At 33.9% G+C, this 128,388-nt stretch overlaps 2 protein-coding genes across 2 annotated transcripts; one reads left to right on the plus strand and one right to left on the minus strand.

The window, feature by feature from the left end:
- Window positions 1–26,204: 26,204 nt before the first annotated feature.
- Window positions 26,205–99,490, plus strand: scaf (inactive serine protease scarface). Its single transcript, XM_089648153.1, has 11 exons — window positions 26,205–26,425; window positions 59,740–61,992; window positions 89,453–90,227; window positions 93,173–93,318; window positions 93,831–94,409; window positions 94,837–94,994; window positions 95,240–95,410; window positions 95,698–95,822; window positions 96,086–96,249; window positions 96,980–97,058; window positions 97,437–99,490. The coding sequence occupies exons 2-11, from the start codon at window positions 59,752–59,754 to the stop codon at window positions 97,760–97,762; spliced, it is 4,764 nt and encodes a 1,587-aa protein (XP_089504279.1). The 5' UTR covers window positions 26,205–26,425; window positions 59,740–59,751; the 3' UTR covers window positions 97,763–99,490.
- Window positions 99,491–103,595: 4,105 nt separating this feature from the next.
- On the minus strand, window positions 103,596–116,404 carry LOC149410561 (arginine-hydroxylase NDUFAF5, mitochondrial). Its single transcript, XM_089648185.1, has 7 exons — window positions 115,930–116,404; window positions 114,786–114,937; window positions 112,795–112,902; window positions 110,771–110,916; window positions 109,762–109,945; window positions 107,868–108,004; window positions 103,596–105,417 (listed from the first exon to the last, which is right to left on the minus strand). Exons 1-7 carry the CDS (start codon window positions 116,345–116,347, stop codon window positions 105,351–105,353), a joined length of 1,212 nt encoding a protein of 403 aa, XP_089504311.1. The 5' UTR covers window positions 116,348–116,404; the 3' UTR covers window positions 103,596–105,350.
- Window positions 116,405–128,388: the final 11,984 nt, after the last annotated feature.

Consider the following 128,388-nt stretch of genomic DNA (forward strand, 5'->3'; position numbering starts at 1 on the left):
AATGTATGAATGTAAATAAAGCAAAAGCGTGTGTCAATACATATACTGTGTATTGAGTTCCATCTGTTTTTTTTTAAATTATCTTCATAGAATTTTAAAAACAGGATGCTACGATAACATGTTTTTGTTTTTGTATCTTCTTCGGAATTCAGGATCTCCTGAATGATAGGGAAAACCACAGAAGGTACATTGTTTCAACGTAGGGATCCCAAACATACCGGATCTTGCTTGTTTGACCCTCTCTTTCAAGAAATAAAAAAATATACATAAATATACGTATACTTGCTTCAATAAAAATCGCCTTATTATGATATTATAAAATTGTAGGATTGATAATTATTGCAATTTAGATAAAACAAAAAGTGCAGATCTTTGAAACATCACGAAATCTGACTTACTTGTCAAGATTTTCAACAAAAGAAATGCAGAAATAAAATCTTTTTTTGTCAATTATATTGTAGGTAGGCACTTTATCGTTGACTATTATTGTTGACTCAATCGGTTGTAATTTTAAAATAATATTTAAATTCACAACAAATCCGAGTTCATTGAACCAGAGTAATAATCACAGACAGACGTTTGTTTTTTGGTTGTATTCCATCATTTATAAAAATCAAACCATTATGCAAACGAATTGAATTAAAATATAATATTTTTAGTACCTACTTTGTCGCATGTGATGATGAACCGGAGTTACACAGAAACACGCGATAGAAATAATATTTTTATTTCAATTTAGTTAAGTACCTAACATTCTAAAATTCAAATACATAGCAATATAATTTCGTACATGTAAGTACCTACGAAACATTCTAAAATTCAAAAATTCATATTATTAAACAGTATAATTTCGTACAAGAGTAGGTAGTAGGTAGGTACCTACGAAACAATTCTAAAATTAAAAAATACAGATTATTAAACAATATAATTTCGTACGTAAGTATGCACCGACATAACATTCTAAAATTCAAAAATACGTCATTCTTGTGTTTTCAGTGCCTGTAATGAATTCATGCCGAAGTTGGTGGTGTAATGGTCAGCATAGTTGCTTTCAAAGCAGTTAATCGGGGGTCGATTCTCGGCCGAGGTATTTTTTTATTTAAAATTTTTAATCACTTATTTTTTTTATCTTAGACATGGATTTACAGGAGACTCTGAGGAAAACAATTTCCCTCAGGACCTATGTTATATTTGGGGATGCTGCCTGGAGGGTTTTTTTAAGGAAAGGAAGGAGAGGAAGATCTGGGAATGAAAAAAGTATTGAGGGTAGGATTCTGGGAGTCAATGTATCCAGAAGTGACGGACGTTTCAATTCATCCATTGCACTGCAAAGATCTAGGTTCAAGACAATCCTCATGAACCCGGGCACCCCTGCTAAGTCACCAAACGTAGCGTACCACCTAGGGAGACCTATGGCAGAGGTGTTTGTTATCCAATAATATCCGTGCCCGCCTCCAAAATGGAAAAAAATGCATATATTTTTTTGTTACTGTTTTTTTCTCGTTTCTGCGCTAGTTTTCACATAATATCCATGTAATTAAAGCGATGAACCAAGTCATTACATTATACTTCCAAATAAGCTACAACAAGTCATCAAATGACAATAATGTATTCCCGTATTCGCATTCAGTGATGACAAAGTTATGTGTGAGTTGACATTCATCACGAGTATGACCACATAAGGGATTGCATGACATAATTCACCACTTGACGTGTTATTATACATACAAGTAGTAACTATCTAATTGTTTGTTACTTCAGATCCGTGAAGTGGCCTTTTCTATGTTATTATAAGTGGCGTGGAATGTCTTTCGTGGATTTTCCAGTATAAAAATACAGTGTGGAATTTTTATAGCATCTGATTATTATCTTTGAACTCTTGAACCAGTTGCTGTTCTGCGTGAGAGAGTGTTTGAGTTTGATCCGGATGACGCGGATTTGGAACCCGGCACGCGCGCAATGTAGAAATGCTGAGTCTGTTCTACAAATATTTTAACGGAGCCTGCTCAGAGTAGCTTGCAGCATTGTTCTCCTGTGCCGGCGCATATGCGTGAAACTCGATAGACACGTTCACTAGATCGGGTCGTTTCTTCGACTCGTTTGTGAGTATGTGGAACAAGCTTAAGGCATCTGATAATCCGCCTGTACAGACAGGGATGCTATTGTAAGCTGTATCATCATTTCAAAATTGGATCTGACATGTTAAGAATTCAGACAAGGGATAAAGTAACTGTTTATAAAAAAAAAATTTGAAGTATTTTTTCTAAATTTTCACATACCCTAAAAGTGTATTTCTTTTGTTTCCATTTATTGACAAGTAAAGTAAGGGGTCTGTGCTTTTTAGCTATCATGCAATTATCAATCCCTGATTTATAATATTAAGTTATTTTCCACGGGTCTGCTGTATAAGTATTATAAAATATGTGCAGTATTTTCACACCATATTGCAGAGTGGTAAATGTTCTTAGTATCGTCAGATGAATCGAAACATGGTTTATTTTGGTTTTTGTGGTGTTGATTGATCACATCTGAATAGACAGGTATTTCTCATCTCGTTCCTTCCCCGTTTACCTAAGCCTCACAGCAAGACGCAAATTTGGAATGCCATAGACCCACTGGTTAACAAAATGCACAAAATTTTTATTTTTTGCAATATTTTTATTTTAAAAATATTTTGAATTTTTAAAATACACATTTTTTTTTATTTGGTTCAATACAGTATATTTAAAAAATATATATTGTTAATAGTGGTCACAATTCAATAGTTTTACTAAAACCATCTTACACTCCTTCGGTTGAAGAAATAAATCAAGTATCTGTATAATATATGAATTTAATTTCTTGCGTGTATACATTATTCTCTTTACATACTTTATAACTCCACCCAGGAGGCCCCGAGGAACACAGTTTTCCTCAGCGCCAATGTCGTTCTTAGAGATGCTGCATGAATGGTATTTTTAGGAGAGGCAGGAGTGAAAATGGGTCTTACAGATACGCATATTGTAGGAGGGAGGAAACACAAATGCCGGTAAATCGTCTCACAGCCTAGCTGTTGAGTAGTAGAAATGACCTCTTCTCTTGTGACAAAATGTCACAGTATACAATTTTTTGGAGTGTATCCTAACTAACCACTGATGGCAAAGGAATGAATGACCCTAGTTCCTGGAAGTATCGTTCATTGAAATACCGGTAGAACAAATACAGCATAATTACCTGTGCCCTAAAGATTACAATCCATTTTTTAGGATAAGGGATTTTTTTGTAATTTGTGGTTAAAATTAATTAAATAAACAAGTCTATTATGATAATGAATCATAATAGACATCGCACGCCCCTGAAGCCAAAATGGCTAAAAGGTATCCATTTTCTTCGCAAATTAACGCATTGACATGTTCTTGTAATCAGATTTGCATCTGAATAATTAGTATAATTGCATATAATTAGGTAGTTTTTTTTAATGTGACATCATAGTATCGTGCCACTGTGGTCTTAAAATATTCTTAAATCGGGTTGTCACAGTCCCATAATCGTAGCAGTGCGATGTGGGCGTGTTTCGTGCCTTTATAAGCGTTCAAAGGAAAAAGATGACAGAAAATGGTTTGAAAGGTAGATGTGTAAAAACGAATTATACAGGGAGCGCTAATAATAAATAAAAACAAATTATAAAAATTGTTTTATTTTAGTGTATTGGGAAAACAAAGGGTTTTATAATTTTATATAAATCATTGACCAGTGAAGTTTCCACATAAAATTCATGTTACATGCAGAAAAAAACATAAATAACCAGAAAAACATTAATACACAGAAAAACATAAATATACAGGAAAACATAAACACCCCCCATGAAAATAACTGAGATATGTTAGATATAGATATTGTATTAATTGATTGTAATTTTAATTATAGGCGTAGGCAACTGCCATAAAAGGTTTTAACAAAACACAACTTATTTAAAATATCTCGACATCTCAGTTAAATAGCATTTAAAGAAACACTGTGATTTTTTTTCGTACATGTAGCATCTTAAATAACAGAACGAAATGTGTTTTGTTAAATATTTTTTGAAGCATGCTTTCCGATTTTTTTATGCAGAGAGAATCTCATAAATATAATTACTTTTTCAACTTGGCATCTGATTAAAGAGTGTCTTGAAAAATGGTTTTTTAAGAGCTTAGAAACTTGCTCAAGGGAGATATGTGTTGTATTATGTCGGTAGAAATTTGGAATTTCCAAACATTTCCAATGCAAAACTATGTTTCGTCTTCATTATTAAATTCAAAAAGCATATAGGTATAATATGTCAGGCAAGTATGAGAGAGACAGAGCGGGTGGTAAATGAGCTAAAATCAAAAGGTATCAAAAAGTGACGATATTGGTTTCCATTAAAATGTACATGGAAGGCATTTCATTACTGAAACAAATATAAATATTACGTTTAAATCATGACTATTTATAATGTTGAAAAAAAGTTAGGGCCTCCTATGCGGACTTAATGTAAAAAAAAAAAACTAAAATAAGGATGCAAAAAACATATTTTTATTATGCTATAAAAACAAGTATTTAAAAATATATATATAATGAGAGTAAAATTATAATAGGAACACAAGACAAAATGTTACATTCTTATGCAATGCATACACAATCAACTATCAGACACACTCACTAACTAATAGGATGCATGATCTGGAAAACAAGTTTGGGAGTACTCTTGATATATTTACTGACTCTATTTAAAGAAAAGCGCAATCTAAAACAGCACTTTGTTGAATCCTACAAATTATAGTATCGTTGGTAATGTAGTGTTCTTGATTTGTCTTGATATAGTATTGTTTTAGTTTCCATTTTAACAGTTACAGATTTTGCTAATATTGTTTCATATTTAGTATACCAGTTTATCGTCATTTCATGCTTCAAAACCTATATACTAACATGCTATAATTATAATTTGATGGCTCACAAGGTATTTGGCGTATAACAAAATAAACAAAATTAGTAGTTCGATTGTTGTCTTATGTATAAATAATAGGTGCTAAAATTGAACATTACTAACAAGGAAAAAATAAGAAACGAACATCATCGTGCTTGGCAATTTTACAATTAGATTCCGATGAAAATTAAACAAATAAATAACACGTATTCCTAAAGAGCATGCCATAGGACCTGTGATAAAATAAAGTGGTTTAAAACCAATTTATGTGGTTATTTTATAAATAAATAAAATTTATACAATAAAAGTTGAAATTAGAGTCAAACTTATATTTAGCGTATCTTATGAAACATAAGTTTTTTATGTATATTAGATCACACAATAAAGTTGAGAGCTAACTTAAGATTTACAAATAATAAATACCGTACGAAAACGACGCTTAGAGGTCGAATATTTTCGGACTAAAAATTCTAATGGTGGGTTTTCCCAAACTTCCGATGTTGGATCTAATATTTATTTATTAATAATAAAATGTTCTAGAATCCATTGGCGTGGCAAACGTCCGGATATATTTAGTTTTATTTGGGGTATTTTAAATGGGTACATATTTATCTACGTTCTAATACAATCCTTATACACGTATTTTTTTCCAAAAACATTTCTTAGAATAAATCAATCACATATTTCCGTAATTTAAGTTGAAATTTGTTAATGTTATTTTTTCTAATCAACGACTTTTGACTCTAGTATTTTTTTCCTGAAAGGTTATTTCATTTATTTTTATCGTTGAAAATCTGCAGTCTTTCAAATCCGCTCTCTTTCAAATCTGCAGTCTTTCAAACCTGCAGTCTTTCAAATCTGCAGTCTTTCAAGTCTGTATTCTTTCAAATCTGCAGTCTTTCAAATTTGCAGTCTTTTAAATCTGCAGCCTTTCAAATCTGCATTCTTTAAAATCTGTAGCATTTCAAATCTGCAGTCTTTAAAATCTGCAGATATTCAATTTTTCTTAGAAATTCAATTGATGCCAGTAATTATTATGTAGATTAAAAACAAAGTACGGAAGTAAATAATTTGTTTAAATGACAAGATATTCAATTCAATAAATAGCTAAATAAGTCCCCGGCGTTAAACGGGCTTTTCGCAGAATTTTTCCAAATGTGTTGTAGACCGTGACCTCCTTCTTATTTTGAAGGTCAAGTGTGCAAAATTTCATAATTCTTGGAATAAAAAATCAAAATCACTTCATGCCCACCCACCCGCCCTAGACACTCTCCTTTATTCACAAAAATATCATTCATAAATTAAATATACATAATACAAGTGCTCCTGAGGCGATATTTTTCAAAATGGCGCTACTTAATTATCGTAGTGTTTTTACTTAAGCTGAAAATCTGTCGGATTTGGGTACCGCCGCCACGTGAACCATTTTGGTTAGTGCAATCCCACAAATCCCATATAGATAATTTTATCATTACATTTTTTCAACCGTTAAATTTTGGTACGAACTTATCTACAAATTTTTGGGAGCGGCTCGAAGCTATTTATATCTCCATGTCTATGAGGTGTTAAAATAAATATATCACATAGGAATTGGTGGCATTGCTGCCGTATTGAAACATATCAAATTTCTGATTCTGAATAGGGGCAGATGAAATATGACAAATTTCAAAATATTCAGGGCAGTCAATAAAATTTCGCAAATTTATAAAAATAAATTTAATGACATTACAGATGAAAAATGGTGCGGAGCACAGATATCACGGAAGTTTCATAGTTTACGCCACAGCAAAAATTAGCACCGTTAGATCACGAACATAAACTAGATTTACTTCTAAATTTAGACAGCAACACCAGAATGACGGCTTTTTTTACTCTGCACCTATGACGTTATAACACCAATGTACCATAATTGAATTACGAACCAAATAAGAAGTAAATTGACTGCGTGTAAGAAGGTAGAAATAATATAGAAAGGTTATGAAAGGATTGGAGATACATTTTTGGAGAGCATTTGTGTAGGAAACCACGTCCGATGATGACTCTCAAGTTAGACCTTCTCAAACATTTCTTGGTCCAAGCAGCATCTGGTTCCGGATCTTTATATTTATGATATAACGTCTCAACATTATTAATTATATTTTGTGTAACGACTTTTTTACTGTATTGGATCTGCAGATTGTACTAGATGTGCCTTCGACTTAATATGGAGAGTTTTGGGCACAGTGTGATATAATATGTCTCGACGCCATCTAGTGAGAAATTCATCACTAACAAAGCCTTTCCTGCAAAAATAAAGTTGGATGTTTACAGGTGAAAAAATATAATGGTAAGCAATAATTGTTGATAGAAATTCTAGTACATATTGAATTATTTGGCGGGTTGTGAATAAGCCGACGAACCTTAGTGGTTCAGACCACCTGACTGGCAATCAAAAGATGCGGGTTCAATTCCCGTCGGCGGTATTTATTTTTACTCGGGAGATATTATCAATTTGTATGGATATTTCGAGCGAGTAATGTAATAATTACTTGTAATAATTTATAAATTGATCTATTAAAATTTCGCCGAGATTTGAAACCGCGACCTCCGGCTTTGTAGTCGAGAGTATCACCTTTCGATCACAAAGGTCGTCAAATTTGTTAGATGTCTATATACTGGCTATTAAATATTTTTTTTTTTTTTTTAATTTTATACCTTTACATTTTCTGCTTTTTTTTTAATTTTTCCTTATGTACCATGATGGTGTATATTTTCCAGCGTACTTGGAAAATTGATGCATGTGCTTGATAGACGAACACCGATTGCCACAATATAATGCGTATTACCGTGTGTAGCGCACGTAATTTGGAAGTATTATTTTCACACCATGAAAGCCAATCTAGTATATTTTAAATACTGTTCTGCATTATACATTTCATTGTGGTCCAAACCAGTTTAAAAGTACCACATTGAATGTGAATGCAATCCCAATTTAATAAACATACTGTAACATACAATGCTCCATACATAACCTACACCTAGGTATCACCTAGGTTCTACATTCTACATAGATAGATTGGACAGGAAATAATTTACAATGCAATTCACCGAGCGGATGAGATAATCGCTCTTATAAAAAGCTTTTTATTGGAACGATAACTCAGGCCGATATGTAGAGACTTGCCTGACTTACGACATGAAAAATCGTATAATATACACACAGGAAATGTTATGTGTTGGATATTGAAGTGTTGGTGTTAGATAGATGGGTGTGAGGAGTGAGAGAGTTGGATGTTTGTTCATGTTTGAAGTTTTGGAAGGAAAGAACGATGTTATTATGGAATGGAATCTCCCTCAAATAATACAGGGTTTTCCAATAAGAGGTGTTATTTTGATATTCAATCGTAAAAGATCAATGGTTTTTGTTGCATGTCGGGCACGAGCGCCGTCTTGTTGAAATAAACGTTATCCAGATCAATACAATCATATTTCGGCCATAAAAAATCATCAATCATCTCTCGATAGCGCAATCCATTCACCGTAACTGTTGCTCCAGCCTCATTTTCAAAAAAGTAAGGTCCAATGACTCCGCCGGACCATAAACCGCACAAAACAGTCACACTTTGAGGATAGAGAGGCTTTTCAACAATAACTCTTGGGTTTTCCGAGCCTCAGATGTGACACTTTTGCTTGTTGAGGAAGCCACCGAGGTGGAAATGGGCCTCATCACTCAAGATGATTTGCATTTGATTCACTCAAGTGAATTTTAACAATTTCAATGCGTTGGTGAGTTGTGTATTGTTCCATTTTTATTAATGGCGTAATTTTTGCTTGTCAAATGTCCAAAAAATGACAGCTTTAACCTTGAGCTTCAAATGTAACATCTACCAAAATAGCGGGCTATTCAAAATAACACCTCTTATTGGAAAATCCTGTATATATTTGTATCTCTTCAAGCCCCGTGAGGACATTACTAGCCCTAAGCATCATATTACATTAGAGCCAGATCTGACCGGGACGTCCGTACACTGTTTATTTTATTTTATTTATTTATTTACTATGATTTGTACTGTCATAATTTCACAATGTTTTCCAGATTTACCGTGTTGAGGAACATTTTTTTATCTTTTTCAATTTACATTTTAATATAATTTAATACTTGTTATACTAGTTAGAATGTGTGTTACAATTATTTTTTGTCCCTTGGATATGATTTGTTGGATTGAAAAAAAAATTTTTTTCTCAGTTTGTTTCATAATATATAAACTTGATACCATGGACGACGGCCTCCGTGGTCGAGGGGTAAGGCTTTCGACCAACAAGCCGAATGCCGCGGGTTCAAATCCCGGTTTGCGCAAGTAATTTTTTTATGAATTTACGTTTTTTCACAATTTATTCATTTAATAAATATACTTGCGGTACGTTCCAGAGTGGAAGATACTCTCCGTATCGCCCTTGTGTTCCCCCATCTCCCTCCCTCCCTCCCTATTACCTTCAGCTTCACAATATAACGCAAATGAGGATGCCATAGTCTCACTGGCTACAGAGGGTTGGGAGCAGTTGAGAAATGACAAGTGAAGTGACAGTTTTCTTATTAATTAAGCAAAAGAAATGTGATTACTGAATATCGAATTCTTTCAAAATTATTGACGTTCCAAGTCAAATCAAAATCAAATTTTGGTAAGTTCTTTTGTACATTTCCATGTTTGAAATAATATTTTTATTATTCAGTTTCTTCATTGGTGAGATTGCAAACATAAATATATTTTGTAATGTAAATATATTCTTTATATACTCATATTATATCCTGTACCCACTTTATATATATATATATTAAAAAAAAAAAAATTATTTAGTATTTTCCATGCTAATTCCAAATACTAATAGTAACAGTTTTGTTGTTGCGACAACTTCAAAAATAAGAAATATAGAAATTGCACCATCGTTAGGAATTGAGGGTAATATATTATAACATACCAACCACGTTTAAGACAACGCAAAAGCAGCCTTAATTTTAAAATTCAATTATGTTCTCATTCTGAAAACCATGTAACAAATATAAATAAAGTATTAAATAAATAGAGCTAACTAAAACGCAAAGTAAATGCTGTATGCCTTAAATTAAAATGAACTTTTGGCAACATGAAAGTTATAAATTAATATTTTCTCTAAAAAACTGCCTTCCACGCATAAAAGGGGTTAGGTTTGGTTTAGTGTATAAAAATATTAATTTAAAAGTGGAGGACGGACAACGTTACAGTGTCCATCAACATACACACAAAACGTTGGCTAACGAAGGAGTTAGCGCAACACGGCATAGCACCCCAAAAACAAATAACAAAAATACTTTTGGCCTTGATAATTTTAAATCATACATAATAATTTTATACACTACGCTAAATGAGCATTTTTTAATGTCTTACTAAGTTAACGTGTGTTTGAGTAGTCACCGAACCTCGGTAGTGTGCAGTCGTGTTTACCAGTGCTCTGTGTTTGACGGCTTACTTTGACGGCGGCGCGGCGTACAGATAAGATTTATTTATTGTTACCTTTTCGTATGCATTATTTTTGTTTGTGTTATTGGTTTGCGACGAAGTTGCGTGTATTATTTCTATCATTTATTATTTCTAAAATAATTATTATTGTTTAATTTTTTTTTTAATTTGTTGAAATGGAGGAAGATGAAAATCGACCTCCGGACCCTGAGCCCATTTCTAATATTGTAGACGACTACGATACTGATGATACCCAGACTTCTGTAACTCTTCCTTCACGAAAACGACGTCCTCCGCTTTGCCTTGATGTACCTCCTAAAATTAAATCTCTTTCACAATCAAACGAAGCCCCAATCTCTCATGGAAGTTATAATGATACAATTCCTCCAGAAGCAAAAGCCATTGAGCTTATGTATTCTATTTCATCTTCAGCTCCATTTATTGTCAATGTCCAAAGGACTGAACAGGGGAAAATAATTCATCCCCTGGATTTTGGTAAATTTATTTTTAGCTCAAAACTCAATAACCTCGGTATTATAAATGGATCAATAAAACCGGAAGGTCGATACAAACTATCCATAGAATTTAAATCAGCCACATTAGCTAATGATTTTGTTAAAAAAATAGGTTCTCTTTCAAATAATAAATTTAAATCTTTCATACCTACATTCAATTTAACCAGAATGGGCAGAGTAAGAGGTATCCCAACCGATCTATCAGAAACAGAAATAGTAGATGCTCTTAATGACTCTCAATCAACTCCAAAAGTTTTAAAAGCACGTCGTTTGAATTTCAAGGATACTTCCACCGGCACCACTATATGGAAACCTTCACAATCCGTTGTTATTACTTTCGAAGGTCAAACATTACCATCCCGTGTATTTATTTATTATAACGCTCTTCCCGTTGAAATATACAGATTCCCGACTATCCAATGTTTCAACTGTTGCCGTTTTGGCCATTCAAAACCTATTTGTCGTTCCCCTCCTCGTTGTTTCCATTGCGGAGAGGATCATCCCTTTGAACAGTGTCAAAATACAACGAATAACCCTATTTGTCTTAATTGTAAGGGCAACCATACTGCTGTTAGTGTGGCCTGTCCAGAGTTATCTAGACAGAGAAATATCAAACAGTCAATGGCTGCAGACAATATTTCTTACTTTCAGGCCTCTAAATTATTCGCTCCTACAAAAAAATCTTTTGCAGAGATAACGTCTAACGCTTCTCTCTTTCATTTTTCTCCCACTAAATCCCCTCTATCATCTTCCCACAAAGAAACAATTTTCAAACCGATAAAATCTTATCCAAAATTTATTCCTTCTTTCGATAAAAAACTACATAATGAACTTTTACTTAACCCGAATGGGAATAATAAATCCCAGGCTCCCAATGGGACTGCCTTAAAAAACTGTTCCACTTCCGATATCTTCCCTAAAGTCACGATTGAAAATTCTTCTTTTATTCAAACTTTAATTACCCTATTAATTACGATCCTTTCAAATAACAATAAAGTACCGTCCAACGCTGCCGATTATATGAAATCTTTACTCTCTAGCCTTCCCGATGTATCCGCAACTGAGCAAAATACTTCAATGGAATAGTAGAAGTCTATTCGCCAACAAAATTGATCTTGTACAGTTACTTGATGAACATAATATTTCAGTTGCTGCCATCTCCGAAACGTGGTTAAAACCCTCATACCAATTTAATATTCCTGGATATCATTGTCTAAGACATGATAGACTGGATGGCAAAGGTGGCACTGCTCTTATTATACATAATTCTATCCCTTTTAAACAAATTATTTTCCACACTCTCTCCAATAATTTTCAGATAGTAGCTGCTGTTATATCTGATATTACATTACTATCAATATATATCCCTCCCTCTACAATTTTTGTTGAAAACGAATGGTCAACATTTATATCCCAGATTCGTCCCCCGTATATGATACTTGGGGACTTCAATGCTCATTCTCCTTCTTGGGGCAGTGAGTTAACTAACCGTTCTGGCCATAATCTATTAGATTTTATAGATACCTATAATTTATGTATACTAAATGATGGATCTCCAACTCGTTTCACTGCCCCTCAACATCGGAAAAGTGCAGTCGATTTATCTCTTTGCTCATCTTCGGTGATTCCCATATGTTCTTGGAACATTCTTAAAGATCCCTTTTCCAGTGACCATTTTCCTATAATAATTACCTTCCACCATCTATCTTCCACGCATTCCTTTTCGACAAACAATAGTTTTAAATTTAAAACGAAAGACGCGAATTGGAGAAATTTTTCTTCAGAATTAGACTCCATTGTTCAAGAATCTAAGTCTTCCCTTGTTAACACTAGTTTACAATGTGAATTATTTCCTAACATGATAATAAAAGCTGCAGAAAAAACACTTAAAAAACGTAATATTAACATTAAGATAAAACATTCCACCCCATGGTGGGATGAAGAATGCACTAGTGTCGTTAAATCCGGAAGAGAAGCAATTTCCATTTTCCGTAAATGTATGTCTTTCGAAAATTACCTTTCTGTGAAACGCGCCCAGGCAGAAGCGAAACGCGTTTTGAAAAACAAAAAGCGGTCTGGATGGCGAAAATTCTGTGAACGCTTGTCTCCTGAATCTCCCCAGTCATCCGTATGGTCCAATTTAAAAAAATTCGGTTCGTCATATACTCCGCAGCGTTCTAAACATATTCCAGAAGAAATTATTATAGGTTTTGCTGATAAGATAGCTCCTCCGTCAGTTGCCAGATGTGAGGAAATGCCTTCCTTTATTTCTTATCCATCTCACTCTAGCTGGCTGGACTCTCCTTTCTCAATAAGTGAATTAAATCGAGTAATCAATTCCCTTCCAGACTCTTCTCCTGGCCCTGATGGAATCTTATATAGTTTCATTAAAGCATTCTCAGACATGTCGGTTGAATATTTTTTATCCCTAATTAATTACATGTTCGAAACGGGATTTATTCCGGAAGTCTGGAAAGTTCGAAAAATCCTTCCGATTTTAAAACCTGGCAAAAATCCATCTGAAATCTCATCCTATCGTCCTATTGCTCTTTCGTCATGTTTAATGAAAGTAGCAGAACACTTGATAAAGAACAGATTGGAATGGTTTGTTGAAAATCACAGAATTATCTCTCCTAATCAATATGGCTTCCGGAAAAAGAAATCAACCATAGATAATTTAAGTGTGTTAACAACAGACATCCGTATATCTCAGTCCCTTAATTCTTGCACTCTGGCCACATTTCTTGATCTTTCGTCAGCTTACGACGATGTATTAATTAACATTTTGAAAGAAAAATTAATTAAAATAAAAATTCCCTTAAAACTAATTCAATTTATTATTAATTTACTAACAGACAGATCCATTATTATCCACTTTTCTTCAAAAACTATAAATCGCAAACTATGGAAGGGGTTACCTCAGGGGTCCGTAATCAGTCCATTATTATTTAATATATATATAAGTGATTTAGACAGTGTAATTCCTTCATCTATCAAGCGACTTTATTTTGCTGATGATTTCCTTATATATTTATCACACAAAAATCTATCGCGCGCTGCGAAGGAATTGAATTTGGCTTTACATAATATTAAAGTTTGGTTGTTGACAAATGGGATGAATTTAGCTACGTCTAAAACCAAAGTAGTGGCTTTTACGCGCAAAAGAAAAATACCCCCCTTTTATGTCTGCTTTGATAATGTCCCTCTTCAAATCGTTAAGCAAATTAAATTTCTTGGACTACTTTTGGATCATAAACTTTCCTGGCTCCCGCATATTCAGAAAATTTCGGCTAAGTGTGAAAAGGGTCTAAATATTATGCGAGCTGTTTCCAGAGTGTGGTGGGGATCTCATCCTACTACTCTTAAATTAATGTATGGTGCTCTAGTGCGAAGCCATTTGGATTATGGAACATTTCTTTTTGATCCTCTTCCTAAATATTTGGACAAAAAACTTGAAAGAATTCAGTCCAAAGCGCTCAGAATAATTATTGGAGCGATGAAATCTTCTCCAATTAATTCTCTCCAGGTAGAATGTGTTGATCCCCCCTTAATTTTAAGGAGACAATTCCTAGCTGATAAATATATTTTTAAATCTTTTTCTATATCGCGTCACCCTTTAGAACAAAGCCTTGATTATTTGTTCAATTACTTAAATAACGAAAAAAGATCGACAGATAAAAATCGACTTCCTCTCCTTCTAAAAAGTTTTCTTTCATTCAAATCTCTGTCTTCTTCCCTCCAAAATCTACAAAAAGATCCTATCCTTCCTATTTTCACCATCCCATTTGATTCTATCAATTATATCCCCAACGTTATAACTTCAGACTTCCGAACTGATATTTTAACCTCATCTAATCAAAATGTTGAGGAAAAATTTAAAAACATTACATCTTCTAAGTTTCCAGAATTTTCTCTCATTTACACAGATGGTTCTAAGTCTGATAACAAAGATTGTGGAGCTGCGGTACACATTCCCGAATTCGATTTAGATTTGTTTTATAAATTGCCTAAAGAAATTTCCATATTTACTGCAGAATGCTTCGCAATTGAACAAGCTTTGAGCCAAATCCAGCTTTTCAATATTCGACGAGCCTTACTGTGCACTGACTCACTAAGCGCAGTGTTGAAAATTTCCTCAAATATCCATAAACCAGAAGACTATATTATTTATAATATCAGAAACACCCTTAAATCTTTAAATGAATTAAATTTCGAGACAATATTGGTTTGGGTCCCTGGCCATTTAGGAATTGAGGGTAACGAGAAAACCGATTCTCTAGCTAAACTTGGAACAATTTCTGGCTCTAATCCTTTAGATTTTAGAATTCCTATCTCTGACGTCATCCCAATTCTTAAATCCAACATGATCCGCTCCTGGGAAGAAAATTGGACCAATACGAAAACCCGAACTGGTGCTTTTTATGCTGGAATACAAAATCATATTCCAAGTAAACCTTGGTTCCACGGCAAGAAAAAATCCAAAAAATTTATATCCTGTATCTCGAGAATGAGAATTGGTCATTGCTCCATTGCATCCCATTTGTTTAAAATCCGGGTCCTAGATAGTCCACTCTGCCAGTGCGGCATGGAAAATGAGACTCTTGATCACGTTTTCTTTAATTGTAAAAATTATTCATCCTTCAAAGGCATTTATCGTTTACTTATAAAAATCACCCACCAATCTCCCCTTAGTATTCCTTATTTACTTTCTCTCAACAATTCTCGCATTTTCTCAGTTCTATACAAGTTCATAGACTTAAATGACTTCAATATTTGAGATTTCCTATTCCCGTATAGATTTCCCATAAAATTATAACCATCTCCCTTAACTTTAACGGCACATAGCACTCTCTTTAGGGTGAATTGCCTAATACAAAAAAAAAAAAAAAAAACGTGTGTTTGGTCGGAGTATTGGCACATTGCTAGTCAATCCAAGGCAGCCTGCTATGCCTCAATACAAAGGACTATTCCATCAAAACCGTGGTTTCAGCAATTCCCTCATTTTTCCCAAAAAAGAAATTTCTTCACTTTTTCGAATGAGGATCGGACATTGTTCCATTCCTTACCATCTTTTTAAAATTCATGTCCTTGACTCCCCAGATTGTACATTCTATGGTCTAGAAGTGGGAACTTTAGATCACATATTTTTTGGTTGTCCCTCTCTAAACAAATATCCTCTCTTCTATCAAGCCTTTTCTAAAATTGCCTCCCCTCCATTCAAAATATCATCTCTTGTAAGTCTGAACATGACTCTAATTTTCATTATAATTTTGAAATTTGCCTATTTAAATAAAATTAATATTTAAATTCACCTTTCATTTCTCAATAATTTTAAATGATGGCCAAGAACACCCTTGAAGGGTGAAAGCCAGAAATAATGGAAAAAAAAGTTAGCGTGGTACGTTTTTTTACGGCATGAGAAGTCAAAGTTGGCTAATAAAAAAAAATACCTACTTGTTAAACGGGCATTAGCGTTTTATTTTCCAAAGACTTTGGCAATGTTAGTTCTATTTTGGTCAGTAGCGGGACTATTTAAGGAAGCGAAAGTTTTGTATCTAATTCGTCCGAAATTTGTTTTTTTAAATAAATTATGTCTAGTTCGCTATATAAAATCAACCAGGCAAATTCTTCACCTTCTTTGGTATACTATCTTGGAGGAGTTTAGTCATAACCAGGGCAATCTTCATACCAAAGATTGCAGCTCAAGTCCAACCTCACGGAATTACATTCGTTCAGATCTCCCAAGACATTAAGTCATCAAGCCTGGTGGGTCTAGTGTACCATGTCTGACATTAATCTCGCCCTGTCCCAATATTTTGTAGTATTTTCCCTTGGGAATCTAGTACCAGCATTATAAAAAATACTCAAGCGAATTCACAATTTATCAAACTATGTAAAATTATAATTTGGTAGTAATTTAAAAACAGCAGGTATTTTTGTAGAAAAAAATACTACCTAATTGAAATGATTTCCTAATGATATAACCAATACCTCCTTCGTGATAAAAAAGCTCGTACGTAATCCAAAAAAAACATGTAAAATGACCGGCGTGTAAAACCTTTGACACTACATTCATAAAAATTACGGAATAAAAATCAAAACGTCCTTCTAAAAGGGCGTTACTCAAAATGTAAGTGTTTAAGCATCCGGGATAGGTAATTTCATCAATTCAAATGAATACTTCTTCATAATTTTATATTTCAAATCAACACGTCCCGACAATTAAACTTAAGTAATGGTATAATTATTAATAATGCATAAAGCTGACATTGAAAAGTCTCTGTTTTACGAAGCAAGCCGTTATTAATTTTATTACTTAATTACAATGATGCTTTTGCAAGTTTTCAGGGGAGTTTCTATAAAAGGGGTTTTTCCGGTTTTAATCAAGGTGTTTAATCTGTATCCTAGTTAATTGACTGGATCTGGAGTCGAGCTAGCCCCAGCTCTGATTTAATGCAATAATTATAGCCTGAAGCAACTTCAAATGAATAATAACACCTTCTGTATTATCTATGTGGATCAAATTTTAAATATGTGAATACCGCTCAAGTCCTAACTGATGGTAGCCAGTAGGGCTGTGGCATCCCCAATTTAGATATATTATAAGGAGTTGGAAGCAAAGAAAGTTAAGGGGTTGGTAATAACCTGACTTTTCATATATGACCACTAAACAAGGCTAAAGCCATTTCAAGCTACATTTAGATTCTGAATGGTGGCCTTACCCCAAGTCGATATTCGGTGTTAGTATCGACCACTAGGGAACCAAGTATTTTTTTTATTATTATTGATTGAAATCAATTATTTTTCATACATTCATTTATTTATCAAATTATGTTTTAATTAAATATATTTTTTCACGATTAAATTTAAAAAGTTATATTTTCTTTTTTTCAATATGAAAACCACACAAGAGTCCCAACTGCTCCCAATCAAATGAATGTATTAAATTAATTAATTCATTTTTAAACATGTCATTTTTAATTAATATATTCAAATGAGTACCTTTCAAATAATGCATTTCAATTTTAAATGAAAACAATGTGAATTAATAAATTATTTTTATTTAACTTTAGTTTTATATAATTAACTTAATTATTATTATTATTATTTAATTTAACAAGACTTATATTTATTTAAATATTACTATAGTATGAGCACTGTGTGTGAAAAAGGGACGCTAGGGCAGGCGAGCATTGTTGTGAGTAGATAGATAGCTCAGCAACGCAATACATAACCTGCTCCAATTATGCCTGGGTATCTCCCGACATATATTAACCTGTTAACCGGGCAATTCCGTTTTGAACGGGCGCGAACTCCTTCACTAGGACGTATCAGTACGTCACGCCCGGAGGACGTAATTTCACATTATTATTTTTTTTCATTTATGCATTTTCAAAATGAAAACATCGAATTAAAAAAATAGAAACTTTACAAACAATTATAAAGATTACAAAAAATATATAAATAAGGTTATAATTACAGAACAATAAACAAAGGCACAGAGATAAAGGAGAAACATTGAGTTTAAAAAATTAAAATATGTAAAAATTAAAAACTCAATTTCCGTGTGATATGCTCGGAAATATACGTCCCGCTCGTTCCAGGGCGCAACATATATTTCAAGGACGTATTCATACGTTCTACCCGTACCCGATACTGTATACGTTTGACGTATTTATACGTCCCGCCCGGTTAACAGGTTAATGAATGCTTTGATTGAGATATCAGTCACGCTACAGAAAACACGGGCTTAAATAAAAAAGCTTCCATCAAAATGGGAGGTACATGGCACAGAAAGCTATAAATCACATATATATAATAATATTCCCAAATGAACAAGAATTGGAACGAATAAAAAAGAACGGAAAATAATGATACTAATTCGGGTAAGTTTTTAGATTCTCACGGCCAAAAGCATTTTTGTTGTTTGTTTTTGGGGTGTTATGCCGTGTTGCGCTAACTCCTTCTTTAGCCGACGTTTCGGACAGCGTTGCAGTGTCCATCATCAGGGCAGATCCGGTAGATCCGAAGATGTGTAAATTTTGGTTGTCGAGTTTGTGCTTATTTATTTATGGCCTGGGCCCGTCCAAGTGCGAAATGCCAACGGAAGTGGCGACATCTTGTGGCGAATTCTGAAAGCACAGTATTTATGATAGCCTGGGGCCCATCCAAGTGCGAAATGCCAACGGAAGTGGCGCCATCTTGTGGCGAATTCTAGAATTAGAAAACCGATTGACAGCGGTTAGAGTAGACGTACCCAGTATCAAGGTATAAATGCAATGGTTTTATATTGTATTATTATATGGTATTGGAGTATACTTTGACATGTTATTTGCGTTTAGCTTTGGTGTAGCCGTCAATTACCGGATACCAAGAGCTGTTGAGCTTAGCTCCGTCGTCTCTATTGATATTAAATGGATTTTTGTAGATTTCAATTGCCTCCATAATCAGGCGTGATCTATAAGTTTTGGGTCTTCCCAGGACCTCGGGAGCAAATCCAAAGTAATGGCCGGTTTCAATTAAGTGTTCGGCGATTGCCGATTTATCAGGGTGGCCAAGTTTACAAGCACGAAAATGTTCTGCAATCCTTTTGGAAATCGTCCGCTCTGTCTGGCCTATATAAACCTTGTCACAACCAGAGCAGCTGAGTTTGTACACTCCATCTGCTTCCAGAGGAAACTTAGTCTTTGCAGACCTCAGTAGGTCTTGGATTTTGGTGGTGGTTCCGAAGACAGTTTTGATGTTTTCTTTTCTCAACAGCCTGGCAATTCTGTCTGTCACATTGTGAACGAAAGGCAGGAAAGCACAGCCTTTTGAGTCTTGTTCAACTCTGTCTTCGTTTGTTGTAGATTTGGCTCTTAAAATTTGCCTAGTCTGACTTGCCGGGTAACCGTTGCGCTCCAGTGCATCGGTCAGTTTTATAAGTTCTGCTCCAAGTTTTGTTTCTTCACATATTCTGGTCGCTCGGGTCACCAACGTATGGATAAGTCCTCTCTTCTGCGCTGGGTGGTGGTGCGAATCAGCGTGTAAGTATCGATTCGTATGAGTTGGTTTCCTATATACGGTATGTCCTAGGCTACCATCGTGTTTTCGCATCACCTCCACATCTAGAAAAGGCAGGATTTTATCTTGGTTTTCCAGCTCCATTGTGAACTTAATTTTGCTGTGGAGAGAATTAAGATGGTCCAGAAATTCGTTAAGTTTCTCCGTTCCATGAGGCCAAATGGCGAAGACATCGTCGACGTAGCGCCACCATATTTTAGGGACAGCTGAAGCTGTATCAAGTGCCGCTTCCTCAAACTTCTCCACAAAGAAGTTGGCTATTACTGGAGATAACGGACTGCCCATTGCAACTCCCTCCACTTGCTCAAAAAGTTCACCCTGAAACGCAAAGTATCCCGTTTTGAGGCAGTGTTCAAAAAGTTTGCAGATGTCTTCCTCATATATCTCACTGAGCATTATCATTGAGTCTTCTAGAGGCACATTTGTGAAAAGAGACACGACGTCAAAGCTGACCAAAATATCTCCTTCCTCAGTCTTAACCTGCTTAAGCTTACTGATCAGATCTGTTGAATCCTTAATAAACGATTCGGTTTTTCCAGTTTGCATCTGCAGTAATCTCGAGAGGTGTTGGGACAGTTTGTATGTAGGTGCACCAATAGCGCTGACAATCGGTCTCATTGGGATTCCCTTTTTGTGTATTTTTGGGAGACCGTACAGGGCAGGAGTTCTAGAGGCCTTTACAAAAAGCTTAGACCAATCCTCTTTTCTGATGCTAGATGCTTTGACTAGTTCCCTTGTCTTTAAGTCAATCTTGTTAGTAGGATTGTTTTTGATCTTCTTGTAGGTGCCGGAATCGCACAAGAGGTCTTCCATCTTCTTTATGTAGTCTACCGTATTAATCACGACAGTGGCATTTCCTTTGTCGGCTGGCAGAACCAAGATTTCCTCATTGGCGCGCAATTCTTTTAGGGCCGCAAACTCTCCTTTTGTGATGTTTGGGCGGGGTATTTCAGCCCTTTTCAAAATATGGCTAGTCTCTTGTCGTATGTTCTCTGCTTGCGATTCTGACATTTTGTGGACTTTCATCATTGTATGTAGTGCTGTCTCCACACCACATATGATAGATTCCACAGGTATCTTTTTGGGGGCAACTGCATAGTTCATGCCCTTAGCAAGCACTGAAGTTGCATCTGGGCTCAGCACAAGGGTCGAAATGTTGATAACTACTTTATTTTGATCAAGTTGTTTTCGATGATGGACACTGCAACGCTGTCCGAAACGTCGGCTAAAGAAGGAGTTAGCGCAACACGGCATAACACCCCAAAAACAAACAGCAAAAATGATACTAATTCATTTAAATAGAAATATTGGATAAACGAATAATAAATGGATAAATAATAAATTACTATTACAAGATTTTTTTAAAGCTTTCATCAAGTACCTTCAGAGAAATTTGTCATCATAATTGTTTAGACTTTTATACGTTAGCAGACCCTTTGAAGAAAAAAATTATTATCATAAAATGAAAAAAGGCAAAACAAGCTAAAAACTGCCTAACCTTATATCTAACTGTCTCAGTATCGACTTGGTGAAAGAACCATCATTCAGAATTATTGGAATGTTGAGTTGCTTGGAATGGTACAAGTTGCTTGGAATGGTACAATGGTACAAATGGTAATGGAGTTTGGTTACCAGGTTGGCTGTGAAGCTGAAGGGAGTGAGGGAAAGTAACGGAATAGGGAAGTGGATGGTCAGGGGGCCAAGAGCAGCGAAATCGATAACTTTACACTATTGGATCCGTAGGCCTAACTACCGACGATTTTATAACGATTTCCCGAGCACGATCATACTGTTTATACCCAGACCAATATTGATACTGCAAATTGACATATGCTGGCAACGCTGGCGCATCTGCATATGAATTGACATTCCTAAACGTAAAAGTTAAAAGTACTAATAAATTGGCAATTTCGAATTAAAATATTAAGTTTTACATATATTAAAAGTTCGCATGTACTTTTTGAAACTAAAAAGAGAGTTCATTAGTTCGTGAAGTCAATAACACAATGTTCGTTTCTCAAAGATGGAACGCCATCAATCTATCGCGTCATATATGAGTTTATTAAGTCTATCTCTATAGGATTTCTTTCAGTTCTAAGAGCTAAGTTAGTTCACCCCATTCATTAATAATCCAGTTATTTTCATAACGATCGATATTATCCAAAAAGTTGTACATATCGACAGTTTATCCGACACCTTTGAGTCAGCGCTAAAAGTAGCGGCTTTTGTCTCCCGACTGTCGGAATCATATTCTCAACGTGCTTGAAAATATTGTTATCTGATCATATATTTCGTTAATATCGTATTAACATTTCAAATTTAACGATCACCTGCACTAGACTTCCAGAAGTTATTCTGTCGCTAGAGCCATACATAACAAATAAAGGGTAACATATGAGGTAAGGATAACAAACAAAGATATTCTATTTTATTTGGTAGTCTCTCAATCTCACCACACGGGGTGCAAATATCGTAAATTGTAAGTCTTGGTTCTACCTCTAGGATGAAGTCGTAATATCCAGATTCATAGCCGTGGATCTTACCGATATACCTCGAAGATCGTTACGCGCTTTTGTGAATTCATCAATATAGCCAATATCTAGAACTTTCGCAACTGATTACGAGAGCTCAGAAAAAACAGCTTTTGATTCAATAAATAAAAAGTTTTTACCAGGAACCCATTAGTTAGATATTGAGGTACTTGTAAGTTTTAAAAAATTGCCTTCAAGTGAAAGAAATAAGTATACAAGCAAAGGTCAAATCCTAGGAAAGACAACAAATGACTCCAGATGACTAGATTCCATCTGACCTCTGCCTTCTGATATACGGCGTGACTATAGTATTATTAATTAATTACATTTTTTTGATTTCGTGATAATAAAATTGATAGGAAGTGGAAATCTGATATAAACCTGTGAGTCATATTGATTCATTATATTTATGTAGGTGTATAAATATTTGTTTGAGGACTTCTAAGAAATAATTGTTGATTCTGTTCGTTATGTCCAGTATGTATTTTATTTGGGAAGACCAGTGAGCTAAATTAAACACTCTACCAAGTGGAACATGCTTGATGACAGCTGTGTGATGGAGGTAAATCCATGGGCTCAGAGGTCAAGAGTTCAACATCTGGCATGGGTAATTAAAACAAATACTCCATAATTATCATTACACATAACTTTGTTATCATAAATTTATATAAATCGGATTACAATTAAGTTTTGAAACATTTTTATGCCGACGTTAGCAATGTATTAATGAATATTATTTAATATTAGGACACCTTTACTTAAGGCAATGCACTACGTAGTAATGCAAAATCATGTGTTTTTGGTTTGAAAATTTGGTCACCTAGAAATGTTTCAGATGCTTTAATTAAATACTGCGAATAGAATACATTTTGGCCTTTGAAAGAATTGAGTATTTTTTAGATAAGTCTTTTTATAAACCCAGAAAAAATAATGTATAAGGACTATGAAAACTGCTTTATAGTTCAAAATCTCATGCTTACGAAACTTTTTTCGGTTATGATTTTTTGTATAATGTGGAAAATTAAGTTATTTATAAAATGATCAGAAAAAATTAAATATTTATGCCTGAACATCCACAAAATAAAATAAAAGGCACTTTTTGGCCATGTTTTTTTCTTGCATAAATCAAAACAGGCGGATGGTGTAAAGCAGGAATTTAAACCTTATCGCTATCTACGTAAGGGGTGTTATTGATGGCGGCTTAATTTTAAATATTACACGACGTCTCATCGCCTTAAGTACTACACTTAATTTCGCCTAACGTCAATACTTCACTGGGTCCATGCGGACCCGTACTTTTTATGGTAATTTAAGTATATTTGAAAATATTTTTTTTATTCTTTTGTCATCTTATGCTTACGCGTCGTGCTTTATTGTTGAGATTCTTCTATTTTTTTCCTGTACAATCAAGTTAACCAACCTGTGACAAATTAGCTCAAAATATTTCCAAGTTAATAATAATGATAACGCTACAAAATATTTAACAAAATATAATAATCTCACACTAACTTGAGAACTATAAGAACAACTTACTTTTATATTTCATACCACATTAACACTATACTGGGTTTGTACGGCCCCGACTTGTTAAATATCTCAAAAACTAAGACAAGTAGCGTTATGCTTCGATTCGGTACTGAGAAGTATGGACGGATACCGGAGGCGGCTGTGGTTTGGCAAGCACAACTGTAGCTGGAGAAGAATGTATTTTTCGGTTGGATTCCCACGGACCCGGTGTAATCCTTAAGGGTTAAAGGCAATTTATGTAAAACCCATTTAATTAAACAATCGATGTCAAAACACTGAGAACAGTATTCAAGAATTCCATGTCAATAAATTTTGCACTGCATCGACTATCGAACTCGCCATCACCGTCACCTGACATCCGTTAGTAATAATGAAATGTTTTAAATTTAAACTAGTGACCTGATTTTTTGAATTTATTAAAAATAAGTTATCTCAAAGTTTTTATTTGGGTTTTATAATGTATAAAATCAAATCAAAAATTATTTATTGTAAAATTAAAATTACAAAAGGTATAGCTTATGGGTAGACCCATATAGCGCTGTTACAGTTTTTAAAAATCACCTTAAGGGGAAAGGAGTACTAATGGGTCTATATTAATTAATTCTTTGTCCTAAACATTATTCAGTTTTCACATAACGTTTTACAAAGTAGCTTTTGTATTTTTTTTATAAAAACATCTGACAAACTAACCAATACAAAATGAGGCAGGAATGTATTAAATCTTACACTTAACGTTTTAATTAAAATAAGTCCAATTAATAAAATATCTGATTTTTTGCAAACTGATGTTATCTCCAATATTTATGTTTTTGTTTCTATTTCCAACTAATTTGTTGAAAAAATAATTAGATATTTCCCATATAATAATATTGTTGTTCCGATGAATCATTCGAATTGCAAAACTAGCTCGCATTGAAACCGATAAAGGCGAGATTTATAAGAACTTCTTGCAGTTTTTATGACGCTTGTGTTATTTCAGCTTTTGATACATCCTTCTTCTTTTCAATGAAATTGGTAATTATGCTTTCTTATTTATTGAGTAGTAGTGAAAGTATTTCGGCTGGAAAAATTAAATTTATTTCCTAGATTTGGGTTTCATCCCTCCAACAACACGTATCCAACCCTCAGTTGGTAGCCAGGTTGACACATTACTTCAAAATAATCTCCACACAGCCTCCTTAAAGATAACAGACTCAACGAAGACAAAATCAAAGATTTTAGACCCAAAGATTGCAAACCAAAATATGATAGTTACAAATATAACAGACCCGACGCCGACCGACCAAATGTGATAGACCCATAAATCACATACCTATAGGTGGACATAAAGATCAAAGACACAAATATGACGGATCCAAATATAATAGATCCTAAGACGACTGACTCCAATAAGGCGGAACTAAATATAATCTATTCAAAGATGATATAGCCAAAGATGATACAGCCAAAGATGATATATCCAATAACAATACACCATATAATTTAACAGATGCAAAGATTACAGATACTACTTGTATTAGTTTTCAGGATATTTAGCCGGGTCCGTAAGAACCCAGTGTAGTATTTGTGTAATACGAAATACAGAGGTAAGTTGTTTTTTATTTCTCATTTTTTATTATATTTTTAAAGACCCAAATAGATTCAAATACCTAAGGTGATCTGAAGATAATAAACGTAAATATGACAGATCCTAAGAGATGACAGACTCAATGAGGATAAATCAAAGGACGATAGGAATATAGCAGATACAAAGATAAAATACCCAAATGCGATAGATGGGTAACAGACAAAGTTATGAACCAGAAGATGATAGACACAAAAATGACGGATTCCAAAAATAACACACCTAAATACAAAATTCTACAATTTAGCACCCTAAACATAGTATACCCAAAAAAAACTCATTGGTTGCCACCATACGTCGAAGAAACAAATCTATACTCTTCGTAGGACCTGATATATTTTTTTAATAAATTGGAACGTACGAGAAAGCAAAAAATAAACATTCCGAATTTAAAATCGTGGAATTCAAAAATATTCGTAAAAAATCCGCAAGGAGAAGATGACACCCAAACTGTCAGCCAATCACCTCAAGGGCGCGCGCGGTCAATCCGCCATCGTCGCTATATAAAGCCGTGTCCGCAAACCTCGCTGCTCATTACGACCCGATACGCCGGCCGACGCGGATGCCAATAGCTCCGCTCGTGAATACTTAAACTATATACATTTATATATATATACAAAATAATTTTGATTTCATCAGACCGATTTAGTGTTTTGTGTATTTTATTATTGATCAATTTTTGGGATATTCGTGGACTTAACTTTCTCAGTGAAGTGTTGTGGAAAAGTGCTAAGTGGGATTTCTGCTAGGTGATTTTCAAAAAAGTGAGTTTACTTTTTATGGTTTTGGTACTTTTAAAATATTTTTTTAGCATCTGGAGAGAAAAACAATTGTTTCAGTGAATAAAATGTGATTTACGCCTTCGATTTCACAAACTTGCAAAATTTTTTTTGTTTGTTTTTAAATACTTTTCTTCATAATCGACTTGACGTTATCGCGGTGGGTTAGTGGTTAGAGCAGATAAGATACCATTTTCCCTGTGCTTTTTCTACTGTTATTATTTTTAATTTTGTTTCATTACATGGTGGCATATTGATTATTTTGAGATTAAACGCTTGACCGTTGTGGCACTAGAAAAAGTGCTTTCCACCAAGTAACCAATGTCAGTAATTATTTGGAAAATTTATCAACACCTTTATAATGATGTTTACACACGTAACGTGGTTCCAAAGTGCATCAAATTTATTAAAAAACTAACGTTCTTAAAAATAGTAATTATTTTTAGAAGTCAAAAAAATTAACTTGTAATTAATAATGTTGATATAAAATCTGATTTGAGATGATGTCACATCGTCCATTAGAAATTATGACTTTGGAATCAATTGTAGTTAAAAACAAAAACTGTCAAAAAATTGGTGATTTTCTTAATCTATGCGAAATATTATGTAATCGTAAGTAAGTGTGAAAAAATGATTAGTCTCGCAGTTTTTTTTAAGAATTCGATGTATGCCCAGTTAGTTAACATAATCGATAAACAATGTTGCAAGCATAATGCAAAGGAATCCTTCGAACAATGTTGATTCGCTTTGCGTCTTGTTAAAGAATCATTCTTTGTTAAAATAATTATCAATGGCAATATATTCATTAATCAATTTAAATACTTTGCGGATATAAATTAGATAAAAATTTAACATTCCGTAAGCTTTTCTACTTTTCATTTCTCAACTGAAAACACTGGTAAATGACGTTATCAAGACTACATATCATAACTACATTATTATTTATCCTAAATTTAGACATGCTAGAGATTTTTACTGTGACATAACTTGTCATCATTGTTAGGTAGGAACCTGTGACCAACGGCTCTAAAACAAATATTTTCCAAAATTTATGTTCCCAAAAAAAACTATATTTTTGAACACCACATCAAAAATTTAGTATTTAGAAAATTCTTTACAACTTCTGTGAAAATTAAAAAAATATTTACATTCTCAAATTTTATATTTGGTGATCGGAGTATTTCATTAAAATGTTGTTTGATAATAATTTAATAATACTGGAAAATCCACATTTTTTAACAATTCGTAATCTTCTATTCATATCCGAATGACAAAAAAGAAAACTACGACGCTTATTCTCCAAAATACTTAATAATTGTAAAGGTCGAATCGAATCTTAGTCATTTTTTACCTTTGCATATTTTTTGTTAGTTTTATTGAATATAATCATGTTTATATTTATACTTATGTCATGATTTTACCAGGTAGAACGTTTATCGAAATGATATTTTTTAAAATGAATAAACTGTGTTACATTTGAACAAGTTCACTAATCTTTCTTCCGATATTTTCATTTATTTTGTTCTTAGTTCTTTCTTTTAAATGGAATAATTATTATATATTCATGCAAATTCTTCAACTTGAATAGTTCATTGAAAACTTGAAAATCCCCGCTATAAAGATACCAAAAGCTTCCTACGTATCGTTAAACCTGCATAATATTGTGGTCTTTTGAATATTTTTCATATTTCAACAATGCAAGAGCTAAAGAGTCGCAGAGCATTTGTTTTAACAAAAGTTGTGTTGGCTGAAAAACCAATAGGAAAAAAGATCATCAGAGAAAAGTCGGGGATTATTAGAGCTTAGATTAATATATATTTCAGTACACGGACTAACTCGTAACAGTTTGCAAAACAAACTCTACAAAATACTCGTTGACTCATTGTCTTTCTCACTATCTACTGAATAATGTTCATATATTTTTACTTTAAACTCTATAAAATATCGTTCAAAAGCTTTTAAGGCATGTTTGTCTTGATCGATTGTCTTCTTGTTCATAGTAGTATCGACTTTTATCTTGCTTATCTATTTATTTTTATCTATAAAATAAATGTAGTTAACTTCTAGATTTGAAAAAATAGTGTTTTTTCTTTTCAATACCGTTTAGATCATATTTCTCACTTTATCAGTAAGAGAGACACAACGATTTATGTGAGACCATATGAAGTTTTCCCAAAAGCGAATAAATTGACTCTCCATGTAATAGCTGTTTGTTCGTAAAACCGAACAAATTAGCCTGAGGGGTTAGTAAAGGTTATGCCCTGTTTCATTTTTTCAAAATTTAAAAGATATGTATATTAACACCTTTTCTATTTTTCGGGGCTAATACATATTTTAAAGCTTCATAATATGACAACAGAAATGATTTTTGTATATATCTATACATATTTGACCTAGAAATTCCGCACGCAGAAATATTTTGCATCATTTATGACACAATAGTTCACCACCGTTGAAGATATTTTGGTGAAAAATAAACAAGTTTTCTACTTTAGAGTGAATATTTAAAAGCGTGTTTTGGATGTCTATTTGGGGTCGAGTCTAATGGTCTAAGTTTGAATTGATTTAATGAGATTATTTTTAAGTTGTTATTTTGTTGACAAAAATTCCATAAAAATGAACATCCGGGTCATGTTTTTATTAGCTATGGAATTTATTAACGTGTATTATATTCCAGTTTCCTAACAAAATTAAAAAAAAAAAACACACAACTGTTGGTCTGAATGTGTCTGTATTTACATTTCTATTGTGAGATATGATGATTTTTAAAAACATAAATTCATATCAAAAAGAGTTAAACGCCATCTAGTTTAGTTCAAATTTTCAAGTGTTTTAAAAGTGAAAAATTGCTGTTATTAAAATTGTTGTTTTAAAAACGAAATTTAGTAATTTCAACGATAAAATCATTTTTTATATAGCAAATTATTTTTTAAATTTATGTTTGTTCCCAACAGTCTGTAGCCAGTGAGACTTCGTTGAGAGTATGTTGTGAAGTTGAAGATAGTGGGAAGGGAAAGGAGATGAAGAAGAAGAAGGTGGGGAAGTATCTGAATCCTCAAATCTGGTCACCAAACACGGCTAAAGCCAATTCAAGCAACGTTTAAATTTTGAATGGTGGTCTTACACCAGGGTGTTACTTAGATTATCTTCCACTTCAAGTTAAATCAAGTTGAGAGGACTTTTACTGCTTAAACAATTATATTTAAAATAAAGATTTCTGAAATCAGAGAACATGTCACATCACGCCACTATTCATAAAATTTAAACCAATTGCTGCATCCTTATAACATCACAAAACTCAACAACATAATACTACCAACGTATTCCAATTTAAAAAAAATGATGTTAATAAAATTACTTAAAGTGGTGTTGGCTACTAAAAAGAAGATGTTGAGAAAACTAATTAGTAGATCACCAAAATGGTAGCATACTAAATACCATTTAGTTAGATTGAGAACCTTAGCAAAAACTTATACTTAATGTTGAGTTGAACAGACCAACAGACCTTGGGGGAAGATTCAAATAGAAGCCGATTAACAAAACAAAAACTTCAGCCAAAGCGACAAGATAAAAGAAAATGACTTATTGTGTTATGATATTTATCCACGGATTTTTTTAACCATTAAGTTAGTAACAACACTTTTTTGTGCATTTATGCATAACGTGTGGTTTTCATTATTTTTGTTATAACTTTGCAAATAAGTATATTTAAATATCAGCATAACAAAATAATATTTTTAAATGTAAAACTTTTTCCCATTTTACTCAGTTTTTGTGATTTGTTTTTTCCTTTTCTTATATATTTTATCGAGCAATATAAATATAATTAATTTTACATACTCGAGCGATTTTTGGCATACTATGGCAAGTTTTCCAAAACGTTTTGAGCGATCCTTTGTCATAATGTACCCAATTTATAGAACCTAAAATATGAGATAAATGGCGAAGTCTCGATTGATTCATTGACTTTAAACCGCAGTAAGATATGTGTCCATTTTCGATATTAATATTTGAGGAATTATATCACTTATATAATATGGTAAATGTTCAAAAATCTTTCGAGCGAAAACATGAATTTATTTCAATTGATAAACAAGCTTTACTCTACCGGTTTCGCCCTTCATGTAAATTATTCTCTTAACATTGTTGGTCAATGTGGCGTCAAGTCTAATTTTCCAAAATTTAGCGGATATTTCAAAGCTTCATAACTTACTATGGCAATTTTCAGCAATTATTAACCGACGTCAAATCCCAAATAGACATAAAAACCTGTGAAAATTTCATGATGCCAGAGAGTACGAATGTTTATGCTGTTTTAGACAATCAGATATTACACGGAGAAAACTTATTAAAACCTGGTCATATTATTCGTTTACCTGTTAAAAACGGGACTGAACGAATGAACTAACTGAGTTCCTAACAAAGAATCACTTAAAAACTAATGTTTCATGAAGACGGCGGAACACGTGATTATAAAAGTGGAGATATTGATATACTGACATTGTCGAATTTCGTGATGATATTTAATAGGAAATGAAACACGTGTTCTCGATATATTCTGAATTACTAATATTTTATCAGGAAATTGGCAAGCTATCACTTTTTGACAGAAAAAATTTTCTCCGTGCTAACCTCCATCTCCATAGATTTTCTGGAAAAAGGTGCACATTTAAGAATCCTGAGCACACCTTTCAAAAGATGTTGCTACTCTATTATTTGTATTTGTCTATACAAATGAGCAAATTTATTTATTATACATAATTAAGATTGTAGAAAAATATTTCGTTTATTTTTTTTTACTAATCAGTCATTTGTAGTTAGTTTGGTTGGCTGTTTATATTTGACGCCTACCTGGAACTCGAACCGAGATTAACAATTATTATATATACCTAATATTTGCGATGATTCGAGCGCAACACCTCCATACTTGTATTACGAGACACGTCTTACGCAATCATCACCATGTTCATATGAGATAATACGGTAAGGTGATCATATCCATACCTCCATACACTGAACAAATAATTCCTAGAAGTGAGAGCTCCACCGGTTTTTAAGAAAATAAATCAGATAAAACCTGCTAGCAGACCAGTGAAATTAATTATCTCTTCAAAAAAGAGCTCCGATATTGAATTTTTTGGCAAGTTTCATCAAAACGAAGGAAAAATTATACAGATTAACTCTGGCACATAGACAAGCCCATAACACACATCTATCAGTTTACTTCTTCAGTGGTTCCATAGCACAATCAGTCAAGTGGATTTCTTGCGGATTGGCGTACCACAGGTATGCTAGGTCGACCCACTGATATTGGCATTATTACGGTGAGATATGCATAAGTTGAAATATTGAAATAATCGATTGATTATTTCGAAAGCTTTGGTTTATATAGCAAAGATGAAATATTTATACTAGTATGTAGGTTGCGAATAACGTGAACATATTTTAATTCATCCTACTACCATCATGATAAGCGCAAAATATTGCTGAACCATAATGATGGTCATTTATGGACTAGCTGGACTGGGGATTGAACCCGCGACTCCACAATCGGAACACCTCAACTAACTTTATCTAATATCTTCAATTAATTGGTGTGTAGGAATTTGGGATTTCTTTTTAATTATGAATAATATTGTTGGGGTTTCGTTTCGACCGCCCGTTGAAGTAATTTAACTCCAATAATTTGTCAAGTCCGCTTAAATACTATTGAGCTTACAGTCTCCTTAGTAAGCGTTCAAAAAGAAGAAGAAGTTGGTTTTAAAGGGAGATGTGTTAATACGAATTTTAGAGGGAACGCGCTAATATTAAAAAAAAACGATAGTAATTAAACGAATTGCGAAAATATTTTATAAAAAGACGACTCGTTTAAAATAGAGAAAAAATCTCTTTACAAATGCTTAAGTTGCATCAAAAGAAACACTGTAAATTTTTTACATATATAACATGTTAAATAACAGAAAAAAATGTGTATTTAATAATTTTCGGGGCATTCTTTGCTATTTTTTTTTCTGTTGAGGGAATTTCATAAAATTACCGTTTCGGCTCTACAAATGCATAGATATTGTCTTCAAAAAATATATGCTTTTTAGCAATATAAATCGGTAGAAATTAGGAATACAGAGGCTTCAAGCTCACCGAATTTTTAAAAACTTGCAGTTATGTGAAAAAAAAGTGGAATAATTCATAAAAAATATTAGAAATTATGAAAAATAATGTAGCAGACCTTACATCCTTTTTAAATGATTAATTCAAACTTTTTACTCGCTGATACCCAATGATAAAATGAAATCAATGGTTGGTTTTCAGCGTGTTATCTACAAAAATATTGTGTCATTAGAAAGAAAAAAATAATTCTATGAATGTAAATCACTTTTGAAACCCGAGTTTCATAACTTTTAACTTAAGTTCGTAAAATCCCCCCGTTTTTATCTTCTTCGATTTCAAGGTCAATACGCAAATTTACACATAATAAGTATTTATTAATCGTTCAGCGTTCCGAAACGCTATATTTAAATCTTGTTATCTGAAAAGGCTATAAGCATCAATCAGCCAATAGAAGACATTTGATATGAATAGACGGTCGAACATCCTGTTTCGAGTTTTTCAAACATTCAAAACATAAACATGGAGCTATTCGCATGACCCACAGGCCAAATTCGTGAGTTCACCATTCCAGATACCAGGGTTTTTTTGAGGATGCACGGAAAAACAACAAAAAAATGTCGGTTAAAATTTGAAAGTTTTTATTGCTGGCAGCTACGTTTAATAAATAATTAATTAGCAGTAAGATCAACTAACACTAAACAATTTTTATTTTTTTATTATTGAATTTTTTTTATACATATATGGTTACATAAAATATTGAAAAATGTATAAAAAATATTGAAATAAATGTACATAATTAAAAAAAAATCCCACGAAGGCGAAGCCTGAGTGTGGGTATTAAAAGTATTTTTATCTTATTTCTATGGTTTAAGTGGAGATACAATATTAAATATAAATTTAAGTTATTCCAAAAGAGTTACTGTAGAGATGCAATACAAGAAACTAAATCATGTAATATGTAAAAGTTTTAAAATAACACAAAAAATAAGGTAAATACTAGTTTTTGAAGACATCTTAAAAAGTGAATTAGCAGACAAAGCATTACAAACAATAAAATATATCCGCTGTTTTGTATGTGTGTGAAATAATAAAAAAAATAATGTATACATGGATATAAATGTTACAGATAGCTTTGCTAAAACTTATAAGAAAAATTCAATACTCATATCTCCAAGAAGTGGTAACCCGTACACAATAACGGAGTTGATAAAATAATTACGGAGCTAAACCATTGTATAATTTTCATATAATTTTTTTGGTTGTCAAGAACAGCTTGTTCCACAAGTCTAAATCTTTCAACGACGATAAATATGCAAATGCCAAAAAGCCTCGTGTCATCTAAAAAGTTCTGGTATTTTAATTCTGTTAAACCCTGTTAATCTCAGGTTAGAAATAATTAAAATTTACCTAATTTGGGATCTACGTATTAGTTGTAAGTTACTTGTTCTTAATTTTAACGTCTTAAATGAAGGACGTACGTTTTGAAAAGATTATAAGATCCTTTTCATTTAAATTCTTGATTTTTTAACCTTTGTTTTAAAATTTTATTTTCGTTAGAACAGTGGCGCTAAATTTACTGTTATTTTTTTTTAAATCTAGTAGAACTGAATAATTAAAAAGATTTTCTTCCTAGCGGATTCAACATACTTTGTTGTTGACTCTCATACAAATCTTTCTTCACACCTTTGGTTTTAGCTTAGTGATGATGAATATAATGTAGCCCTCTGTGTAAGAGTCACGTAGCCAAATACTTTATTATTAGTATTTGATCTGTCTAGTTAACATCTCGCAATTTTTTCAGCAATTCAACAATATATTATATTGTATTATTCAACTGAAATCAATTCACCTTTCGCCAAATGCGAGGCGGCCTGACCTCTGCCACAATCCCGGGAGGATCGTGAGTTCACAAGTCAAACCAAATAAAAAAGAAAACAATTTGATGAAGCGAATATAACACACGGATTTTGCTCGATTACGTTACGAAGCCTGTCAAACTTTATTTCATTTCATTTTTTAAATTAATCGTAATAAATTGATGGTCATTTATGATTATTTATTATTTTTTGGAGTAACTCATAAGAACCGAGAATGTATATTTTTTCGCTTTTGTTTATATTTTCTGTAAAATATAAAACAGGGGAGGTATCGAAACGGATCCTTTTGGAACACCTTTGAAAAATTATTTAATTAACTTTTCCTTTACGCCAAACCTTCAAAATATTAACAGAGCATTGTATACAAAATACTATAACACGCTCAATGTGAATGCAGAAAGGGGTAGTGGAATGTTTCGTCTGTTTGACAAGTGTTTCAATTGTAGGTGCTCCAAAGAATCAAAAATGTTTAGCTCTCCAGCATCTGTATTCAGTACATTTTTTTTTTGATATTTACATAATAAGAATATTTTGATTCTCCTGTAACCTAAGTATTTTCAAAATCAGTGTTTACTTCTGCTCAACCTAAGAAAACTTTCCATCCAGCATCCCCAGATATGAAAGACACACAGTTAGCGCCAGACATAATAACACGACTATGGTGTTGAAACTAAGGGTAAATAACTAGCACGTTTTATTGTCTACCGAAGCAATCAAACCAATACTTTGGTGTTCCTTTAGATTTTGAAAAGTAGAATTTCAAACTATTTTGACAGTTTGAGAGTGTTAAAAGTTTGATATTCCGTGTAATTTTTAAGATGGGCGCGCGCTATTGGATTACATAACCACTGAGAACACTGTTTATCAGAATTATATTTGAATTTTATTATTTCTTTAACAGGATGACCAATTTAAGATGCTGTGGTATTTCGCGGTACCCAATCAGCAGTGCTGGATTTTCAGTCCAATTCAACTATTTCGCACTGGGTGTCATAAATATCAATGTATCTTAATAATATATGTGTAATATCACTTGTTTCTACCTACTACTAGTTTAATTAAGTATTTTCGTTTACAAATTGGACGAAATTTGTTGTAGGATATAATTCGACCCACACGAACGCTGGTTACACGTTTTGTTCATATAATGACCATTTTGACAATCTCTTATTATTATATTATGGATAGTGTTAGGTCCGTTAGGCAATGATGAAATTGAATAATGAATACAATTTATGATAAAACCACTAGCATATTTTTTATTTGCTTGCTTCATTTTTAAAAATTACCAAAAACAGTCCGTTTTTTTTCAAATAATTACACGGTCAAGTGAATAAAAAAGCAGTCCGTGTAATAGAAGTTTAGAAATGTATGAAAGCGGTTTTAAATAAGGAGCGTGTCTTAGGACGTGATCCAACCGCTTTATCAAAAAAAACTTTTAAGGTAACACATAATATGATAAGCCTAACAATTGTTACACATTTTTGGCAAATAGCAAGACATCTTTTGTGTTAATATCGATATAATTATCGACAAAAATATCTACTTCAGCCATTGATGGATTAGTCAATGACTTCAGCACACTGCATCTTATTTTAGTCGACGCATTTGGGTGAGAGGGCTAAACCAGGCGATATTATCGACAAAAATGTCTACTTCAGCACACTCTATTTTATTAAAAAATAGTCAACATATTTGGGTCAGAAGGTTAAAAAAGATAATATCATTTTTAAATGTATTCAGGTAAAACATGCTATGGCGTCTTAAACAATGGAAATTAGGAACATTTATTTCAAAATTGATAGACATAATGTAGTACTAAGATGACTGTGAATTTTTTTATTTAAACATTATATTAGATCAATCAATTGTCTTCTAATTTTAAGCGTATTAATCTTAAAATATGCAAGATGTATGTCATCTGATCTAAGATGGTCATGTAGACCACATTTGAAAGATCCCTCCTTGGATTCTTACGATGTTTTCATATGTGCAGTAGTATGGATTCCAAATATCTTCCATGCTAAAATAGATTCAGTTTCATCATTTTTTACCATTACCTAACCCAACCCTGCTAATAATATGACACTGTTGACCGAAAGTACTTTGAAATACAATCAACAATACACAATATAGATACCCGAGGTGTTGCTATCGATGTTAATGTTGTTACATAGCTATCGATCTCATCACAATCGATACTTAGTTATTGCACGCGGATTGTAACCTTTACAAGTGAAGTTTTATTTATTTATCGATCAATGAACAAAGACTGGTATGACGGAAAGCTTTGCGCCAGATTTCATCACAGGCGTTTTTTTTCTGTAACCCATAAGTGATACAAAGAATGTGTGATGCAAATTTCATGATTGGTTAAGATTTTTTAACCCTATGAGAGGCATATGAATTCAAAAATTTTAGTCGGCATCACAAAATTGCGAATTTTTTTTTATTCGATTTAACTCATTTTTCGATTTAAATCTTGTTTTCGGAACAACTATTATCTTAGTCAAGACTAAAAGGAGTTTTTCGTATTTTTAAATTAATCTTTTTGAATTTAAATTTTGCTTTCGCGTATGAATTATTGCAAATTTGGAAACGGAAATTAACCCACTTCCCGTCGTCCGATCGAGCTCAAACTTGGCAGATAGACTTTTTGTCGATGACAATGCATTCTATTAACTTTATGGCAATCACGTACACAAACGTGGACATACAGGCATTTCTCTGAAATCAGTTAATATACGAAATAAATGTCGGTCCTACCCGATCGGCATTTAGCTAAGTTGGTAGAGTTGTCAACTCTAGTTCCTGTATAGGAAGGTTCAATACTCAGTCAAACCAAAAAGACATTTTAAAATAGATGTATTATTTTTTTTAAACTTTATTATTATTCAGGAGGAAACACAAATACAGACATTAACAAGACAATATAAAATATTAGCCGAAGAATTCTTCTGTATCATAACTATTTCTTACAGAAATTTTAACCTAAATTTCAAACCCATCTTTTTAACCTAAAAACTACCTTAAAACATTAGAATTTATAAAAAAGATTTTTTTTTATTTTTACTTCTAAAATCATCTAGAATCATTCTCCGAAGTTATCGCAAGTTTACCCCCCGGACACCCTTATACACTGTTAATTTTTTTAATAACACCGCTTTTATATTGCTTACCAGTACCTAGGTTCTAGGTAGTAATGTTCCAGGTAGCAATGTTCCCTGTCAAAATGTTCCCAGTAATAATGTTCCTATCCTCACTTTTAGATTAATTAATTTATTGCTGTGTTATCTATGTGAGTTCTTTCCACCGTGTGACTATTATCTAGGAACATTTTGACCGAGGTTATTTTAGTAGGGAACATTTCAATTGGGAAATTTTTGACAGGGAACATTTTTACAGGGAACACTTTAACTAGGAAAATTTTGACAGGGAACATTTTGACAGGGAACATTTTGACTGGGAACATTTTGACAGGGAACATTTTGACAAGGAACATTTTAACTGGGAACATTTTGAAATAGAATATTTTTACACGGAACATTTACGTAATAAACAATGTCATTTCAATTGAATTTATTATATTTATTCGTTAGGTTATCCATATTTTAATACTTCGTGCCACATTGACTAATCATCCATTGTCTAGTCGCATTTGTATTTTTATTTTGAAAGCCATCATTACAACATCATTTGATAATTAGCCAAGTCTCCTACGAAAGGTTTATACATTCATTAAAAAGACATCCATTTTACAACTATGTACAAACTAGCTACTTAAAAGCAATAAAAAATTTCAAATGATGTTGTCGTATGTATTACGGCCCACGTAAAAATATCACACAACAGATTATTTAATAATGATAATTTATTGCTTCGACTTAACGTAATAAACATAATCGAAATTATAATTACCAAATTTTGTGCCGTGCGTTATTCAATATAAATTTTAATTGATACGTTGTATCGTTAATTGATAAAAAAAAATTACTTGGAAAAAAAAAACTGTTTTTAATTTGGCGACCCCGTTATTAAAGGTTAAGGTTTTTTTTTGTAAGAGTTAACAGCATAAATTATTTGTCAGTGGATTTTTTTCAAGTGGTTTTGTTTGTGTAACATCATAGCACCTTTCGACAGTCGTGAAGCTGTTTTGTTAAATGTTAGACCGTAAATAAATATCAAACGGTGAGACAAGTCTAGGTATTTTTCTTCAAATGTCCACGGGGGTCCACTATCGACCTGTGAAATCAATTGATTGAGAATTGCAGGTAGAATTTATTATGAAATCAATTCATTGATGCCTTAAACTATGTTTCATTATTATAATCGTACACTGAGAAAAATTTGTATCGCTGATTTATTAAATTCCTGTTTAAAACTAGTACTTTCCGAATATATCGGAACACTTGTTCATGCATGTGTGTTTGCCCTGTTAATATATAATGGCGAAATGCGAAAATATATTGTTTTTTATGAACACGTGTTCCGACGTCGCTTTAATACATGAAACCAATCAATTCATTCGATAAGGGCCGGCAGTCCCGTTTTTAACAATATTTTATATCAGAAAGTTTTCTCGTAAATATTCGTAGTTACTACTCGGTTTCGCTCGAGTTTCAACACTCTCGGTGATTTCCGCTGTCAGGATGCTTATCTTTTGATCCAATAGTTTCCGGTTCAAAATTCAGATTGGGCAAAATAATTTAATTGTATATTCGCAGCACTAGTTGTAGATACTCGCTGCCTGAAGTTTTGCATGAAATGGCTTAAGCCATGTTTAGTGACTGGATCTGAATCGCCCGGTACTGCTTATCAGTTCTCATCCCCATCTACTTCCATTCCCTTCAGTCTTACAACTCACAACATACTCACTCGCTCTGGGAAGTTGCGACTATTGTATATTCATTATTCTTGCACAGTATCGTTTATTTGGCAGATTATCTATTTTCATGTTACTTATTTATATTTCATGTTCAACTTTTCTTATTTTAATAAAGGGCGTTTAAATAAAATCAATGAGTAATCACCAAAGCAAACATTAAAAAACAAGAAAAAAACATCAAACCTTTATTTATTATACCTAATTCTACAATAATATTTCAATGATTTAAAACGGTGAACATTTTTCAACACTGATTTCATTATTTTATATCCTATTGTACTGCCCTTTCAGAAACATTCCCTTCAAATTGAAATAAAACGTTTTATAGATAAATTGTTTTTATTTTTTATCGTAAATAGTTATACCGATACAAAGTTAATCAAATGACGGAAGTTAGCACATCAATACTTACCTCCTCGTAATAAGCGTGATGAGATAAAAATAAAAAAAACTTATTACGCAATTTTACGTTAGTCATCGCTTAACAATTTCTATTAAATTATCAGATACTCAGATTGTTTCTTGTTATTTTGTGAATCTTTTGATTAAAAATTAAGGTCATCAAGTCACAGGTACTTTGTGATAATTAACAAACTTACCTGGAAATTTTTGACCTATCGTTGAAGGTAAGTTGTGTGGTGAATTTCATACATACATACATGTTTCTGTTAATTGCTAATATTAACGTATTGAAAAGGTTTTACTATTTTGACATTGATTTTTTTATTGATTCGTTCGCCTTGTGGCCAAGTGGATGCGTACTCAGCAACTACTGGTACCTTCTGGTTTATTCTTGGAATTGAACCCAAGAGATCAAACCTTGCAGCAAGTGGGTGTTAACTGCTCAACCAAGAGTGTGATCATTAGTATATTCATGAAAAATTAAATGTTTCTTGAAATTTTCAAGTATGGCCTATAGCTTTTTCTTTGCTTGAGGTGTTCCAACCACCGTCAATTTTAAAATTTGAACAGTCCTCGGCCCGTTTAAAATTTTGATATATTTTAATTTTCAAAGGCACAATTGAAAAAACTTGAAACTTATTAGAATGTTTACTCAACTTACCAGATCCAAATTGAACTTTTTCGAACTCAACTATGAAATATCCTTTAAATTTAAATAATTAGACAAGACAGAAATTTTATTTCTATTTCAATGTTTTAAATTTGTTTGAAACTCGAATGAGTAGTAATTACTAGTTAATTTTATCTGACAGGGGCATTGAACACGGAGAAAAATTAGTAATGCTACTTTATCAAAAATCTCCTCAAATTATTGGTAATCCGATTGAAAACTAGATTGCAGACCTTAACCGAAAGAATTAATAGTTTTCTTGATAAACTTTTAGTAAAATACGAATATATTGTCACAATGCCGGAACACGTGTTCATGAAAATATTATTATTATTATCACATTTCGTCATTACATATTTTTATCAGTACTTATATTAGGAATTTACTGAAAGTTTATCAGGATTCTTGCCTGCAATTCCGTTTCTTTAAATAAATAAAGATTTTTAAATACATTAACTACACTCATTCTTCTCAGTGTATCTTGTAGATTTATTGGATATAAGTCTATTCACGGTGACATTTTTAAATAATAAAATTACTGTTTTTACTTCTCAGACCAATCTATCACTTTCCATTGTACTTTGTCTAGACAAAGACGAAATCACATCTAACATCTGCGTTAAAATGCTTATTTTCCGTAAAAACTCTAAAAAAACTATAAATTTCAATCGGCGACATTAGCATACAAATTACCTAAGCGGTCACCGCATACAGCCAACGAGTAACAAGACACGTGAAAAGTCAGTAGCTGGATGGGTGACCTTGGTATTAATTATAATGATATTGTTCTTGGTTCTTCCGTCTAAAAACGATTGCGCAGAATGTATCTATCTTTATAAACCTGTCATCCTCACATTCAACACTGAAGAGAATTCTGATAAACCGATAGATGTGGATTGTGGGTTGTGTCCGTTTGCCAAAAGTAGGTTAAAATCTTCCTTACTTAAACCTTTTAAAATATCGAAATTATTTAAATAGCAGCATATTTTCTCTAAGTAGAATTTTTGCCTGAACAGACCATGAAATAATTACAATAGCGTATTATCCAAGGTGGATATTTTCAATTGCGAATTTAACAAATACAAGAGGTCCACAAAAGAATATTTCTCTGATGGTTTGTGAATAATGTTATGTCTCTATTGTTTATTTTTCTCCATGACTATAAATGTATTGATAAATGATTGATTTGTAATTTTTCGTTTTATATAATCTTTTTTTTGTATAAATTTTTGAATTCATATTCCTTTCTTACAAATTTAATTTACTTATTCCTTATTATGTTGTCTTAGTAGAGGTAAAGTCACAAGGAGGAAATCCATAATTGGTTTATTTTGGCTATATAATACTTATGTACAAACTGAAAAAAATGTAAGCTGTCGATTTCACGAAAATTAAACAATAAATTAATAATAATTTCATTTGACTGTCTTGATTCGAGTTAAAAGCTGTTATGTAAATTGGCGCCAACAGTTTTATTTTCTGTCGAATTGGTATAGATCACACTTCTACGTTTTTTTTCTATTCAGTGTTTACATAGCAATGAATTTGGGAGTTATTTTATTATGACAACATTTTTTATTTGTCTTTTTTTACGACAAATAAACTAGGTAATATATTATGGGTAATGCGCAACTCTTTTGTACAATTTATGTGAATCGGTTTTATGGATTTTTTTATAAGGTGACATTTATTTCGCCATCTGCCCAATAAGGGCCGAAAGTATGATTAAAAATAATTAAAGGAAGATGGTTATTTATCTGTTTAGTTGAAAACTATTTGTTATTTAATTTTTTTGCTAGCCTTTACTGAGTTGCTATTGAAATACTAAAAAAAAGGTTTGCAAAATTTCATTATGATACAATCGAAATTCTGCTTCAAAGTTAAAATACTTTTAAGCCCTTTACTTAATTTAGTATTCTCAGGAGCGAATTACTTTTTAATGGAATAATGAATTAAATAAATTAATTGCCTTTTGTAGACCGTATTCTTGAATACTTGATGTAATTCCTATCGTGGCACTGATAACTTGCATACACTGAATGTGTAAACTGATAGAAGTGTATTGAGACCGTGTCTGTGTACCCTAAATAAGCTAATATTTCCTTGCTTCTGGTGAAATTGATAAAAAAATTTCAAGTGTCAAAATTGCTTCTAGAGCTTGTAATCATTTTTTACCTGTCTTGCGTTCAGGAGTCGAGAGGCCTTGTATGTAAATTGCCATTATCACTTTTATTTTAATTTAAATCGGCGTAGATAACAGTTCTAGGAATTTTCTGTTCGATGCTCTTGGCATTTGGCGCCTAGTAATTAGCCGCGACCCGGGATGACCCGCGCGCGACCTGGCGTGGTTGGGCGACAATCGCGACCCGCCGGTGACCTGTTTGCGACCCGCCAGTGACCTGCGACCTCACGTGTCGGGAAGACAGTGCCGGGTAAATGGGCACGATCCGTCGCCAAAGGTGGCGACACAGTCGGATTTCAAAAGCGGTTTGCAGAAATCGCAAGTTTTAAATAAACATAGACATTGAACAAATGTGTAAGAAAACATTGTTTGTACATATTATTACCTATGCGTTATTTACATAACATATCAATAAAAATATAACAATTTAAATCATAAGCGCTTAATGGGGTATTTCTACAAACAAAAAGATGATCATTTTGATTCTTACCATTGTACTTAAATGTGTAATTTTGATTAATTAATTAATTATTAATTAAATTTCACATCTGGGTCATGTACTTCGAGGGGAGAAGTATCACTTGCTCCAGTTAATATTGAAAGGCAAGATAGAGGGTCGCAGAGGGCCTGGTAGGAGACAAATGTCTTGGCTGCGAAATATACGAGAGTAGACCGGCATTAGAAGTGTGGAGGAGCTATTCCGGGCAGCGCAAGACAAAGAGACATTTTCTAGAGTGATCGCCAATGTCGGGGGGACCTGATACGGCACATAAAGAAGAAGAAGAATTAATTATTGATTTAAAAATCTAACTTTCTGGAACGGTTCCAACTGGCTTCCAATCGATATTGGCTGGTAAAACGGCTGTCACCAATGTTGCCCGGCGTGAAGTTGACGCCGACAAAAACACTAATTTAAACGAACTAGTTAAAGAAATTTTTCGTCAACATAAAAAATACCTCCATTAGTAATATTTTTTTTTCTAAAATACCCTATTAACGATACAGTGGTAAGTGTGTTAGATATTCTTAGTCGAAACGTTGCTTGAAATGGAATTAGCCATGTTTAGTGACCAGATCAATTTGAGAGGGTTTTGGTACCGCCACCCCGGGAACCATTTATTGGATAACTAATGCCACGGCTATAGGTCACCCAAGTGGTTTGATACTATTGGTGATCTAGCTGGGATGCCCGGGTGTTCATGATGCGCCTGCCCACCACCTGCGTGGCTTGTCAGATCAGGAGAGGCTGCTCTGGGGAGACCCTTTGACATCTCCAACTTTTCTCTCGACTCTCGACCCATCGATTCCTACCCAACCCTTTAACCTTCCCAGAACTTCCTTTCCTTCCTTTCCTTAAAAAAGACCGTGCACACAGCATCCCCAAAGATGACATAGGCCTTGAGGGAAATTATTTCCCTGTTGGAGTTTATATTTAAAAAAATATCTGCAAAGCCGTGTGTTTTTTCAACATCTTCTCATCCCCACTTCCTCCAACCTTACGAATATACTCCGAATTAAGATGGCGTACTTCCTGGCTCTAAGCGGGGTTTCCCACATTTTGAATATAAATTAATTGTATGAATAGTCAAATACTTCGTTACCTTCTTCTTCCCCACTTTCATGAATCTCACAACGTTTTACGAAAAATTGGAATGTCATACTTCAAAATAAATAATTTAATTATTATCAAATATGCACTGCTTTTGCTTGTATTTTAAATATCTGTAAGGTCTTTCAATATTTCGCGATATTGCAAACAAAGTTGTTCGTGATGATATTTTGTTGTTTAAATAGTCATTGAACTTATCGAGATGTCTAAAAATCACCTTAAACAAACTCGCGCCAATTTTCGTTTGACTTCCGCAAACACGTACTGAGCAGAAAGCCTAAACCAAGGCCACTGCGCATCGAGCCTAATATCAAAATTACGCAAAATGTGTGAAAAATTAGTGTTATTATTTTTTAGTGCCAATACCGAGCATGCTCCCAAACGTCTTTAGCTAGTGAGACTATTGGGCCCCCAATTGGGGTATGTTGTGAGGTTGAAAGTAACGGGGAGGGAAAGAAGATGAAGAAGCAGAATACTGTAGGGAAGTACCTGGCTATTGAGATATGATCACCAAACACGGCTAAAGCCGTTTCAATCAATGTTGGTCTTGCACTAGTGCGATACTGGGAGTATCTTCAATTCTGAAACGTGCTGCGGAAACACTATTTTTTTTTTCACTTGTAGCAAACACTTTGTGGGTATACATAATTATAATAATTAAAATAAAATAACTTTGTTTGAATACCACTTTATTGTATATATTTATAACCAACCGGTTTCAGTTCAACCCGAACCTTCATCAGGGTTAATAAAAACATATTAAATTAATTACAGAGGTGTATGGGTACTTATAGTTAAGCTGGAAGAGGGAGAGAGAATATTAATTTAGGTGGAAGTGGAAGACTTAGAGGGGGTAAACATAGGTGCAGGGAATGGAAATATATTTAAAATGGGGCTGTTTGTTAAATCTAATTGTTTATTTAATAAATTGATTTTATTGACTTTAAGGGATTTTTTATCTCGAGTGCTTCTAAATTGTTGAGGCGTAGACCTATCCCGTTTCTATGTAATACATCAATACCTGAAGGCCTATCAAATGAGTGATCTTTATCTATTAAATGTGTTGCAAATTCCGAAAAACCTATGTTGTTCAAGCATCTCAAGTGCTCAACTACCCGCGTTTGAACATTTCTTGCAATTTTACCAATGTAAAATGCTTCGCAATCATTAGATTTAAGTTTATAGATGCCAGAAAGGCTTAAATTATTTTCTTTATCCTTTGAGTTAATTAAAAGTTTACCGAGGTTATTATTGGTATAAAAAGCGGCTTTAATTTCTGTTGGAAATTTTAAAACACATGAGGACGAGAAATTATTATTGTATAAAATTCTACGCCAACCGTGGTTTTTATTTACTGTTTTTATATTATTTTTTATTAATAAATTGTGAAATAACAGAAATTAATCAAAAATTTTTACTTACGCACGCCGGGATTTGAACCCTTGACCTCCAGATTGGTGATTGAGAGCCTTACCCTTCGACTGTGGAGGTCGTATGATTATACTTTCACAGGTACATATGACGGCTCAACGTTCAACGAAAAAGGCTCGATCTAGAAAAATATCTCTAAGATCGTGATGATTTTCAGTCGTAAACAACAGATCAATTCTTTATAAATAATATTATTGTTATTGAATCTCGTCGTTATTCGCATCCGCAACTAAATATTTCAGTAGTAATCAATTATCCACAATTAATTAATTAGAATCAAATTCTTTCTTGTTCGATTGAACGCGAATTAGTCATGGTGGAAAAAAACAGCATTCAGTACTTACATGAATATTTAGTAATGACATAACCTTCCCGATGATTCGTTACGAAAGAGAATCTGACAACAAAAAACGTTGAAGAATGCCGACAACTTTTTACTTACAAGAACAACTACCTATTGATTGTATGTAACTACCTATCTTTGTATGTAATATTAGTGAAAATGCATACTTACGGTATGGAGTAAAATGAGCATTGCTAATTTATTAAGAATCTTTTCAAATTGCAAGCCATTTCATGATAAACTTTTAGTAAATTCCTAATACATCGGAACACATGCACCTGCATTTTTCTTCATAATGTATAATCACTAGATGTGAAAATATTATAATAGACAAACCAATTATTTTTTTATGAACACCACATAATAGTTAATAAATTAACAAACGCAGACCCGTGAATATATTATAATATCCGATTTGTAACTATAATTCCAATTTTGAAAAAGACAATCAAAAGTTAATTTTTTTATTTTTATTTTTAATCTACTTTATCACTTTATACTGAATTGAAACTTAAATTCGTTGAACCAGATTTCACATTTCACGCATTATATTTCACGGGGATATACAACCACGCACAGAACCATTCCAGTTATACCAGTATTTGAAACAGCATGTTGGTGGCTGCTGCCAGATACCAATTCGATTCTTCCAGAATTTTATTTACCACGATAAAGTGTAGGTATTATATGATAAGTGGTCCAATGCGTCGAGCTCCCATCATTTTCCGCTTATAATTATGCTAAAAGAAGGAATTCGAGCTGAAGAATTGAAAAACTAAGGACTATTTATTTGAAGGAATGAAAATCTATTATTTAAAGAAATGAAAATTTTCAAATGAGAGCACAAAAATCATACCAGTTAGATATTTAATCATTGAAGACAAAAATCAGAAAAATATTTGGTCACATCCTGGAGTTAGTTAGTCACAACCAAGGGCCTCGGGCTTACTGGGGCTTTGCTTTACCACTGACCTAATTCGACCCCATTCGACTGACCTCATTTAACTGTATCATACTTCTATTTCGAACTACCTGTTGGTAATGTTTTATCTCCATTTTCTTAATGCATATTGTTATTGGATGCTATCTTTATGTATTTTATCTAAGATTCTTTCCGAACTAGATGCAATCAAGTGTCTTGGATAAATATATCAATTTTATTTTTTATGTGCGACATCTATTGACCTTTCTACAAGTCTAGGATGAATACTTGTAAGAGAAATTGTACGAACAACTGTTAAGTTAAATGATACCCAACTTAATTCAATATTACATACGTTATTATAAGTTGATTGTAAACTTCAACTTACTGTTAACAGAAATGAAATAAATAAGGTATTAAAGTGTATTTATAAAAAACTGATCTTTATCTTTGTGCACTGTGATAAAAGCAGAAGTGTTCGGGAGAGTTCAAAAGAGTTTAAGAGATATTAAAGGATTTTCACAATATTACAAAAACAATGACTTCCAAGTTTTAACCTTCATCTACCAAATGTGAAATATTTAGATTTTTAATTTAATTAAAACACTATCAAAATTCTAACACGACCTCAATCGCCATACTTTAATTCGTTCCAATTCACCAATGGACATTGTGGAGTTTGCCAAACGTATAATATCACCATAAAAATACCAAATAAAGGCACCATTCAAATCAATTTTCACTTAAATGATCACATTTAAATTCATTTTATGGCGAAAATAACCTAAAAACATTGATTGAATAAGTTTTAACATTTTTTCGCAACGATTTGTAAATGATTTCTTCACTATAAATATGGGTAATACTGAAATCTTTTGGATTTACCATTAGAGAAGATTCAGCAAAACAACTTAACCAAAATAACGTGTTATAATATAAGGCAGTATTTTCAAAAGAAACCAATTAGTTGAGACAATCTTTTTTGAAAGAATATGTAAACATTAGATCTAGATACATTTAAAGATAGCAATACTCTATAATTTAGCTACACTTAATATTACCTAGTTAGTAATGCAAAATTTATTGTTTTTTGTTTGAAAATTTGATCTCTTTGAAATATTTTTGGTGCTATAAATACTGCAAGTGAAAAACGTCTTGGCCGTTGAAATGATCAAGCTTTTTAAAGTCCCAGAAAAAATTTCAAGTATCAGGCATTTAAAAACTGCTTTAATGTTAAAAATTTCCTTTTTGTATATTAGCTGACGTTTACCCGGCTGTGTTCGGAGACTTTTCTGAACTTTCCATAAATATTATATGCATGTATTATATACGTATACCTTCCGGATGAAATTTTCTAAATGGAGATAAAAACCTTATCAAAATCCTATGCTTAGTTTAGAAGAACTAAGCGCACAAACAAGCAGAAGCGGATAGCGACTTTATTTTAACTATTTAGAGATTGTGGAAAATTAAGTTATTTAGATAATGATCGTAAAACATTAAAAAATACTTGTGCCTGAGCTTCGCAAAATAAAATAAATTACACTTTTGGCGTAAATCAAAACAGACGTCATCTACAGAAGGAGCGTTATTGTTAGCGGCCCGATTTCAAATATTACATGACGTGGTGCATCGCCTTAATCATTGAAAATACAAAAGCCAACTCGCAATGAAAATATGTAAATAGAATAACTTACCGAAAATAAAATTTTACAAACATTTTGTGGCGAGAACTTTGCAATAATTCCAAAGAGCAATTTTTGCTACATCCAGAGCTGCCAAGCTTGTGAGAAATATGTACAAAATAGTTGTGTTTCATTACTTGACATCTGAGATCAGTAGCTCAAATGGTACAACGTTGGTCCTAGTAAGATTCACAGAATTATCTGGATTTGAGTCCCTTTGAGAGTTGTTCATATTGTTTTCAATAATTAAATATTACAATGATTACACGTCTTACCTGCATTCCTTTCGCCTAGCAAAAACGAATTTTATTACAAGTCAAATTGAAGACAAGATCAACAGGTTAAGATTCTTGTGACGCATTAAAAAATAGTTATGACATCATCGAACACACGTAGTCCATTCATTTGAAATTTGATACCCTGATGACACCTATGAAATAAAAAAGTATTCAATTAAATTATCTGTGATATTTGACGCTACGGAAAAATGTTATACAATTGTGATTAATAAGATATTAATATTCAATCGACCTTGATAGAATTAATTTTGTAGGTATTTAATTAACTTTTGCTCATAATGTGTTTGTTACCAGGCAAATTTAATTAAAATACAAAAAATGTTACCACCTATTCAATAATCTCTTAAATCCATTGAATATATTATTATGGTATCGCATAAATCCATTGCTAAATAATAAAATTGTCCTCTTTTAGTCTTTGCAAAAGATTTTTTATGTACGTCAGTACATTTGTCTTGATTGCGGAAGAGTATATTTGTTTGGTTTGGAGAGGATATCGTGTCCTGTGTAGTTTTTTTTTACCTAGGTAGCAGATAGGTACATCAGTAGGTTGTCGTTGTTTTGGTGAAATTAATTGACAATGTTAAGCTTTACTTTAATATCGATGTATTTTGTTAATGTTTCCTTGGAATTGATAATGATCGTATAGTATATTCCTAGTTACATAAATGAGTTTTCTTCATGTTTTCGTGAATTTGATAATGATCGTATAGTATATTCCTAGTTACATAAATGTGTTTTCTTAATGTTTCCGTGAATTTGATAATGATCGCATAGCATATTCCTAGTTAAATAAATGTGTTTTCTTCATGTTTCCGTGAATTTGATAATGATCGTATATCATATTCTTAGTTACATAAATGTGTTTTCAATATTTCCGTGAATTTGATAATGATCGTATAGTATATTCCTTGCTACACAAATGTGTTTTCTTCATGTTTTTATGAATTAATAATATTGCCCCTTTAAAGCTTTTCCTGTCAAATCAATGCGTTTTTTCGTTGTTTCGATGGATTCTGTTTTGTTGCATCGGTATATTTTGTCGTTTTTCCCGAGAATTTATTAGTAAAGTATTCCTAGTTATATAAATGTATTTACTTCATATTTCGTTTTTCGGTTTTTTAATCCATCAGCGTGATTTGTCTCTAAAAATCTTATTTTCATTGAAATTTTTGGCAGTTAGAACAGCATTTCATATTTTAGTTTTTCTCTGCTACGGTGTATTTCTTTGTATTTTCAAATCAAAATTGATTAAATGTAAGTTATATTGTCATGGTTCAAATATTGGGAAAAAATATTCAAATCAAAATACAATAGAATTTTGCATTGGGTAGAAACGGAACTCCTGAATCAAAATCACACGTGTAAAAAATCATTACTCCATGGAGTCACCATCACTTACTTATACTGGAGTTGAATCCGAGACCAAAGTATCAACTTTCTCACCAAAGAATTCTCCAATTTACTCAAGTGTAGTAATAAAAAAGTATTTAATCAATTTTTCAAAGATATTTAACAAAGTTTTTTTTACGAATGGGCAGGCATACGGATATCATAAATATAATATTTTTGATCATTTTCTTATATTTTTTAAAGTAAATCACACATGTAAACAATAGAATCTCACTTATATTTCTGATAAAACTCCGTGTGAAAATTAAAACAATGGCGTCTAAAAATTATCGTATTTTCCACAAACCTTGAATTATTGCTCAAAACATTTTTTATAGAGCTTTGTTTGAGTTCTGACAGTAAATTTGATACATTGATACGTACATTATTTCGTCATATTCTATTTTAAAAATACAGATAAACAGCTTCAGTAATAAATTGAGTTGTAGTTGGTCAAGCGGTTCGAAGCTTTGGGTTCCCACCATGGTATTTAGCACGGTCGATTGATAAAGGATTTATAGGTACTCGTAAGAATTTAAATAATTTTATTATATTCGTAAACTGAGTTCTGCCTATTTCATAGAAATCACAAAAATTAAGTGAATTGAGAAAAAAAACACGCACGCTTTTATTTGCATATTGGTTATTTGCAACATTCTGATAAGTTAATATATCAAAATGAGTTATGACGATGATAAATATTGTTAATTAATATTTATTAATTAGGTATGTATTGATGTTTATACCCAATAAAATGTTATTAAAACCGATAATGTGGGAATTATCTACGAGATAGTTTATATTTTATGTTTGTTTATATTAATTTAATAAGCAATACGTAATTATTAAAGTTACGTATTAATAAAGTTTTGACGTTTTTCATCAACTGTAGTTTTACATAAGATTCATGAAAACAAGACAAAAATAATACAATAAATTATAACAAATATTTTTTTGTTTTCGAAATTATATGTTTTGTGTCACAAACTTTGGAATGTTATAAATAATGTTTTAGCATAATTTGTTGGGATCAAGAGATGAAATACTCGACACAATGAAATCACTAAATTCAAGGGTAGAGGAGCAGATGCCATTCCACCATTATTAAATTTGTATCCAACTGTATGAATCTGTCTGGGCTGAAAATCTCGTTTATCCACTTCATATTATATTTTACAAATTCCTCAAAGAAGATGTTTTTCCTGATCTTTGGAAAAAAGCATGAATCACTCCAATTTTCAAATCAGTGAACAAAAGCAAGCGATATCTCTAATTATCTAATTATCAGTATCTTCTCGTGCTGTGGGAAAATTCTTGAATATCTATAAAAGCATTTTTACACATTTTAAACAAATTTTAAGTTCTCCTTCGCTTCAATTGGTTAGTAAAAGATCCATTTCCACAAATTTGTTTGCAAAAGATCCGTTACCACAAATTGGTTTTCAAAAGATTCACTACCACAAATTGATTTGCAAAATATCCATTACTACAAATTGATTTGCAAAAGATCCATTACTACAAGTTGGTTTGCAAAAGATCCATTACCACGAATTGGTTTGCAAAAGATCCATTACCACGAATTGGTTTGCAAAAGATCCACTACCACAAATTGGTTTGCAAAAGATCCACTACCACAAAATTTAATTTAATATCTTGTTTTTTAATTTAAACTCTTAATTTACCAAATGTATTCCTTAAATTTAGTGATAACTAAAGTTTTGAAAATGAGTTCATCTTAATGAACAAAGCCTATTCATTTTTGGAATAACTTGCTGAGTAAAACCTCAAATTGTAATATTTTATTTTTGAAGACAATATTAGCAATTATTAAACGAAAATTAGAGACAGAAAAAGGTCGCATATAGAACATGAACCCAGGATCCTCGCTAGGACCTGCGCCCAACAAAGCGAGGATCGCGGGTTCAAATCCTAGATGCGAACGTATCTTTTTCTGATTTTTGATTTTCGTTTAAGAATCGCTAATATTGTCTTCAATAATTAAATAATAAACCTAGTTTATAATATTAACTTATGAAGGTGAGAATGAACAAATATTTTATGCATTCCATTAATAATTATGAATTTGTTATGTATTTTGTTTATAACAGATGCAATAATAATTCTATCTTCAGTGGATATGCCTTAATGATTGATTTGTTTCTATAGAATTACGAGTTGACTCGGTTTGACCCCTCTGAGATATCTCACGTTCCTCGTATCAATTATAAATTAGCAACACGTTAGCAGTTAACGCGGAAATCAAACGTTTAACGCGAATACTTTGATTAATAATAATTATCCATCATTGTAAAAATGTTTTATTGGGAAATGATAACTTAGCAAGATAATATTGATTTTAAACGTGAACACTTTTTTATTTGATACCGCAGAACTGACAACTAGTCCCAACTGCTCCCAGCCTTCTGGAGACATTGAGACAATGGCATCGCCAATTGGGGTATAATGGACGGCTGAAAGTAGTGGGGAGGGGAAGGATATGGGAAAGATGAAGGTAAGGAAGTACCTGGCTATTCAGATCTGGTCACCAAACACGGCCAAAGCCATTTCAAGCAAAATTTCAATTCTGAATGGTGGTCTTACACCAGGGCGATACTGAGAGTATCTTCCTCTGGAACATGCCGCAAGTATATATTTTTATTTGCATATATAAAGTAAATACACGATTATACATGATATGCATTAAACATTTCAATTACGCATTTAGTAGAGAAATCTCGGGTTTAACTGGGGAGCTAATCTATTTACTAATTAAATACACAATATTTATAAATAGTTAAGGTGGTCATCAATAGTAAGCATCGTTATTAATACAAAAATATAGTATCTAAGTATTAAAAAGACAAAAAAAAATTAACAGTACATAAATAAATTGCAACATTGTATATCTGAATATCATCGATCATTGTGTAGGTTTTCTGTAAAAATGTAATGTCAGTTGTTTTTTAAATAGTTTTTTTCACTTTTTATTATATCGTATACTATAGATTATTTTAAATGAATAAATTGTGAAATAACACAAATTAATCAAATAAAATTTACTTGCGCATACCTAGATTTGAAACCCGCGACTTACGGCTTACTAGTCGAGAGCTTTACCCCTCAACCACGGAGGACGTCAAGATTTTATGTTACCAAGAGTCCCAATTGCCCGTAGCTTGTGTGACTACCGCACGCTCAATTGGTGTTTAGAGACAACATCATCCCACATATTACAGGACAGCGTCGTTTCCATCATGAACAAGGGAGCTACATATTTACCTGCCAAAAACAAATCCAATACTTAATTAAAAATATTTTAAAATAAGCATCATCTTGTGTAAGACCGCCAGTCAGAATCGAAAATCGGCTTGAAATGCCATTAGCTGTTTTTAGTGACTAGATATGAATATTCATTATACGAGTATATGATACCTCAGGTACTCTGTTCCATTCGTGTTTTAAGCAGTATTTAAATTTTAAAAATCCAATAACAGGAATGTATATACAACAAACAAAAAACAAACGTCCTCCTTATAAACCACATCTTCGCTAATATAACCATAAATAATTGGCACATCAAGTAGGTTCCTATTACCAGTATTAAAACAATCACCATGCCAAAACGTATTTATCAAATTTATATCGTTATATCAGAAGTACCAAATTTAAGTAATAAATTCAGATAATTGCCACGTTACAGAGATTTATCTAAGGCCCATCTTTCCACACGCTATTGATCATAGATGCTGCGAAATATTACAATATGTCTACTCTTAACTAAATAGCAATCTTCACAATATTATGTGTCATGATAATTATACTCCTCGGAGATTGACTCTAACAGGTAGGCATACATATAATTAAAAGTTTTTAATGGTCATAAAATGTAATTATTAATTGCGCAATAATTAACTCAGTTTGTGTTGTTAAAACACAGGTAACGTAGAATAATTTAACATTTTTTATTCAAAACTGCAATACTTATGCACAATGAAAATGTGATTACTTTCGCGTAATTAAAAGTGATTACTTGCGGTTATTAAATGTGATTACTTATCGAAATTTAATGCGTCTACTTACATATAATTGAATGTTATTATATATATTCAATTAAATGTGATTACTTACATATAATTAAATGTGATTACTTACATGTACTTAAATGTGATTATTTAAATGTAATTAAATGTGATTACTTATATGTAATTAAATGGTATTACTTACATGTAATTAAATGTGATTATTTACATGTAATTAAATGTGATTACTTACATGTAATTAAATATGATTATTTACGTGTAATTAAATGTGATTATTTACATGTAATTAAATGTGATTATTTACGTGTAATTAAATGTGATTATTTACGTGTAGTTAAATGTGATTACTTACATGTAATTAAATGTGTTTATTTACGTGAGATTAAGTGCGATTATTTACATGTTTTAAATTAAATGAGAATACTTAAGTATAATAATTTTTTTTACTTGCGTGCAATCAAATGTGATTACTTATGTGTAATTTAGTGAGATTACTTAAGTGTAATTAAATGTGATTACTTACAAAAAGATGATCCCTTTCGTATTTATAGTTAGCTTGTAGAAATATTATTAAAATGGTGATGAATTTAAAAACCTACGACCGTAGTGATTTTTCGGGCTAAAATAAGTGGGGAGAGGAAGGATATTGAAATAAGGGTCTAGTATGTACATTTTTATCGAACCACTTTTATATAGTGTGTAGGATGAAGTATCAGGTACCAACAAAAGATGTGAATTTATTATAATTTTGATGAAAAAATCATCACAAATCAAATTAATTTTTATTTGCCCTCTAAATCTAAACCTCTAAATCTTGGCACGATGATCGTCTAATGAATTTTACAATAATAACTCCATGTGAATAGCGCACAAGCGTCAAAACTGCCCGAAACCAGAGGGACTATGGCATCCCCAATCAGGCAATTTCAAGTAACTTTTCGCTTCAGAAATTTGGTCTTTAACCGGGGCGATACTGTGAGAATCTACCAATTCATGGAACATTCCGCAACTATACTACTTTTTGTGATAATCATATGTGAAAAAAGTCTTTTAATTTACACTATACTTATTTTCGAAAGCTTTGATTTGAAACAGCCACGGGCGGACGCCAGCAAATACCTAATTTAATAAATATCCACAAAAAAACCTTCTAATACAAAAACAAGGCATCCTTTTCACACCAATACGTTCGTAGGCCTCTATAAACAATTTTCCAAGTGCGTAATTGAGGATTTTAAAGGTTAAACACTATGCATTCAAACAAGCCATTATCTCTGACTTGTCATCATTGCGTAACACCAATTCCAGCGTTTAGTACGCAAATGGTATCTTAACTATACAAATTACAGTTCAGTTACCGCCTATATCGATAAATACTTATTGTGAAATGCATTTTATCTGAAGGTACCCATCCTAAATTATGTCGATTATGTAAATAAGTATTTATTTCCAACACTGCATCAGATAATCCGATAGAAGTGTATTGTGTCAATTCAATTTTATCTTAATTCTGCTGGAATTAATCAATTTTTATTTTATTTATTTGTTGAGCAATTTCTACAGTCTGTCTGGGGCCTAGGAGTTGAAACGTTTAGTATAAATCTGCGACATGAGTTTTCTAGGGATTATCTCTTCAGTGGTTTCAATCAATATGCAAGTACACAGGGAAAACTAACTGATACGAAATTGTTTTGTAATTTTGTAATATATTTCTAATTTATTAAGAACCTCTTCAAATTATTCGTGATTCGGTTAAAAACGGGAATGCAGGCCATTAACGAATAAAATGTGAGTTTTTTTGCTAAAATTTTAGTAAAAGAGGATTGATTTATCTCAATGTAACATTAAAATATTGATACATAAAAACGTGTTCCGTTATATTATGAATTTACTAAAAGTTCAACAGGAAATGGCCTGCAATCCCGTTTTTAACCGGATTACGAATAATTTTAAGAGGTTATCAACAAATCATCAATACTCATTTTTCCACATGGGACGGTTTTAAACAATTCATAAATATAGGTAAACACTTGTGGGCAATTCCAGAGATATCAAATTCCATGGACGACCTGCTTATATTTTAATTATCCAACTATATATTGAACTATATAATATTGACTATATGGTGGTTATCTTAATAATATTTTAAAACTTTAACCTGGAAATTGTGATATGTGATATAATTGTGACAAAATTTCGTTCTATTTTCTTAGATTCATTTTGTATTAGCTTTATGGTGACAACTTTTGCGGTGACTTTTACTAAAGCACCGTTCGACATGGTATCTACTTAATTCACTGCATGACTTTAATTATAAGATATTGATAGTAGATTACTAAAAAAATTAAATAAAAAAAAATTGTTTTAGATTTTAAATATTCCGATATCTTATTTTGAAAAAGTTGTTTGCACGATAAACGATTATGGTGTCTAGAATCTTATCACATGGTTTATGAAACACTTCTAATGCGTGTACGCTTATCGTTATGAACGGTTTTCGCTGTGCTAACCATTTACTGGATAACCAACTCCATAGGTCATCTCAAGTGCGTTGCTTCGTTTGGTGACTTAGCAGGGGTGCCCGGGTTCACAGGGTGAGGTGTGTTCAGATCTTGTCAGCGGATGCGCCTGCCAACCAGCTTTGTGGCGGATCGGATCGGGAGAGGCCAGTTTGGGGAGAACCTTTGACTTCTCCAGCTGATCTTTCTCTCGACCCATCGTCTTGCACTGCATGGATGGATTCATACGACACTCCTTGACACACTGACCCCAAGATTCTTACTCACTCCTCATACCTTTTTTCCTTTCCAGAACTTCTCCTCCTTCCTTTCCTGAGAGAAATTGTTTTCTTCGGGGCCTTCTGTAGGGGATTAATATTTAAAAAAATCGGCGCATTTAGAGCTGCAATTCATGCCCAGTTACATTTCAATTTCATATACATTTAAAATCCTCTCCTTCTTACGTAAATATTTCGCTCAAAGAGTAGTTAGTGTGAATTCTAGAGTCGAGAAAGCATCCGATAATTATCACACTTAAAGTTTTTTCGCCCATGGGCAAGTCGTGAGACTAATCGAGTATGGCTAAAAAATACATGACATTACTTTGACTGAAGCCCGCTGTGTGGTAACTCTGTTTCTTTACCAAATTAAAGATACATTACCCAATAGCTAAGGGATAAGCATCGCATTTTCATTATATAATCACATTCTAGAGACGAAGATAAGTCTTTACATAAATCTACAAGGAAAAACACCAACTTTTCATTATGAAACATTCAAAAATAGCTATACAACAAAACATCTTAAAGTTTAACTTACTTTTATTGCTAATTTATTGCGTATCTCTTCAAATTATTCGTAATCCGGTTAAAAACAAGATTTCAGGCCCTTAAGGAATGAATCGATAGCTTTCCTGATAAACTTTTAGTAAGATACGAATGTCGGAACACATGTTGATAAAAATCGTAATATTAAAGCATTTCATCATTGTTTACTATGAAGGCAAATGCAGGCGCGTGAACAAGTGTCTTGATATAATTGGAACTTGATATAATTGGAATTTAATAAAAGTCGGATTATCAATAATTTGAAGAGAGTTTTAATAAATTAGCGATATTCATTTTTCTACGTGCAATGTAACCAGTGTTTATTAATTGGATCCCAACCTTTTTCTACCTCTTCTCCTTTCCCTCTCCACTTCCTTCAACCGCAAAATATGCTACAAATTGAGGATGCCATAGTTTATGGACTTTAATGCGATGTCACCAAAATTTATTACTCTTCATTGAGTGAGAACAAAAAAAATTAAAAATTCTTCCAAAAAGTTTTGTCAGACTTACTCTTGAGCATACGCACAGCGATTTTACAAAATGAACGGTTAGTAGGTGAGTGGACAAAAGCGTCAGGTCAGCATCTAGGCGTTGTGGGTACGATTCATTCACTAGCATAGTCCTCTATGATTTCACAATAAACATTTTCCACTATAATGATGGCAATAAGAGTTTCAATAAAATTACATTTCATTATATTAACAATCTGTTTTGTGCAGGAACTACATTCATTTTGGTTTTGTTGCATTAAGTTTTTCAATACGTTTATCAAATAAATATATCAAGCCGACAACGTGTTATAACATTTATCGTTGAGTTGAATAAGCAATTATTTCGTGTATTGATTCAGCAAATTGATACAGCCTTATAAATCAAAATATCTGCCCTCTTCAAAAGTTCGTGCAGAAGTGATTTGATAAGAATCTATTAGTGAATTTGGCGTTGATTGATTCTGATTTCGGCAGATATTTTTGATGCCGAAACGTATCAAATTTTCAAAATAATAATACCATTAGCACGACTTATCAATATGTAAATAAAATGCTTTCTCCACCGATAGTCTTAGCGAAATGTTCACAGACCGATATTACAGCCTTATGACTTTCAACTCTGAACTGAATGTTCATCGATCGACATTGCAGCCTTCTGACTTTCAATTTAATGTTCATAGATCTATATTGCAGCCTTCTGACTTTCAACTCTGAACTTAATGTTCATAGATCTATATTGCAGCCTTCTGACTTTCAACTCTGAGCTTAATGTTCATAGATCTATATTGCAGCCTTCTAACTTTCAACTCTGAACATAATGTTCATTGATCGATATTACAGACTTCTGACTTTCAACTCTGAACTTAATGTTCATAGATCGATATTGCAGTCTTCTGACTTTCAACTCTGAACTTAAGATCTTCTTCAAATGACGTTGCTTTGATTTCGTGATCTTCAATTACTCTTAGAGATTCAATGCTGACAGTTTTCTTTAAGTGGTCCACCCAAATCATTTGTGGATGACCTCTGTGTCTCTTCTGTAGGACCCCGTTGAATTATACTTGAACAACATCTAAATTGTCTTCCTAACTTACAGGTAAAGCAGGGTTCAATAGATGACAAAATTCGTGTATTCATTAAACTTGGTCGTACATTCTTCTCGGCAGTATAAATGAATATCTACAGAATTCTCACACAAAAAAGCCTGGTAAAACACCCCTCTAAAGGGAGGGAGAGGGTGGGAATTAAAAAAAAACACATTATTTCAAACTAGGTCGAGTGAGATATCAATTACTATGTTTTCATTCTTGTTGAATCTAATGACGTCACTCTTAAATCAATAGAATCAATATTTGGTGAGTAAGTTAGTTTTTAATTAAAGAAACTTAAAAGTAATGACATCAACAAGTGTTAACCTCCTAGAAGGGTGCCCTACCACTTTGTTTTGGGCGGAATCAGCAGGTGTTCATTTCTACTGCCAAGAATAATGTACTAGTATTTCGGGTGCTTTAATATTTTTTATCTTTTACTAATAATTTACTCTGCTTATTGATTGTGTATGCCTCAAATAGAACACTTCACACATTAGTTTTTAAAAAATGATTGTAACTGATTTAGTTGTATTGCTTGTTTCAGATTAGCCGCACGATGTTGCCACTGCGCGCTGTGGCGTTGCTATTTCTATGCGCCTCCCCCGCTCTATCCGCCCACCCCAGGAGGAGCAGATCCGCAGGCTTTCATCACCAGTCATCTTTCGGCTCTTCCTTCGCCTCCGGCTTCGGGAGCCAGGGCTTGGCTTCTGAACCCGTCGTCCAAACCCACGCCTCATACAAGGGCTGCTCATCAGCCACCGGCTGCGCGGGAGTCACGCTAGAAAATGGAAAGATCACCGAGAAGTTTGGGAACCCCGCTGCTATCGGATTACATGGAGGAGAAATCCCAGACAACATTGATCCAGCAGAACTTCATAAGAAGTTTGCACTGCAAGCCGCAGATATCAACTCTGCTTTTGCGTCCAATTTACCAGTAAACGGACCATTCTGGTGGGCAACCAAAGACTCTCCTTTCAAGGATACTTATGAAACTTACCTCAAATGGGTGAAAGAAAACTCATTCGGAACTCCTCCGTTTACTTCTCCTTGTGGTACAAGCACTTGTCCTTTCGGAAGCTCGTTCAGCAGCCAAAGCAAGGTCTCCGGTATCGGAGGAGCAGGCAGCAATACTATTGATATTTCCAACAATCCTTTCTTGAATGGACAGTTTGCAGCGTCCGGTTTCACCGGAGGGGCTGGTGGATCGTCGGGATTTTCTGCAGGAGCAGCGGGAATAGATATTTCTAAAAACCCATTCCTGAGCGGAAATGTTCATTTGGCTGGAGGTCAACAGCAAGGAGGTGCATCACACAGTGGATCCTCTTCATCATTCTCAACGTTTGGATCCTCTTCAACGGGTGGTGGGGCAGGAATCAATATTGCAGGAAATCCCTTCTTGAACGGAGCCATCTCAGGCTCAGGATGCGGAGCCGGAAAGTCTGGATGCTCTCAATCGAACTCTCTGACCTTCCAATCTGGATCAGTTGCTAAGCCAGGTAGCTTTGACATTTTGAACCTTGACAAAAATCCTTTCCTCAATGGACAAATCAGCCAACCCACCGGTGGTAGTGCATCATACCAAATTTCAGGATCTTCCACAACCGGAGGAGGATGCGGAGGAGCGGGAGGATCCTGCGGAGGAAACAAGCAAGTTGTTGGTGGATACCAGCAGCAACAAGTCGCCACTGGATTTGGAGGAAATAACTTCCAAGGACAAGAACAAGTTTCCACTGGATTCCCAACGGGTTGTGGAGGCGCTGGATGTGGCAGTCAACAAGGAGGTCAAGGGCAAATCACAACTGGATTCACCCAGCAGCAGATTTCTACCGGATATAATAAACCTGGTCAGCAACAACCAATCCCCACTGGATATGATCAAGGAAAGCAGGGTCAACAACAAGGGCAACTCACAACTGGATTCACCCAGCAGCAGATTTCTACCGGATATAATAAACCTGGTCAGCAACAACCAATCCCCACTGGATATGATCAAGGAAAGCAGGGTCAACAACAAGGGCAACTCACAACTGGATTCACCCAGCAGCAGATTTCTACCGGATATAATAAACCTGGTCAGCAACAACCAATCCCCACTGGATATGATCAAGGAAAGCAGGGTCAACAACAAGGGCAACTCACAACTGGATTCACTCAGCAACAGATTTCTACTGGATATAATAAACCTGGTCAGCAACAACCAATCCCCACTGGATATGATCAAGGAAAGCAGGGTCAAAAACAAGGACAAATTACAACTGGATTCACCCAGCAACAGATTTCTACCGGATATAATAAACCTGGTCAGCAACAACCAATCCCTACTGGATATGATCAAGGAAAGCAGGGTCAACAACAAGGACAAATCACAACCTCATTCAGCCAGAACAAACCAGGATGCTCAGGCATCGGTTGCAACCAAGGAGGACAACAACAGATTACCACCGGATACCAACAAGTCCAGACTGGTTGCAGTGGTCCGTTCTGTGGACAAGGGCAGCAGACCCAACAGCCTTTCCCTAAGCCAACTGCTTCCGGATGCAGTGGACCTTTCTGCGGACAGGACCAACAGACCCAGCAAGGCTTCCCTCAACAGCCCTCTTTGCCTAAACAGCATTCAGGATCCAACCTTCCCCATCCCCCAGGCATCGCTGGACAGGGATTCAAGGAGTCGGGCAATGTTAACTCAGAGTTGACCGTCACATGCGTTGGAGAAGGAAATATTTGCGTGAAGAATTACCTGTGTGTCAATGGATTTGTCAACGAGAACGGAGAGAACATACTGCAAGCTCGTAGCGGGGTAAGTCTATTTTATTTATTTTTACCAAAAAAGTGCGTACTTCCACTGACTGCAATTTTGAAGTGTTTTAACAGCATCAACCGTAGTAATCTTTTTTAGTGGATCATTAGAAATAATCTAATAGGTTATTAACTTATGAAACGATCACGAATACATATATGTGTATTTATGACAGACAATTCTCTATTACTTTTAAAAACATGTATATTACAAGTGCATAGATGTGTAGGAATTTCATTATTTGCTCCTTGTTTAAACTGACGCATTCAAAATTCGCACTTGGTGTTATGAACTCACGAAAAATTCGCAAAATCAATTTAGATTCATAAATTCGACATTGAGATGAGCTAATATTGACATAACATCTCCACTCTTTGGTAGTAGTAGAGTATTTACTTAGCGAATAGTTCGGCTATGGTTTTATGTTGACCTAATCAATTATATTTGTATGATCGACACTTTTATACTTTATTATTATTAGCACATATAAGCGTGCCATTGCGCATCGTCATCGGCAAAACAGTGGGAAGACTACTACAAGAGGACCAAACACGTATTGGTCCTGATAACTCTTTCATTTGTTCTTCCTTCTTCCAAAAATGTACCTTAAGAAAAAAAAAATTCTGGGTGTTAAAAATATTCCAAGACCTCGAAGCGATCCTTGAGAAACGCCAGAGAAACCTTTTAAAGAATATAAACATCGGTTGATTCTGAAGAGGTGCAAGTTAACACGCTATCCAGTATACATATATTATAATTGAAGCAATCACTGTGAACACGAGTCGTCCATTTAAAAATCTGAATATTAACAACATTCATATTTTACTCAATAGATTATATATGTTGAGTATCTATTGTCCGAGCAATTCTCTCTTCTTTTAGCACTGACCAATGCAATGATTTGCATTTTGTTTGAATTATCGTCAATTGTGTGAAAAAGCTGTATCATAAATCTTCCTAGGATGATCCGCGGTTAATTCCGTAATCCTTGGAATTTCAAATGGCCAGGAAATGATCGAAGGCTTTACTAAATGGCTGGTTAACTCCTTTGTTAATTTGATCACAGTAATAGTGCGACAGACGAATTAAATATATCCCGCATTCCGCGCATTCTGAATAACCCGACATTTAAAATGAATAACGACTTTTATATTATTCGTGTTTAGATTGTGGAATCTTTTGATAAACACCTCTATTGTTTACGAGATTCCGTGACCTTTGTAGAAGCCATTATAGACTAACAGTTAGACATTTATATCAACTTTAAGTAGCTTATTAAACTGATTAACATCTCGGATGTTCAAATTCTAGCTACTGTGTTAAACCCGTGGCATAATCCCAGTTGACAATGTTCTACCACACTTACCTTCAGGGCAATTATAGTATTATATATTCTCGAAATTTTAACATATTTTGTTCATCATGATTCGCAGTTCATCAAATTGAGTGATATATTATTCATCATATAATAAGTACTATTAAGAGTGACTAAATTGTGCATGATTGCTCATGATCCTTTATATAAAAAATAAGATCCTGCAGGAGGTAATACAACTTTAAACCACATCAAAATCACAAAAATTAAAGATTGGCATGAGCAACAACAATTAAAGGCGGTGGTATTTTACTAAGATTGTTATAGGGTTTCGAAATTAATTAAAAGGTAAGTTTAACCATTAGCAACGATAATAATTACTGTGTAGTCACAAAATGGATTTTTAATAATGATGCAAACGGTAGCACATGGTATGTTTTTTGTTTACCGTTACTAGGAAAATATTTTTTTCAAAGCTCCCTTCTTTTTTTTACGCTTTTAAAGTCAGAGTCAATAATTTCCATCGTGTATCGTGAAAAGGTTAATCACATGGAACCACATCTCTGGAATGATAAAAACAGTTTCTACTAACTAACCATCAAGCCGTTTTCCCGCAGGGGCAGACAGAGGGGATGGACCGCCAATAGAATATATTCAAATTAAATGGAATATGAAGAAGACAGCGAATTCATGTCATGGCTGCAACCTTTAATTGTAGAACTGAAATTGATTTCAGATCTATAATCTTTATAAATATGGCTGTCTCATCGTATTACTAGAATCTTGAATGCGGAATTGACAATCGAAAAACAAGTTTTTGTGGCTAAATACCTAAACAGGCATGATGTCATTTTTAAAGAATTTTCTAAGCAACCTGCGAAGATTTACCTAAGATCTAATAGCTGCCGAAACACAATTCAGTGATGACAGTATTGGGCCCTAAAACTAGGAACATAATACTTTACCGGTTAGTGGCTTAGTGATCAAACGTGTCTTAATATGAATGTAGGAGGAATTAAAATATCTTAAAGTTATTCTTAACCAGGGTTATTAAAAACTGCAAAAAATACATGAACTAAAACTGATAGAAGACTGGGAATTCAGAACGAAACTAAAAGCTGGAATCGAAAATATTCATTACTTACCATGGTACTTATATTCTTTAACACTGTATTAACTTTTTGCACCTATTATTACGTATTGGTACTCCGAAACATAATCTTCAAACTTCAAAATGTGGCCAAATAAGGTCCAGTGGTTATCATTATCTTCAATACAAGGTGTCAGTTTGTACATACAGAACCAAACTCAGAATTCAATTTATTAGACACACATATTACAGGTGTTACGTATTAAAATATATTAGACAATTAGATTAAAAAAAACAGTTAAAAGTGGCGCCCAACGTGGGGCATATGGAGTTTTTCAATGTAACTTATCCTCTTTTTTAATTCTTAACAATTCCAACATAATTAGCACTGGCAAAAAAATAATATAAACTTAAAGTAGCACAAATATGACACTTGTTACGAAGATTCTTATGTAAAATACTAGTTTCAAGCAACACTGGCTATGTTGAGAAAGTCAGAATTATTCACATCGTCGAAACTATTATATCCACTGTACGAATATTTTCTGACGTTTAAAATATTGATTTTTGTCGTAATAGGTTAACTACTATTAAATTTAGCATAAATTGCATCCACTATTGTATTAGTTTTTGATGCTGCAAGCTAATGGTTTCAAGCCGAAGTAAGCTGCAAGCAAATGCAGTTTATTTTGGATTCTTGGATGTTCCTGGTTTTTTTTCAATACTTATAAGTTCAATACAGTTCAGTAAAATTTCAATGGGGTAATCAGAGAAATATGCCATTAATTAAAATGTATTGTCAACAAATTAAGAAATTAAACAAATGTGTGAACAATATTAAACATACAGGAAACACATGGTGCCATGATACGGATATCACAATAAACATAAATGGCTCTAATTCGAAGACCAATATTGATCCTGGGTTCATACAAAGCTGACATTGAAGACGTGTTTATAATACTCCAGTGACTGGCTGCATACCAAGCTGTTGTCAGTCTAAGATCTGAATCACTGACGAGACAGGCCGATAAAAGTGTGTTGTGGGCGTGTTTGTTTAGCCAATATGTAAGGTCAATATTTTCTCGCTTCATATCAATTTTTAAAAAATTCGAAAACCGAAATTAAGGAGTCAACACGTCTTATTTTCATTTGGATGGTGGGGTTATTCAGCCAGTCAACGGCAAAAGGAGTAACTTGCTTCAGCACAGATGTACCCCTGGCAAACTTGTGAACTGAACATTATTCTAAAATGTTTTGTCTTTGTTAACATTTACACAATTCAGATTTCTTTAGTTCCCATTTGTGCATCATATACGCACAGTTACTGTGACTGCACCAAATACGTTTAGGGAGGTCGGATGTTTCTGAGAAAGAGAACAGTTTAATTGTTGTGACCACAGCAAGATACTTGATTTTCACGTCCTAGGTCTTCAAGTGAATTTTCCACGACTCTCCAGAAAAGAGTTTCTTATGAAAACCTGGGTACTGGTGATGCTATAGCTAAAGTAACAAATACAATTATAAAAAAACTGGATGAAGGTAAAAAATGCTTGGCAGTTTTTATTGACCTTCAAAAAGCTTTTGATACAATTGACCATGAAATACTATTTTTTAAATTAAAAAAAAATGGAATAACACAAACAACTCTAAATCTAATTAAAAGTTACTTAACTGGAAGAGAGCAGTATGTACAAATTGGTAATAAAAGTAGCAAAACACTATCAATCAAGTACGGTGTCCCTCAAGGAAGCGTATTGGGTCCAATACTATTTCTCATTTATATTAATGACCTTATGAGTCTTCCCATTGAAGGAGACATAATGAGCTTTGCAGATGACACTGTCATTATATTCTATGAACAAAATTGGACAAGCACACATAAAAAAGCGGAGCAAGGTCTGACTGTACTCCAAAACTGGTTAAAAGCAAACTCCCTTACATTAAATGTGAGTAAAACTAAATATCTAACTTTCTCTAAAACCAACAGAGGTCAACCAACGAATGAGCATACACTCAAATTACATGAATGTCTAAATAAATATCCGCAATGTTCTTGCCCGCATATAGTCCAAACTAAAACAATTAAATATCTTGGGATCGTAATTGACGACAAACTTCATTGGGATGCACACATCGAAGGAACCTCAAAAAAGCTAACAAAACTCATCTATTTCTTCAAAAAATTACGAAATATCTTGTCAACTACAGATCTAAAGAGAGTATATTATGCGCTATGCCACTCTCTACTGGAATATGGAATGATAGGATGGGGCTCAGCATCATCAAACCATATTAAACTACTAAAGAAAACTCAAAATTGGATCATAAAGACCATATTAAAGCTCCCCGTAAGGACGCCAACTACTGATATTTTTAATCTGTTTGATGTTCCAAGTTTACAAAAAATCTATGCTAAAAATATTCTAGTTCATCACTTAAAAAATAAACCAGAGGCAAACCCCTCTCACGATCATAAAACCAGAGCCAAGCAAACAGACATGCTAAATATTCCTAAATGTAATTCTACTTTTGGACAAAGAAACTCTGAATTTTTAGCAATTAAATTATATAATAAACTCCCTCTCAACATCAAACAAAGGAAAACGAAAAATAACTACATTAAGGACATCAAATCTTGGCTTATGGGAATATCGGAAGAAGAACTAACTAATATATTTAAAACATCATCTTAGTTGCTGAAAACGTATTCTAACATATATAGTCCCCCTCAGCACAGGATCTCCTAGTGAGGAGGACTTCAATGATCTGTTTTAATTTTATTTATATATTTTATTTCATGTGCCATACAAAAATGTACCTAATTATTTTAAAAAGTAACTAAATATAAACTGGCAACATGGGTTTTCTTCCATATCTTTAAAGATCACACTTCTATGAATTTTCTGTTCAGTGATCTGAATTGGGTAATAAGGAACCATAGGTATTTGTTTAAACACACTCTGCTGATGTCAGACGTGGTCTCCGTAAGGTTGAAGTGATTGGGGAAATCCCAGTAATATCACTCTTGTCTTGGTTACACTAGTACTTAGTGTCGCATTTCGTATAACTATAGACGTCCCTGTCTCCGTCCATTCGTATCTTTTCCAAACATGTCCAAACCATATAAGCGTCCTTTTCCATTACGATACGCGAAGAGTCCTTGATCAAAGTAGGGAGAAAATACCTACAGCGATAGCTAATTCCACAGGCGTGCCTTTTTAAATATGAACGTGTCGGAAAAACGACCGTTCCAATGCAGACAACATTAAATGTATTTTTTATTATAGTGGTAAAATTTACCTGTGCAATTATGGTGGACTAGCAAAGAAATTGAACCCTGAACGGGAACCTGTCGGTCTTCTGAATAGTGAACACTCGTCGGTCGAGATTTTTGCTATTTTGCATTGGATCACTTTTTCCGAGCAGGCTAAATTGAAATTCCAGTAAAACAAAAATGAATTGTAAATAGATGGAATAGCATATTTATAATTATTATATAATCAAATTTTAAGAAAAGATATTCTATTGTATCTTTCATCGATGATTTTTTCTTAGCACCTACTTAAAATAGAGGTTTGTTCTTTTTTTTAAATGTGATTGAACATTGAAGCAGATAATATTTGCTCAATTAATTGGGACCTATTTGGTGGAATTTGCTGTTTGAATGATTTGAGAGGGAACGACCTAAGTCTCAAGATATCTCGGTGGACTTAAGTAGGTACGTAAGTGAGATTCCGAGAAAACTCCATTCGTTTGTTGAATCGTTTTGACATTCAAAAATTCATCATTCCTTTAGCATTCCGTTCGCATTGATTTTATGAGATAATGTTTGCTTAAACTATGAAGTGTACCAATTGTTCTGTTGTTGTCTGATACCACAAGAAACTAGTTATCATTTTAAGTTTTAGAACTATAAAAACACAACTATTAAAATTATTGCCTACATAATACATAACATATTTTCTTAAAAAAAAATAACAAAAGTATTTAAGCATACCTACTTACAGAACAAATTATGAGTCGAAGTTCTAAATCGAATTGCCACGAAGTATTTTCACCAAAGTATTTTGACCAAAAAGTACCCATATTACGACCACGTGCCAATTTTTTCTGTTTTGTGTATACGCAGTGATTTGTATATTTATTTCTCTGGATTTAAGAATGGGTTTGCATGAGGTATTCTCGATCACTCAGTACTAGATTTCTCATGATATTTTTTCGAATCCATGGGAGGGAAGGGGTTGCTAGAGAATTTCGGATTCGGAGGGGAATAACTCCCCACAATATTTTCCAATGGGGGGTGGCTGAAAAATTTCGGAGAAGAGTGATTCCTTAAAATACTTTCGTATACTATTTTATTAATTTTCTCTAGATATCACATTACCGAAATAGTGTTTGTCTCTGACATTCGTATTTATAAATAAAGATTAAAAAACAAGGTAATAAACGAAAAACGAGGAATTCTAATATTGACTATTGGCTATCCGTGGCCTGGAAATGTTCGTCTTATACGATAGACGCAAAAAAAGGTGTTTAAAAATTAGAAATATTAATACTATGGTTTTCTATCTCCATTATGGCAACACAAAACATAATATTTACCAACATAATAATTTAAATTTTCAATGCAATATAGTAGCTGTCGTGGCAAAGGACATTGTCAAATAAATAAACATCTCAATAAATATTTTGCAATGGCAACATTATGCATAATCGAAGACTTCTATGGTACGTGCAAAAGGATTAATGGTGTTTTAAAGCTTAGCATTTGATGCACTTGTGCATGCGCATTGTGCATTCCTATGCACGCGAGATATATGTATTTCTACACAAGTTTTTGACGTCGAAATGTTATGACTGTCAGATTAAACGTATTGCTGACTGGGTAAGACAAGTTGAATGTTTATCTTTGGAAATGGCAAAGATTTGAAATCTGAAATCATATTTATCTTGAGATTTTTAATAGCCCTTTCGTAATATTTCATATATACCATAAAGTAGACATTGAAATCATACACGAAAGAGTATTTGGTAAAGTATTTGTAGTAAAAATAAAAAAAATATTCTGGCATTCTGTTTAAAAAAAGTCAAGACGCCATATTTTTACGCTCAGGTAGAATTCGATTCTATAACCACCCGATTAAAAGTCCAACACGTTTTCGTACGTGAAACGAAATAGCCGTCGATTTTTATTGAAGGAAGTGAAAGTGTAAGTAAACAAGTCTTTTTATTTTTAATAATATTAAAATATACACAAGAAGTATATTACATATTAAAATTTTATCGTCATTTGGAATAGATCTGTTACCAAATTTAGTGAGAACAGAAGTAAATGTACAGCACAGAGTTTTGGCAGCCGAGCGGAAAGAGCCAACAAGTTACGAGGCTGGCCGAATGATGCGTCGTTCCTTGAAAGGGCGTCATCCCGTCTTGCCACGCTTGCTACACAAGAGTCGGTTTTACCCTCTCAGGCGAACATCAAAAACAACCTTAATTCATTTAGTAGTAAGTAGTAATTTTAACACAGTCGGGATTTGATTCTTTGTTTTCTGAACACAAAGCAAAGCACGGAAAAAAATATCCTGTTAAAGAAGTGATAGCATGTCAATTTCCTGATAAAATATTCGTCATTCAGAATATATCGAATTTTCTTATACGTTCTTTCCTAATAAATATCATGACGGAATGCGACAATATCAGTATGTCAAATCAATATTAGTATTTGAATGAACACGTGTTCCGCCGACCTCATAAAACATTCGTTTTTTACTGATACTTTGTTAGAAACTCTGTCAATTCATTCGTTATAAGCCTGCAGTCCCGTTTTTAATAGGAAAACGAATAATTCCACCAGACTTTTTAATAAATGAACAGTATTTTTTTTCAGTAAGTATGTACTCTCTTTAGATAATAAGTGCAATATTATTATTGTAAAATGTGGAAACCGTAATGTATGTGTCTTTGAACCGTTGTAATTCCTTTTCACTTATCGAAATTAACGATTTGATCTTTTTAAAGTTTATTTTACAATCTCGTGTGTTATTTTTTATTAATATTCTGTAATAATAGATAGGGACTATAATTAATTAATGGCTGATAGTAAAATTGGTAATTACCCTGCTTCGAATGGATATGACATCCTTACCTATTCGTACCTTTAATGTAATTGATTCCAGGTTTATTGATTAGGTATTTCGGTTGCAAAACCAATGATACAGTGGCTACCTTCACTTAAAGTCAATAATTTAAATACATAAACTTGCGTCCCAGGTCACAGGTCACAAGTCACAGGTCGCAAAGGTCACTGGAATCGGTGACTCGCAGTATTGACCTTTATCAGCGATAATAATTATATCATTTGCGAAATGTGACAGTTCTTGCTGAAACCCACGTCTGGCTTAATAAAGTATAAAGCGGAAAATTAATACATTGACAGCTATTTCGTAGTTTGATTTACGTCGTACGTTGATATTTCTTACTACATTAATTTACATATCATTTATTAAGTACTTCATGTGGGTTTACAGTGTAGAATCAAAGACATTATTTAGATAGTATTAATATTTTGAATTAAGGCTCGTAGAGTTAGACAGGGCTTTGTAATTATGAAATTGGGGACTTTTTGAAGCTTTTGACTTTCAAAGGTTTTAATAAATGCTGATTTTTTAGAAAACTCCTGTGTTCATTTAGACATGAACAGTTTTCATTGAGACGTAAACAGTTTTCACTGAACCGTAAACACTTTTCATTGAGACATAAACAGTTTTTATTGAAACATAAACAGTTTTCACTGAACCGTTAACACTTTTCATTGAGACATAGACAGTTTTCGTTGAGACATAAATAGTTTTCACTGAACCGTAAACACTTTTCATTGAGACATAAACAGTTTTCATTGAGACATAAATAGTTTTCACTGAACCGTTAACACTTTTCATTGAGATATATATTTTTTTTTTAATGAAGATACAATACGCAACCTACCAGCAAGTTTAGTCGCTATAGGAGTAGGCAGATAATATAGAGTGTCACAAATCACGGTCTTAACACATGACCTTCGCATCTTCCACGCCCATGCATTTTCTAATAAAAACCCACTTACTAAATGATCATGCATTATTCAAACACGCTTTGCTTTAAAATTGCATTATGAATTTAAAATGTGACAGTTCACCATTTAAAAATCAAATAATATCAAGAGGTTCGAGTTTTGCATTAAATAGATGATCGCCAAATCACAGTAACGTTCATCTTGACATTCTTAGTGATCTAGAAATAATTTTATTCGGATGGTTTTCGTATAATTTATGAATAAACTTAAATCGAAACACATTTTTATAAATTTGCCCATAAAAATCGGTAGATATTATAACTGCACAGGATGTCAAATAGTAATTAAATAATATCCCAAAAAGCCGTCTTCTGACTTTATTAAAATCATTTTCAATCCCTTTTTCTATTTTCCTTTCTTCTCGAGGCGACCCTTTCTGGCGCTATTGGAGTGGCCTCACTTCATTGAAAACACAATCTCTCATTTGTTTTTTCTCTCATTTTCCTGTTGCTTTTCCCATGTCTTGCCCTTACAAGAGTCCAAATGCTTGGAGCCAGTGGAACTGTGGAACATCCCTTATTTATTTTAATGATAAACTTATGTTCATAAGACAAGGTTTTTTATGCATAGCACAAAGGATAACAAATTATTATAAGAAATAATTAGGCGCCCGAAATATAATAAGCAGTAATTATTGATTAAAGTACTAGTGCATATTGAATTTTTTGGCGTGTTGGAAATAAGCCAACATAGCTCTGTGGTTCAGAGCACCTGACCGGACATCAGAAAGTGCCGGTTCAATTCCCGCCGGCGGCATTTATTTTTACTCGGGAGATATTTTCAATTTGTATGGATATTTCGAGCGACTAATTATTGCTTAAAATAATTTGTGACCCCCCTTTAGGTTATAAATTAACTTGCTCTTAATCACTTTTAACTAAACGTAGCTAAAGTTTTATTTAATGACTTTTAACTAAACGTAGCTAAAGTCATATTTAATGACTTTTAACTAAACGTAGCTAAAGTCATATTTAATGACTTTTAACTAAACGTAGCTAAAGTCATATTTAATGACTTTTAACTAAACTTAGATAAAGTCATATTTAATGACTTTTAACTAAACGCAGGTAAAGTCATTTAAAGCAAAGTTTCTATTCTGAATGGCGATCTCTTACCAGGGTGATACCAGAATATCTGGAACGAGAGGGGTTACTTTAGGCCCAGAGCTAAGGAACTAACTGATCTGTCATGGAGTTATCAAACGGGAAAATAAAGTAACGAACTAAAATAAAGTAATGACAGATTAGTAGTTGAGTGGGCAAATACGTCCGGTTCCAGTCGTCGTGGGTTCATTGCCCTGCTAGCTAAGTCATCCATCATTGCTCAATCAACATTTTCAGCTTATATTGATGGTATTAAGATGGTGCACCAAGTCGTGTAACATTTGGAATCGGGCCACTTGCCATAACACTCCTTATGTAGATAGTGATAAGGTTTAAATTCCCGCCGGTGTTGATTTATCCAAGAAAAAATAAACGCCAAAAAGTCAGTTTTACTTTAAGTATTTAAATGTTTTACGATCATTTTCTATGGAAATTAATTTTCCACACTATACAATAAAACCATAACCGAAAAGGGGTTCGTAAGTAGGAGATTTTGAAGTTTAAAGCAGTTTTTATAGGCCTGACTTTATTTTTCTGGGCTTATAATAAATTTGCGACAGGATGTGTTCTACAGGGTTTTCCAATAAGAGGTGTTATTTTATTATGTATATAAATTCAATTTTTATTTATTTTGTATACATAAACACACATTTTCCACAAACTACACATCACTTTTTATCCCTTATCACTTTATTTTATTTTATTATGCATATAAATTAAAAATTACAGCTTTAAAGGTAACATCTACCGAAATAGCGGGCTATTCAAAATAACCCCTCTTATTGGAAAACCCTATACTATGTGTTAAATCTTTCTCAATAAAAAATTTGCATTTCTTAGTGTTTCACCGTAAAAATAATTTAGACATTGTTGAGTTATTCGTAACCCGGGAATGTTTTTATTTCTTTTAAAATGTAATAGTAAATACTATGTACATATCCTCAGTATTTATTTCATCAGCAAGTCCAAAATGTAACGAATGTACATAATATTATTATTCCCGTAAACTACGTCAGTTTTTACGAGTTTTTAGTGCCAGTTTTACGATTTAGTTGTCCTTCGTCTAAAAATGCAAATTTTTTGTCATCAATGATGTTTCATTTCACATTTGCATGATGTCTATCGTGTTCAATACTGGTAGACAACACGTAGACAAGACGGATGAACAAACTAGCTTTTACGTCTAGAATTTCGGATTTTGTTAGAATAACTATACAATATCGAGTATTTCAAAAGTAGGTATTTTCACCATCGCATTAATCGTGTATGTGCATGCCCATATCAACCTAACCTAACCCTATGATGTTTCATGGCGATATTTTCCTGCACTTCGTCTGTTGAGCTGGTAGGTTAGGTTACGTTAGGTTGTTTTTTATGTGAACACCGCATAAGTGTTCCAACTGCTCTACAACTCCTTGGGACTACGGGCAGTGAGTATGGTAAAAAACGTTCATTTCCCTAGATTTCAAATCAAAATTATCCTAGATTTCAGATTCAGTTTGTATGAGTTACTCAGTACCGAATTCCACAGAATATTAGAATATTTCCTCAGTTTAGACCTATGTAGTCAACGGTTCCATGATAACTCAACACAGTGACAATTCAACACACTGTTAAAAAGTGATATAAAGTCATTAGAAACGATGAAAAAAAAATTAAACCTAACCTAACCTAACCTACTTAACGCAGTTAATAAAGTTTTTGTTTCATCATTTTCCATGACTTCATATAACTTTTTAAGGATGTGATGAATTATCATTTTGATGATTTATCCGGTCACCGTAGTCAACATTTCAGAATTTCACTAGGTTTTTGTGCTTTATCCCAGTTCCCTAAAATAGTTTTTTCTACAAAAAACTAATTTATAATTTTCTAGATTTCTAGAGAAATATCCCTACACAACACGTCTATGCTACGGGGAACGCGCTGAGGATGAAGGAGCGGGGAGGATAAGGAGATAAAAAAGAGAAAGTGGGGAATTATATGGCTCAGGCCTGGTCTCCAAATACAATTAAAGCCGTTTCAAGCAAGGATTAGATTCGAAATGATTGTCTTTCCCCGGGGCGATACTGAGAGTATCTACCATACATCATGATGCCGATGAAAGAATAGTAATATTTTAGGTTCAATGATTCTCAACACATTTAATATTATTGAAAACATTCGTTAATAAATATTCACCGATCAGGTATGAAAAACATTCCTAGAAATTTCAGTATAATCTCAGTAATGGAGGCTGATCGCGGATTATTACAATAATTATGTCTGATCTTTAAATTAACATATTAATTTATTGAAAGTGTCCACCAAGACATGCATACTAAGCCACTTTGCAAAGTGCTCAACCCGTTTTTTTATAATGCAGAAGTGCTATTAGAGATCCACGATATATTATGAGAACAGAGGCGAACTCATACTGCATTTAGGTAGGACAGTATGATAACTGAATGATTCTTTTTCAAGCTTGTTTAGCATCTTCTTATTCCTTCCCCTATCGAGGGTTATTTATGCACGTGACTGCACTCGTAGCAGTCACGTGGTTCCAAACTGACGTCCGCTCCGCGTACTTCCTTGCAGCTTACACTTAAGCCCTCGAGTCCTCGAGTGTCTCTATAAGGCCATGCGCTAACAGTGCGCACACCGTTCTGCGCGGTGAGGAGACGTCACTCTTTCCCTAGAAATTTGTACTTTTAGGTGCATTCTGTAAGTTTTCTAGGCATTCCGTGAAACGATTTTATAGAATTTGGGAAAAAGCTTTTGAATCCCTTAATCCACTACGTGGTGTTATATTTTAAATTGAGCCGCTATCAATAACAACCCTTACGTAGATGGCGATAAGGTTTAAATTCCCGCTTAACACCATCCGCCTGTTTTGATTTATGCAAGAAAAAAACTTGGCCAAAAAGTGCCTTTTATTTTATTTTGTGGATGTTCATGCATAAATATTTCTTTTTTTTTCGATAATTTTATAAATAACTTAATTTGCCACATTATACAATAAAATCATAACCGAAAATGGGTTCGTAAGTAGGAGATTTTGAACTTTAAAGCAGATTTCATAGGCCTTATACATTATTTTTTTCTGGGCTTATAAAAAGACTTATCTAAAAAATACTCGATTATTTCAAAGGCCAAGATGTATTCTACTCGCAGTATTTAATTAAAGCATCTTAAACATTTCTAGGCGATCAATTTTTCAAACCAAAAACACACGATTTTGCATTACTACGTATGGCATCGCCTTAATGACGAATCGTTTGTTAGTTTTGAGCGGGAATCACACGCGTTTGAATTAAGTTCGATATTAATATTGAGCGACAATAATTTATTTTTATAACACACTATATAAATTAGTATATAAGTACCATAAGAGATTTGTTATTTATGTTGTATTTAGACAACTGATTGGGTACATGACTTGTTCATGAACAATTTTGTTTGAGAATTTTTATATATTTTCCTGGTATAAGATTTCATTACACGTAGAGAACATCAGTTTCTACCATCGAAAAAGTGGTTGACCGCCACTGTAAAGAACCATCTTATACAATCTATAATGTACACTGCCAATAATAGTTAATGGTGGATCCAATCACTATGCGCGTGGGATTAGATTGGTAGTATTTGAATAATCAATGTAGAAAAATCTTGAGAATGGATTGAGTTATAATCAATTGACCTTTTGAATCAAAACTTACATTCGGCGGTCTCCCGCAAAATTTTGAACACCAAAAGCAAAATAACATATGAAAATAGAATATTTTTGCATTTTGATCAAGAGATCTAAAAATCGATATGGTGATAAACTATCGTTAAGAATCAACACATTGCTCAAAATCACTTACGTTTAGTGATAAGATCTGAATGGCCAGGTGCTTCTGTAAATACGTCATTCCATCAAAACCCCTCCCCACATTCTTCAGCCGCACAACATTCCAATCTTCCTATTCCTCGTCTCCTGCCCCTACCCGCTCCCTTCATCCTCACAACCAGTGGTGGCTCGTGACTTGTGGGTGTACTAGAGTGCTAATTTTACAAAATATGGCATTATCGATGTTGTTGTAGCTAAAAACGATTTTTTATTTCGTTTTAGAAAATTCGATGTTTGTATGAAGTTTTTCAGGAAATCTGCCAAAACTGAAATTTCCTGAAAATCTTCATACAAAAAATCGACTTATCGAAAAAAACAAAGAATCGTTTTCAGCTACAACAACATCAACAATGCCATTTTTTGTAATATTAACACTCTAGTACATCCAAAAGTTACGAGCCGCCACTGTTCACAACATAGCCTTGACTGGGAATGAGGGCAGTAGGTACTCTTGAGCAGTATCAAAAACTTTGTTTTACTTTTGGATGACATTATTCGATTCACCCAACTACATTAAGAAATTAATTGGACATTTTTTTAATAGTATCTAGCATTTAATTCGTGGGTGCCTTAGTATCACTTGCACCAGACAGTTGTGATTCCTATGTACTGTTTAAACCATTTTTAAATCGCCGCACAAGACGATAAAATCGATATGTTATTCAAAATTATTGAAATCGTTATTCTATAAAACTATCGCTGAAAAAATGCTATTATTTTTAACGTTTGCAGCATCCTGTGACCAAAATAAAAAGATAAATCTTCATTAAGTCAATACAAAAGGTGTTGTTTGGTCTTTACGCGACTCCATAATAATGTCATTAGCGTGTTCTAACAGGATACACTTCGCCAGATGTACAATACATAAAATACATGTTTTTTCTTCAAGTATCGATGACAACATATTATGTTATTATTATCACATCACAAATTTTGAGACCTGACTGAAATTGGGTTTGAATAATTTATTATTCTTTTTTATATTCTCAAATTGTAATATTTACTCATTGAAGACATTTGCGACTATCAAACGAAAGATGTGAAACAGAAAAGACAGTAACAGGATCAGTTCTATCTAGGAATTTAACCCATATTCATTCTAGACTAGCAGAAAAGTCAATAGATGTCGCACATTAAAATGAAAATTGATATATTTATCGAATACACTATTTAGATTGAATTTAGTTCGGGAAAAATCTTGCAATTCTAAGTAAAGGTTGCAGTCAAAAATACGCATTAAAAATTTAAGATAATGTTTGTAGCTCTATGGCGGAGGTTGATATGGTCGAATAAGCTCAGTGGTCAGATCACTTAGGACGAGGTTCAATTCTTAGATGCGTCTGAACCTTTTTCTGCCTTTTCTGTTTCACATCTTACATGTGTGAATCGTTAATATTGTCTTCAATGATTAAATTTACTATGCACTATTTTGGCAAAATAATAAAATATTATTTTCATTGATACTGGGACGGTCGGCACGGCTATATATTTGTCATTATCGGAAGGTGTGCTACAAACACGCTATACCAACGGCGACAAGCTGAAAGATTATGTTCAAATCTTTCTCAACGACATGGCGGCGAGCTGGTATAATATGGGTGTACAAAAATTGCCACAGCGCTTACAAAAATACATCGACTGAAATTATGTAGAAAAACAGAAAAATTATCAAGCTTTAAAATATGTTAAAATCATTGGAAAACAATGTTCAAATGGATAAAGAGGTTATCCCGGTAAGACAGATATCCTGGGTTCGATTCCCAGTTAAGAATTTGTATTTCTCTGTGTCTTGTTCTGTTTTATGTTTCGTTTAGATTTATCAGTATTATCTTCTTCTTCAATGATTTATTACATTGATGGGTAGAACCTTTAAAAGTTATAGAAAAGTTTTTCGAATAAAAATCAAAAAAATAAATGTTTCTTTGTGCTTATAGGATTGCCCTCGTAGAATCGTAAGATGTAAGTACATTTTCTTTCAGTTACCTAATTGTGGTTTAGCCATGAATGAAGCAAATTTTAATTCAATTAAATATTCATTCAAGTGTCGCACTCCAAGCTTAAAGTATTTTTCTCAATATCACAATATATTTACATTAGCGTTCTAGAAGATTTTTTTTTTATTTGCCAAAATCATCCAAGGATATCTGCTTATCTACATAATACTATGCGTTAAGTGGTAGGTAAGTGACAAATAAATCGGAAAATTGTTAAAAATGGCAATGATATCACGATCCGACGCAATATATTATTATATTTATTTGGTAATGGGAATTGCTTAAATGAGTGTATGAGCTCACCCATAGATGGCACTAGAATAGTCCACTAGGTTACCCATAGGCGGGGTTAGCTGTCGAGTGTTGTAGAGACCGAGGGGATAATAAATAAGGGGGGAACGTCAAGTTCGGGGTACAGGTTTTTCCAGCCGACCGCCAATTCTAAATCTGTCACATTCAAAGTCCAAGTGAAGCCGGAGTTTTATTCTATCAGAGGGTTTGTGAGAAACCCCGGAGGTAAAACAGAACTAAAAAACCTCTGTGCATTGGATTTTGAATAAGGTTTGTTTAACTTATGTGGTTTAAAATCGAACTAAGATTCTTGTACTTGGTTCTACGAGTATTACTATCTCCCACAAAAAATGCAGGTGGTGTCATAGTTCTACCGGCTCCGAATAGATGAGATTCTAGTTACACGTATAAAGGAGGATAAGTGTAGGTGTTCGTGATATCCCAGAGAGTATTTCAAGAGGTTACTCATAGATGGCATTAGATGGTAGCTTAAGAGGTTACACATAGATGGCATATTGCTGTCGATAATGCAGGGATTGCGTTTATAATAAATACTACTTCTGCAGGTCAAAAATAATTCTTACCGACTTCTAGATAAGCCATCAGAGCTGATTGTATCTATAACAAATAATGTCCAAAGTGACCCCGAAGTTGTGAGACAGACCCAGAGTTAACAGATTTAAGTATAAAGAATCAAAACTCTTTAACGGTAAGTTCTGACGTCATGAAAATTGCACAACTTATTTGTGGGAAATTTCTAGGTCAATGCAACTATTTTCTGCTCGTTTATATCATGAGCTATTGCGCTTTCAATTTAATCTATTAAAATATCTAAAATTTAATATTAATTTCTATGAAAATAAATATCTGTAAATTAAAAATTTGTAATAAAACGAACCAATTTTTGTATCGTTTCATATTATCTGACATCTTTATCAAATACACCTGGTAAAATATTTATTGATTTTGTTTACTAACGTTGCTGGTCCTCACGTAGGAGGCGGACACTTTCAAATTAACACATTAAATAATGATACTATGTAATCAAACATAATTATCTATGTAAGTTGGTTTGAATCACCGCTGTGAATAAATAACCATAAAGGATATGATGTGTCAGCTGAGAAGAAATTTTAAATTCATCTAACCTAAAATCAAGATAAGATTTACAAAATTCTATGTTACTTTTGAGGTTTAAACTCTTGAGCAATTTTGGGAGATATTCTTCACAATAACAAACACCCGTAGAGTATTTTTGGAGCCATATCTCCCAGCCTGACACGGTCTCATATAAGTTACTCCAACTCATTTCGTATTACGGTTAGATATATTATTTAAACGTTGTTCGAAAGAGAAAATAACGCGTTTTCAGTTTACGTACAATTCTATGAAATAACATCTAGCATTAGAAAAATATTTGTTAAACGAAAAAAGGTGAATTGCCGATTAATTTAATAATCCCTTTGTCTAATTTAATGTATTTTCTAGTTTCATGTAAAGTGATAATCACAGTTGACACAATAAAAACCATCGGTAACAACGTTAAAAACTTTATCTGTGCTTACGTTCAAATTTTAATTTTTTTTAAATTTAATATCACGATTTGTAATACTAAAATCAGATATCTGCTTTAAAAACAGTATTTTATTTTGAAAATCGTTCAAAAACAGCGAATTTACCTGAAATCGAATGTTATGCGAAAATATTTTTCGCGTAATTCGCATTCTGGCAGTTCGCCTAAGAGAAGTATATTGTGAAATGTCAGAGGCTGTAGTGGTTAAAGAGTTGTTAGTGCTTCAACAAATTGTGATATAAATAAATACCGTTTTTTCGAATATGGTGCCCTGTTAAAACCTTCCAACGTTTATTTTTTAACTTACGATTTTCCCTAGAAGTCACCTGCCGCTACTGTAAAACTAAAATAATTCTTCTTCCTTTTAATTGGTTATTCGAATGGATAATAATAATGAAAATAAACAATTTCCATCTCGATTTAGCGAGTAGGCAGGTCGCTTTGCGTAATGACGTGTTATTTAAAACGAATTTGGCGGCCATTTAATAATGATATAACATAACAAAGATGCTTTAGCTTCAATATAGACGTAACCAATGAACGATTATTATTCAGTGTGTAATTAGAATTGAGCACAGGTTTCGTTAAAAATTAAAATTTTAAAAATATTATACATTTCTGATACTAAAATAATATACGTGTATTTCTCACATAGCTGGTAATCACTGAAAGTTTGTTACCTATGCCTACCGATATGAAAGAAAAAATGATGTCGCCAGTTAACATTTATTAATTTATTTATTATTTATTTATTTATTAGATACAAATAATTACATACATATTAAAGAAGCTTTGGCTGTCCAACTAGGAAATTCTCCCGTTTTAGGACAGCCAAATTGCCTGGTTTAGTTAACATTTGTACACGCTGCTGTTATGAATTATACTTCCATACTTTACATTAATAGTTAAGCTAGTAATATATAGTCTATATACATATATATTTTTCAAAGTAATCAAAATAAAAACTTTTTCAGACATATTTGTACACCCGAATATTAGTTTTTTTTTTAATGAAAACACCTGTTAAATGTTATCAAGGTACATGTAATAATATGCATAATTAAGGAACACTGTATCAGGGTACATGATAACATATTGGATTAATTCAATTTATAGTTACAATATAAGAAAAATATTAGGTGGGTTTCTTAATTTATTCGCTGTTACTATGCTGTGTATTAATTTACATAATCAAGGTACATATAATATAATATACATAATCAAGAAAAATGTAAACAAGGTACATGAAAACATATTGTATAAACATTATCAATCACAAAAATTATCAATCGCATTGTATCAATCAGATGCATGGTAGGAATTTTTTATTTAACTGCCAATAACAATAAATAAATGAGAGTACAGAACATTTTTGTTTATCTGTTGGTCATCATAAGTTCGCTTTCGACCCCTCCTAAGTCTAGAAGCCAAACATTAACTAGTTTACGCAGAATTCTTATGCTTTTCGATTTTCATAAATCGGGTAAGAGGTTGAATAATTTTGGACCAAGGTAATAGAATTGTCTTTGGGCTAAGGATTTCATAGTAGTAGGTGGAACAACTGGATTCCTCATACAGAATACCATTAGACTGCTAGGGGTCAGACGTGCCTATGAAATTGATCATTTGTTCATTCGTTTTGATCATTGTTTCTACAAATTTCTGAACACCCGAATTGCACTGTTTAAAGATCACCATTTATAATCTAAACCTTGGTTGAAATGGCTTTAGCTGTGTTTGACGTCCAGCTCTGAATGGCCCAGTTATTTTCAACCTACCTTTTCCTCATATAGTTTTCTTTTAACTTCACAACATACCCCAATAATTGGGGATCTCACAGTACCACTGGACGTACTTCAGACGATTGGGAGCAATAGGAATCTCTTCCATAAATATACCTGGATCAATGTGTTTACTTTAAGTTACACCTTATATCAATTATATATACTATCTTGAAGTGAATTCAGAGTTTTCCTTTGTCATTATTTTTGTGTTATGTGTCGTTGGTGTTTTAGAAGTGACTTTTGAAAATTATGCCTATCAATGTAATATTTAATCATAAAAGAAGATAATACTAATAAACCTAAACGTAACATGAACAGAAAAAGACACCGAAAATAAAAGGTTACGGTCGTAACTAGGAATCGAACCCAGGATTTCTGTCTCACCGGGACAATATTATTATCATCATAATTTGGCAAAGATACCAAAACCTAGGTTACAAATAATGCGGGTATACTTTTATATTTATACAAAGATAGCAGCCAAAAAACACATAGGAATTAGTTGGGGATAATATTTTTACGATATTTTTTTTTAATCCCGAAAAAATGTGGAAACAATTACAAAAATTAAGATATTTTTATGTTGTCGAATAAATTATTCATAACGTTTAAATGTACCATTTTCGCTTTGTCGCCAAAACGACATGTTCGTTTTTATTCGTGAATTCGGCCGCGTTGACGTCACGCCGAGCGACGTTGGTGACAGTCGTCTTACCAGACATTGGCTTTCTATTTCATAAAGACGTTGTAGCCTATTGGAACCATTTCTGAATATGCGGTTTTAGATCGTTTTTGCAATCGATAACTACGAATGAACATATTAAAATAACATATGTTTAGCACGATAATCATAATCAAAAAAATAAACTATAAATCTTCCGCACATTTTTAACGATATTCACGGTTTGTAAAAACACCCCATTCTAGATGTCAGATCTATAGTAAAATAATCTCAATGGTTGAGTGCTTAGACGTTGTCCCGGTAAGACGAATATCATAGGTTCAATGTTTTATGTGTCGATTTATTAATATTATAAAGAATCTTCATCTTCAAAGACTAAAAAATACATTTTCTTAAAGTAATCGTGATAACCCACATAAAACATAAACAAAAAAACACACATCTTCAATCAAGTTGTTTTTAAATTATATATCCGGGCTCTAAACAGCCATTTATAATACCAATTTAAACGTCAGTTCCCACTTAATAACATTTAAATAAATCTAATGCAATTTCGCTGTACGATTACCATCAGGTAAAATTACCCTTTCGTTTTAATTTGGCAGTAAAAAACGAATGAATAAATAGAACTTAACTCATCGTTTAAAGGCCTGAATTGAAATTACGTAATAATAAATTTGATCCTAACATCTGGTCACTTTGGACAAAAACAAAATCGTTTGTCGATATTTTTTTGTAAATGGAATCGCTGTCACGGAGTTGCCATTTTGGGAACCGTAGCCATCTTAATTTTTATTATTTGAATATCGAATTTTATGCACTTGAAAGTTTTGGTGTTGTCAGGCGAGGATTATTATTTTATTTTAAATGGTGTTTGGTAGTTCATGGTTAAAAATAGTTGTTTTTTTTATGAAATCTGGATTGGTTTGAAAAGAATTTGATAAAAGGGATTTAGGAATCAACTGTTTATGTGATATGGATCTGGATGTTTCAGAGAATTTGAAAGATTCATCTAATTTCAAAGATGATTTTCAAGTTCTGTTAAGGGTTTACCAAGTTCTGTTATTATTTCAGTTTTGTGATGCCCCTGGCCAATAACGATTTGCAGTGTTGAAGAGAAGTATTTTAGGATGACGGTAGAAAATCTAAAAACGTTATCTCAATAAAAAATTAAAAACAAAAATTGCGACCATCAAATACCAAACACGGTGTAATCTTTACTTCAATGCCTTATTCACCGAACATTTTATTTAATGGATCTTCTTTTTTCGTTTCTGAATTTAATATTCGCCGATCATTCGGTCGCCATTGGCTGAGATCCGACATTATTGTATTTCATAGTTCAAGGTTGGAATCGACTCGAAATAATTCTAATTTGGCCATCTTCAATATTTTAAATGCCTCTTTTATGACATTTAAATGCTGAATTAGGTGACATTTTAAAGGACTTCATTTTTTTAATAAGATTTTTTGGTAGGTAAGAACTTTAAAAGGAATTTGGTTTGTAAAAACCAACCCGTAAAGTTTTTTTAACTATTATACATCCATTTTAAAACTTAAATATTAAAATCTTCGTTTGACTGAGTATTGAACCTTGTTCTCAAGGACTGGAGTCGACAACTCTACCAGCCTTGTCAAATACCAATCGGGTAGGACCGAAATTTATTTCGTGTAATGTCATCAATTTCTATAACATTTATAATCAACCTCCCCCTGTATTATCAGTCTTTGGATTTTTTAAGATTATTTCTGTTTTTTAATAGAAATTTAGTATTTTTTATTTTGATTTAATTTGGGCGATTTTATTCTTATTTATTAAAACATCTTAAAATGTTGTAGTTATTTTTTTGAAATAAATAAAAAAATACAATTTTTGATGTTCTCATACAAATTAAGAGGCTGATTTGATTCAGTGTCCCGGCCTTGTGATCTAGGAGGTTTTGCTCAAATTCGGAATACAAAATCCAGTATCTATCAAAAGACAAAGTCATTCGCCAAGATGTCACATACATAGATTTGGCGCGTTTCGGTGGGTCTTGACAAATTAAAACTTAAACATAAAATTTAAACTAACTTTTAAAAAATTTACATAAAATCATAAACTGGTATTAAACTTAGAAGGTCAATGCTGGTTTTTAATGTACTGGAGTTCCACGTGGAGGAAAATTAAACATACACGGAGAAAAATTAGTACCCTTGATGTATTAAAATTCTCTCCACATTATTGGCAATCCGGTTAAAAACTTCTTGATAACCTTTTGGTAAATTCGTAATAATATTGGAACACGTGCTCATCATATATCTGCGTTTGTCTTAATAATTAATGACGAAATGCGAAAATGTCAGGATTTTTATGAACACGTGTCAATTCATTGGTATTTTACTAATAGTTCAAGAAATTTTTAATTCATTCGTTAAGGACCTGCAATACCGTTTTTAAGAGGGTATCGAATAATTTGAAAAGATTCTTAATAAATAAGCAATATATTTTCAGTAAGTTTTCTCCCTGTAGGCTCACTAGCAGTGTCTGCTCAAGACGATTGGGATCAGTTGGGTCTCTTGTGTGGTACTCGCAAGGTTCGTTTTACCTTATTTGTTACTAATTTATACTGCAGAGCCATAGACATATGAATATTAGTAGACCTGCCCTAAGTGATTAAAAGCGTATTATCCCCACTCCCCATACCGGTTCCATTGGAGCCGGGTGTGCTCGCGTATGGCCTCAAGTGAAATTTGAAAACGTGACGTCATCATTCTTGTGCGAACTATGGTCGAGGCATCATCGGTTCATTTTACGAAATAACACGGCAAACTGTTGACTTGTACTATGAAAACTTGTAAAAATAGATTTGAAAAAGAGAATAAACCCAATTGTCGTATTACATTCCATATATAAGCATTATTTTACTTTATTTTAAGCATATTCACATCGTATAATATAGATCAGTTTTAGAAACATATACTATCACATCGAGAAACGTCTGGACGCGAAACACAAAGCTGGTTGGTTGCTGGGAAGTAAATTATGAACATTTATAAAAGTGTCTTAACTAAATACGTAAACGAAATATTCGACTCTGAAAATAGAAGAAATTTATTTTGCCGAATTTGGACTTCGCAAATTTGTTCATAACGTGGCGAGTAATTTGCGCTCCCATGTAAAAATGTCTATTCATTCAAAAGCAGATTTTACTTTTAAGAAGTAAATGGTGATATTATAATGCGAGATGCCTATTTACTGTCAGATTGATTTATTGACGAATCACAGTCAGCCTTACTCCCTTCGTTCTTCAACAGTTGATTTTACCCCTCGCCATTATCTTCTCGTCTATTAATTCCTATGTCTGTGTGCAGAGCCTTGTAAAAGTTTCGTTTAAAATATTTTAAATATCCGAACAAGCGTTTTTTTGTTTAGTGCAGATCTTAAAATAAAGGAATGTAAAAATGGCCATTTTCTTAATGTAGGTGCTCAAGTCGATACCTATCTTATACCGTCTGGGGTCAGCGTTGGGTCACCAAAAGGCGCCAATATTAAGTTGTACAACATTTTGCACTTTCTCCACTATTTTTCAACTGCCACAATATCGATGATGGAACGTTTATATCACACTGACCAAAGAATTACGAAATTTGTTTTACAGGAAAGGGTACTGCAACAAAATAATTGGACTTGAAACATTCCAAATGAGTAAATACAAGAAGTTGGGTTTAAGCCTTTTTCATATATTTTTAATATTGCTTTCTATACAAGTGCACGCATTAGCGATTTTTTTCAGTAACTGTTTTGAAAAGCGTAATTCACTACATTTGGATAGCGGTATGAAAATTTTTGTGTCTCATGGTTCGGTGTATGTTGGCACAAGCACAGAATACGATTTTGCGCTGTTCGCCAGAAATTCATGGTGATCATGAAAAGAATTTTTCAGAAGAAGAAACTTTCAGTGTAGCCTTGGTGAATGACCACCATTTAGAATCTAAGCGTTGCTCAAAATAGCTTTAGTCCAGTCCTTTATCCAGGTACATTCCAACTTCCAACCTTACTCTTTCCCATCTCCTTACCTTCCCACTCTCTTCGTCCTCATAACATACCCCAATATTGGGGATGTCATAGTGCCACTGGCTCCAGAAGGTTGCGCGCAGTTGGAACACACGTAACTCACATGTGCGGTATTCACATAAAAAAATTTGATACTAAATTTAATCGTAATGGTTTGTTGTAATATTTTCTCTAATCTTATGTTCCTCAGTCAAGAAAATCTGGAAACTGAAAATATATTATTTGTCTGTTTTCTTATTTTTATTTGAAATACTCAGTGGATAAGTGACTGAGTTGTCATCGCGTTTAGGTCTCACCCAGGCGTCCCGTGTTCAATTTCTCGGCTGGCTAAGTCCTCCATCACAACACAAGCAACATTTTCCGCTTACTGTGGTGGTATTAGGAGATTTTCAAATCAAATATGCTTTCATTTCAAATGTTTATCAATCCATCACGACTTTGAAAGTTGACATCTTCGAACGTTGCCTAACGTTAGATTAGTCGCAAATTAGTGTTGTTGCAACGTCGGATTACCGTTTTATGTAACAGAATGTGGATAGGGAAAACTGCGTTATTTTAATCATATAACATTATATTTTTTTCCAAATTATTAAATATTAATTTGCTCTCTAATTTCTGCATAGAAATCAAATCAATTAAGCGCCATTTCCTAATGTTTTTGAACATTCCTAATCGTTTATTTAAGTATTTCTCCATCGATGAAAAGAAATATAAACAAATCGTTTCGTTTACCAATCAACATCAAATTAGCATTTAAAATTAGGAGAAAAAAAGGTGCCCCAACGCGGTGCCAAAATAATTGTATTTGTTCAGATTTACTTTTATGGGGTATATCCGTTTCTGCTTTCTAGGTGTGTTGTGTTTCTCACGAACTCTCTTATTAAATAAAACTCTGGCTTCAACGAAACACTTGGACTGTGATAGATTTATAATGGGCTCTGAAATCTTAATTAGTATGCGGTTGGTAAAATGTAGACCCCCTTAATTTATTATACCTTCGGTCTCTAAAATACTTGAAAGTTAACGCCATCTATGGGTAACCTAATAGACTACTAAGAGTGCTATCTATGAGTGAGCTCTTACATTAATATCAAAGATATCTCTGTGTATATTACATATTATTATCATTTTTATCATGTTTCCTACAAATAATATTTTTTTATTTGTCAGTTTATATAAATTATTTTCATTTCTGTTTTTTCGTTTATATTTATTAGTATTATCTTCTTCTTTACTTACGTCATAATGCCATTAAGTTTTTTAAATCCTTGAATTAACTTGTTTTACTTGCCAACTTCGCCCAAGATCTGAAACGAAAAAAACTAGGAATCTAAAAAACTTTTTATGTATTCGTATTTTTTACAGTTGAATGCGTATATAAAAGCTCCATATCTCATGATGGTAATGTCGTAGAAAACTAAAAATAATTGCGTTTATCTTAAAATGATATACATAGATAAAAATGTGCAAAATTCATGACACCAAGCTCAACGTTCAACTGTTTTCTGATTAAACAAAAAAAATCTTAAATTTTGCATTTTCCCGTTGCATATTCTAATATTATGTTCTTCCCCTTGTCGTATTCGTATCGGGGACCCATCGCCTCAAGAAGGCGCCTCCTTCTGACCTCTGAATAGTCAGGTACTTCCCACTCTCCTATTCCCCATCTCCTTCCTTTCCCCACTACCTTCAACCTCAAAACATACCCCAATTGGGGATGCCATGGTCTCACTTGCTTCAGGTGGTGGGAGCAGTTGGTAGGTACCTACTCTCGTACTTCAATGGCTTACAATCGGTTTTACATACCAACCTATTATTATTTTCTATTGCGTCATTCCGTGGGTTTGAGTAAAAACTTAATTCAGTTCCTTAATATTGCTAAAGCCTTCAATATAATTTTATCATCTTCTGTGTGATGAAGCGCGATGGACCGCGACGCCTTCATCAAAGTAATCACTAAAAATTAACACATTAACAACGTTGTCTTAATGCGTTTGTGCGACTTCCTTATTGTGCACGTGTGCTTATAAAAGGTTTTAAATTATTTAAAATACCCATATTTTATTTTGGAATAAATCAAAAGCAGGATTGGATACGAGTAATATATACGCGTAAACAGCTCTAATATTCAAAGGGTATTAGGAACGTATTTTTTTGCGTATTATTTTATGTTGATAACGGTTGGAGAAAATTATGCAGTCTTGATCGTATTTTTTTTAAATGAACACTCAATGTGTCAAATATAAGTCATAAATCAAGTTATGCTAATAAATGCCATCGATTTTTATGATCCCGAGATAAAACGCGCAATAAATGGGTTTCAATTTTTTGGCCACTGATTCAAAATCCCATATTACTACAGAAAATTATTGAAATTGCTATCATATTCAATATTTTAACTTTGGACAGCTGATGTTTCATATTGGTACGAAAAAAACTACTTTGGTAATCTATAATTTAATAAAGAAATGACCTATAGTAACTGTGCAAGTCTATCCCCCTTTTTAACACATTTCACTTTTTATTAAATTTTCAAGAAATTAACCAACTTAATCTAATAATAAATGTTTGTTTCTTTCTTCACAGATCCGTTGCCCAGTTTCCACTGAATCCTGCTGCAAGATCAAGCCCAAGGGTCCCCAGACCACTTCCCAGACCTACACTGGAAGTTACCAGTCCACCGCCGGACAGAAACTCCAATCTTCCTCTCAGATCACAACAGGATCGGGACTCATCCACATTGCCGGAGTTCCCGGAGAAAAGGCTTTTGGACAGCAGCAAAAATTCAACCAATACAACCAGAATACCGGAAAGCCAGCAGATGAAGTCAGGGCCCCTTTCACGAGCTCTGGAGCCACGGGAGTCTACCAAGACTCTGTCATTTCTCAATCACAGCAGACGCAATACACTAGGCCCAACTTTGGTAATGCAAAGAATCCCGGTACACCTTACCTGCCTCCCAAAGATGAGGAATACAAACCTTACGAATACCCTGAACCTAAGAATCCCTATGACCCTCAGCCAATACCAACTGTTTCCAAGCCAATTCCCAAACTGCCTGCACCCACAACGCCGGTAGCACTGACTAAGCCAACACCTTACGTGCCAATTCAAAAACAAACTACTCCTTATCAACCACAAACCACCCCCCAGAAAGTAACACAGTCTACCCGCTACGAACAACAACGCACTACACCCAAACCCGCCGGCCCAAGTTATCTTCCTCCCATAGATGGGAATCCGAAGAAGGAAAGAGAAGATAATCCAGGGTCATCCAAGGGCAGTCAGCAGATTGTTCCCACACGAGGAGACGATGAAGGAAGCATCATTCTAGACGAAACCAGGACCATCAAGCCTACGGGTAAGGTTTTTTATATAATCATAATAAGTAGGTACATACTCGTATATTAGATCGTGGCATATATTTAGAGAGGTTGGAAATAAATCTTCATACATAAATAGTGTATCTACTGGGGTTGATACAGCAACAGCCTATAGATGTATTTAAGACCAATATTAAAATATTGTGTTTCTTTAACTTTTGACAGATTAGTGTATTTCCCTTTTTTAAGACCGCCTTACTCACAAACGCGGTTTAAATATAACGCGGAGTTAGGTCGGAGTAATGAAAAACTTGACTTAATACCACGGCGTTTGTATGGTTAAAGCCGGTCTTAAACCAGGCATTAGACCGGCTTTACCATACCAACGTTAAACCGGCGTATAAGAATTTAATTAGTAAGACAGTGAGTAGTACATATTGTTCCTAAAGCGATTTCTTACTTCACCCGAGTTCAACACACTTTTTTAAAATTGAAAATAATTCATTTGAAATATAAGAAGAAAAAATACTATGCCTACTAGGGACGGGTTGTTTCGGAGAATTTGAACAATTCTTCAAATTTCAATGTTAATTTACAGGTTCTGTGAAAGATTTTTTCAAGTTCTGTTTTTATTTCAGTTTTGTCAAGTAACTACCCTATGCTGATATAATGACAGAACTTGAATAGGACTTTCACAGAACCCGGAAATCAACATTGAAATTTGATGAATTATTCAAATCCTCCGAAACAACCCATCCTTAGTGTATTTTTTATGATTGTACGGTTAAATGGGCATTTAAATTCATGTCATGTCACCACATCATAACAATAGTTGCATTGCCAACGCATTTGCATTGCGGGCCAATGTGTGGGGCCAAGTGGTCCAATATACATTGGACCAGCACATTGGCCCGATGCATTGGGCCAACGTGAACTAGGGGCATTAGATTTTTGCTAAAAAAGCTGTGTGAACTTCATCATGTCAAAACTCAAAGGTTGTGTTTCTGATTCACATACAGATAGATTTCTACCTAAGTTAGAATAATGAAGTTTTGCTTCTGTTCTTAGAATAAGTTTTGTGATGTCAGGTCATCCAATTTTTTTTTGTGATATCAGGTCAACAAATATTTTTTGGTGATATCAGGTCAACCAATATTTTTTTGTGATATCAGGTCAAAAAATATTTTTTTGTGATATCAGGTCAAACAATATTTTTTGGTGATATCAGGTATTAGGTAACCAATATTTTGATTTAGTGATCCATAAATTCAGTTGGAGAGAGATCCAGATCCAGATCCATTTGGGGAACCCAAAGCAGAAAATTGAGGTTTTTCGTTTTATTTGAACAGCACATCCGCTTTGACCTTAGTACCCTTGCACTATAATTGTATTTGTTACACCTTTAGCACATTTTCACAATATTAATAAATTATTGTGTAAATATTAAATATACTCAACATTAAATGTTCACGAAATTCCTCAAACGAAGCACTAAATAAACTAACTCTGGCACACTTGCACACTTTTCATCATTAAATTTATTTCATAATGTATTTATGTTAAAATATTAAATATTTTTATTTTTCTAAAAATTAATTATATAAATCTAAAAACTTTTTTTTGAATCCTTTTTTTCCTATTTAAATATATAGGGTTTAAAAACAGTATTTTAATCATAGACATATGAATATTAGTAGACCTGCCCTAAGTGATTAAAAGCGTATTATTCCCCACTCCCCATACCGGTTCCATTGGAGCCGGCTGTGCTCGCGTATGGCCTCAAGTGAATTTAGAAAACGTGACGTCATCATTCTTGTGCGAACTATGGTCGAGGCATCATCGGTTCATTTTACGAAATAACACGGCAAAATGGTGGCTTGTGGTATGAAAACTTGTAAAAATAGATGTGAAAAAGAGAATAAACCCAATTGCCGTATTACATTCCATATATAAGCATTATTTTACTTTATTTTAAGCATATTCACATCGTATAATATGGATCAGTTGTAGAAACATATACTATCAGATCGAGATACGTCTGGACGCGAAACACAAAGCTGGTTGGTTGCTGGGAAGTAAATTATGAACATTTATAAAAGTGTCTTAACTAAATACGTAAACGAAATATTCGACTCTGAAAATAGAAGAAATTTATTTTGCCGAATTTGGACTTCGCAAATTTGTTCATAACGTGGCGAGTAATTAGCGCTCTCATGTAAAAATGTCTATTCATTCAAAAGCAGATTTTACTTTTAAGAACTAAATGGTGATATTATAATGCGAGATGCCTATATACTGTCAGATTGATTTATTGACGAATCACAGTCAGCTTTACCCCCTTCGTTCTTCAACAGTTGATTTTACCCCTCATCTTTAATATCTAGTCTATAATATATTCATATGTCTTTCAAATATTTCAAATCTCCATAATAATTGACGTTAAACTGATTTAATATGTTGTTTTATTGTTATTTTTGGTTGTAAATTGTATTTTACACTTTGATATAGGTAGATAAGATATATAAATATTGAAAAGTATCTTGCAGGACATTATTTTTTTTATTGGCCTCAATCCCTCAATTAGATTGTGATGAAAAGCAATAAGTATTAGTGTTGACCTAAAATATTCAGATTTTGAAATTAAAAAAAAATGTCAGAACACTGTTTGAGAGTTTTCTCCAATAAAAAATGTGGCATCTTGCCTTATTTTCATGTTGCAAAATTTCTCTTGATGAAAATTACGTAGTGATTTTAAAAAGTTTCTTTAATATGGAAATAGATACAATACTGTGCAAATTTTAAAAAACGTAAAAACTCAAACAAGATTTTTTATTTCATTTTTTACTATCCGTACAAATCGGTATTGATAGTTTTGACACAAAAACAATTTCAAATTTGATAAAAATGCCAGCGTAGATGCAATAATATTTCAGTATAACCTGAAAAGATTTCATTGTCTAATAAGTTTGTTTGTTTAATTTAGATACCCCCTTCGCGCCCATCATCCCCTCCGGCTGCGCTGCTGCCCTCAAGTGCACCCCCAAGGAATTCTGTTCTGCTGATGGCATCATCTCCAACTCCAGCGTCAGGCTAACTCAGGAACAGGAGAACTTCAGAGTGCCACTCACGGTGAGATACACCTGCAGATCAAAACATAACCTTACTAAAAATCTGACCCAAAGTAACATAACCCAATCTTACCTATCGATTTCCTAACCTGGCTGAATCTACAGCAAGAAGTTTTTGAAAGGGGAAATCATTTTTACGAGAACTTCAAAATCATTCTTTTTCAACGGACCGAGATTATTCCCAGAATAATTCTAAATAATTGAATATTATCAGGCCTGTAAAAAAGACTTGATTTGTTATATTTCCTTTGTACGATTTTTCCTCTTGATTATCTTTCAAATTTATGTTTATCACATTCAAATTCCGAAAAAAAAAAATTTTTACGACACTAACAGACTTCAACAAAAGGTAAGTAGGTAGTAGCACTGATGTAAACAAATTATATAGTGTGTACCTGTGTACCTAAATATGTGTTTATAGTGTATAGTGTGTACCTAAATATGTATTAGCATTCACCTGGTTCGTAAATCTGGTCAAATAAATTAACGATTTTTTCTATGGTCCAATTTTAGGATTGCAAAGAACCTTCAACCGGAGTAGTAGGCAAGTGCTGTCGCGATCCCAACTACACTGATCCCTGGCCAACGAACCAGCTAGGTCAATGGATCCCCGGAGCATTCGGTGACACCGGAGCTTACAAGGACAGCCAGAACAGAGGCAAACCCTCCCGGGGACCCATCGCCGGCCAACAGAACCCCATCAACAACCAAAGACCCTTCAACAACGGCTTCGGACTGAACCCAGCTGGATCAATCAACAACCCAATATACCTGGCAAACCCCAACGCGATCGGTCAGATCAAGAACCCAGTCAACCCTGGAGCATACCAAACCCCGCCCAATCAGAACAACCCAAGGAATCCAGGTGTTTTCCCAACAGGATCCACCGGAACTCCTGGAAAGCAAACATTCCCACTGACCCCATTGACCAAGCCCAACTTCCCAACTGGATCAGCTGTTGGCACAGGGTTCCCAGACCCTTTGAGCCAGGTCAACACCCAAGAACTCTATACTGACGGACAACTGCTGCTGGGAAACTACGCCAATGCCAAGAAACCAGAACAGATCCAAGGATCTTGCGGAGTTAGACAGGTAAGAATCAGAGCATATTAAAAATGTTATTAATTATTTTCACACCAGCAAGCTTCGTTGAACTTTTTTCTTACCTTTTTCTCTTTTCAACCCTTTTTTGACAAATTAAACAGTTGTAATATCAATCATGCCTATAATCTGCCAGGGCAGCGTTGTAGTCTTGTAAAGGTAGTTTGATTTTGAGTAGGTATACATCTAAATCTAAAGGGAAAAATTAATGTAGTTACCTACCGATGAATCGCAGTCATTTGAATCTATTCATGTGGAGCATAGTATGGAAAATATATATATTTGTAGTTGTAGGTTGGACACTTTTTGAACAGACCTAGTATTTACGAGATTTCAGTATGGAAAATGATTAAACCCCTTGTCTGCAGGTCTGTTATGTATTCATCTTATTAATGTGTTGTATTATTTTATTCTTCAGGGCATCAAGCCTCTAGGAAACAAGGACTTGTTCGAGGCCGACTTCGGAGAGATCCCATGGCAGGCGATGGTGTTGCTGCAGACCAACAGAACTCTGCTGTGCGGAGGTGTCATCACCTCTGAGAATATCGTCGTTACAAGTGCCCACTGCATTGATGGGTATGTAATCTAACACAGCCCTGAATTATTATGCAGTATTTAGTGAACCGTCAAATATTATACTGCAAGGCTAGAAGGTTAGATAAGTCAATAATATAGTATTATCCAGTTGGTTCATAATCAAATTTCACGGTTAGAGAAGACACCCCTGGTAGGGTTTGCAATTAATTAGCCTTCATTATCGTGAATTATCTTTCGCCGGGTTCGGTCGCATTGAAAATTGTATTAATTACGTTTGTTTACAGTCTTGAGGCCAAGAACGTGCTGATCAAGGGAGGAGAGTGGAAGTTGGGAGTCGACGAGGAGCCCAAGCCATTCCAGATTGTCCAGGTGGCCAAGATCCACAAGCACCCCCAGTACTTCACCGGAAGCCTGCAGAACGACTTCGCCGTCCTTGTGTTGTCTGAGAAACTCAGGTAAGACTGAAACCAAGTATTTACATAATTTGACTGAGCGTAGCGAAGTTCTGTTTTAACTCGACTGTCTTGGATTTCTTCTGTTTCCGGTTTAACATGTTGGTCATTTTAATGATTCAGTAAATATTATTTTTTCAAATGTTAAATAGTCCTGCTGATTTGGACTTTCTGATACTTTTTTTTTTTAAATTTGTGGTACATATGTAGAAAATAAGAACAATGATGATCAATTTCTAATGACGTTTTGTTTTGATCATATGTAATAATTCTGGCTATTTTTTGCGCAGATACGCACCCAACATCGCCCCCGTCTGCCTGCCGCCCACTAACCAGGATGCAAACCAGAGATTGTACCAGAGCGGAGGTCGCTACAAGTGCATCACCACCGGATGGGGAAAGCAAGTTCTGCAAGGTTAGTACCCTAATCCTAAATAGAAGGTGTCCTTTCCATTCCAATTTACTCATATTCTGCTATCCTATTATTTGGAAAATTAATTTCATGGGCAACGAAGAAGCCAGGGACAAACTAACAAAGATTTCTAAAACTTTGGTCATGTTTTTCAAAATAAACAAAATATATTAAAAAAAAATTAAAAAACGATTATAAATTAAATAAGACTATAAAACAGAAATCACGTGTCTGTTACTGAACAATGTTGTGTTTTCTCCCTCCAGTGAACATCCCCAACAGCATCTTGCACACAGTGGACATGAACCTCATTCCCCCCACCCAGTGCCAGGCCCAGATCCAGCAGAACTACCCTCACCTCCTGGAGAACTACGATGCCAACACCTGCATCTGCGGACAGCCTGCCCAGCAGAGTGCTAGCGTTTGCAAGGTAGGTTTCCTAACAATTCTTACCCACTAACTACATCATTATTATGGAAGGTTGGCACACTATTGCTGTCCCTATACAACTCGAAAGTGCACCCTGCTGTTGAGTATGGCATCACTTAATACCTGAAAAATTGGGAAAACTTTGTGCAAAAAGGGCAATCAGTTTGATCGAATCCTTCTTATTAAAGATTAGTTTCAGTCTTTAGAACTTTCCAGTATTTCAATGAAAGGTGCTCATTACAAGTAAGTTAGTGCTTGTTTGGTGCTTCAGATCTGGTACACAGCTGGGAGACCCTCGACCTTTTGTCGTATATGGACAAATACATTGTTACATGTATGACAGTACTGTGGTACAAGCCCCCATGCGGCGCGGAAACTCTTATAGCTTGAAGATCTGTCCTTTATAAGTTGAGATGGTTTTATTTGGCCAAATTAGACCCCCAAAAAAGGCTAATAAGCACTTCTCAATGTTTTTTTTTAAGGAAAGACAAACATTTCCATGTTACGAATAACTTGACAATAATTTGAAAATTTCCTACTACAACCACAGAAAGTGGAAATTTTTTCTTGTGTCGTGATGGAGGACTTAGTCAGCCGAGGAACTGAACTCACAAAGCCTGGGTGAGACCCAGACGCGATGCCAACTCAGTCACTGACCAGTCACTGTTTACTGCGATCGCAAAATAAAACCATGCATAACACTAGTAATAGAAATCTTATTTTGTTTTCAGGTTGATATTGGTAGTGCTTTGGCTTGTACCAACGGAGATGGAACTTACTACATGGAGGGAGTCTACTCCTGGGATGCAGGTGTGTTTCTTAAACATATTAAAACATTTTATTATAGTCATGGAATACGCTACATATGAACACGCAGTTGGATAGAGGACATTTTTTTTTAAGGGACGTGCGTTAGTGGTTAAAGTAAGTCAAGTACGTCCCTTAATACCCTGTATGGGTGGGCTTTTTACTGACTGAAGTAGTCCTTGGTGCTTTTAAAAAATTATGATCAATCCTATATCAATTACCCCTTGTTGACAAATCATCAATCAGAATCAAAACATTGCTTTAAATGACTTACTAAAACTTTGGTTTAGTAACCAAATCTGAATACACAGATACTTTTCAACCCGCCGCTTTTATCTTCCAGTAGCCTTAAATAATATTGATTATCTTTTTTCTGTTCAGGTTGCTCATCCTCAAACCAACTCGCCGCCTTCTATAAATTCGACTCGTTCTGGTATCAGAGCGTGTCCGAGGGCGGGAACTACCAAGCCAACCTTTACCAGCAGTCCCAGATCTCCAACGGAGGGGGAGCGTTGAACGCAGGTCTGTTCCAGAACCAAGGAGCTTTGCAACAACAGCAGGGAGGGTACTCCACCCAGATCAAGCAGACCGTCACCAAGCACGGTCAGAGCTACAGCATTGGAGGACAGAAGCAGTTCGAGCAGGCCATCGGAGGACACATCCATACCGGACCACAATGTCAGTGCTTTGAAGACGGAAAAAAGTGAAGAGTTTCGATGAACGGTTTGGAAATTAATTTTAGTACAGACAAATCGGACAATAGTGAATTTGGACAATGGTTAAAAGACAACAGTCGAAATAGGCAATGGTCAAATAAGACAAACCTGACAACGGTAAGTTTTTACACAAATGGATTTTTTTGGATTAAACCTTTGAATGCTTTAAATTTATTTTAGTAGGTAAGCACGGTCAAATCTTATAATATAATGTAAATGTTGACTTTCTAATTTGAAAAAATAATTAAGAAAATGTTTTTCTTTTGCATAAAGAATGAAAAAAATGCAATACTTCATGTGTTCTGAAAAATTTGTTTAGAATGAATGACATTAAATTAAAATAAAACAGGTGGGTACTTTTAAATGTAACCATTTTTTTTGGTATGGAAGAACTAGTAGTTACTACTTGGTGAAAAAAAAAATGGCGTCCTGTCCTACATTTGATATTTCAGAGTTGCTTAGCTCATAATGGAAATGTAGAAATGTAGTGAAAAATAGTTGCATTGACCTAGAAATTGCATTGAGAGAACAGGCCGTGCAAATTTCATGACGCCATAGCTCACCGCATGATAGTTTTTGCTGCTTCAGATACCAGGCCAACAGATTTTCTGGATTAATAATTCTGTATTGTTTGATTCAGTAGGTATAAAAATGAATTTCCGAATATCGAAGTGTTCAAATTTGAACAAATAGGATTAATGACTTTACTGTGTATTTATTTTTACTTAAGATTTGTGAAATTATGTTTGAAATATATATCCCAGTACTAAAATTTAAAAATTTTAATTTAAGAATTTTTTTTTTTTACAGATATTACGAATTAAAATTTTACCAATCAAATACAAATTAGAACACAACCCAAAATAAAAATATTAAACATTAAATTAGTTTAAACAATTCATAAACTTTTAAAAGGAATTTCTAATTATTTTGACTATTTAATTTTCTAGTTACTATTTATGAATGAAATTATTAAAATTATGTTAAAACTTTTTTTATCAAAAGATTTAAGACCATATTTGAGTTAATTTAGTACATAATAATATTATGTTGTATACCTAAGTAAAATTATTTTGTTATCATGCAGATTTTTAACGTGTTTATAAAATGACGTTAAATTTCAATATCCTACAAATATTAAATCATTAAAAAAATAATACAATAATTTATTTTAAATCAGTTTGAGTCACAAAGGATAATTTATAAAAATATAATCAAAATGCGAAATATTTAATATTTTATATCAATATCATATTTTAAGATATTATTTTCATTGTAAATGTTAATTTTGATTAAGTTAGTATTTTTTATTGGCTATATTCCACTAAACATTCCAGAAACTAAACAAAAACCTTTTATATCATATACCTACTATTAAATATGTTTACTTTAGCTGTAATGATATTTAATAATATGTTTACTTAAGTGGTAATGATATTTAATAGTATGTTCGTAAAGGGTTAACAAACTTAACGGGTTATAACTTCATTTCAAACTATAAGACTTTTTACCCATAAATTATGAAGGGTTGTGTACATTTCCACAAATGTGTTTGAAAATCTTGTGGAATTGTTACATTACATAGAGCCAATCTGTGGAATAAAATGTATTTTATATTAAAAGACAAAAATAATGAAATTTGTTATGATTAATGAAACATTGTAAAAACATAATGAGATGAGATGTAATAAAGACATGTCACACTGTGATAAACTGAAACTTTTGTGTTTTAATCGTCTTTTAACCCTTAGGATCTGACCAACTACAATAGCAGTTCAATGAAATCATGACTACCTTCAGGTGCACTGCAATTTGCAGTGTGTAGAACTAGGTTTTAGAAGTTTTGAACGCATTTCAATACTGTCCATGAAAATTCCTCAAAGTAAAACGTTGAAATTGTAGATGCCTGTCAATTAGATCAAATATAATTTTTAATATTATATTTGGCTCTTAGATATTTACAAAACTCATCTACCTAAGGGTTAACCAACTCCTTAACCTTATCTCCGCCGCTGATGCATATATGATTCATCGGCAGATGTCACACATATGATACATGAAGTTTGTGTGATACATGTATGTACATTGTGTCAAAAAGTGATGGGATAGATTGAAGTGTATATACATAAGTGTGTATGTACCACATTCGAGTCCCAATTGTCAGTGGAACTATGTCGTCTCCATTTCAGACAATTGATTGATTGATTGATTTTTAAAAAATAATGTGAATACCACACAAGAGACCCAACTGCTCCTAAACATCTAGAGCCAGTGAGACTATGGCATCCCCAGTTGGGGTATGTTGTGAGGCTGGAGGTAGTGGGGAGGGGGAGGTGATGAGGAAGAGAATGGTGGGGAAGTACCTGGCTATTCAGATCTGGTCATCAAACACGGCTTAAGCCATTTCAGCAACATTTCAATTCTGAATGGTTGTCTTACACCAGGACAATATAAAGTGCACTAACTTCGGAAGGAGTTCTACATGATGGTAGAAGTAAAAAAGATAAATGAATTTTTTTGAAATTCCATTATTTAGGAGTACTTTTCAGATAAAAATGTTAAATTAATTCGCAGTGTGGGGCTGGCATTATTATTTTGCATTGTTGCAACCCGCCGCCATTCCGTCAGTCTTTACTTGCCGCACTTCGTGTCAATAACTTTCATTTTATTCGCAAAGGATCTGATAATTTAATGTATCTAGCGGAATTTAAATTTAAAAATTTGCTTATTTTAATCAAAACTTGTTAATTAATGTAGTGTATTTTTACTGCGCCTTTATTAAGGACTTCCTTAAAAGAACATCTTTATTCAGTGCATGTTTTCTCCAAAGACTTTCTTTTTACAGTGTGTTTATTTGTACGGAATTTTAATTACATTGACAATGCTAGACTTCACCCACAAAGAACAGGCAGACATTCATTAGGTTTACGGGCTACACGATGTAAATATACATGGAAAGTGGACATTTTGAAAATTTGTTAAATTAATCAAAAGCATTGGACGTTAGTGCTGATAATATGTATAAATAAAAATTTAAATGTTTGTTTGTTCAAAATCTTAACACTCCGAAAGTTCCTCCTGTTTCTCTATCTACCCAGACAGACTGAGTCACAGCAACGCGTGGCGGGGTACAGCTAGTAGTTACATAATTTTATCGATAAAAGGGTAACTACATTTTGTTATATTAGTACAGTTTTATTTTTGAATTTGATTTAAAACGTACAATACTGTGGCATAATAAGGAAGTTGAGTGAAAAATATTTTCACTTATAAAAAATATGTTCATGTAGATCAAAAAATATCGATTCAAAATATATAAATATATTTCTATATTATTATTCTTAGAATTAGTTAAACGTTCTTGAAAAAGCATTAAATAGCAATAAACTGAATACGCTCCACAATTGGTCGAAAGAATTCTGACGTCACATGTGTCGTGACTTGTACGTACAACGGATCACCTATGGTGCATCTCTTTCTATTACATGAGAGATGGTCGGTTTAGATGAGAGAGGTGTATAGGCCAAACGTTTATTTGGGCCAAATCACAGCCGGTCGTAGAGTTAAAGCTTCCAAGTAAGTATATCAAATTAAATTGTGTTCATTTGTACGTTACGATAAATATAATACATTTTCACAGTATAATAATCATTGCGTATCTACCCATCTGACATTTCGCCATAACCACTAGTTTTGTGCAGGTACATTTATTGATTTCGCATGACATGATAATTATTCTCTACTCATTATAATATATATTATAATGTGGTGATGGCTTTTAAATATTTCATCTTTTGTTTACCATATAATAAGGCACTGCTGAAAACCAGCTGCATTCCCGGAGAAACCCCTTTGTCAATAGGATCTATGTGAAAAAAATAGCTCCCATCTATTGTCAAATATTTATGTAGGTATTTGTTGTTATTATTATATAATATGGATTTCTAAAGATACATATTGGTATAGTGCTTTATAATAATATGTTGTTTATTGCATCGCTTAGAAGTTTTTATTATTATACATGTCACATTACATGTGATTACACTTAAGGCCTCCGCGCAGAAAAGTCTCACAGCAAACTGGGCTGTAAACCGTTATTTTACTTTTGGTCTTACTTGTCTGCGCGGCGGTCAACAAATAGCGTCTTCAATATATGACGGTTAACATTGGTAAAAAAATTACTGGAATTCCTTATTGAAGAATTAAATTTTTTTCCATACAAAATGTTTAAGCGACGTGGTTCTCACAGTTTGAATGACGTCACACCCACACCCCGCCTCTTACCGCTCGGATTCCGCTCGTTTTGGCGGGCTTAATAAAATTTAAACTTTGAGAATTAATTTAATTATGAAAACAGACTTTAAAAAAAAAAAAAAAAAATACCAGTATTTAAGTTTGAATGCGAACATTGATAAAAAAAATGGACTCAACTTCCTTATTGTAAATGTCCAACTCTCGGGCTGTTATTGTTTACATGCGTTTTCAATGGATGCGGTCCAATTACAACATTTCCGCACTCGTTCTCGGCAAGCTCACAGCGAATTTATCGGGTAGCTTTGTACCTCACACTAAGGATTTTAAATAGGTTTGTCTTTTTGTATGGAAAAAAAAAAGATGTTTTTCTTTTTTACTCCTACAATCATGCACCTCACGAGGTTAGTGCACATTACCCCCGGACACCCTGTATATTATTTTAAATGGGTAATTTGTAAAATAACACAAATTAATCAAATAAAATTTACTTATTCACACCGGGATTTGCACCCGCGACCTCCAGCTTGCTAGTTGAGAGCCTTACCCATCGATCATGGATGCCATCATTGATCATTGTTTCCTTTAGCACTGGGAGCACAATCGGAAGCACGCCAAACGGGCACCCAACATTTGTTCATGGTAATTACATGATAATGGGTTACTTCTACGACTTGTTCTTGTGTTCAATAGCTTGGTTGTAAAAAGATGGTCTGGTCCCTGTGTTTCCTCCCTCCTATAACACGGGTCTCTTCAAAACCTGGATTCATTCTTTCTTTTCCTCAAAAGGACAAGGTCACTCCACACAGCAGCCCCAAAAAAAATTCAGAACCTCGTGTGTGGAGTCAAATACTCCAACTCCAGCAAAACATTAGCAGTATTTATTTGTATTGGCTGGCAACTCTAGCCGCTAGAGTCACTAGTGTAACTTTTTTTAAATTTAAGTGAATACCGCACAAGAGCCGCAACTGCTCCCAGCCACCTGGAGCCAGTGAGACTATGGCATCCCATGGGGTATGTTGTGAGGCTGAAGGTAGTGAGGAAGGGAAAAAGATGGGAAAGAGGATGATAGTACAGTCCATGATAGCTTTTTGATTGGAAAGCCCCCCAAAGGATACACAAACTCCAACAGAGGTTTTGGGACAGAGAATGGACGGTTATCTCGAGAGGGTTTATTGTTGGAGTAAGAATAACCTAGTCGAATTTAATGTTTTAAAGACCCAATCAAGTCTGATTACGTCTAAAAGAGATCAAAATCTCCTCCAACAGAAGCAACATGCCCTCCACTGATATGTTCGGTATAACACTAAGTGACCAGCTCAGGTACGGAGGCTCCATTGAAGCCAGAGGTCAAGTTAGCCTCTCGGAAGCTAGGTTTACTGTACATTTTTTGTAACATTTTACTGATCTTTATTGAAATTATATTTTTCCATAACAGATTTTAAGCAAACAACCTCTGGATCTAGAACCAAATAACTTATTGCTCCACCACATAGATCGTTGAAATGAAAGATTAAGCATGATAATAATAACAATATAATGTATCTACACAATATATTTATAAATACTCATTTAGTTTTTTAATGTTTTTACAATCATTGTAAGAAAGTATTATACATTATTCATAAATAAACTTGAGACTTACTAAGGGGGTATTTCTCCATCCTCTCGATAACTATCCATTATAATAAATATATAGTAAATATAATCTTTAGTTCTTCGCCGATTGCTTTGAAATTTTGACACAATGTTGCATTCGAATACGCTTGTGTTTTTATATACCTATATTATATAGATGTCACCTGTGGCTGGTAAAAATATGCTTTTTTAACCACTCAGAACATTAGAACGTCAAAAGACGTAAATATGATAATAGCGGTCAAGACATTAGAACGTCTTTTCACGTAAACACGCGAGATTTTCCAAAAATTGATTTATTTCCATCACTAGTATACGGATTCCCATGATTTAAAAAACAGAGTATCGATAATGAATAACGCTACGCGTCTGTATTCAAGAATATCAATGGAACGTAGAGGTGCATTATCTAAGCCGATTGAAACTGTCAAGATGTTCGTTAATAATTTATTGCGTTTCTAAATAATTTATTAAAAATATTTTAGATTGGACGGTTAATATTTTGAGGTGACTAATAGTTTTTAAATATATTTCTTCAATATATAAAGTGTTATTTCTTTATACTACTCAGAAAAAAGTACATTTTTCAAGGCTTTGAAATAATGGTAAGCGATTTTCACATATTTTTGACGTTTTCATAAAATGTATATTTAGAAACGCAAATATTTACGTATAACAACACAATGCGATAGTGGATTTCATAATCTTTCCAAAACATTTTTTAGAATGAGGCTACGTTTCCCAAAACGTGAGTTATGAAGCTCTTAGTAAAACTTGTAAATAACACAAAAATTATCACGTTCTGACAGTTCTCAAAGGGACACATAATAAATAAAATTCTATGTCTGAGAGCTTAAAAAACAGTGCCATCTGTTGGAAAAACATGTTTTTTTTTTTTTTTAAACAGCGCCATTTGTTGGACGTAAAAGCAACACGCGCAATTTTTTTCTATCTGCACAGACAGACTGAGCCACAGCAACATATAAGCTCACAATATGTAGAAAACTCAGTTAACTTATCCGATATATATATCCTCTGTTCAAGGTTTGAGTGCTGAATGGTAAACTCGAAATTTATAAACCGAAAGTCGAGAATACACATTAAGGCGATGCCATGCGTAGTAATGCAAAATCATGTGTTTTTAGTTTGAAAATTTGGTCGCCTAGAAATGTTTCAGATGCTTTAATTAAATACTGCGAGTAGAATACATCTTATCATTTGAAATAATCGAGTATTTTTTAGATAAGTCTTTTTATAAGCCCAGAAAAAAATTGTGTAAAGGCCTATGAAAACTGCTTTAAAGTTCAAAATCTCCTACTTACGAACCCATTTTCGGTTATGATTTTATTTTATAATGTGGCAAATTAAGTTATTTATAAAATGATCGAATAAAAATTAAATATTTATGCCTGTACATCCACAAAATAAAATAAAAGGCACTTTTTGGCCATGTTTTTTTCTTGCATAAATCAAAACAGGCGGATGGTGTTAAGCGGAAATTTTAAACCTTATCGCCATCTACGTAAGGGTTGTTATTGATAGCGGCTCAATTTAAAATATTACGCTGCATCGCCTTAATTATCCTATGGATAGTACTATTGACAGCTTATCGAGAGGATGATGAAATACCTCCTAAATGCGCATACTACAGTAAAAAGATACATATTTAAGAGGGGTAATACTGTACACATTATTTCTTAACTATTTCTTCTTCATCCAGTTCTATTTGTCCTGTTTTCTTTGCTACTTGGTCTAACCTGAAAAAGAATCAATACTTAATATTTTTTTTAAATGTACATAACTTGAAAAAATAATAAACAATTGAAAAAAGTATACATTTAAACAAATTTAGGTTGAAGAGTTTCAAACTGATTTACATTGATGACCATCAAATGGACGATCAACACCCTATCCACGTTAAATGATGATTCTCGGCCCTTTTCAACATTTGATCAAATTGTGATGAGCTGTCAAGGGTAAAGCTCCGTCACAAGTGTTCAAGAAGCAGAAGGAGATTAAGAGTTAATTTGAAAGGGAGATACTATATGAATATAAATGATAGATGGAGCGTGCTAATATTAAAAAACGATTAGAATTAATAGGCGTTAGCGACGGTGACCGGATAAATCATCACAATGATAATTCATCACATCTTTAAAAAGTTATATAAAGTCAAGGAAAGTGATGAAACAAAAACTTTATTAACTGGGTTAATTAGGTTAGGTTAGGTTAATTTTTTTTTTTTTAATCGTTTCTAATGACTTTATATCACTTTTTAAAAGTGTGTTGAATTGTCACTGTGTTGAGTTATCATGGAACCGTTGGCGACAGTTGTGGAAATATTTAATAAAACACTACTTATGTAAAATAGAGCAGAAACTTATTGACATCTGAGTTCAGTAGCATTTAAGGAAGCAGTATGAATTTTCATACCTGTAGCATGTTAAATAACAGACCCATATGTGTTTTTTATAATTTTCAGAGTGATTTTTTGTTATCGAGGAAATTTTCATGTAATTACTTTTCAACTCCGCATCTCAATAGAGATTATTTATAAAATAATGTATATTTTTTAAGAGCTTAAAAACTTAATGTGTTCAAGGGAAGTATGTTATATGTCAGTAGAAATTCGGAATGTGTGGTCTTAATTCTTAATGGATATCTTGTTGTTATGCTTTTCAAATTATTATAAGCAATAATTAGTCACATGAAATAACCATAAAAATTGAAAATATCTCCCGAGTAAAAATAAATGCCGCCGACAGAAATTGAACCCGCACCTTCTGATCAGAGGCGGTCCCTGCCTTAGTGCATTTGTGCACTGCACTGCCAAACATCGATATACGTTAGAAATGTAAATTCGTAGATCCACTCACCAAGAATTCACGCCAGATCATTATAATCTTCTTACCAATCAAAGTTTGTACTAGACTCCCGCGCATGCGAAAAACAGTGTAATATATCAACCCGTGCATTTTCGGCTTTGCCCGAGACATGCCATGTACCTTCTATAGGCACTGTCTCTAGAGGTCGGAACCGTGAAATGAACGAGACAGGTAGAGACCCATAACGGCTGTTGATGTGTTAGAGCAGTGGAGATAGAAGCTGGTCTGTGCATTATCGGCGCATGCGCCGAAACATCCTGATATATATCAAAAACCTTAAACATGCGTAAAACGTTTGGAATGCATTAGTTAGGATTGACAGATTTCGAACTAATTAACAATGTTATAATATTCTAGCGTTACCGGCGCGATCTACATATCTGCAAACTTGGCAGTATTCATTATTGGCGATTGACGCGACGTTTTAACGGTTTTTACGAGTTTTGCTCTGCAAAAAGCTTTTAAAAATGAGTGCTAATGAAAACATTGCGGTTAACATTGATTTTATCAAAAGTAACCGAAGTTCATTTAATCCCAACAAACTAGAGATGATTTCGCGAATGCTGACGGAGCAATATCAATTTTACAATTATTTTACAAGTGTAACTTGGTGGAGTGTTTTAGTGAAATAGTGAAACTGTTAAAAATAATTTGTACTATTCCGATGACAACTATCGAGTGCGAAAGGTGTTTTTCTACATTGAAACGTGTAAAAACATTTCTGAGGAATACTATGTCCCAAGATCGTCTCAATGCTTTATCAATGATGAGCATCGAAAAAAGTTTGATCTCGTCTATACCAGACTTTAATAATCTTGTAATTGAAGAATTTTCTCAAATGAAAGAGCGACGAATGGATTTTCTCCACAAATGAATTATTTGTACTGGGTATGTAGTTCCCTTTAAATCACTTTATTTTCCTATTTTACATGTTACCATTATTTGTGAAATGCACTGCTGGCAAATTCTGTCACGAGCCGCCTCTGCTTCTGATGTCCGGTCAGGTGCTCTGGGATATTTTCAATTTGTATGGATATTTCAGGCGACTAATTATTGCTTATAATAATTTGTTATCCTTTGTGCTATGCATAAAAAACCTTGTCTTATAAACATTAGTTTATCATTAAAAAAATAGTTATGCTTTTCATTTGATCACAATTTAATTTAAAACAAAAACAGACCGAGAACCGACTTTAAACAGAGACCGTTCAAATTCTGAAAAATGAAAATGGCACTTATCATCGATTTGATGGTTATCAATGTCATGTTTCAACCACCAGATTGAAGAACTTAATTAAACTGTATTTTTGAACAACGCTTACTTGTGCAGGTCCTTCAAAGACATCTTTCCAGAACCTCTGGTCAAGGGTTTAGGCTGAGATTTGTCTGGTTTCCATCCCAGCAGATAGATCACTTGGAAAGTTGCCGGTATACTGCGAACATCAGTTTTTGGATCTGTCTGAAAAATATACATTTAATTTTACTTATTTTTTTTTTCATTTATTTTACATTGCTTGGCTCATCAGCATATTATAAGCCGTAGTCAGAGTGCACTGAACTGATAATTCCTAGAAGTGTGATCTATATTTACTGATTTGAAAGAAAACTGATGTTGTCAATTTACTAGGATCTATAGACTCCTAGACTGAAGACAGACCAATGAAACTGATTTAACATTTTGATCAATTTCACCAAAAATAAAGAAAAATTGAGATAATTTCGGGCACACGAAAACGCCCACAACACACTTACAACAATTTATCTCTTCAGTTACACCCGAAATTCGAACACGTTTGACATTTGTCACATGAGAACGGGTCGTTTTGACGACTCCTTGAGGAACGATTTGCCAGCCTATGTCTCTTCAAGAGCCGTGTTCCCTCCTTCCTCCCCTCAAAAATACCTACCGCATAGCATCCTCAAAGATGACATAGGCCCTGAGGGATTTATTTTATTCAGGTCCCCCTGTGTGGAGTCACAGTGAAAAATTTTAAAGCCAGTTGACCATCTACGCATTGTTGGACTCAACGAGAGGTTATAGTGGTATTTCATGTTGATTTGAAGGTGCACGAAGTAACAAGCACAAATTAATAATATGTAGGACATTAAAAATTTTACAAAAGAAAAATAGTGGTAGTTTCAAATTAAAAATTAGATGTTTAGCTGTGTTGCACTTTCTTCCCCATAATAATAATAAAAATTGGATAATTCGTATGGCACCTGTACTGGACACCTACGCCAGTGACATCGACTGTAAATGCTGGTTTCCTCTCGGGGGTATCTTGGGTAAGGATTTGCAAAGAAACACAACTTGCGAATGTCGTAGGACAACTGACTGGTTGGGCCAGTTGTTTGCGTATTTATTGGGTTCGACTTCAACAATTTCTACACGTGTTAATGTGGAGCAATTATTCTTATATCTAAACAGAAATATGATAAGGCGTCACAGCGCCGAGAATTAATTACTATGGTCCCACAGTTCGTCGTGCGAGTAATTCATCCTTGAACTGGCAATATGACACGTGTACGGTGTTTTAAATTCTTAGCAAGATGACTCACCGTGCGAGATAAGCCTCAAATGATTCGGCATCGTAAAATGTGTGATATCAGAATATTCATTTTCTTAATTATTTAATAATTATTAGGTACATCCATCTGCTGTCCGGTACAGCGCTATCAAGCCATTTTAGATGGTCTTGCTGTGTTCATTATTAGAGAAAGTGTGTAATTTTTGACAAGAACTACTGAAAAAACCTAACCTAACTTATGTTTTTTTTTGTTCAATATAAAATTTATTTAGCACTCACTTAAAATACTCAATAAATATAATTTAAGCATATTAAAAAACATATTTTTTGACATGTGTAATTCCAGTAGGTGTAATATTTTAAGTAGGTTTAATTCTCTTTGTGTGTTTAATTCAGTCCGAGCGTAATTCTGTGGCACGTGAAATTCACGCCTGTGTGATTTCATCTCGACACCGGGTAAAAGACGTTAGTGACCAGATATGCGCACACGGTTTCATACTAATAATGGTTCATAACACATCTCACTTGTTTATTTATTTATAAATATACTTCTATGGAAAAAAATATTTTTGTATGGGAAAAAAAACAGTGGACTTTGGAAAAAATTATTTATCTTTTTTCCTTCTACCATCATGTAGAATCGCCTCCCGATGTTAGCGCACTTGACCTTTATGGGTTTTCCCATTACCTTGCCATACAACTCATCATAGATAGCTGCTGCCGCCACTTGCGTATCTCTGGCCAGATGGAGCTGCCTGTTGTAGGAAGCGTTGTTCTCTGCCATCCCCTTCAGGTCGGTCATCAGCTCAAACATGGAAGGGTAACCCACGACAATCTCATCCGTGTCTATAGTCTGGAGGGAGAAACCTGATCTGGAGAGAGAAATATTTAAATTTAAGAAATAAACAAGTCTTTGACATCGTTGATCAAAATTAAGAAGACTATAAGCCAACAACCAAAATGAATAAAAAGATTAATGACAATTTCTATTAGTCACCATGAATCAGGCAGCTGCCTAATATGGTGATTTAACACGTAATACCCGGAGGTTCAAAATAAAACACATGCGGCGATGGTGGGTCCAGATTGACCCGGCTGAAATGATGAAATTAAAAGGCTTTTTAAACAAAGTCACAAACAAAAATCACAATACTAGAAATGTGCCCGAATGGTTGACAACATCTGCGCGGGACTGTGAGAGACAAAGACGGAAGGACAGAGCAAGAGATATGCTGTTTCGTCGGCTGCTCGAATTCAACTCAGAAGAAATGGAATTTTTGCGTGTTTTTATACACAATTATTCTAATAACTTTTTTAAAACGTGTCCGATTTTAATCATTTTTGAGTCGAAATGTGGGTAAATATTTGATGAAAGAATAGACAAAAGGAAATTAGCCTAAACGAGATATTTGCGGCAAAATCTTTTATTTAAAAAACACTGGGTCAAATCAGACCCATCACCGGAGTCGAGGTTTTAATGAATCAATCCCAGGTAAATATCTTTTAAAATATCAATTATCATATAAATAAATAAATAAAATTGCCAATTTGTCCGGATGGCCGAATTCGCAGGCTCAAAAGTTTTGCGAGAACCTTTTGGAGATGGTCGTTCTATATAATTAACATTTCGGTTAGCTAACACTCCTACTGCATAGGAACGTTCATTTAAAAAGTAGGAAAGTGTACTCATTACTGACCTGTTTAACAGTCCCCCAATATCTCTGATTCTTGCAAACGGAGAGACGTGCGGCGCTATTCCGCCGTTTCTTTCCAGATCGGCTAATTGTAGTGATGATCGCAGTTCAAACAGTGTATCCTCACCAAAAAGCGTTGCTAGAAATACCTGAAACATTCAGAGTTTCATGAAAAAGAAATCTAAAAGAAAGGCAAATATGATTTGAGATTTTCACTGCCAAAAGTATTGTGGTGATTTATTTTTGGAGTATTATGCCGTGTTGCACTACCTCCTTCTTTAGCCAACGTTTCGGACAGCACTACGGTGTCCATCATCATCACACATCTGCCCTGATGATGTATGTACATGTAGAACTCTATCCCTCTAATCCGCCGCACCAAAAACTAGGCAAGTGTCCAATTAGAGAAAGCTGCGGATTATAGTGCATAACTGTGACTTTGTAGATCTACAAAAAGCATACGACTGAGTCGACAGGAAAAAGCTATGGAAGGTGTTGTCCAAGTATGGAGTGAATACAAATCTCACTCAGGAAATTGCGTCTCTGTATGAGGGAAGCATTGCATGTGTTAGGGTGAGTGGTGGTTTTACGGGATGGTTTGATATCACAAAAGGTGTTAAACACGTTCGGTGCTATACATAGATAATTTTATGCAAAAATTAAAAAAGGTGGGATTGGGCGCGAATTTGAGTAATCTGAAAGTTGTTGTATGTTGCCTGTTGTATGCTGATGATACGGTGCTGATTGCTAACAGTATGGAAGATCTACAGTCTCTCGTGTGTAGGATGAACTAATTATGTATGAAAAATGAGTTAATGATGAATGTAAGTAAGTCTATAACAGTGTGCAATATAGTTGTGAATGAGGAATACTTGGAGCAGGTAGATGAGTTTGTGTATTTAGGAAGTGTGTTTACGAGAGATGGGAATGCTGACAGAGATATTAAAAGAAGGGTAAATGCAGGTAACTCCATTAATGGAGGACTGAACGCAGTTGGCATTGATTAAAGTCGACTGAATGCTGCAGAAATGAGATCCCTGAGGTGCATGTGTAGTAAAACCATGTGTGATCGTGTGAGAAATGTGGAGATCCGCAAAGAGTGCAAGGCTGATGTAAGCGTAATGAGTAAGATTAAGAAAGGGATGTTTAGATGGTTTGGGCATCTAGAGCAAAGGAGTGTAAGGAGGATATATGATGCAAATGCGTATGGTAGCAGAAGTCGGGGATGCCTGAGGAAGACATGGCACGATCAAGTGAATTAGATACTTGGGTCGGGCTATGTCAAGAGTCAGAATAATAGAAGAGTATGTGTGAAAAGATGTGTGAATGTGAATGAGGCAAGAAGTATTTGCCAAGACCGAGTTGTTTGGCGGTACGTCCTCTCTGCCGACCCCTACGGTGAAACGGCATGGTGGTTAATTAGTCAGTTAGTTACAACGGCTAAAAATTAAAAAAGGATTTCATAAAACAAACACCGTTATCGATATTTCATAAAACATTTTTTGATTTATAGTTTAGATGTCACAGGAAAACATGCGACGGTTGCTAGAATACACAGAGGACTAACCGTAATGTCCTGAAACAACAATAATGAACCCTTCCAACTGGTAAACTGGTCAGCGAAAGCAAACTAGACGGCGGTATAGTAACTGAGTGATTTTTCCCACAATAATTTGTATGGTGTTCAAAGCTCGGCGCTCGAGTCTAGGCACGCGGCAGACTACTGAATTTGACATACGAATATCGACAAATTATAGATCTTGATTTCGTGCTTTCAACTACTAAAAATAATGGCAGATTATAGTAGTTGTTAGTTAATGGACTGGCGGCACTGAGAGAGTATTGCACTTATTTTTGCTTATATTACCCACATACAGGCCACTTCTTAGTTGGCTCTCATTATGTACTTACTTGTTTTATATTTATATGTATGTAAAAAAACAAAAAATAATATATGTACTAACCTATATAAAAATTATGGAAATAAACAGGTTAAAAAAATTTAAATTAAGGAAGCAAAAAGTTACCCCGTCATCTTTGAGTCCTTTAATGATATTATCAAAGCATTTTGGCAGGTCATTCACCCAGTGGAGGCACAACGAAGATAACACGAGGTCCAGACTATCAGGTGGAAACTGGAAAAAAAACCGTTAACAGTAGAAAGAGTACGCAAGTATTTCAAATTAAAATAAAAACTAATTATTTTTATAAGCAATAATTGTTCGCCTGAAACACTCATCCACATTGAAAAAATCTCCTGATAAAAAATACATGACGCCAACGGGACATTGGCGTCATGTATTTTTTATCAGGAGATTTTTTCAATGTGGATGAGTGTTTCAGGCGAACAATTATTACTTATAAAAATAATTGTTATCCTTTGTGCTATGCATAAATAAAATCTTGTCTTTAAAACATTAATTTATCAAAAAAAATAATAATTAATATTTGACAAGTCCAAGTATTTCACCTAAAAAATGTATACAATTTGTATCAACGCCATCTAGTGAGAGATTTAGCACTTACAATGCCTTTCTCATATAAAAATAAAGTTGGTTGTTCTCAGGTGAAAAAATGTAAAAAGCAGTAATTGTTGAATGAAACACTAGCATATATTGAATATTTTCTCGGGTAAGAAATAAGCCCCCATAGCTCAGTGGTCAGAGCTTTCGACCGGAAATCGAATGGACACGGGTTTGTCCCGTTGGCGTCATGTATTTTTTATCAGGAGATTTTTTCAATGTGGATGAGTGTTTCAGGCGAACAATTATTGCTTATAAAAATAATTGTTATCCTTTGTGCTATGCATAAATAAAATCTTGTCTTTAAAACATTAATTTATCAAAAAAAATAATAAAAATAAAAACTGTTATGAAATTATTATCAAGGTGATAATTTATGTATCAACAAATCTGAGAGAATTTTTTTTTTTACATTAACCCCACACAAAATAATATCCCTCAGGGCCTTTTAAGGAATGGAAGGAGAGTAAGTTCCGGAAAGGAAAAAGGTATGATGGGTGAGTAGGAATCTAGAGGATGGACAAATGAATATCACTCCCACTGCTGCGCAAGGCGATGGGTAGAGACGAGTTGGAGGGGTCAAAGTGTCTCCCCAAATCAGCCTCTCACGATCTGGCAAGCCACGCAGTTGATGGGCAGGCACATCCTGAACACACCTCACCGATGAATGCGGGCACCCCAGCTAAATCACCAGCCGTAGCGAACCACTTGGGGTGACCTATGGCAGCGGTGTTGGTTAACCAATAAATGGTTCCCGGGGCAGCAGCACACAAACCCGCCTCCCAAATTGAAATAGATAAAGAAAATTACACAGAACACAGAAAATTAATGATATTATCTTCTTCAGTGATTAAATATATTACAATGAGGTTTTTAAACTCCAATAAGTCAGCCGTTATAAGTTGAATATTCATTCTAGACTTATCGAAAAAGTCAATATATGTTCCTGTTATAAATTAGGGTCCTTGGAATTCAAACTCCGTTCTTGAGGGCAAACTGAATCACTTTTATTTAACAATAAACCTCCACTATCACATGATTTGACTAGGCACTTTTTAATAAATACTCTGGGTACAGGCTAGTTCCTGTGGTTCTTTAGGAAAGGTGAAACCTTTGGTTGTTTTTGAGCAAGAGAGAGTTTTTAAGGAAACACGACCTTTTATATGACAAAGACTGTTGACACCTTCAAATTCAAAAGGGCCGCAAAACAGGGATCGTCTTTGCGGACACAATTTAATCACAAACAAATAGCAGAGGCGAGAACCTTTGATAAATAATATAATCTAACCTTCATAGGTGTCACTAGTGGTACATAATTACTCTGAAAATTATACAGTTCCGTATAAATAATAATATCTGATAGATATATTCGAGACACCATGTAAATTGTAAATATATTCAGGTAGAACTTTGCATTGTTGCCAAAAAAGATGGCAAAAATGACCAAATTTAATAAGGCCTAATAAATTCGTGGTAATTTTTTTTTTACAATTTACCTCTACAGTCTCTTCATCTGCCACCATTTTTATAACTTCTATTCCCTCAGGAAGCTGGGCCTGGTCCAGATAGGTTTGGTTTGTATCGCACAGGGTGATCTTCTCTACACTGTCAGGTGTCAGGTGTCTCGCCACATATCCTCGGGAACATCCTATAGACAAAAATAATCAAATTCTCTTTTGTATAAGAACAACTTCGGGGTGTCATCCACAAGGTTTCGTAAGTAACCAATACTCGACGATTCAAGTATCTTGACGACTACCGCCACGAAACAAAATTACTGTGTTTGAATTAGATTTCAAAATTATGTATACTTAAGTACGCTTAATACCTTATTCAATAAGCCAGTTAAAAATTAAAAAAGATGTTTAAAAATGCCACTAAATGTTATCAATATAATTCTGAATATTAAAGAATGTGTAAAAAGCTATAATGTTTAATTTGGGCGGCAGATTGAAACATTGTTTTGCTTCTCTTTCTGAAATCGCTATGATATTCAGCAAATTATTAGCTTTGGAAGCGAAGCTGTGGTTGAAACATATATGTAACTACATTTCCCAGATTAGTGCATTGCATCGAAAATTGGAATAGAAATATTGTGAAGTCATATGATTGCCTAACTGTATTTATTTCCACCAATGAAAAACTCTGAAAGTGTATGGAATAAACTTTCTGAATTTTTAATTGGTGTATAGTATAATAAGCAGGCTCCGAATGAGAATTGAAATGTCTATATATTGGCATATCTATGGTTTGTTTAGGACCAATTTGTATCATACAAAAAGCCCGAAGATATCGATCTAGTGAGTGGTTTATTTATGGTGCATTACTAGTAAGTAAAAGTAATCAAGAATGAACATGAATTCAGTCTTGGCAAAAATGTCAGATGTGCAAATTGATAACATTGCATTACAGCCATTTTATTTGCCAAAATATGAGTATTTTTAATTAAATAAATTGGGGTTTATGCAAAATATTAAAACACTGCAAATTTTCTTACTAGCAAAGCAATGAAAATGTAGACACGAAACTTTAAATATATACAAACGAAGCACTAAGCAACGTTAATACGAAGTTACAATTTCGTCGAAAAAGGTAAAATAACAGTAGTACACTTAAATTTAGAAATGAAATTTAACTCACCTAAGTTAACGGCATTTTTAAAAGTCTTCTTGATATCAAAAACCCTGTCAGCTAATCGCCAGCCAACCTCCTCCTTCACATAGTCGAAAAGATGAACGTCGCTAGATGTGGCGGCCCGCTCTCTCTGCATTACCTTTGCTTTCCTATCAAATATGTTAACACTGGCGTCATTAGGACCCTGGATCTTACAGTCAATTGAAGAATTGTGTATAAACCGACAACACTGGCCGATATGTAAGCGATTTTTCGAGATAAAACTATCAATTCCACGATCTTTCACAGCGGAAACTGTAGAGAAATGTGAAAATGATGGCTTTACGGTGAGATAAAAAGGTCTTAATAAATGTTTAATCACATTTTTAATACCAAAATTCGAAGAATTAACGTTTTTTAACAGTTGTTTTGTATAAAGTGACATTTTACCGCGACTGACGTTTATGAGGTTATATTTTCAATTTGACGTTTCGTCTGTCAATTAGAGATGGTCGGTATTAATCATGTATTAATTCCCTTCATGGTTACTTTGTCCCGGTGACTTTGCAGTCACGGGAACGCCCGAAGTTATTTCTCAGATAAAAAAATATCCTAAACTAAAAAATTTAAACACCTGTTAAAATATCTTAAATAAAAAATCCCAAATTCTAAAATTACTCTCATAATATTAATCAGTACACCCAGGGCCGACCCTGAGCCAAATGGCGCCTGGCGCTAGTGAACACCTCAAGGATGTTAGGTGTTAGGTATTATCAGTACTTTGGCTCCTTGGCTCATTGGCGCCTTGGCAAGTTGGTGCTCGGACAGGACTACTCCAATTGCGCCTGCATAGTACCGGCCATGAGTACACCAGCAATGAGCATACCGGACAACTATCTCGTCTTCGGGAACCGGCGCTAATTTGCTTTCACGGACAATTTATACAGGGAAACGAAAAAAAAAGTTCTCTTATTGTTGATAGTTGTAGTTGTTGATTCTTTATTCAATGGTTGTTCCTAATTAAGTTATTATTTCAGTTCAATGGCATCTAAGAACAGTGGCAATTCAAAAGTGATATAAAGTCATTAAAATTGATGAAAAAAAATCCTATAAACCTAACCTAAAATAACCAATTTAACCAAGTTTTCGTGACTTATTTTATATCACTTTTCAATAGTGTGTTGAATTAGCCGGGACGAGTCAGCGCTACCGGAGATCGTAATACACTCTTGCCCAGGCCGTGGCTTACACCATAGATGGAAAATTTCCTTCAAGCCACCGTAGTACAAGTGCTAAATATGTTTACCATTTTATTTTTATTCATGTTAATATTATGTAATTTATTTACATGTATGCTTTAGTATATATATATACATATATATATAGTATTGCACTCACCGTTCTGCTTAGCTGAAATAAACAAACGTTGTAATGTTAATAAACATACAGCGGCATTAATTTTCCTAAAATTCAATCGGAAAAAAGTTAATTTAATAATCTCCTCCCTGTTTGTCGACATTCCAATGTTTCTGTCCCGGAAGTAATAATATTCACCGATGATTTTGTCACCAACATAAGGCTTGGGGCAGCCTTGAAGGTTCCCCCTCGTAAACACGATTTGCATACAAAGATACTACGGCGAACACTACTTTATGAGTTTGTGACTAATTCGCTAAATCAGGTCAACATTTTATGAAGGTCGAGTGGGTAGGTGCTTATTTTAAAGGAAAAACGTAAAAAGTAAGAGTTATTTATTTGTCAAAATAGTTTCACTCGTGTTTTATGTAACGCCTTACAAGAGCGCCTCTGTCTGTACATTGTATATCACTACCCGGTTGGGCAATGTTGTGAGGCAGTTTAACGTAGGGGCTGTAATGGGGGATTTATTAATGCGAGTCTTGAAGATGCCCAAATTATGTGAATGAAGTAAAACAGATGCCGGTAGCTCGTTCCATACACGAGCCGACATACACAAAACGAGTCGAAGAAACGACCCGTTCTCATGAAGCCAACATAAACTGTGAGCGAGGGATTGAAGGGGATTGAAAGCATTCACTTGAAATACCTTTACAACAGACTTAGGATGCCTTTATTGCGTATGTGCATTAGAGATGGCAATCGGTTTGTCAATCAGACGAACCGCCCTCTTTTGCACAGAATCTAGTAAGTTTATCCAGCATCTTGGGACTCCAGCCCAGAGGTGACTGCCAAATTCAATTGTTCGACGTATTTAAGATTTGTACACGGTTAGCAACTAGTAACTATTGAAGAAAATGCTAGCCCTTAACAAGATACAAGACAGAACGCAGAGTTTTCAATATCTAATGTCATACATTTAACATGGCGTGAACTATAATAATTATCGATCAATTTATTTGAACGAAATTGCTCAATAATGCATTATTTAACCAAAATAGTTTTTCTCACAGCAAAGAAGTCGAAAGGAAGTTTTTTTTGTAATTATGCGTAGATTTGTATTTTTTTCAAATGCACCAAGTTATATTAAATCTTTAAGCAATATCCCTATCTAACTACGTGGGTAAAACTACCCTATACTAGGAAGTGACGCATCAAACTAAATTGATGAAGGCTTCAACAGTGAATAACAAATAATGGGGGCCAGCTGTTTGACAGAACTTTAACAATTCATAAAATTTCCATTGAGTTATATTGTATATATAAATAGAGTCTAGATTCCTTGCAATATCAGTGTGAAATATTGTCCTCGTGCGGGAAGTAGGAAGAGGGGTGTGGCGGCTGTCGATGTCGCCCGAATCCTTCCGACCGCGAACGAACTCGACGAACGGGTCGAAGGTAACCGACGGCCGCGCGCCGCCGAGCAAATGCTTCACGAGTTTTTAATATTAATGAGTCAATTTACACGACTCCTGATTATGGTAAAACCCTACTTACCGATGAAAGGTTATACCATTGCTTTCTCTATATTTTCCAGTACGACTTGTACAATATCTCTGCATACATGTCGGCATTTTGAAGTTATCACCGGAGACCTGTGCCTGGCGAGCGCTTGTAACCGACTGAAAATAGCGTTTAATTAGTACCTAAGTTCATACCTACATAATTATCTATTTATCTGGATTTTGTTCGTGACATTGACCCAGATAAAAAAATTACTAAGTAATAACTGAACATGATCCTGAGAAATCGGGTTTGGTCGTCACAATAATGTATCATATTTAAACAGAATTAATAATTTCGATGAATCAAAGAAAATCTAAGAAGCCTGACTAAAATCACACGAACAATGATCTCTATCGTTTGACGATCTCCATGGTCGAACGGGTAAGATCCTACGAATTCAGAGATCGCAAGTTCCAATCCCAGCGTACGTATTTGATTGGTAGATGCTATCAGTATCGCCCTAGTGAAAGACCATCAAAGAAGCGAAACGATGCTCAAAATGGTTTAAGGCGTGTTTTGTTATAAGATCTGAACAGCCCAATCATTCTCTTCCCAGTCTCCTTCTCTTTTTTTCTGTCTTCAGCCTTGCAACTTGCCCCAATTGGGGATGCCTTAGTTCCACTGGCTTCGGACAGTTGGGAGCAGTTAGATAGGGGCTCCTTTATTGATTTTTTTTTCAACCTTCAATGATAAAAAATAACGAAAAAGGATTGTTGAAATTCGGCAAGTCGATTCTCTCATACATTCCTCTGTCGCCTGTTGTTTTTCTCCATAATCTTATATCTCACCCCTCGTAAAGTACGAAAGTACAATGCATTCAACACGTTAAACATTAAGACGAGACGATACCCTAAAATAACGTCAGAATCTTAACGACAAAGTGAAGAAGCAATGCACAAAATATGCGACGATCTGTCCTGTGTATTGGACAGATCTACGGATGAATTTGCCCATGCAAATCTCTCAAATTAAATAAGATTCTTTTTTTATATTAACTCCACACAGGAGGCCCTGAAGAAAATAATTTCCCTCAGGGCCTATGTCATCTTTGGGGATGCTGTGTGGAGGGTCTTTTTTGTGGAGAGGAAGGAGTGAACATGGGTCTTGAAGAGTCCCATGTTGTAGGAGGGAGGAAACACAGAGGCCATCAGTTCGTTCCATAGCCGAGCTGTTGAACTTAAGAACGAATCGTAGAATCGTCCCGTTCTCATGTGACAAATGTCAACCGTGTACAAATGTTGGGCGCACATTTGGCGTGTATCCCGACTACGTACCGGTGCCGAAGGGATCAATGACGCTAGTTCCTCAGAGCATCTTCCACTGTAATACCGATAGAACAAGGACAGCATACCTACCTGACGCCTGTGCTCTAAAGATTGCAGTCCGTTTGTTAAGATTGGGGAATCTATCAAACGGACTGCCCGTTTTTGCACAGAGTCAAGGGTTTTTTTTTTCAGATATTTAGGGGCTCCGGACCAGAGATGGCTGCCAAATTCGACAGTAGGGCACACTTGCGATTTGTACAGTGTCAGCAGTTGTGTACTATTAAAGTATCTGCGGGCCCTGTACAGTACGCCCAGCTTCTGAGAGGCCAGCTTTACTCTGGCTTCGATGGAGCCCCCATACCTGAGCTGGTCACTTATAGTTACACCAAGCATATCAATGGAAGGCCTGTTCAGAAGATTGCTTCCGTTGAAGGAGACTAGGTTATCATTTAGATCCCTTTTAGACGTAATCAGACAGGATTGGGTCTTTGAAACATTAAATTCGACGAGATTATTTTTACCCCAGGAGGAAATACTCTCGAGATAACCGTCCATTCTCTGCTTCAAAGCCCTCCGAGCCGTTGGAGTTTGTGTGCCCTTTGGGGGCTTGTCAAACAAAAAGCTATCATGAACTGTACTGTCATCCGCGTAACAATTAATCGGTGCACATGTCAAAAGGTCATTGATGTGCAACAAAAACAACGTCGGAGACAGAACTGATCCCTTAACCCAGAGGTCGGCAAAGTGCGGCTCCGGAGCCGCATGCGGCTCTTTAGCCTCTTAAGTGCGGCTCCCGCGCAAAAGTTCACGGAAAGGCGCGCAAGACGCGCCGATGGTATCGGCGGGTGACGCCTGTGGGGTGCGCGGTGCGAGGGAGACTCTTCTCGCGTTTCAATAAGTCTGGTTTTCGTTGGATAGCAGTCACCTCGCCAGTCACGTTTGTCGCGCACGTGTTACAAGGGTTTTTTTCCATCCAGCTGCACATTCTACAGGTATTTACATCATTAATTTAATATTTATTTGATATTTTTATATGATAATCATTTATATTATAATGTTATTTATTTAGTGTTGGTGTCGGAAAAAAATTATATAATAATATGATAGTTATTTAGTATTGGTGACGGAAAAAAATATTTTTGGGATTTTTTTATAGGTCCCCTATTTCACATGGCTACCAAAATGAAGCAAAGAAAAACGGAAGATGAAAACCGTGAATTTAGAGTAGAGTGGACCGAGACTTTCGCGTTTATTCAAAACTTAGATGGCCTTCCGACATGTCTTATTTGTAAGGAAAAATTGGCGCATAACAAGAAGTGAAATTTGGAGAGACATTTAAAAATAAACACACTTCATTTAGCAATAAATATTCTGTCTGTAATGCAAGGAAGAAAGCAGTTGAGGAACTCCAGAAGACTCAAGAGACATTAACTTTTGTATTCAACAACTGGATGCAATCTTTCAGTAATGTTAATATGGCAAGTTTTGTTGTTAGTCGAGAGATTGCTAAGAGAGGGAAACCGTACACAGACGGCGAATATATTAAAAGTTGTTTTGTAAAGGCATCCGAAGAACTATTTCAGGATTTTAAGAACAAGGCAGAAATTAAAAAAAAAAATAAAGAGTTCCGTTGTCAGCCAAAACAGTGAAAGATAGAACACTTAAAATGTCTTCGAATATAACCATCCAGCAAATCGAAGATCTAAAATTGGTTTAGGCTTTATCAATAGTAGTTGACGAGTCTTGTGACATAAATGATACAGCGCAAGTTTCGATTTTTGTAAGATTTATTTGTCATTCAGGTCCTAAAGAAGAACTTTTAGGATTATTGCCACTCAAAGGTCAGACGCGTGGAGAGGATATCGCAAACGCTGTAATTGGATGCATGGATAAACATCAAATTTCTCTCGAAAAAATTGTGTCGATTTCAACAGACGGGGCCAAAAGTACGACCGGCCACAGAAAGGGGTTTGTTGCTCTTTTGAAAGAAAAAAATAATCACGAGATACTTGCTTACCATTGCATCATTCATCAAGAAGCGCTTTGTGTGCAGACATTTCCAAAAGAAATTTGTAAAGTTATTGGTGATTACGATTGTTAACTCCATTTTAGCTAAAGCTCTTAATCATAGCCAATTCAAAGAATTTTTAGTTGAAATTGAGAGTGAGTACGGTGATCTTCTGATTCATAACAAGGTACGTTGGTTATCAAGAGGGAACGTTTTAAAGCGTTTCAAATTGTTGTTTACAGAAATCAAAGCATTTCTCCTTGAGAAGGGTGTTAACTATCCAGAACTAACAGACGATAAGTGGATTCAAAACTTTTATTTCATGGTAGACGTTACGTCTCATCTAAATAAACTTAATCATAAACTACAAGGGAAAGGAAATACAATTTTTTCGATGTTAGAAGAAGTCGTTTCATTTGAAAACAAATTATCCCTCTTTGATGAAGATTTTGCAAGGGAAACATTGTTTCACTTTCCGAGTCTGCTGAAGCATCGCCAAGAAAATAATTCTTTCATTGACAAGCACTACTAAATATGGAGCTCTAAATTTGAACGTCTTTGTGTTGATTTATAAATACTGGAGAAGAAAAAATGTGAGCTTATTTCACAACACAAGTGGTCTACCTTGAAAGACCTAGAGAAGGAAGACATGATCATATTCAACGCTTGGAATAGTATTCGCAACTCTTATGACCAGCTGAAAAACCTTGCTTTTTCTGTACTATCCCATTTCGGTTCTACATATTCATGCGAACAATCTTTTCAAGCATGAACTTTATCAAGAGTAAACTGAGAAGTCGTCTTATTGATGACAACCTGGAATCGTGCCTAAAATTAGAACAAAAACATACAAACCTGACTTACTCAAACTTTCGAAGGAGATGCAAGGGCATGGTTCGCATTAAGTACTTATTATGATTGTCATTGTCATGGTTTAATATATATTATTTTTAAAATGTTTTTTAAATTTTTCTTTGTACAATATTTTACGTTACTTAAATCTTACAAAACTGATCAATTAGTTTGATTGTAAGAAATTTCTCATTTTGCCTGTTTATTTGTTTGAAATAAAATAATTATATCTCAACTTAATATATGAATAGGTAATAATCATAATTACGTAATAGTGTAATACTTAATATTAAAATACTTAACTGATTATTATAATGCTTTTATAATTGGCTCTTATTTTTTTTTTAAATCGTTGTAATGTACATATTTGGCTCTTTGGCAAATAAGTTTGCCGACCTCTGCCTTAACCGAACCGAACCGATCTTAACTATAGAAGTGAACGTGGAAGAAATGGACGGACCTATGCTGCCGTCGTAACTAAAAACACAGTAATTACCAAAATTAACATAATTGAATTGACTATGGAAGTTATTAAGTTTCGATTTTTTTATGATTTACCAAAAAAAATATATATCTATAAATATATCACAATTTTACCTCTCTTGGTAGGTAAAGACACAGTATTCCTGTTTCTGTAAATAAATTCACAGTTCCTACGGTGAAATTACTGCGTGTACAAACATACTGTCTACCAATTTGAAATAGCCTTAGTAGGCCTAGGAAGGCGATCTTTCATTGGGGTTTATTTGAATTATTTCTAATGAACGTATTGCTAAAATCTCATTTGTTTCTATAAAGATCCCTCGGGAAGATACTGATTCATCGTCTAGAAAAATAAAATCTGGCGCTTACCGCCAATTTTTAACGTCTTATGAAGTTTTTTACATGAAATATTTTAATGGTAAGACACATTTTTATTAATCTTAAATATAAATAACTTACATTCGTAGGGATCCCTCTAAAAATGTATATTATCGTTACGGTCGTAATTGATTCAAATATTTCGCCACGAGCGAACCCCCGTTATTAGAGTCTCTTTTCGCCTTAACTCAACATCGGCTTTGCTCTCAGTTGACTATAATTGGGCGACAGTTCGCAGAATACCCTAAAGGCCTCGTTAGCAAAAAGAAAGTGAATACAGATTGTCAAACCACGATTATACCCTTTACTCTTTTATTACACGAAGAAAAAAACATTCGCTTGATACCGCACCACGATTGACAAATTTATTAAGGTACAATATGTCGAAACCTATACCTATCATAAATATGTTGAACTGTAGCGTTTATCCCGCGGGTAGCCTCTTTGACAACATGCATTTGAATTGTGCAGAAAAAGAAAAGACACAGTCAACATTTTGTAAATGTAAACGAAAACATTAAAAAAATAACCAATGAAAATAATAAAAATATAATTCATCTATTTTCAAATGTCTTTTAAAACTTGAAAAAAAATTAGACTGAGGATTGAACATTCTTCCCCAGGAACTGGAGTTGACATACAGACAAACCTATCCATTTTTTCCATACTTCAGGTGAAAATTATGATTTTAATAGATAATTATAATTTCAACTACGGAACATAGTTACAAGAAGGCTGTTCTAACATACCTCAGTAATAATAACAATTAAGTAATATAATACTATTCATTTGTACGGGTTCTGTATAATTAAAATACAAATTTTCAATCTCTTAGAATTGAAATAAATCGTATACACGATCCATTACTTTTCCGTTTCAACTAGGAGAAACAAAATTCGTTAGTTATGAGTAAAGACCTCATGAACTGATCAATTCCCTTGTTAGTGTCAAAAAGTACATGCGGACTGCCAATTTATATTAAAATTATTATTTCAATTCGACTTTGTAAATTAATTAGTTAACTTTTATAACTCTCAAATCTAATCTAAATAATCAAAAACAAACATTCGAAATACAAGTCATTCAAAATGGAGCCGTAAGGAATATATATATCATCTACCATGGGATATACTTTGACGGCCGGCATAGTCCCGTGGTAACGCATTGGACTGCCATTCCGAAGGTCGCGGGTTCGAACCCGGCGTGCGCAAATAAATTTTATTTGATTAATTTGTGTTATTTCACAATTAATTAATTAAAAATTAATTAAAATAATATATAGTATATTTGCGGCACGTTCCAGAGTGGAAGATACTGCCAGTATCGCCCTGGTGTAAGACCACCATTCAGAATTGAAACGTTGCTCCAAATGGCTTTAGCCGTGTTTAGTGACTAGATCTGAATAGCCAGGTACTTCCCCACCTTCCTCTTTCCCTTCCCCACTTACCTTCAGCCTCACAACATCCCCCAATTGGGGATGCCATAGTCTCACTGGCTCCAGACGGGAGTAGTTGGGACTCTTGTGAGGTATTCACTATAAAAAATTAAAAAATACTCGCAAACAAAAAAACTTCCTTTTACGATTCCGCTAAAATATAACATCACAACTGCCATTCTACAAATAATTCAACAATCCTCACACACCAACACTAAAGCAGTCTTTAATTCCGACATACACCAGCATAACATCAAATACACTTATCGTAATTTACTTAAAAGACTAAATTTGGAATTAACTCCTTACAATATACATCGCATATAAGCAATACAACGCATTACCTAGTAACCTGAAACTTCCAGCAACGAACAAATAAACATTGGCAAAAGCTCTTAAAGCTATTTCCTCAACAGTTTTGTTAGTGAGTGACACATTATTTCTTCGGAACTCCAAAAGAACTTTTGTTTATTTCTTTTATGTATTTTTTTTTTGTTTTATGTGACACCTCACAAGAGCGTCCCTGCCTGTGCAGTGTACATACAGGGGAACTATGTCACCACCCGGTTGGGCGGCGTTGTGAGGCGGAATAAGGTAGGGGCTGTAGGAAGGGATTTGTTAATGCGGGCCTTGAAGAGGCTCGGATTATAGGAGGGAGGAAAAACAGATGCCGGTAGCTCGTTCCACATACGAGCCGACTTACACAAAAACGAGTCTGTATATATGAAATATTTTCAATTTAACAGTGTTAAGTTTGTCTAGTTTTAAAATTTACGTACACTGCTCATTGAAATCCCTTTTAAATGCGTTTTATTATGTAAAGATAAGTTTATTTTATTTTATTAGTGTTAATTAATGCTGTCTTTCCTAAAATTATTTTGTTTGAACTCACTGGGAATAATATATTATAAATATTATTGTTATTATTTTCTATAGTACAATAATAGTGAACAGTCCCCTTCCGTATTAGTATCGTTCAATTGATTATATTATTTTTAATATTATGCATGCACTAAACTTGACCCAAAACACAGAATGCAGGCGACATAAAATATTTATCTATCCTATCTCCATTGACTTATTGTTTATTTATTACTACTTGCTCTAAAATGCATAAAAACCCGCATGCTCTCAATATGTTACTGTGGACATAGTAAAATAATTGAATTTGATATGTACTTTGCTATTTGTTTATGTTTTTGTAATGCTAGCTGTAAAAGGTAATTTTCAACCACAATACACACATAATAATTGGAACATTAATAATAAGTGTTTTATTACCTACCTTGATCTCCAGTGCTAAGGATTTCAATTACATGTTATTAAAATTTGGTAGCATTGATAATATGAATAATTATAAATGTATTAAATGGTGTTTTTAGTGTAGTTCAGTGGTTTCGGTTTCAGTCTGTATTTGGTGTCAGTATATTATCTATTTCTGATCTCCCTATGTTTTGTTCAGTTGAGTGGTTTCGGTTTCAGTCTGTATTTGGTGTCAGTATATTATCTATTTCTGATCTCTCTATGTTTTGTTCAGTTGAGTGGTTTCGGTTACAGTCTGTATTTGGTGTCAGTATATTATCTATTTCTGATCTCCCTATGTTTTGTTCAGTTGAGTGGTTTCGGTTACAGTCTGTATTTGGTGTCAGTATATTATCTATTTCTGATCTCCCTATGTTTTGTTCAGTTGAGTGGTTTCGGTTACAGTCTGTATTTGGTGTCAGTATATTATCTATTTCTGATCTCCCTATGTTTTGTTCAGTTGAGTGGTTTCGGTTACAGTCTGTATTTGGTGTCAGTATATTATCTATTTCTGATCTCCCTATGTTTTGTTCAGTTGAGTGGTTTCGGTTTCAGTCTGTATTTGGTGTCAGTATATTATCTAGTTCTGATCTCTCTATGTTTTGTTCAGTCGAGTGGTTTCGGTTACAGTCTGTATTTGGTGTCAGTATATTATCTATTTCTGATCTCCCTATATTTTGTTCAGTTGAGTGGTTTCGGTTACAGTCTGTATTTGGTGTCAGTATATTATCTATTTCTGATCTCCCTATGTTTTGTTCAGTTGAGTGGTTTCGGTTACAGTCTGTATTTGGTGTCAGTATATTATCTATTTCTGATCTCCCTATGTTTTGTTCAGTTGAGTGGTTTTGGTTACAGTCTGTATTTAGTGTCAGTATATTATCTATTTCTGATCTCCCTATGTTTTGTTCAGTTGAATGGTTTCGGTTTCAGTCTGTATTTGGTGTCAGTATATTTTCAACTTCTGATATCCAGTTTTTTATTTGATACCGTATTTTAAGGGAAGCTTTTTTTCCCAAATTTGTTATTTGTATTTGCTTGTTGTATATGTTTTTGACCTGAGCTCTTGTGTTTATAATATAGTGTCAGTTGTTATTTCTTGTATTTTATATTTATTAATGTAAAGGAGTATTGTTTTAGAATAGATTAATTGACGTGATATTGTTGATAGTTGAAGATTTCGTCAGTGCTATTTCTTATAGGAACTTTTTGTTTTTCTGTTGTTGTTTTAATTAGTGATTTTAGGATATTGTCATTTGCACTGCCCCATCCGATAATACTGTGGTACAGAAATTTTATTATGTCCTTCGTAGATGAATAAGCCATTTTCAGATTTTGTACATATCTCCCTACAATAATGTCAGTTTCTGCTGCAAAATTTAAGGTCATGGTAAAACTGTTCAAACACATTCAAAATTACTACACAGGGTGTCAGGGGTTAAAATGCGCTAACTTCGGTAGGTGATTCTACACGATGGTAGAATCAATATAAGTTTTTCGAAATTTCAATGTTTATTTTCACATTAAAAAATATTTTTCCATGGAAGAATGTTTATGTCCATACAAAAAATACATCTTTTTTACCTAAGAACTAACTTAAAATATTAGAAATTTCGTTTTTACTATTTTTTTATGTGACACCTCACAAGAGCGCCCCTGTCTGTACAGTGTAAAGGAAGGGTAGCTATGGCGCCACCCGGTTGGGCAGTGTTATGATGATGGTTAAGGTAGGAGATGCATGAAGGGCTTTATTAATGCGGTTCTTGAAGAGGTCCGGATTATATGAAGGAGGAAAAACAGATGCCGGTAGCTCGTTCCACGTACGAGCCGCCTTACACAAAAAC

This window comes from Hesperophylax consimilis, chromosome 27 (assembly GCF_061612785.1).
Source record: "Hesperophylax consimilis isolate HC1 chromosome 27, BYU_Hcon_1.0, whole genome shotgun sequence".
NCBI classification, from domain to species: Eukaryota; Metazoa; Arthropoda; class Insecta; order Trichoptera; family Limnephilidae; genus Hesperophylax; species Hesperophylax consimilis.

Coding starts and splice junctions, on each gene's coding strand:
- scaf (XM_089648153.1), top strand. CDS start 59,752: ATGTTGCCACTGCGCGCTGTGGCGTTGCTATTTCTATGCGCCTCCCCC. Junction 93,319..93,830: donor ACTTCAGAGTGCCACTCACG/GTGAGATACACC, acceptor GTCCAATTTTAG/GATTGCAAAGAACCTTCAAC. Junction 94,410..94,836: donor GATCTTGCGGAGTTAGACAG/GTAAGAATCAGA, acceptor TTTATTCTTCAG/GGCATCAAGCCTCTAGGAAA.
- LOC149410561 (XM_089648185.1), bottom strand. CDS start 116,347: ATGTCACTTTATACAAAACAACTGTTAAAAAACGTTAATTCTTCGAAT. Junction 114,938..115,929: donor TAAAAATGCCGTTAACTTAG/GTGAGTTAAATT, acceptor TTTTGTCTATAG/GATGTTCCCGAGGATATGTG. Junction 108,005..109,761: donor ATGATGAGTTGTATGGCAAG/GTAATGGGAAAA, acceptor TATATTTTTCAG/ACAGATCCAAAAACTGATGT.